Raw genomic sequence first — 125,505 nt, 5'->3', positions numbered from 1 at the left:
CAATTTTTTTTGGCATACCCCACCTGGTTATTACCGGCTCAATCAGCACACAGGCTGTTGTATGAGTTGTGTTGCTTTGGGTGAGGATTGGTTTACTCCTTTTTGTAAATGGATTAACAGTTACCGAACAACATTGACTATCCCTGGCTTTTCTTGCTAAAGGGTCAATGTAATTAAATTATAAACGAGCCCAACGCCCCTCTATTCTCTGGTGTTTTAGAGGCTTTTTGATTATATTAGAATTAACATTATTGGCTGTACAGGACAGACCATTATTTACAAACTATTTTATATTACTGCTTATATTTGGCACCAGCCAAGTGCTTGCAATTTAGCTAAAGATTTTTTTTACTCTCAAATGCCCCCTCTCATGGGCTAGGGAAATTATTTGTGTTTTTAATGCCATGGGTACCACCCAAACTACTTTGGTTTGCCAGTTGTAGCACAAACGGCTGTCTCACCGGGGACTATGCTAAAACTGGAGCCTGAACTGAGGCCTGCGTTAATGGGATCATGGCTTCCTGCTGCAAAGGGCCCCTGTTTCATTGCACCCCCTTCTTTAACAATTTATACAGCGGAGCTGCCTTTTTTGAAAATCCCTTAATAACATTTTGGGAAATATTAACCATTCCCAAAAAGGATTTAAGAGAGGTGACATCTGTGGGAGCTGGTAATTTAAGAATCAGCTCTACTTTTTGTTTATTAGGGGAGCACCCTCCTGTCCCAAAGTCACTTCAAGATAATTTACTTGTTGGGAACACAACTGGACTTTTTTGTTTTTTTTTGATAAACCCAGCTTCCTGAATTTTTTGTAACATCCTATTTAATAATTTTTTTTGTTTGAGTGCAAATTAGGATATTTACATAAGAAAATACACTGTTTTTTTAAGGCATTTTATTTTACATTTTAACGACATGAGCATGACAAATAAGAACGGCATTGTTCCAGCCCATGGGGACCCTGGCAAAACACAACTGCTTCCGTGGAAAGGTAAAAGCAAATGTGTAATAGCTGTCCCGATGTAAAGGGATAGCAAAGGAAGCATCGGCCAAATTCAAAACTGAAAACCACCGGTCCCCTCCTACACTGGAAGCTATTACCCATAGGTGCAGACTCCATGGGTGTTCTGGGGTCCACACCCCACCCCCCTGCCCTAGCTCACCTCCGCTTCCGCTCCGCTCCACCTCGGCCCCTGAGCGCACTACCACGTTGTCCTTCTCCCCACTCACACCCAGCACTTGCGCTGCGAAACAGCTGTTTCGCTCGGCAAGCCTGGGAGGGAGGGGAGAGGCGTGGGAATGCTGTATGCTTGGGGGAGCAGGCGGGGCCGGGGTGGGGATTTGGGAAGGAGTCCAATAAGGGTAGGGTGGGGCAGAATTAGGGCGGGTACTTTGGGGTGGTGGTGGGGCCAGGGGCGGTAGGGCGGGCGTGAACACACACTGGCACAGAAAAAAGTTGGCTCTTGTGCTATTACCTTCTGATACTTGGCCACTGGGGGGGGGCATTGATGTGTCACCTGATTAAGGGGGCAAAAATCAACTACCAGCCTTCAGGTCTTGCTGTCACTTTTAAGGACTGGCCAGAGGGCAGATTTATTGGGACTTGACTGTTCCACTAAAACCCCTTGGCTTAAAAACCCAGCCACTGGGCATTTTTTTAGGCTGGCTTCTGCCTTTTTTGATAGCTATACTGCTTCTGGGGTGGGGGATCGGGATCTGTAACTAGGGATTTTTGTCTCAATTTTACCACATTCTATTTTATTTTATTTTTGGCCTACATCTCCTGATGGTTTTTTTTGCAATTGCTAGAATTTTTGGAGTTCACGTTGGCCACTTTATAGATTCATAGATTCATAGATACTAAGGTCAGAAGGGACCATTCTGATCATCTAGTCCGACCTCCTGCACAGCGCAGGCCACAGAATCTCACCCACCCACTCCTATGAAAAACCTCACCCATGTCTGAGCTATTGAAGTCCTTAAATCATGGTTCAAAGACTTCAAGGAGCAGAGAAGCCTCCCTCAAGTCAACCATGCCCCATGCTACAGAGGAAGGCGAAAAACCTCCAGGGCCTCTCCAATCTGCCCTGGAGGAAAATTCCTTCCCGACCCCAAATATGGCAATCAGCTAAACCCTGGGCATATGGGCAAGATTCACCAGCCAGATACCCAGATACCCACTTTAGCTCTTTAGATGCCTTAAGGACCATTATTCAGTAGCTTGCCAAATTTTTCCTGGCTTTTAGGATGTGCTGGGAGGCATTTTTCATAGAACCCTGACAGCAAAATTAATTAACTTTTTAAATTTTGTAAAGACATTTATTTTTAAAATCCCTTATTTAGATTTTTAAAGCCAAATTGCCTTTTATGTATGTATTTATTAATTTATTTAACTGATACAAAATATTTTTCAAAAAAGGAACCGTACTTTTTGCCTTATTGAACCCCTGTAAGGTCTTAATTCCAGCCGGAGGGCCAAACAGGTTTTTATTTTGGGTACTACTTAGGGAATAAGTGGCACCTGTATTTAACAACAAATTTTGTCCAAACACCCTGTCAGGGTTCCCTCCCCACTCAGAACTCTGGGGTACAGATGTTGGGCCTCGCATGAAAGACCCCCCCAAGCTTATTTCTACCAGTTTAGGTTAAAAACTTCCCCAAGGCACAAATTCTTCCTTGTCCTTGGACAGTATTCCTGCCACTACCAAGTGAGTTAGACAAAGATTCACGAAAAGGACCACTTGGAGTTCCTGTTTCCCCAAAATATCCCCCCCAGCCCCTTCACCCCCTTTGCTGGGTAAGCTTGAGAATAATATACCAACCAAATAGGTGTACACGGTGAGCACACACCAGATTTGGAGCTCTACACCTCTAGGTCATTGGTATGATTCTGAGCCCAGGTCAGCACAGGGAGCTGCAGTTAGTGGACTGGAAATAGGATGGGCAGCATGAATTTGAGTGAGTGGCTGACTCGGGAGTGGGCTTGAGAGCCAGTTACCTCTAGGGTGCTGGTTCTATCTCACCCAGTTCTATAGTGAAAGGCTTTGTCACCTGACAGCCCTTGGGTGAAATATGTAGATGAAATATATTGGTATTCTCCACTGTTTCCGAGTGGCATATGTCAGGGTAGGGAAGGCTTAGGTGTGAAGACTTGGTTTAGGTGTGGGTAGATGAATGCGGCTGGGAATGATAGGACTAAGGCATTGGTGGGCTATGGAGCCCATCAGTGGAGGAGAAGAAGGAAGAGATGTCTTTGGGTAGACGGTAAGTTCATCATGACATAGGATTTAGGGGGAGAGAAAAGGAGATCCTGGATGGCCCCCAAACTGGCGAGTGATTATCTGCACCAGGAGCAGATCATGGGCTCAAATCTCCATGGCTGGGATGTGTGGGGAGGCCTCGCTGCTTAGCCCTGATACTGTAGCCATCCTATTCCTGGCAGGAGGCCATCCACGGACTTGGGCACCAGGCCATGTGCCCACAGCCAGAAGCAGCTGCTCTGCCTGAAATCACAATGAGAATCCCATGAGATTAGACAACAGCATTTAACTTTCCATTTAGCACTATCCACTCCTAACCCTGTGGGGGACAAGCAAACACCAGGGGAAGGATGAGGTTTCCACGTATGAATCATCTATTTTTAGTCACCTCAGATGCCAGTAGGTGCTAGGAGCCATGCTTGGCAAAGTGATGGCAGAGGAACACCAGGTCAGGCTGAGCCTGTAGCGAGGGCACCATAGCTCAGACCCTCAGCTGGTGTAAATCAGCTTGGGTAGCTATAAGGGTTTACACCAGCTGAGGATCTAGCCCTTGGATGGCAATGGTTCCCTCTCTTTACATCGTTCTTTGTCCTGCTTTGGCAGATCGATTATTATGGAACCATCTCCATCAGTACCCCAGCCCAGGAGTTCCTCGTCCTCTTCGACACCGGCTCTTCCAACCTGTGGGTGCCCTCCGTGTACTGCTTCAGCACAGCCTGCAGTAAATCACCTGTAATGCCTCTTGCCTTGATATTCCAGCTGGGCAGGTTGAATAAAATCATAGAGATTTACATTAGCAAGGAGGAACCTTAATTGAAATAATTGATTTTAATCTTGCTTTGCATTTGTACTTTTTAGTTATTTTTCTCAAGAAAGTTGATTCTCACTGGTTTGTTACCACTATAAACATGTTGAGGCCCCACCCTACTCACATCATCCCCCCTCCCTCTGTCGTTCACTCTCCCCAACCCTCTCTCACTTTCACCAGGTTGGGGCGGGGGGTGGGGTGCGGGTTCTGGGCTGAGGCCGAGGGTTTTGGAGTGTGGGAGGGGGCTCTGGGCTAAGCCTAGGGCAGGTGATTGGGGTGCAGTAGGGGGTGAGGGGCGTGGGCTCTGGGAAGGAGTTTGGGTGCAGGAGGGGGCTCTGGGCTGGGGTAGGGGTGCAGGATGCAGGCTTTGGGAGGGAGTTTCAGTAAGGGAGGGGGCTCAGGGCTGGGGGTCAGGGTGGAGGAGGGGGTATGGGGTGCGGGCTCTGGGAGGGTGTTTGGGTGTGGGAGGGGGCTCAGGGCTGGGGAAGGGGTTTGGGGTGTAGGGTGCAGGCTCCGGCCAGGAGGCGCTTACCTCGGGTGGCTCCCGGTCGGTGGCGCAGCAGGGCTAAGGCGGGCTCTCTGCCTGCCCTGGTCTCACGCTGTTCCTGGAAGAAGCCAGCATGGCCCTGGGGAGGGGGAGAGGGAGAGGGGGCTCTGTGCGCTGCCCTTGCCTGCAGGCACCAACCCTGCAGCTCCCATTGGCTGCAGTTCCTGGCCAATGGGAGCTGCGGAGTTAGTGCTGGAGGTGGGGGGGGAGCGCACAGAAACCCCCCACCTCTCCACTAGGGGCCTCAGGAACATGCTGGCTACTTCTGGAAGCAGCACAGGGCCAGGACAGGCAGAGAGCCTGTCTTAGCCCTGCTGTGCCGCCGGACTTTTAGCGGCCTAAAATCTCCCGGATTGGCTTCAGTAGCCTCCAGGAGATAGGGCCTGATTCTGGGAGACTCCCGGCGAAACCAGGAGGGTTGGCAATACACATTTATTTATGCAATTATATAGCTTAATATACAATTATTCAGATAAATAATTTGTACGTTTTTCAATTATTTTAGAGAATGGTAAGGGATGCATTTCTTATTCACTATGTAATTACTTTTTTGATTTGTGTCAAACTCAATTTGAATGGAAATTGGAATTCACTTTAAAATGCAAAATCCAGCTTTAAAAAAAAATTAGTTAAAACTCCTTTGAATGGGCTGGATACATAAGAAAGAAAAATTTATCAAAACATGTTTTGCATTTAAAAATAACAGATTTATGAAACAAAGGAAGTGTTATCTGTAGTCAGTGAATTGAACTGATTGTTTCTGATCAGCGTGTCCTTCAAGATTTTAGAACTTGTAGAACTCATCCTCTCGCACCTAGTTTTTACTCAGAGATTGAGGGGAAGAGGAAAACAAGCATTCCCACTTTTCAGTTTCCAATTAGTTTCTTAAATTGGAATGAACTAGTCCATGAACTGAACTAGTTAATAAACGGATATAAAGAAGGTATTCTCTTTGCACTTGCAGAAGAGCCTACTGCTGTCAAAAGCTTGTTTAGCACTTGAAGAAATTCTGTTTCCAGATTATGAGAGCATTGAAATTCCACCAATTCCATTGACTTTCTTTAAAGGCAGAAAAAATGCACTGCTTAATAGTAACATTTGTATGTAATTTAGATGATTTTAGTAAGTTTAGGCCTTAACATATGTTGTCCTAATGTCAAGGTTAATTTTAAATAGGATTTTTTAAATCATCTATTTCCTCAGGAATGACCATCAGACAGGATCCAACCTGATCATTGGCCCCTGGCTTCCCGTAGCAGCTGCTGATTTTCTGAGTGGAACAGCCAAGCCTCCTCTTCTTTGACTATGTAGATGGGCAACTGGGGCTGCGGCTGCCACCCTCAGGCACCTGCGTCTTCCCTCTGCCTGTACAAATGTAGGATTTGGGATCACACATCTGAACTTTGGCCCCAAAGGGCTAATCAGCTGCACACAGAGATCCGAACCCTCACTGGACTTGCCACACCTCAACCTCCCCTCCTAGGCCTTATCTCCAGCCTAGTTCCAACTCCAATCCCAGCAGGACCCCAGGTCACGGGATGGAGAAACGTATTATTTGTTTATTTGTAACGTGTGGTATCTAGGAGCCCCAGTCACAGGCCAAGCCCCAATTGGGCTAGGAGGTGTACAAACACAGAACAGAAAGGCGGACCCTCTCCCCCATTTGCTTTGGTTCAAAAATAAGACTCTTAGAGAGCAAAATTGGGCACATTTTCACAAAGTTTTTTGAAGCAAAAAATGCAACGTTTTGAAAATGAAAACCATTTAAGGTCAAAATTTCAGTGTTTCTTTCAGGCAGAAATCAACTTTGGACAAGAAGAGGGAAGTTTTAGAATGTGAGTGTCCCTGATATGAAAGTGGCCAGGTGTTGGACCCAACACAGAGATATTTGTGTGTCTGTGAAATGTGGGGTTTTTTTGCGCCATGCAGAAGGAGCCTGTGGAACTCACTGGCCCAGTATATCTTTGAGTCCAAGTGTTTAGCATGAGCCCCAAAAGTGTCCATCAGACGTTTACCTGGATACTGAGAGAGATGTTAGTAGGGGTTTAAAAAAGTGTTGAAGGGCTAACACCCTTGTGATTTCATGGTGTAAAGGCAACCTTGAATAGAGGCCAGGAAGAGACTTGTGCCATGGGCAACTGTGGGATTTCTTCTGGTATCAGCTATTGTATGAGACAGAACACTGGGCAAGATGGACAATGGGCTGTACACTGATTTCTGAAAGAGATCCTAATTCTTCAGTGACCCACTTCCAATTGCCTCTGGTGAACAGAACATAGGCTTCTGCAGTGCCCCTCTCCCAAACTTCCTGATGGGGGAGGAAAACCGAATACAGTTCCCAAGACCACCTCTTTTGACCTGAGTGGCATGTCAACGTCTGGGTTGTTTCCATTAGGAAGAGCCATTGGTGATGGAGTCAGACATCTTTGATGCAAGCCTGTCTATTTACACAGCTGTACAGGAGAAATCAAACAACAGGAGACAGTTTCTGTGCTCCCAGCTCCGAGGCCCTTTCAGCCAGCACTCTGCCCAAAACTTCTCTCTCTAGGCTTTGCAAAGGGTCATGCTCAGTGTCTGAAGCTTTCTTGCTGCCTTCTTCTTGCTTCTCTGGTGTGTTTGTCGCTTCTCTCTCACACAGACTCCTCCACCAACCAATACCCAGCAAAACTCCTCTGCCCACGTGCAGACTCTCCTGTGCCTTTGTTTTGGCTGAAGACCACTGTTATTTTTATAAAGGAGCTTAGCGGTTTCTGTTATCTTAAATGAAGGGTGGTGGTTATACCTACCAGTTTCAAGGAAGTTAAACTGACATATAAGAGGTGCCAAAACTTAAACCACCCCTGACTACTGGGCAACCAGGCAGCTCCCATTCAGCTCCAGGGTGCTAGACAGCAGGACAGGCATGTGTCATAGAATCATAGAATATCAGGGTTGGAAGGGACCTCAGGAGGTCATCTAGTCCAATCCCCTGCTCAAAGCAGGACCAAGTCCCAGTTAAATCATCCCAGCCCGGACTTTCTCAAGCCTGACTTTAAAAACCTCTAAGGAAGGAGATTCCACCACCTCCCTAGGTAACCCATTCCAATGCTTCACCACCCTCCTATTGAAATAGTGTTTCCTAATATCCAACCTAGACCTCCCCCACTGCAAATTGAGACCATTGATCCTTTTTCTGTCATCTGCCATCACTGAGAACAATCTAGATTCATCCTCCTTGGAACTCCCTTTTAGGTGGTTGAAAGCAGCTATCAAATCCCCCCTCATTCTTCTCTTCTGCAGACTAAATAATCCCAATTCCTTCAGCCTCTCCTCATAAGTCATGTGCTCCAGCCCCCGAATCATTTTTGTTGCTCTCTGATGGACTCTTTCCGATTTTTCCACATCCTTCTTGTAGTGTGGAGCCCAAAATTGGACACAGTACTCCAGATGAGGCCTTACCAATGCCGAATAGAGGGGAATGATCATGTCCTTAGATCTACTGGCAATGCTCCTACTTATACAGCCCAAAATGCCATTAGCCTTCTTGTCAAAAAGGGCACACTGTTGACCCATATCCAGCTTCTCATCCACTGTAATCCCAGGTCCTTTTCTGCAGAACTGCTGCCTTGCGACTTGGTCCGTAGTTTTTAGCAGTGCATTCGATGCTTCCGTCCTAAGTGCAGGACTCTGCACTTGTCCTTGTTGAACCTCATCAGATTTCTTTTGGCCCAATCCTCTAATTTGTCTAGGTCCCTCTGTATCCTATCCCTATCCTCCAGGTAGGGTAGGGAGTGTGAATCATTAAAGCCCATGAACATCTTCAGGTTGGGGAGCTACAGCACAGGTAGCTCATTAGAAAATAGCAGGGGAGCACAGAGCTAAAGTCATTAGGCTACTGGGCCAGACCTGGCTGCACTCCCGGCCCAGTGTGCTATAGACGGGGCCTGCTGGGATAAGCAATTAACACCTGGGGAAGGATGAGTTTTTTGACATGGCTGGGAATGAAGCTGTCTACGCTGAGCAACAGCCCCAACAAAAGGGCTTGGTACGGGCCAGATCTGACCGTGACACATTGCATATGAAAAAGTCTCTTTTCCTTAGAGTTTGGTTGAGCAGAGCTAGCCTGGAATGAAAGAGCGATCCTGGAAACCACCCTATTCATGTCTCTCTTGGTACCGCACATCACTGGCACCAGGAATTTGGTGCTAGTCTCATTAATGAGCAGAATTTATTTTCCATTCCCCCCCTCAAAAGCTTTCAGCAAAGAAGCAAAATGGATCACAGGTTTCAAGGAGGAAGGTTGGGTAGAGATGTCTGACGCCTAAGTAAGCAGGGTCTGTATGAATGCTTCCCTGACAGCTAGCTGGGAGGAGGAAAGACTTTGGGTGTGTTTATGTAAATACAGTTTGCTCCTGATCTGCTTAAATATTTAACAGACACAGCGGTGTCAAGGTGATCAACTTTGGTTGGTGTTGGGTACAAATCACCTTAGTACTTAATGCAGGGGTAGTGAAATATGGTTACGAATGTTGTAATTATTGTAGAAGTACAGGAAATCAGGACTGTGTTTAAACTCTCCCAAATGAGGGGGCCACACTCAACTGAAAGAACCTTGTTAAGCCACTGGCTCAAATATCAATTGAACAAAGAAATTGATATGTATCAGGCTTGTTATCCCAAGGGGAGCCTCTGACACACTGCAAACCAAACACACTATTCGGGTAGAATAAACAAACAGATTTATTAACTATAAAGATCCATTTTAAGTGATTATAAGTCAAAGCATAACAAGTCAGCTTTGCTCAAATGAAATAAAAGCAAAACACATTCTAAGCTGATCTTAACACTTTCAGTGTCTTTACAAACTTAGATGCTTCTCATCACAGGCTGTCTGGTTACTTTTCAGTCAGGCTCTCCTCTTTGATCAGCATTTAAGTCGCTTGGTGGTGGTAGTGTCTGTAGATGGAGGTGGAAAAAGAGGGATCATGGCAAAATGTCTCTCCCTTTTATAGAATCATGGAATATTAGGGTTGGGAAGAGACCTCAGGAGGTCATCTAGTCCACCCCCCTGAAGCATGTCCCCTGCTTTTATCCTGTCCTTTCTTCCCTCTTGTCTTTGCCCCCACCCCTTCAGAGTCAGGTGAGCATTACCTCATCGCAGTCCCAAACTGCCCAAAGGAAGGGAGGTGATTCCCTTGAGGTCTAACAGATTCTTTTGTTGCTGTGTCCAGTGTCCTTTGTTCCTGTGAGGCTGGGCTGTGTTTGTCCCATCCATACCCTGACGAGGTGTGAATTGCCTCTCTGCTCCTGGAGAGTTTTTGCATGGGCTTGTTTTAAGCCATGAGGATATATTTTCAGCCTCATAACTATAGACATGAAATTATAACCTATAACATTACTATAACGTTACTGTAACAATTACTATAACATCACTATCACAACCATGGTCAGTGCATCATAAGCCTTCCGAAGACACCCAACATGACAAATTTTGCATTGGATAGCACACAATCATTTTAGAAAGATGAACATGGGGGTGAAGGGGTTCCCTACAGATTGTCATAACTCTCCTCTTATTTTACTGCAAGAGGGTTAGTCACTGACTATCTCAAAGGCAGTGCACCCGTGGTCCTCTTTCCTGGACAGAGCATCTGCTACCAGGTTTTCCCTTCCCTTTATGTGTATAATTTCCATGTCAGACTCCTGCAGGCTTAGGGTCCAGCACAGAAGTTTGGAGTTTGTGAACTCTGGTTCTGTTTAGGCATACCAAGCGTGAATGGTCTCTCAGTATCCTAAGCTTTCTATTAAAGAGATAGGGCCTCAACTGTTTAACTGCCCACACCATAGCATAGCATTCCTTTTTAATTTTGTTCCGTTGGTGACAGCTTTTTACTCGAGAAGGCAATCGGGTGTTTTTTTGTTACCTTCCCCTGTCTGCATCAGTACAGCACCCACACCAATGTCAGAGGCATCTGTACAGCTCAAAGTTTTTTCAAAGTCAGGACTGGGTAGTACAGGTTTTCCAGAGAAGATTGTCTTTATCTTATCAAAACCCTTTTGGCATGCCTCTGACCAAACCACCTTATTGGGTTGGTGCTTTTTATACAAGTTTGTGATTGGGGATACAATGATGCTGAACTTACACGCAAACCATCTATAGTAGTTTGCCAGACCGATGAATGATTGGACCTGTCTTTTAGTTTGGGGCACAGGCCAATTTACAATGGCTTCCACTTTAAGGGGATCAGGGAGGTATCAGTCCTCCCCGCTAACCCAATGTCCCAAATAAGGGATTCTGGCTGTTCCTCTTTTGCACTTAGAGGGCTTTATGGTTAGACCAGCCTCCTTGAGTTTGGACAGCACAATTCCCAGGTGTTGTTTATGATCGTCCCATGAGTCACTGAACACTGCTATGTCATTTATGTATGCCTTTGCAAAATTTTGTAAACCATTTAACTCTTTGTTGACCAGCCTCTAGAAGGTCGCACCAGCATTGATCAAACCAAAAGGTAACATTGTGAATTCATAGAGGTCTATGTCAGTGATAAAAGCAGATTTTTTCTGGGCATCCTCATCCAGAGGGATTTGCCAGTAACCCCATATTAGATCAAAGGTGCTGAGCTATTTGGCTTTGCTCAGTATAGCCAGCATGTCATCAATCCTAGGCAAAGGCTATGTATCTCGTACTAGAACAGCGTTAAGCTTTCTATAGTCAGCACAAAATCTTACAGAGTTGTTCTTTTTAGGGACCAAGACTACACGGGATGCCCAAGAGCTGTCAGACTCTTTAATCACTCCCGGGTCCAACCTATTGTGTATCTATGTACGAATTTGTTCTTGTACCTTGCCAGTGGCCCTCTAAGGCCTGGGAGGGGGCAGTTGTTACCCTACTGTAAGGATTTTTTGGATTAGCATGTGTGATTTTCCTGGCTTGTTGGAAAACACCTCACTGTATCCTTGCAGCACTGATAACACCTCTCCCCTTTCAGCTGGTGTCAACTCGTTGCAGATCTCAATGCTTCCCATAGTTGAACCCTCTTGGCATTCAGCCATCAAATCAATGATTGGCTGTGCCTCAGTTTCCCCTTCCATACAACAGATCACATTTACTATGGCCTCGCTGTTGTGATAGACTTTCAGCCTGGTCACATGCACAAGCTGTGGAACAGCATCATCAAAGGGCTTTTTAACTTAATACAGGGCCTCATTTGCCACTTCTATTACCTCGAAGGGTCCCTCCTAAGAGTTTTGCATTTTATACTTTTTCGCAGGGCTTAATACCATTACCAAATCCCCTATTTCAAAAGTACTCTTACAGGTATTTTTTAATCATACCACGCCTTTTGCCTGGATTGACTCTCTTGGAGATTGGTTTGAACTATTTCCATCATGTCTTTTAACTCTTTTCAAAACCTCGGAACATATTCAGTCACTGATTCTTCTTTTACCTCAGTGTTCCCCGCCCAGGAATCTTTACTGAGATCGAGGGGCCCCCTCATTTTTCTTCCATACAAAAGATAAAATGGGGAAAAACCTGTGGATTCCTGGGGTATCTCCCTGTACGCATACAGCAGAAATGGTAATAACTCATCCCAATTTTGGCCCCTCTTCTTAGTGTACATCCCTAGCATGGATTTTAGAGTCCCATTGAAACTTTCCACTGAACCATTGGCCTGTGAGTGATATGGGGCAGTTTTAAGTTGTTTTTTCCCACACAACTTCCATAGTTCATTGAAAATTTGTGACAGAAATTTGACCCTCAATCAGATAAAAATCTCTTTAGGGAAACCCACTCTGCTGAATATAGTGAGAAGGGTCCTTGCCACAGTCTCAACTTCAATATTAGTCAGAGCAACTGCCTCAGGGTACCTGGTGCCAAAATCCACTACTACTAAGATATACCTGTTCCCTCTCTGGGTGGGATGCTGCATACAACCCATGATGTCCATCGCTACTCTTAGGAATGCCTCCTATATTATAGGCAAGGAAAGTAGAGGAACTTTCTAGGGTCCTAGAGGCCTTTTCTTTGCCTGACACAATACACAAGTTCTGCAATCTTTTACATCATTTCGTATTCCTGGCCAGTAGAAATTCTTCTTCAGCCTATCATAGATTCTTTGTACCCCTAAGTGACCAGCCAAGGGATCATCATGCACTAGCTGCAATAAGTCTGCAGGGCATTGGCTGGGTACAACTACCTGTTTAAAGGGCTGCCCAGGGCTTTTGTTTTTCCCCACAGGAGCCTCTCTAGATAACTTCCCCCCTCTTCAAAAAAGTCTCCCCATTCTCCCTCCCTGGGAGTCCCTCGAGAACATACTTCCTGATGCTTTCTAGAGTGGGGTCAATCTTTTGCTCAGCTGCAAAATCCTGGCAGCTAGCAACTGGGACAGCATCCTCAGACACAGAGAACATATCCCCCGCCCTTGGCCCTGAGGGAGGCATGCTGTCCTCCTTGGGCATGGGAGAGCAAGTCCCAGCCCCTCCCCATACTGAGAGCTGAATGTTGCTTTCTGCCGCAGTGGAATCAAGGAGACTTACCCCCAGCAGTTTCTGGGACTTCAACCCCTCTCTCCGGGGACTCAATACAATATTCCTTCCCGCTAAGGGTCACCACACGAATGGTCATAGCCTTGTGGAAGAAATCATTACCCGCTAACATGTCAGCTGGGATGCCTTCCATCACCCCCACAACCAGATCGCTTTCCAAACCTTCCCACGTCACATGGATTTTCGCGACTTGTACGGGGAACCTGGTTTCACCCACCCCCCACAATTTCTGCCATTTGGCCAGGTAATAGTGTGGCCTTTGGGACCACACTCCGCTCAATCAGAGAGATCTGGGCCCCTGTATCCTTCCACCCCAAGTATTCCCTGCCATTAATTTTGACAGCTTTAATGTGCTCTATATCTGGTTCACTGAGGCCAGTCCCCACAAAACTTGCTAGGTAAGTTGTGAGAGTTCCTGCCTGGTTTCCTTCTGGGGCCTCTGTACTGAGGACAACCGCACTAACATGGGCTGGTGGGGGTTTGCTTTCTCTCAGCTTGGGGCATCTGTACCCCAGGTGCACCATGGAATTATATTTGTAGCATCTTCTGGGATCCTCTGTTTTGCTGGGAGATTTGGGATAGAAGTTATCAGGAGAGGAATGTTTTTGGGAAAGAGAATGTTTAGGCTCCCAACCCACTTCTCTCTTCCCAGGGGCAAAGTGGGATCCTCCCTTCCTGATAGATTTAAACCCCTCTTTCTGTAGTCTGCCCTCAATAGACGCCTGATTCTGTTTGAAGGCATCAGCTAAAAAAGCCATCTCATCCGCAGACTTTACATCTGTGTCCCATAGACACTGCTTCACCTCAGCCTTAGCTATACCTAGGAAATGCTCTTGAGCAACAAGATCCAACATTCCCTCAAAACTTGCCACCTCCTTACCCCTCACACATTTTCTCAACAAATCTTTCATTTTGTTTACATATTCCCCATTACTCATACCAATATCCCTCTTAAGATTCCTAAATTTAACTCTAATCGTTTCAGGGGTAATCTGAAAACTTCATAAAACAGTATCTTTAAATTTACAATAGTCTAAAGCATCTTCAATAGGCATTCCATTGAATACTTTTCAAGCTTTACCAGTTAATTTTGCAGTCAGGGTAGGAATTCTCTTATCATCAGGGATTTCACGTATTACACACAGCCTTTCAAAGGTAGTCAGATATTTAGCAATATCATCGTCTTCACTGTATGCAGGACATAAGTGCTCCCATTTGTGAATTTTTGGAGTGATGGGACTCGTTGGGGTCAGGGGGATTCTGGTTCTGCTTCTCCAGCAGGTCCAGCTGGCGTTTTCTCTCTCTCTTCCTCTTTCTTCCCTCTCCCTTTCTCTTCTCTTTCTTCCCGCTCTCTTACCATTTCTTCTCTCTCTCTCTTTTTCTTCCTTGGCCCTTCTTTGCACAGCCTCGTCCCTGGCTGCCTCTGCCTCCAGGGCCCTTCTGTGCGCAGCCTCCTCTCTGGATGCCTCTGCCTCCATGGCCCTTCTGTGCGCAGCCTCCTCCCTGGCTGACTCTTTTTCTTTTGTCTCCAGTTCTTTCAGTTGCAGTCGTCTCTGGTGCTCCCTCTCATTTTCTGCAGACTGAAGCCTAAAAAGCTCCAACTTCGCAATGGCTTCACTGCTTTCACTCATTTTCCTGCTTTTCTGTTTCTACTTCCCTTTCCTGAAATAAGCAAAAAGAAAATAACAAAACTGTGGCTCCTGGCTGTTCTTAGCCACTGCACTTAGACTCACTTAAAATCACAAATATCAGTGCTTAAAGTGTGACCTTCACTTGGAGTAACAAGCCGTACATACACCCTTGCTTGCTGCGCCAATGTGATGTTCCCCTCTGGTGTTATCCAGACCGATGATCTTCTAGGCCACTCCAATCCTTGACTCTGAGAGCCAGCCTTACCCAGCTCTGCTGTGAGAACCCCCACTCCTGGACTGTTCACGCACAGCCTCTGGCATGTCAGCTGCTCCCAGCTAGTTGCAAGTGAATGACACTAGCCAGTGCCTCCGGTCCCAGACACAACCCTAGGAACCTCTGTCTTGCAGTGTCCAGTTATACACGCTAGACACTGCAAGCTCATATAAATTTGTCAGTTTAACAAAGAAATTGATATGTATCAGGCTTGTTATCCCAAGGGGAGCCTTTGACACACTGCAAACCAAACACACTGCTTCAGGTAGAATAAATAAACAAACATGCTCAGTGCATCATGAGTCTTCTGAAGACATCCAATATGACAAACTTTGCATTGGATACCACACAAACATTTTATAAAGATGGACATGGGGTGTAGGGTGTCCCCCCGCGGTACAGAGTGTCACACCTGGACCACGAGAAGCACATCGTCGGCATATGCCAAGAGGGCCAGCTGCAACTCCGTCTCCTGAAGCACCAACCCCATCAATCTCTGGTGGAGGAGTCAGAGGAAGGGCTCGATCTCCAGAGTGTACAGCTGGCCTGACTTTGGGCATCTCTGACGCACCCCCCACCCAAAGCTAACCAGCTTGGTCAGGGTCTAGTTGAGCCTGACCAGACACTCCATGTCAGCGTACAGCACTGGGAGAAACCCCACAAACTGGGGCCTGAAGCCGAATGCCCACAGAGTGCCCAGGAGATACCCGTGGTCCATTCTGTCAAACGCCTTCTCCTGGTCCAGGGACAGGAGGGTGAATGACATCCCTACATCCCAGCTCCAAGAGGTCCCAAACCAAGTACAGATTATCAAAAATGGTATGCTCTGGTTGGGATGGACCATGTCCGCCAGCACAGACCCCAGCTGGAGCGAGATGGCCTTCACTACGACTTTGTAGTCTGTGCTGAGGAGCAAGGTTCCAAGGGTCACGGAAGTCCCCCTTCTTGGGAAGCAAGGCGAACATGGTTCACCTGCATGACAGAGGGAGGACTCTGCTCTCCAAGGACTCAGCCCAGACGGTGACAAGGTCTGAGCCAAGGACGTGCCAGAACACATGGTAGAACTGCACTGTCACTGGACTGGTAGAACTCCATTGATGAGCATGAGACAGAGGGCTTCCGAGAACTCTGCCAGAATGAAAGGCAGCTCTAGCCAGTCCCGGTCGCCCATGCTGATTGTCAGGAGTCCATTCCAGGGCACTCTGCAAACATCGGCGTCAGTCGGATCTGGGGAGGGCGTCCCCAACCATAGGGGGCTGTGCCTTTTTATTCCTCTGGACCTTCTTACCACCCGAGGAGGCTCCCCTCAAATGGTGGGGGGAGTTGCCATCCAGTGGCAGATCCTGGACTGGTGGTCAAGAGATTAGCCACTGGGAGACACGCGGAAGGTGGCAGGGGGACCACAGAGTCAATGGGAGGGGCTCCCACACAGTTTCCCCCGCCATGTTAGCAAGGAGCAGGGGGCTTCACCGGTGGAAGGAGAAGGGAAACAGAAGGTAAAAGCCTATCATTCCTCCCCGCTAGGCTGCAGGCAGGGGAGGAGGGTGCCAATAGGGTGGAAGCACAGGGGAGCCGATCAAGAGGGTGCGCAAGTACTGATGCAGGGCAGGGATACCTGCTCCTCCGGCTGGACTAGGAAGGGGGGGACTATAGTATCATGAAGGGGTGCAGTGAACAGGGGCAACAGAAAAGTGGGCATGGGCACTCAGGGCAGATGGACTGAGCTGGGGGGGAGCAAGGGAAGGTAGAGGAAAAAAGGACGCATTCCCCCAGGTGTACACCCAGTTTCACTGTTGCTCCATGAGGGAAATGCTCTGTGCATTACACCGACTGGCCACCAGGTGTCATTGTTGCTCCATCAGGGAAATGTTTTGTGCATTAGCCCGACTGACCATCTGGTTTCGCTGTTGCTTCATGAGGGAAATGGTTTATGCATTACCCCAAGTGGCCACCGGGTGTCACTGCTGCTCCATGGGGGAAAAGCTCTGTGCATTACCCTGACTGGCCACATGGTGTCACTATTGCTCCATGAGAGAACTGCGTTGTACATTCCCCTGAGGTTCCACTGGGTGTCACTGCTGTACTGTGTGGGAATTAATTTGTCCATTACGCTGAGTGGCCACCTGGTGTCACTGTTGCTCAAGGAAGGAAATGCGTTGTGCACTACCGAAAGTGGCCACTCAGTGGCACTGTTGCTCCACGAGGGAAAGCTCTGTGCAGTACCCAGAGTGGCCACCTGCTAGCACTGTTGCTCCATAGGAGAAAAGCTTTGTGCAGTCCCCTGACATTCCACTGGATGTCACTGCTGCACTGTGGGGGGAATGATTTGTGACTTACCTCAACTGGCCACCTGGTGTCACTGTTGATCCATAGGAGAAGTGCTCTGTGTATTACTCCGACTGGCCACATGGTGTCACTATTTCTGCATGAGAGAAATGCTTTTTGCTTTCCCCTGACGTTCCACTGGAACAACAAGGAGTCCGGTGGCACCTTAAAGACTAACAGATAGGTTAGTCCACTGGGTGTCACTGCTGCACTGTGAGGGAAATGATTGGGGCATTCCTCCGACTGGCCACCCAGTGTCACTGTTGTTCCATCAGGTAAATGCTTTGTGCTTTACCCTGAGTGGCCAGGCTGCAACCTCTGCGGATGATGGGGCAAAAGCACTGGAAAAGGGTGTGCTGTCCCATACTACACCAAGCTCCTACAGTAAGTTAAGATTATTTGCTGGAGGAGAGGCGTTTGAACCCTAGTTGGAACATGCCACTGAAATGCTGCAGGAGTGGGCTGTACCAGATGCAGAAAAGCAAAGAGCCTCAGAGGTCCAGCATTAGACGTGATTTGCACCCTGAAGCTCATTGACCCTGGGGTCGGTGTGAGGGACTGCCTAGAGGCCTTCGCTCACACCTTTGGGAGCACAGAGGGCTCTGAGGACAGTTACTGGAAGTTCCTTAATTCCCGACAGCAAAGGGGCAAGAAGATTTCAGCCTATATACAGAGGCTGGAGAGACGGCTTCAGAGAGCTGTCCAGAGGGGAGCAGTAACTGCTGAGCAGATGGATCAGACCAGACTGGCTCAAACTGTAAGAGGATCTCAATGTCAGCAACTGATTCTACTTCATCTCTGGCTAATAGAAGGGCAGGAACCTCCCCCGAGTTACTCCCAGCTGATAAAAGAGGTCAGAGAGGAGGAAGAAAGGCAGGCTGCCAGTGAGTTTTGGGAAGCCCAACTGTCTGAGCCAGCCAGCACAGCACCCTTACGAACAACCACTCTACTTATGGTGAGCACCAGAGAGGAACTTGCCCAACAAATGCAGGTCCTGACAGAACAGACAGCTGAGCTGCAAAGCACCATTGACCGAATTAAGACTTCCAGGCATAAGGAGCAGCCAGCTGTAGCGATGGAGAAGTCAGCATTTAGAGCCACAGTCCCCCCTGGGCAAAGGGGAAAAGGCCAATTCTTCTGCTACTGATGTGGTCAGGATGGGCACAGTGCTACCAAGTGCTGTAATGAAGAAAATCCCTCCTTAGTGTATGGAAAGCTGAGGATCAATGGGGAGGGGGTCAAGGAACTGCCGAACAGTCTGGGGAAGGGGGCCACTCAGATCCAAAGGACTTGAAGGCTCCCCTAGAAGAGACTGTCCAGCTGGGATCCCTGCAGGACTGATAGGGCCTGGAGCAGAGCTTATGCTGAGGACTGAAGGGTTGGGGTGTAAAGCAGTGCTCGACACTGGATCTCAAGGGACGATTATATTTCACTCATTCTACCAACAGATGCTTAGGCACCTGCCTATTCAGCCACTGGCAGGACTTTGTCTGTGTGGCCTCAGCATGGATGAATACTCCTGCCCAGGGTACATCATCGTCCACCTGGAATTCCCAGAGGAGGTTGCTGGGGTAAGACAAGACGTAGACTCCACTGCGTTAATGTGCCCTGACCCTAAGGGAATCTCTGATGTGTCTGTGCTGACAGGGACCAACTCCAGTCTCTTCAAGATACTCGTGGATTACTGCAGACAATGGGCTAGGGACCAATATCTAAACACTCTGATGATCCAGATGCTTTGTGCTGAAGCCTATAGAAAAATTTAGGGCACTAAAAAGGAGACGCCTGAGTTACCAATGGGGGCATTGAGGTACGTGGACACGACCCCCTTAGTAGTGCCTGCAAGGACGGAGCGAGAAGTGCTTGTCATGAGAACCGGGCTGAAAGGCAGTAGAGGGGCATTAGCAATGGTAGGGCAACCGGCTGAGGGAGGGCTCCCGGAAGGAGTGCTGATCCCCAGTGGAGTCATAACCCTACCTGCCAGAGCCCAGGAAAAGGTGATTATACTGATTGCTAATGAAACAAGTCATGATGTTGTTGTGACACAAGGGCAGAAAATAGCAGATCTCTTTGACCCTGAATCCATTGTAAGACCCCCAGTGTGAAACTGAAGTTTCAGTGATAGATCCTGCAAAGTTTGACTCTGGAGATTCCCCACGGTCTGAGGAGTGGAAGGATCGCCTGAGGAAGAAGCTTTGTGAAAGATCCAAGGTGTTCTCACTGCATGAGTGGGACGTGGGCTGTGCAAAAGGAGTAGAGCACAACATCAGACCACATGACTCCTGACCCTTCAGGGAGAGCTCTAGGAGGTTGTTCTTTCCGAGATGGAAGACGTGTGTGGAGGTTGCATCAGGAGTTGATTGCAAATGGTGTCATTACAGAGTCCCTCAGCCCATACCGCCTCACCCATTGTGGTGGTTCATAAAAAGAATGAGAAAAGCCGGATGTGTATTGACTACTGCACCCTAAACAGCCGTACTGTGGTTGACCAATACACCATGTCTCCAGTACAAGATGCCTTAGACTGTTTGCTGGGAAGTCAGTGGTTTTCAGTCCTGGATCTTCAAAGTGAACACTACCAGATCTCTCTGGGAGCAAAAGATAAGGAGAAGAAAGCCTTTAGGGTTTTATCAGTTTGAATGCATACCTCAAGGGATTTCTGGGGCACCTGCCACATTTCAACATCTTATGCAGAAAGTTGTGAGAGACATGCAAGTGAGAGACATGCATGTGAGAGATGCAAGTGAGAGACATGCATGTGAGAGACTTACTGCAAGTCTTGGTTTATTTGGATGATCTGATTGTATTTGGAAGAACCTTAGAGGAGCACGAAGAAAGACTTCTTAAAGTAATTCACAGGTTGGAGGCCTATGGACTGAAGCTTTCCATTGATAAGTGCCCGTTCTGCAGAACATCAGTGAATTACGTGGGTCACATTGTGTCCCAAGTGTTATGCTTATAAGAAGCACATGGGATCTTTTTCAGTGGAAAAGGCAATATGCTGCATTTATTGGAAATACAATAATTAGCATATGCATTCAATCACACCATACACACACACACTGTCCTGCCAATCGATGTTATAGTTACCAGTCCAGAGTCCAGATCAATCTAGAGGCCAGATAGGTTGATCACGGGTAGAGAGGAGCTGGGTTCTGTCGGTCACGACACAATGCTCTGGGGAAGCATCTGGGGAAGTCTTGGCAGGACAAACCCAAAGTTTCATGGCAAGGCACCCTGTTTATATAGTGATTTTCCTTCTTTGGGACCAATGAGTTTTGCACTGTCATGCTGTAATCAATTATTGTTTGACCCGTGCTTGTTTTCTTAAATTGACCTTCTCATCCTTTATCTTGTTCTTTCATCCCCTGATTACAGATAAAAATCTCACTCTCAGAGATGTTCCAATATGCTTCTTTCACAGACTGGACTCCTTTCTAGTCTGGGTCTAGCAATCACTCATATCCCTGTAGTTACTGTCCTTTATTCCAGTTTCTTTCAGGCATCTCTTGGGGATGGAGAGGCCATCTCTTAAGCCAGTTGAAGACAAAATGGAGAGGCTTCCAGGGCCTTTTATATTCTCTCTTTCTTGTGAGTGGAAACCCCTTTGTCCTTCTGTGTAAAGTCACAGCAACAAAATGGAGTGTGTAGCCACCTGGGCAAGTCTCATGGCTGTGAATGATTCAGCTTTTTGCAGTCTGACGCCATTGTTAACATGTTAGTTTGAACATTCCCAGGAAAGCTCCGATGTGGGACTGGCATCTCCCTAAGTCCATTGTCAATTAAATGTTTCTTCATTGGGCACTTACTGAGAATAGTCCTTTCTCGAGAAGCTGACAAAATGCTTCACTGCAGCTACTTAGAATCAAACACACTGAGATACAAAAAGAAAAGAAGGACTAGTGGCACCTTAGAGACTAACAAATTTATTTGAGCATAAGCTTTCATGAGCTACAGCTTACTTCATTGGATGCTTATGCTCAAATAAATGTGTTAGTCTCTAAGGTGCCACAAGTCCTCCTTTTCTTTTTGCGGATACGGACTAACACGGCTGCTACTCTGAAACCTGTCATTGAGATACAGGTACATAGCCAATATTCATAACTTCAAATACAAAAATGATACACACATAGACAGCATAATCATAACCAGCAAACTACAACCTTTCCATAGACACCCCACTTGACCTCTTCTTTACAAGACGTGGTGCAACCATAGGACCCTGGTTGCAACAATGATTTATAGGCCCTGTCGAAGACAACGTAGTACTGGTGGATGAAGACGTCTCCGAGGATCCAGAGCTCTCGGGAGGAGGTGGGGACGTCAATGCCTTCAAAGCCGGGAGAGCAAGAGCCTGAGTTCTGCACCAGGAAAAATGGGACATGGGTTGTTGGACTGGAACTCCACTGACTCCCTGTATGTGGGGCTGGAATCTCGGAGCTCCCAAGCTAAGCTGCATGAGGCTGGGGCAGACATGGATAGGAGACAGGCAGTGAATAGAGTTTATGTGTCAGTACCAATGCCTCAGCCAGCTGCTAGGGGTAGCTGCCCTTCAGATGGGATAATCAGTGATCACTCTGGGCCCAAGGTGCTTGAAGGAATTCCCTGGTGCTCAGTTCTAACGGCTTCTGCAGAACAGGACATGGACCTCTGCAGCCCCTCCCCTAGACTTCCTGTCTGGGATGCTAACCTCCTCCTTTCCCAGCCACTACTCAATCACAACACCACTTAAACAGCACTCACAGAATTCTCCATTCCATATACTTATAACCAACCACTAGTAACGCTCAATTGATTTCCGAGGTGCCCTTCTTTCTAGCTAGGACCTGCTGATCTCCCTTGATGTGTCAGTGTTACTGCTGTCAGGAGGCAGTCAGTCTATTTGCTCCATGGTGGTATGTCCTGGGGCTCGCTTGTCTCCACCTGCTGTATTTGTTGCCTAACTCGGACTGTCTCAAGCCAAGTGGCCAACCCAGCACCCCTCCTCCCTCCCTTCTGGCTTTTGGAGAAGGTGTCACCTCTTCCTTCTCAGTATGTGTCCGTTTTGGGTGACTGCCTGATACAACCTAAGGGCAGCCTCACGTGACCTCACTGCTGTTGGTGGCCGTTGATTTCTATTACAGATGCGTGCTGCATCATGTCCATGATTTGGTGGAAGCTCCTGGGATCCCAAATCATCTGGCTTCTTTTTAGTTGTCTCTGTCTCTCTTTATTCTTCTGCAAATCCCCAGTTCCTGGGACAGCAGATTCTGTCGTTGCAGATGTTCTACTTGTCAGCATTCTGTTAAACCACATGTCTGCAGGTAGCCCATGTGTAACTAGCACTGAGAGGGCCTAGTATGCTGGGAGCTGTACTAATACATTGTATAAGACAGTCCCCCTGTCCTATAGATCTTACTGATGAAATAGACGAGATGGACAAAGGACATATGTTCATTTTTATCCAGAGAGCTGAGGCACAGAGAGACTCAGTCACTAGGTCACACAGGGAGTCTGTGGTAGAGCTGGAAATGAACCTAGATTTTTCCAAATCCTGTTCCAGTATTCCAAATCCATAAGCCCCATCCTTCCTCATACTTCTGCTATGCCATACAGCCAAGGGGTAGTTCCCACCTGCTGCCTATTAAAGAATGAAGTATTGAGGAGAGAGATGTAGGAGCTGCTGCTGCTGCTAAGGGAACATAGCTCTGTAGAAAGCTGAGTTCAGAATCCCAATGTTTCTTGTTCCCCCCTGCACTCACTTTGTCACCCGGTACTGAGAAAGCACCACCAGACTGAGGAGCAGAAGCCACTTCATGATGTCCCTGTACACCCAAACTGGTGGGGAAAGGAAAGTGTGAGCGCTAAATGCAGTGCAACGCTGGAATGCTGCTCTTTCTATGCACATAGTGCAGAGCCTTTCCTAACCCATTAGTAACCCTGATAAGAAATGCAAACCTTCCTGATAAGATTGTCCAAGATGGCCTTGAAAGAAAGGTCTGGAGAACACTCCAAGTTCACAGATCTCCACCTTCCCTTGGCAGTGACCTGAAAATGGGAGCATCTTCTAGAGGGAAGGGGTGAGAGTTAGGGGAGGTTTCCTGGCTAAACTTTGAAAAGCAATGATGCTGGGTTGTTTTAAAGAGCAAACAGGAGGCACAGAGGCCTTGGAATGGGATATAGAGATATTCATCTCTAGGTCATTGGTTCCAGTTTGGCCCCCAGTTGTAAAACAGCCACGTAGTGGGAACTGGTGTCTCTATGGGAACTGAGATATGAAGTTTTACAGCTCTAGCTCATTGGTATGAATCTGAGCCCAGGTTAGCGCAAGGAGCTGAAGTTAGTGGACGAGGAAATAGGATGCATGGCATGCTACGGTCTGAGTAACTGGTTGACTCAGAGGATATGGAGCCGTTCACCTCTATGGCACTGGTCCAGCTCACTCAGTTCAGTAGAAAAAATCTTTGTCACTTGACAATTTGTGGATGAATATGCTGATGGTCTTTGTGAATTTCCTAGTGACACATGTCAGGGAAGGAAAGGATCAGGAGTGAGGACTTGGTTTGGGTGTGGGTAGATGAATGGCTCAATCTAGTTGGCAGCTGGTATCAAGTGGAGTGTCCCTGGGGTCAGTTTTGTTCAACATCTTAATTAATTATTTGGATGATGGGATGGATTGTATCCTCAGCAAGTTTGAAGATTACACTAAACTGTGGGGAGAGGTATATGCTGGAGCGTAGGAAGAGGGTCCAGAGTGACCTAGACAAATTGGAGGATTGGGCCAAAAGACATCTGATGAGGTTCAGCAAGGACAAGTGCAGAGTCCTGCACTTAGGACGGAAGAATCCCAGGCACTGCTACAGGCTGGGGACTGAGTGGCTAAGCAGCAGTTCTGCAGAAAAGAACCTGGAGATTACAGTGGATGAGAAGCTGGATATAAGTCAACAGTGTGCCCTTGTTGCCAAGAAAGCTAATGGCATATTGGGCTGTATTAGTAGGAGCATTGCCAGCATAACGAGGGAAGTGCTATTCCCCTCTATTCGGTATGGGTGAGGCCACATCTGGAGTATTGCGTTAGAGAGGTGGTGGAATCTCCATTCATAGAGATTTTTAAGGCCCGGCATGACAAAGCCCTGGCTGGTACGATTTAGTTGGGGTTGATCCTGCTTTGTGTAGGCGGTTGGAATAGATGACCTCCTGCGGTCTCTTCCAACCCTAATCTTCGATGATTCTATGATTCTATGAATGTGATGTGACTGCCCTCAACAAGTCTGAGGGCAAATGGTAAGTTGTTGTTGGGAAAGACAGGACTAAGGCATTGGTGGGCTATGGAGCCCACCAGTGGAGGAGAAGAGGGAAGAGATGTCCAGCCCTGATTGGGTAGAGGGTAAGTTCACCATGACATAGGGTTTAGGAGGAGAGAAAAGGAGATCCTGGATCGCTCCCAAACTGGAACATGATTACCTCCACTGGGAGCAGATCATGGGTTCAAGTCCTCATGGCTGGGATGTGTGGGGAGGCCTCGCTGCTTAGCCCTGACACTGCAGCCATCCTATTCCTGGCAGGAGGCCATCCACGGACTTGGGCACCAGGCCATGTGCCCACGTGCTAGGAGCAGCTGCTCTGCCTGAAATCACAATGAGAATCCCATGAGATTAGACAACAGCATTTAACTTTCCATTTAGCACTATCCACTCCTAACCCTGTGGGGACAAGCAAACACCAGGGAAGGATGAGGTTTCCACGTGACTAGGAGTAAAGTCGCCTCAGGCCAGTGACAACCCTTACAAAGGGGCCTGGAACTGGGCAGGTCTTATGTTGCTACTCTGTATATAAAATTTATCAGTTCGTACAACTTTATCTGAGCAGAACTGGTCCTGAAAATCAGCTTATCCGATGTCCCCTGTTGCCCCACAGTGAGGTCCTGGCATCTGGTGTTAGTCTCGCAAATGGGCAGGTATTTTCCATTCCCTGCTCCAGATTTTTCAACAAAGAGGTGAAATAGATCTCAGATTTAGAGAAGAGAGTTTTTCTTTGAGACGTCTGACACCAGAGAGACAATACAGGCACCTCATAGCACCCTGAAGCAGTAGGGATTAATCCTGCCCTATAGCACCCCCTTCTTTTCCAGTCTGGGGTCTCCACACAGCTCTGCGAATGCCTCTCAAATTAGACCTGGTTATAATAGCCCTGGGGTATGAAACACACACACAGCACTGCTAAAGCGCCTCTTGAGCGACAGGCTGCCCTGCTTATTCCAGCCTTTAGTCTGACACATCCACAGCTCTTCTGATGCCCCTCAGTCCTGACCTGCAGCTCCCTGTGCTAGTTTATAATATGGTCTCTTCTATAAAAAGTTGGCCGATCAGAACCAATTGTGCTATTCCCATTGCAGAATTCCTTGCAGCCTGCAAGAATTTGTGACTGATTTGAGGATGAAGAGCTGAACTTGTAAGTTTGGGGAGGCTAAAACTGAGTCTCTGATAAGAGACCAGATTGTGACTGGGATCGGGAACATAAATCTCAGAGACTACTGCAAGATCCATAATTAACCCGTGACAAATCTGTCAGAATTTGTCAAGCGATTGAAGTCACCCAGTCCAGAAGGAAGATTTTGGAGGGTGGGCAGTGCTCTGATACTGTGGACATGGTAGAGAATCCAAAATACTGCAAGAAAAGAGACCTGAGGCAGAAAGGCATGGAGACTTCCAAGTCAGAGTTCTGAAAAAAGAGCACATGGCTTGTGCTGGTTGCCACAGTGTGTACAGCTCCAAGATAGTGTCCAGCATGTGGGAAAAGATGCAAGAAATGCAATGGATTCCATTATGTTGCAAGAGTTTGCAAGGACCATTAAAAAAAACCCCAACAGCTTTCCAGTCAAAATGTTGACTGTGATTGCCAGAGCTACTCCTCAAGGTGAGACACTGTAGCAAGTAATGCAGAGTGGTATGGACAGCATATTCCCAGTCCCTATTTTTGAGTTCAGAGGGAGCTGTCAGTACCAGATGGGACTATGTTTAAAGGAATCAGGATGGTGCTTCATAAGATGGTACAGTAAAATGTGTTATGAAGGAGAAATGAAGGTGATTTAGGAATTGAGAGAGAGAAGTGCTGGAAAAGTTTTACACTGGCCTCAAATAAACAGCAACATTGAGGAAGCCATCAAGGCTTGTCATATGTGCCAAATGTTCAGACCAAGTTTAGGAAAAGGGCCAGTAGTGGCACAGGAATAATTGGCCCCCTGGAGCAAAGTAGGCAGAGATTTGTTTACATTGGCTGGAAAAATCTCTGTCTTCATTCTAGACTATTCTCACTTTCCTGAGATAGCCTTACTGGAAGATACTATAGCTGAACAGGTGATTGTGCATGTCTGTTTTAGCTAGCAATGTTATACCTGACATTTAAAGTCTGACGATGAGCAGCAGTTTAGTGGGCATGAGTTTGAGCAGTTTGCAGTGATGTTTGGGTTTAGATATGTAACTGCTAAATCCCCATTATCTCCAAACCAGTGGGTTGGTGGAAATGGTGTTAAAATAATAAAGCGGCTACTGAAAAGGGCTCTGGAGTCACACTCTGAGCCAGGCTTAGTACATTTCAGTTACAGGATGGTACCAATGAAACATGGTGTGTCACCTGCAGACATGTGGTTTAACAGAATACTGACAAGTAGAACGGCTGTGACGACAGAAGCTGCTGTCCGAGGAACTGGGGATTTGCAGAAGAATAAAGAGACAGAGAAAACAAATAAAAAAAAGCCAGATGATTTGGGATCCCGGGAGCTTCCACCAAATTGTGAATATGATGCAGTGCGCATCTGTGATGGAAATCAATGGTCACCAACAGTGGTGGTATTAAGCGAGACCGCCCTGCAGTTGTATGAGGCTGTCACCCCAGATGCACTCATACTGATGAGGGATGGGCGACGCGTTCTCCACATCCAGAATAGAGGGAGGAAGGTCGTAAGGTCAGACACTTGGCCTTAGAGGGTCTCAGTTGGGTAACAGATCAAGACAGCCGAGCCGCAGGACATGCCACCTCTGGAACAAAATGGACTCACTGCCTTCTGACAACAGTAGTGCTGATCTTGGCAGGGAGACCAGCACAGGGCACCTGAGAGATTAACTGAACTTTATTAGCAAGGTTCATTAGTAGGACGGTTATAAGTGTTTGGAGGAGCGAGTTATATAAATGTTGTTTGTTAAGTGTTGTTGTTATTATGTTGTGGCTGGATATTGGGAATTGTACCTTTCAGAGCACTCAGCTTCCCAGACACAGGAAGTCTGGGGGAGGAGCGCTGCAGAAGCAGAGACAGGTGGAACTCAGTGACTGAGTGAAGAGGGGCTCTTTCAAGTCCCTTGGGCCAGAGTGTTTCCTGAAGCCCACACAGCCCTCCACCCAGACCAGGAGAAGGAACAAACAGAGGCAGAGGCTCTAGAAGTTCTCAGAGCTACCTGGGCACCAAACCAGAGGCAGCCAGGCGCATGGCAATTCTTGTGTTCCTAAAACTTGTTCCACGCCGGAGCTTTGTCAGGTTTAAATGCTTGTACTCGAGACATTTTCTGCTGTTTCTGTAAGTGAACTCATGCATATTCATCAAATATTTAGATCAGGGCATTGAATCACTGGAATAGAATCTCCATGATTTCTAGACCTTCAGCCTTAACAGGGCCACCAGCGGGAGGTGATATGGTACACACAGCTTCACCCAGACAGAAAGCTGAAGGGAAAGGGGATCAAGTATAGATCTCTTATTGTGAATTGAAGGTCCTACGATAGAGAAGACCTCTACCCCAAGTCCAATAATTGTTCCAGCCCTGACCTGGAAGGGTTACCTCAAAAGGTGGGAGAAAAGAGAGGACTGGTTTCTATAACCCATTTGTTCTCTGGCTTGTATACTGAGATAAATGGGCCCAATTGGTGCCCCTTATGATTAATTTATCTGGCAATGTGGGCACCTGTCCCACCAGGGTCTGAGTCTGAGACTGAGACCCATCCCCTCCCCACTCATCTGACATAGGGACACCAAACATCCATCCCTTGATTTGGGCTCAGAATGTACCTAAGGGTCTAGAAATGGAAGGCGCTGTATGCTAATCCTAATGCTCCCGAGCCAGTTGTTCCCCAGTTTGTGGCCAGATTGGACTGAGGCACAATGAGAAGCAAATGGCTCCATCTTCCATTTTTGAACTTGTAAGACGGTCAGTCCCCTTGATGTGATGCTTCTTAAAAGGGTCTTTTTTTCAAGCCAGGAACTCCACCATACATGTTTATGATTATTAAGCCCTAGTTAGTGGGTGGGGGAATGTGGCTCATGAGGTGTTTGCTTGTCAGGAATCTGGTAGTGCTAAATGGAAAGTAAAAGTTGTCAAATCTGTTGGGATTCTCATTCTTTTTCAGGCAGAACGGATGCTCCTGGTGCAGGGCCTGGTACCCAAGTCCAGTGGATAGTCTCCTGAGAGGAACAGGATGGCTGAAGTATCAGGGCTAAGAAGTGAGACCTCCCCCACATCCAAGCCATTGGAACTTGAACCCATAATTTGCTCCTGGGCCAGGGAATCAGTCTCCAGGTTTGGGGCATCCAGGATTTTCTCCTTTTCTCTCCCCATAAGGTCTAAGTCATGGTGACCTTACCCTGTTCCCAAGGAGGACTGGACATCTGCTTCTTGCCCATCATCAGGGGCCTCTATGGGCAATAAACAAAAATTCACAGAAGCCCACGACCTGTCTCTGCCTTTTACTAAAAATACCCATGAGAGAATCTTACCCTTAGGCTATGTCTACACTGCGCAGCTTTTAGTGACATGGCTGTGCCGCTACAGCTGTGCCACTAAAAGGTGTGCAGAGAGGTCTCCTGCCAACAAAAAACTTCCACCCCCAACAAGCGGCATTAGCATTGTTGGCAGGAGAGCGCTCCTACAGACAAAGCACTGTTCACACCGGCACTTGTCATCAGCAAATCTTTTGTCTTTCGGGAAGGGGGTGGTTTTTTTTAACACCTCTGAATGTTGTTAGCTTATAAGCCTGTTAGCTCGAGATAGAATTTTGGATTTGATGTTTAATACTCTTACATCCTTACTAATATGTGTGAAGAACAAAGGACAAAGATGCTGTGTGTTGCATTTCTCACAACCAGATGAGGCTTTTAGTACAATGAGACAAAGGGATGGCGCTAAAAGTGTTATAGGGTATGGTGGGAGTGCAATATATGAGCTCACACTTGATGACTGCCTCAACTCCTTATCTCAAAGCAAGGTCAGACAACCAGTCGGGAGGGGCAAGGGAGGATTGTGTGGGGAGGTAAAACACTAAAAGACCAGAGAAATGACTGCCCCTGACTGGAGCACAACCTCACTCTTTACCCCTCCCATGGAGTACAAAAGGAGTGGGATGAAGACCTCGGCTCACAACCCTCCAGAACAGAACATGACCATAAGTTATCAGGAGTGTGACTAGGGTCATGAACTGCAGGTATATTTGGGCCTGCTAAGAAGAAGGAGGGGGAGTAGGAATGGGGAATGGGAGTGGGAAGGGGAATGATAATGGTAATGGGGAATGGGGGACTGGGAATAGGGGAATGAGGAACAGGGACACAGGCAAGGCTCTGCAGTGTCAGAGTTGCGAAGGGGGACACAGAGTAAATGCTCTGCAGTATCAGAGCTAGAAGCAGAACACCGGGAAGAAGGAGCTCCATTGGTGTGTGGAGCTAGGGGTTAGAAGAAGAAGGGGTTCTACTCGTGTAGAAAACTGTAATTGGGGGAGGGGAAGGGGAAAACTCTATCGGCATAGAGAGGTAAGCCCGACTTGTGTGAAGATCTTCAGAATACATTTGCTTGGAACTCACTCCAATAAACATCGCATTGCCTGCACTTCAGACTTCTGGTCTTCCGCTTTCTGTCTGCATGACAAGAACCAGGAAAGGGGGGGGATGGGAAAGCCCTCTAACAAACGCCAAAAGTTTTGTCTTTCACTTGCCAGTGTAGACAAAGCCTTAGTCATTGGTATGAATCTGACCCCTGCTGGGGGCGGGGAGGGTAGGAAGCGGGGGGGCTGGGAGGGTGTCTAACAGTGAGAGAGCTGCCAGGAGCTGACCTCCAGCAGCTCCTCCGCCCCGCTGCTGCTCCTGTGGCAGGGTTTGACCGCAGCTGCTTGAGCCTCAAAGGGGCTGAGCCAACCCCATTCACTGCTTCAGTCCTGAGGCTACTGTTTTGATGGCCTGGGGCTGACAGCTGCTCCAGGCCTGGATTGGAAGAAGTCACGGATTCTGTGAACTCTGTGACAGAACTGTATCCCTACCAATGACCCAGAGGTGTAAAGCTCCATATCCTGGTTCCCAAAAAGAAACCAATTCCCCACTGCATGGCTGCCTTGGGTGCAGGGGACTGTACTAGATGACCTATTGAGTCCCCTTCCTGTCATACACTTCTGTGATTCTATGTCTGTATTGCAAGTGGTGCCAAAGATGTGGAAGGCTCCAATCCCATTGAGTTACTCTCTCTCCCAGCATGGGGCTAGATTGGAATGAAAAACCAAGGAGTGAATGTCTCTGTATCCCATTCCAATTCTTCTGTGCCTCCTGTCCCATTCTTTAAAGCAACCCCAAGGCATTGCTTTTCAAAGCTTAGACATCCCTGAACACTCACTCCTTCCCTCTAGACAATGCCCCATTTTCAGGTCACAGCCAAGTGAAGGTGGAAATCTATGGACTTTGAGTGTTCTCCAAATTTTTGTTTAAGGACATTTTGAAAGATCTTATCGGGAAGGTTTACATTTCTTATCAGGGTTATTAATTCAATAAGAAAAGCTCTGGGCTATGTGTTTATAAAAAGCAGCATCCAGGCGTTTCTCTACATTCGCCACTCATCACCACGGGCTTGCGTGTCAGAAAACATCATGAAGTGGCTTCTGCTCCTGAGTTTGGTGGCGCTCTCTCAGTGCCGGGTGACAAAGTGAGTACTGGGGGAACACACCACTTTGGGCTGCTGAACTTGGCTTTCTACATAACCATGTGTGATTATCAAGAGGAATGTCTGCACCTCTCTCTTTCTCTTCTCTATTCTCCATTCGTGTATAGGCAGCAGCTGGAAACATCCCCTTAGCTTTGTGTTGTAGCAGGGGAATAAGGAAGGCAGGTCTTGTGGTTAAGGCACTGGAGTGGCACTTGCAAGAGCTGGGTTAATGCCTGGCTCTATCACAGACTCCCTGTGTGACCAGGGGCAAGTGACGGAGTCTCTCTCTGGGGATCAGTTCTCTGTGATAATATTAGTGTTTATTATTTGTATTATCACAGCATGTAGGATCCACACGTCATGGACCAGAACTCCATGGCGCTAGGCACTGGAAGGCTGTCCCTTCCCTAAGTAGATAACTACCTCAGTAAGACATAAGAGACAAGAGAGACATGCAGATTGAGAGGGGAATACAAGTAAACAATCAGTCAGCTTGATGGACAGTGGGTACTGCACACCAGCAGCCAACCTGTTGTTATGGTTTTTTTATAGGCACGACGACAAAGGAGAGTTTCTAAGGAGGGATTTGAAGGAGGACAGTGTGGTTGCTTTGCAGATGTTTATGGGGAGGACCTCCCAACCATAGGGGGCAGGTCGGAGGAAGCACGAAGGTGCATGATTGAAAATGTATCATGTTGGCAGTAGAGGCTGGCATCATGGGCCAATGGGAGACGGGCATCAATAGCTTGATAGCTAATGAGGGATGAGAGGTAGGGTGGGACTGAGTGCGAAGGACCTTGGAAGTGAAGACAAGCAGCTTATGTCTGATATAGAGCAGGGGGAGCCAGTGGAGGGACCCAAAGAGAGGAGTGTCATGTTCAAAATGACTTGCTAGGATGATTATATTTGCAACAACGTTCTGAATGGACATGAATGTGGCAAAATGGCATTTGTCAAGGCCAGGGAGAAGAAGTTGCAGCAATTGAGACATGAAAGGAGGAGAGCTGGGACGAGACTATAGTTGTGTGAAGGGACAGGAAAGGCTGCATCTCAGAGAGCTTATGCAAGAAGATTTGGCAAGATTTAGACATAGCCTGGATGTGAGGAGCTAGACAAAAGTTGTTTCACATGTTTTGGGATTGGCTTTCTTTGTAGGAACAATCCCTGTACAGCATGCTCTACCCACGCCATGTGTGACTTATTCATCTTTATGTTCCCATCTTATCTCGTCCACTGTTACCCTGTCCTTTGTAAATGATTCCTTTGATGTTTCCTGCCTTATCTTGGCTAGTTCAGCCATTCTGTCTCTTGGCTTACCATGCACTTACCTGTCCTGGTTAGCATAGACATTCTGTGTTCAGCCTGCTGATCTATTCACAGTACTTTACTAATCCTGCCTCCTAAAAAATGAGGCTTCCCCCATGTTCAATTACTCCCATCAAGCCAGGCCTAGAAGGTAGAGATTTCAGTTTGGACAGAAGGAGACAGGTTTGGAGGAGGGAGGCAGATCTGTGAGTCATTGGTATAGAGGTTGTAGGGAATTGTGTTTGTGGATGAGATTACACAGAGATAGGGGTAGAGGAGAGTAGAAGGGGACCAAAGACAGAGCCTTGTAGAACGCCACAGAAGGTGGAGGGCAGATCTCTGAAGGCATCAAAGGAGTGATTACAGAGTGTAGGAGGGAGAACATGAGAGGAGAGACATGGAGCCAAGGGAGAAAATGATTCAAGCAGAAATGGCATGGTTGACGGGGTGCAAGGTGGCGGATAATAGTTCCTTTGTCCATTTTTCCTATTTCAACAGTAACCTTACGGACAGGGACTGTCTCTTTCTATGTATTAGTACAGCTCCCAGAACGTTAAGCCATCTCTCTTCTAGTACATATCGGCTGTGATTTTCCAAGAGTCTTACTGGAAATTTGTGCCCAACTCCCACTGACTTTCAGTGCACTGGGCACCCAACTCCTTTGCACTCCTTCGATAATCCTAGGTATACTAAGGGGTCTCAGTGCAATGTAAAAGCTGGATTGCACTGTAGGCGCTGAACACAAGGCTTGTCTATTGTTTATTTCCTATTGATTGGTCTCTCTCTCCCTACCCTTGTTGATTAGGGTCTCCTTGAAGAAGGGGAAATCCCTGAGACAGAACCTTAAGGAACATGGCTTGCTGGAGGATTTCCTGAAGAAACACCCTTACAACCCGGCCTCCAAGTATTTCCCCAGCCTGGCCAACAAGTTTGCCAGTGAGCCCCTAGCAAACTACATGGACGTGAGTATGGCAGGAGAGCAGGTCTTGTAGCCTCCCTCTCCTCATCCAAGCTTCCCACTCCTTTGCCAACAGCTGAGCTCTCCCTCCTCCCAAAAGTGCCCCAACCCTCTCCCCCACCCATGTGCTTCCAACCAAGCTCCCATCTTGCTGCAGCCACGAACCTGTGCTGGGCCACCCAGTCCCCAATTGTCATTGGATGGCATTAAGAAGAACATTGGGAATAGCACTCCCAGGGTTTGCTGGCTGCCCTCTTCCAATCATGCTCTTCCACACACTGAGATTCAGGGGTCTGAGGCTAAATAATTATGTGCATTTGATCACCTGTGGCGATTGGATACCAGGAGGTGCTAGGAGCCATGCTGGGCAAAGTGATGGCAGAAAAACACCAGCTCAGGTTGAGCCTTTAGCAGGGACACTGTAGCCCAGACCCTCAGCTGGTGGAACTATGCCGGTTTACTCCCGGTGATGATCTAGCCCTTGGATGGCAAGGGTTTCCTCTTTTTTCCATTGTTTTTTGTCCTGCTTTGGCAGATCGAGTATTATGGAACCATCTCCATCGGCACCCCAGCCCAGGAGTTCTCCGTCCTCTTCGACACCGGCTCTTCCAACCTGTGGGTGCCCTCCGTGTACTGCTCCAGCACAGCCTGCAGTAAGTCACCTGTAATGCCTCTTGCCTTGACATGCCAGCTGGGGAGGTTGATTGAAATCATAGAGATTTACATTAGCAAGGAGGAACCTTAACTGAAATAATTGATTTTAATTATTTTTCTAAAGGAAGTTGATTCTCACTGGTTTGTAACCACTATACAGGTTGACTTGCAACTATATATTTACATTATATTTTGTACTTCTTTTAGCAAATCAGGGGGATACACAATGTCAATTAACATAGCTTTATACACATTTATTCAAATTCTTACTTTGTTCATTTTTTCGTTATATTAGAAAATGGTGAAGGAGATGTTTCTTATTTACTATTTTATGATTATATTTTTGGTTTCTATCAGACTCAATTTGGATGGAAATTGGAAAATTCACTTTACAATTCAAAATCTAGCTTTTTAAAAAAATGGTTAAAACTCCTTTCGATGGGCTGTATATACAAGAAAGAAAAATTTATCAAAACTTTTTTTGCCTTTAAAAATAACAGATTTATGAAACAAAGGAAGTGTTATCTGTAGTCAGTGAATTGAACTGATTGTTTCTGATCCACACGTCCTTCAAGATTTTAGAACTTGTAGAGCTCATCCTCTCACACCTAGGTTTTATTCAGAGATTGGAAGAGGAAAACGAGTGTTCCCACTTTTTCAATTCCCAGTTGGTTTCTTAAGTTGGAATGAACTAGTCTGTGAACTGAACTAGTTAATAAACTGACTTGAAGAAAGTATGCTCTCTGCACCTACAGAAGAGGCTATTGCTGTCAAAATCTTGTTTAGCCTGAAACAAAGGAGACTCTGGTTCCAAGTGCTGAGTCAGTCAAATCTTCCAGTTCTGTTGACTTTCTTTAAATCCAGAAAACATGCACTGCTTAATAGTAACCTTTGTATTTAATTTAAATTATTTTAGTAGATTTTAGTAAGTTTAGACCTTACCCTATGTTGTCATAATTTCAAAGTTAATTTTAAATAGGTTATTTTTAAAAAGAAAAATATACTGACATCTTAAAAAATCAGATTTTTTTTTATCATTGATTTTTATTCACCCGGAAAGACAGCGTGCAGCAGGTCTCCCTCCATTGTCCTTCCATATACTGCACAGTGTCATAGGTGGAATGGGCCCTAGTAAGACAAGAAGCTAAATCCACAAAGGCACTTAAATGTGGCAATGTGAGTACTGCAATGTGTGACTCTTAGGCACCCTGACCTCATCAAAGAATTCAGAGTCTCGCTAGTCACCCAAGCTCTCCGTACAATGCATGGGGAAAGTTACAAGTGTCAGTCTGTGACCATCTGATTCATCTGTACTTGCAGGAAACCACAACAAATTCAACCCATCACACTCCTCCACCTACCAGGCCACCGGCCAGAGCCTCTCCATCCAGTATGGCACTGGCAGCATGACTGGCGTCCTGGGCTATGACACGGTCCAGGTAATCACAAGAAAGGATCAAAACCATGGAAAAGACATGGTGAAGGATTTGGAGTTAGAAGGACAGGACACATCTGGGAAGCTAAAGCAGAGTATGGGTATGAACTGGGAGAGGGGGGATAGAAAAAGGGAAGAGAAGAGGCAATGAGACTAATCACAGAATATTCTCATATGTTGGAGAGACCACAGTGCAGGGCATGCCAGCCTCTGAGAACTCCCAAGGCCATCAGCCCTGTGGTAGACTTGGCAGCTTCTCCAGGGTGCAGGGTGTGTCTGATTGTGCCCATCCCTCTCCCAAGGTTGGAGACATTGTGGACACGAACCAGATCTTTGGTCTGAGTGAAACCGAGCCCGGCTTCACCTTTTACTACGCCCCCTTTGATGGGATCCTGGGTCTGGCCTTCCCCAGCATCTCCTCCTCTGGAGCCACCCCCGTCTTTGACAACATGATGAACGAGGGTTTGGTGTCTCAGGACCTCTTCTCCGTCTACCTGAGCTCGTAAGTCAGGGCTGGAAACAGCCCATCTGCTGCAGTGAGATTCACGTTCCCAATGCGCCTCTCACAATGAGTGATCCCTGCAACATTTGCATAAGAATTGCCAAAAGCAGCCACCTCTATGGTGGAACATGGCAACTGTTCTATGCTAGTGATTTAAGTTTTTGGGAGCAGAAGTGAACACTAGGGCATTGATATTAAACTGACTCGTGGGAGAAGTTTCCCCTAATATATCACCCACATGATTTCCTGGCTCAACACCTTCTAGCACCAGGTTGAACCATCTGCTCAGTACTGACTCTGAGGGAAGAGCAGCACCTACTGAGTCACTGACACAACTGCCTCAAACACCTGGGCCTTTCCTTGGTGGTCTCCCGTCCACATTTGGCCAGGCCCAAATGTGCTTAGCTTTTGAGATCAAGGAAGAGAAAGCCCAAAGTGATGTCAAAGAGGGGGTGAGGTGCTCCTCTCATCCAACCAGCCTGTCCTATCTCTGCTTACTAGATGCTGATATTCCCAGCTCTGAGTCTACACCAGCACTCCCCAGCTGTCATCCTTCTCTAACAGATGGAGCGATTGCTATTGTCTCATTAGCCGACCATTTATACGTTCTCCTTGACTCTCCTCTCTCCCTTCTCCAGCAATGGCCAGACTGGGAGCTTTGTGATGTTCGGTGGCATCGACTCATCTTACTACTCTGGGAGCCTCAACTGGATCCCTCTCTCCTCTGACACTTACTGGCAAATCACTATGGACAGGTATCGCCCACCTCTTGGCCCTTCCCCTTCAATGTTACCTTGAAAAGACAGGCAAAAGGAGATGCATGTGGGAGCCGGGGGAAGCTCAACTTAGAGTCTAGACAAGAGGAGAGACAAGAAAAGGGAGTTGGGGTCACACCGTACTTGGAGTCATAGGAAAGGGGCTCACCAGCAAGGCAGTTAGATGAGTGGTTCTCCACCTCGCCGATAACAGGACCAGAAATGACCTGTGTCTGCCACTAGTAGGGGGGCAGGGTAAGGGCAGCACCACCACCCCTGCGTCCCCTTTGCAAGGACCCCTCTCTCCCCTGTTTAGCAATAAAGTAAAGGGCAGGGTGGTCGCAAACCCTTGACATCAGTTTGTGACCCTCAGACTAGATCGGTTACAGTCCCAGAAGTTTTGTAGGACAAGGAGCGATCGGCAATAGCCAAGGAAGAAGAGGTCGAGGCTGAAACATCAGGGGAAACTTTTTGGCCATCAGCAAGAATCACCCTACAGGCCTCTCACTGCTGGCTCATGGGCTGAGTGGGAATGAGATCGGAAGTGTTTGTGGGGATGTTCCCCTGACTCTCTCTCTTGCAGCGTCACCATGAACGGAGAGACCATCGCTTGCTCTGGTGGCTGCCAGGCTATCATTGACACTGGCACTTCTCTGCTGGCTGGGCCCTCTTCTGGCATCTCCAACATCAACTCCAACATCGGCGCCAGCGATGGCACGGTAAGGGCAGGGAGAAGGGAGAGATACTTCTAGAGGTGTCTACTACACATGGATGTGATGCTCCATCTCTCTCATTGGAGAACCTAGTGCCCGAGATGTGTCTAACCTTTCCTCCGTGTGTTGCCTTCCTCCCTGCAGATCAGCTGCAGTGCCGTGAGCAGTCTGCCCAACATCATCTTCACCATCAACGGCATCGAGTTCCCTCTTCCCGCCAGTGCCTACATCACTGATGTGAGTGTCCTGCTGAGAAAGCCACCTCGGGGCTTCTTAGCCAGGGCTTGTGCCTTAGGCCATTGCCTTGAGCATGCTGGCTAAATCCCCCTGCACAGCCAGCGTGAGCCTGCAGGAGCATCACTGAGATGCAGCTCAGAGTCTGTCCCTAGTATGAGAGTGGGGCGGCAGAGAGCTCTTCCCACAAACGGATCCAGTGGGAGGGACGGTCAAGATCGAGGCAGGCCCACAGTGAAAGTGACATACTGCAAGAGCAGCGAGGCAGCCTGTAGAGCTGGCCACCGTAGGAGATCACCAGGGCAGGGGCCTTACGGGGCTAGGAGAGAATTAAATGAGCAGCTACCCCAGCTGGGAGGCTAGATCAAGAGAGATCACTGCCTTGTGCTCCAGGGCATGGGCATCTGGGCATCAGGAAGGATGTTCCTTCCCCATGATAAGAGTTTGCTCCCCTCTGAGGAGGAACAGGCAAGCTGCTTTAACAGCACACAGCAACACCAACCGGTAGATGGGACAGGCAATGGGGAAGGCCAAATCCACTTATAATCACAGCAGGATTTCTGGTGGCAGAATGTAATTGCTCCCTTTGGAATCTGGACAGGAGCCTGGAGAGAGCGCGCTTTGCCTCCCCAAGGGATATGTCATGAACAGAAGCGGTCAGGACCTTGCTTTTCTTCCCAGTTGACAGGCTACATCCCTTAGGCCTTGGCTTAGGCACTGGGGCTGTTCTGAGGGCCAGATCCACAAAGGTAGCTCACTGTGAGTTAGGCATCTAAGAAGCACCCAAAATTGGGGCCCAACTCACCAGTGTCACTCCCTGCAGCCCACAGAGGTCTCCTATTGAAGTCCTACCCAGCCTAATGCTACTTGGTTTGAGAGTTCTGAGATCCCAGCCCAAGATGGTAATAAGCACCAGCAGGGCCTATCAGGATGGTAACTCAGGGAAGTTCCCACCCAATAATTACCACGTCCTCTTTTCCCCTGATGCAGGAGTCAGGCTATTGTAACTCTGGCTTTGAAAGCATCGACGTCGGAGGGCTCTGGATCCTCGGAGACGTCTTCATCCGCCAGTATTACGTTGTCTTCGACAGGGCCAACAATCAGGTGGCCCTGGCCTCTGTGGCATGAACACAGCACCATCCATGGGGCACTGCCATGGAACACTGACCCCAGAGAGTCTCTGTTTCTCTAGAGTCCCAACACCGCTTATCGATCAAGTGACATCACCCCACACTCACCCTCTATCCCATAATTTTACCCCCAGTAGAATAAAGGAATATAAGAGCATTTGTGTGAATTGTTTCTCTTTGATGTGGTTTAGGATTGGACCCATCTTTTATTCATTTTTTGAACATTGGCTTTTAGGGCCACAGCTACCTGCCTATGAGTACTAGCAACAAATTTTAGCAGCTGTTGCATCCACTGGTCTGTAAGGACCCGGGGCTGCAGTTTATTAGCGGTGCTCCACCTACCCCCATTGTTCTGAAAGGCACATGTCTTTGCCAGTTGTTGCCTTGAATGGGATAACTCCATGAGACCACCATTATGGCCATAAGAATAAATGGTAGCCGTTGATCCCAATCCTTTCCCTGCTGGTTTACTATTTTTTTAAAAGCTGTTTTAAGAGCGCGGTTAGCCCATTCTAACTGGCCTGAACTTGGAGGTGTCCTGCTATATGCAATTTTTGCTTGATTCGAATAGCTTGACAAGGCCTTTTAGTAATATTCTTGATGAAATGGGGTCCTTGGTCCAAATCAATTTTTTTGGCATACCCCACCTGGTTATTACCGGCTCAATCAGCACACAGGCTGTTGTTTGTGCTGTGTTGCTTTGGGTGAGGATTGGTTTACTCCTTTTTGTAAATGGATTAACAGTTACCCAACAACATTGACTACCCCTGGCTTTTCTTGCTAAAGGGCCAATGTAATTAAATTGTAAACGAGCCCAACGCCCCTCTATTCTCTGGTGTTTTAGAGGCTTTTTGATTATATTAGAATTAACATTATTGGCTGTACAGGACAGACCATTATTTACAAACTATTTTATATTACTGCTTATATTTGGCACCAGCCAAGTGCTTGCAATTTAGCTAAAGATATTTTTTACTCTCAAATGCCCCCTCTCATGGGCTAGGGAAATTATTTGTGTTTTTAATGCCATGGGTACCACCCAAACTACTTTGGTTTGTCAGTTATAGCACAAACGGCTGTCTCACCGGGGACTATGCTAAAACTGGAGCCTGAACTGAGGCCTGCGTTAACTGGATCATGGCTTCCGCTGCAAAGGGCCCCTGTTTCATTGCACTCCCTTCTTTAACAATTTATGCAGTGGAGCTGCCTTTTTTGAAAATCCCTTAATAATATTTTGGGAAAAATTAACCATTCCCAAAAAGGATTTAAGAGAGGTGACATCTGTAGGAGCTGGTAATTTAAGAATCAGCTCTACTTTTTGTTTATTAGGGGAGCACCCTCCTGTCCCAAAGTCATTTCAAGATAATTTACTTGTTGGGAACACAACTGGGCTTTTTTGTTTTTTTTGATAAACCCAGCTTCCTGAATTTTTTGTAATATCCTATTTAATAATTTTTTTTTGTTTGAGTGCAAATTAGGATATTTACATAAGAAAATACACTGTTTTTTAAGGCATTTTATTTTACATTTTAACGACATAAGCATGACAAATAAGAACGGCATTGTTCCAGCCCATGGGGACCCTGGCAAAACACAACTGCTTCCGTGGAAAGGTAAAAGCAAATGTGTAATAGCTGTCCCGATGAAAAGGGATAGCAAAGGAAGCATCGGCCAAATTCAAAACTGAAAACCACCGGTCCCCTCCTACACTGGAAGCTATTACCCATAGGTGCTGACTCCATGGGTGTTCCGGGGTCCCCACCCCGCCCCCCTGCCCTAGCTCACCTCCGCCTCCGCTCCGCTCCACCTCGGCCCCTGAGCGCACCACCACGTCATCCTTCTCCCCACTCACACCCAGCACTTGCGCTGCGAAACAGCTGTTTTGCTCGGCAAGCCTGGGAGGGAGGGGAGAGGAGTGGGAACGCGGTATGCTTGGGGGAGCAGGTGGGGCCGGGGTGGGGATTTGGAGAGGGGTCCAATAGGGGTAGGGTGGGGCAGAATTAGGGCGGGGACTTTGGGGTGGAGGTGGGGCCAGGGGCGGTAGGGCAGGCGTGAACACACACTGGCACAGAAAAAAGTTGGCTCTTGTGCTATTACCTTCTGATACTTGGCCACTGCGGGGGGGGCATTGATGTGTCACCTGATTAAGGGGGCAAAAATCAACTACCAGCCTTCAGGTCTTGCTGTCACTTTTAAGGACTGGCCAGAGGGCAGATTTATTGGGACTTGACTGTTCCACTAAAACCCCTTGGCTTAAAAGCCCAGCCACTGTGGGTTTTTTTAGGCTGGCTTCTGCCTTTTTTGATAGCTATACTGCTTCTGGGGTGGGGGATCGGGATCTGTAACTAGGATTTTTGTCTCAATTTTACCACATTCTATTTTATTTTATTTTTGGCCTACATCTCCTGATGGTTTTTTTTGCAATTGCTAGAATTTTTGGAGTTCACGTTGGCCACTTTAGCTCTTTAGATGCCTTAAGGACCATTATTCAGTAGCTTGCCAAATTTTTCCTGGCTTTTAGGATGTGCTGGGAGGCATTTTTCATAGAACCGTGACAGCAAAATTAATTAACTTTTTAAATTTTGTAAAGACATTTATTTTTAAAATCCCTTATTTAGATTTTTAAAGCCAAATTGCCTTTTATGTATGTATGTATTTATTAATTTATTTAACTGATACAAAATATTTTTCAAAAAAGGAACCGTACTTTTTGCCTTATTGAACCCCTGTAAGGTCTTAATTCCAGCCGGAGGGCCAAACAGGTTTTTATTTTGGGTACTACTTAGGGAATAAGTGGCACCTGTATTTAACAACAAATTTTGTCCAAACACCCTGTCAGGGTTCCCTCCCCACTCTGAACTCTGGGGTACAGATGTTGGGACCCGCATGAAAGACCCCCCCCAAGCTTATTTCTACCAGTTTAGGTTAAAAACTTCCCCAAGGCACAAATTCTTCCTTGTCCTTGGACAGTATTGCTGCCACTACCAAGTGAGTTAGACAAAGATTCGGGAAAAGGACCACTTGGAGTTCCTGTTTCCCCAAAATATCCCCCCCAGCCCCTTCACCCCCTTTTCTGGGTAAGCTTGAGAATAATATACCAACCAAATAGGTATACACGGTGAGCACACACCAGATTTGGAGCTTTACACCTCTAGGTCATTGGTATGATTCCGAGCCCAGGTCAGCAAAGGGAGATGCAGTTAGTGGACTGGAAATAGGATAGGCAGCATGAATTTGAGTGACTTGGTTACTCAGGGGAGTGGGCTTGAGAGCCAGTTACCTCTAGGGTGCTGGTTCTATCTCACCCAGTTCTATAGTGAAAGGCTTTGTCACCTGACAGCCCTTGGGTGAAATATGTAGGTGAAATATACTGGTATTCTCCACTGTTTCCTAGTGGCATATGTTAGGGTAGGGAAGGCTTAGGTGTGAAGACTTGGTTTAGGTGTGGGTAGATGAATGCGGTTGGGAATGACAGGACTAAGGCATTGGTGGGCTATGGAGCCCACCAGTGGAGGAGAAGAAGGAAGAGATGTCCTTGGGTAGAGGGTAAGTTCATAATGACATAGGATTTAGGGGAGAGAAAAGGAGATCCTGGATGGCCCTCAAACTGGCGAGTGATTATCTGCACCAGGAGCAGATCATGGGCTCAAATCTCCATGGCTGGGATGTGTGGGGAGGCCTAGCTGCTTAGCCCTGATACTGCAGCCATCCTATTCCTGGCAGGAGGCCATCCACGGACTTGGGCGCCAGGCCATGTGCCCACAGCCAGAAGCAGCTGCTCTGCCTGAAATCACAATGAGAATCCCATGAGATTAGACAACAGCATTTAACTTTCCATTTAGCACTATCCACTCCTAACCCTGTGGGGGACAAGCAAACACCAGGGGAAGGATGAGGTTTCCACGTAACTAGGAGTAAAGTCGCCTTAGGCCAGCAACAACCCTAACAAAGGGGCCTAGAACTGGGCAGGCCTAACTTTGCCACATTGTGTATGAAATCTTATCAGTTCATACAAGTTTATCTGAGCGGAACTGGTCCTGAAAATCAGCTTATCCCCTGTTACCCCACAGTGAGGTCCTGGCATCTGGTGTTAGTCTTGCAAATGGGCAGGTATTTTCCATTCCCCACTCTAGATTTTTCAAGAAGAAGACAAAATAGATCTCAGATTTAGAGAAGGGAGGTTTGCTTTGAGATGTCTGACACCAGAGAGACAATACAGGCACCTCGTAGCACCCTGAAGCAGTAAGGATTAATCCTGCCCTATAGCACCCACTGCTCTTCCAGTCTTGGGGCTCCATGCAGCTCTGCCAATGCCTCTCAATCTTGACCCGGTTTTTATAGCCTTGGGGTATAAACATACACAGAGCGCTGCCAAAGTGTCTCTCTTGGGGTTACCATATCTGAACATTCAAAAAAGAGGAGTCTCCACGCGGGGGAGGGGGAGGTATTTGCTTGTGCCCCACCGCCTCTGGCCCCACCCCAACTCCTCCCTTTCCCTTCCCCTTCCCTGCCCCCATTCCAACCTTTTCCCCAAAGTCCCTGCCCCAACTCTGCCCCCTCCCTGCCCCATTGGACCCCTTCCCCAAATCTCTGCCCCGGCCCCGCCTCCTCCCCTGAGTGTGCCATGTTCCCCCTCCTCCCCCCTCCCTCCCAGCCACACGAATCAGCTGTTTCACAGTGCAAATGCTGGGAGCTGGGGGAAAAAGTGGGCACTCTCTTGAATGATCAACATTCACTTTCTTTTTTGAACGATCAACTCTCCTTTGGGGAAAAATATTAATGGCAACATCCTGGACGTTTTTAGATATTTAAAAATTCCTCCCAGACGGCAATTTAAGAACCAAAAAGCCGGACACGTCCGGGAAAATACGGACGTATGGTAACCCTAGCCTCACTCCTGAGCCACAGGCCAGCCTGCTGTTCCAGCCCTCAGGCCTGACACATACACAGCTCTTCTGATGTCCCTCAATCCTGACGTGCAGTTCCTTGTGCTGTCTATAATTTAGGCTATTCTACAGAAAGTTGGCTGATATAACCAATTGTGTTATTCCCATTGCAGAATTCCTTGCAGCCTGCAATAATTTGTGACTGGTTTGAGGCTGAAGAGCTGAACTTGTAAGTTTGGGGCGGTGGATGGTGGAGCAGCGAGCAGACAGCTGGTGAGGGTGGCCACCGGAGTGTGAGCAGGTGGCCAGAGAGTGGTAAGCAGGTGGCCGCTGAGGGTGGCTGGTGTGTGGAGCAAGTGCCCAGGCAGCATAGCAAGGAAGGCGGCATTTACTCCCCCCACTGCAATGCGGGGAGTGAAAGATGCAAGCAGACGCACCTACGAATGTTGGGTCTTCACTGACCAAGGACAACAGCTGTGAGTGGAGTATGAAGGGGGGGGGGCCATTACAGGAACGTTGGTGTTGGATTGAAGAACCTGAAGCAAAAGTGTATTCTAGGTTGAGTGTTCTGTTCATGCTTTTATGTTTATGAATCCTGCTTGTGCTGTTTTCATAGAGTCATAGAATCATAGAATCATAGAATATCAGGGTTGGAAGGGACCCCAGAAGGTCATCTAGTCCAAACCCCCTGCTCAAAGCAGGACCAAGTCCCAGTTAAATCATCCTAGCCAGGGCTTTGTCAAGCCTGACCTTAAAAACCTCTAAGGAAGGAGATTCTACCACCTCCCTAGGTAACGCATTCCAGTGTTTCACCACCCTCTTAGTGAAAAAGTTTTTCCTAATATCCAATCTAAACCTCCCCCATTGCAACTTGAGACCATTGATCCTTTTTCTGTCATCTGCCATCACTGAGAACAATCTAGATTCATCCTCCTTGGAACTCCCTTTTAGGTGGTTGAAAGCAGCTATCAAATCCCCCCTCATTCTTCTCTTCTGCAGACTAAATAATCCCAATTCCTTCAGCCTCTCCTCATAAGTCATGTGCTCCAGCCCCCTAATCATTTTTGTTGCTCTCTGCTGGACTCTTTCCGATTTTTCCACATCCTTCTTGTAGTGTGGAGCCCAAAATTGGACACAGTACTCCAGATGAGGCCTTACCAATGCCGAATAGAGGGGAATGATCATGTCCTTAGATCTACTGGCAATGCTCCTACTTATACAGCCCAAAATGCCATTAGCCTTCTTGTCAAAAAGGGCACACTGTTGACCCATATCCAGCTTCTCATCCACTGTAATCCCAGGTCCTTTTCTGCAGAACTGCTGCCTTGCGACTTGGTCCGTAGTTTTTAGCAGTGCATTCGATGCTTCCGTCCTAAGTGCAGGACTCTGCACTTGTCCTTGTTGAACCTAAAATGGTCTCCTTTCCTGCCTATCTGGCTTCCACCTCTCTCTGGGTTGGCCAGCCTCCCAACTTCCTCTTCCCAGGGAGGCTACCTGCCTCTGTAGTCTCAAAACATGCCTCCCTTCTCCCAGGGAGAGACTGCAGCCTATTTCCATGCAGCCTCCTTCCACTGTCTGCTCCCCAGCTTTATGGAAGCCCTACCTGTTCCTGCACAGGTGGGCTTCTTCTAATTAGGGCTTTTCTCTCATCTTTAATTTCCCCCAGCTTGCTGCCTAATATGTTAATTGGCTCCTCTGTCCTACCTTAACCCCTTCAAGGGGAGTGTTGGGAGGACACGCCATCACACATGGGCAAAGTGACACACTAGGAAAAGTTTCAGAGTAGCAGCCGTGTTAGTCTGTATTTGCAAAAAGAAAAGGAGTACTTGTGGCACCTTAGAGACTAACAAATTTTTTAGAGCATAAGCTTTCGTGAGCTACAGCTTACTTATATGCATCCTATGAAGTGAGCTGTAGCTCATGAAAGCTTACACTAGGAAAATTATCTTTGCAGCAGCATTCTGAACGTGCATGACTGGGGCAAGATGGCATTTGTCAAAGGTCAGGGAAAAGAATATAACAGCAAATGAGACATGAAATGAGGAGAGTTGGGACGAGAGCTATAGTTCTGTGAAGGAAAGGCTGCATCTCAGAGAGCTTATGCAAGAAGATTTGGCAAGATTTAAACATAACCCAGATGTGAGGAGCTAGAGAAAAGTCCATGTTGAAGATGACTTCAGGTTATGGCCTGCTTGAGGGGCAGGATGGTATCGTTGCCGACAGTGATCAAGGAAAGAGATAGTGTGGGAGGGCTTGATGGGAGGAGGAAGATTAGGAGCTCTGTTTTAGTCATGTTGAGGTGGAGCTGACAGAGAGACATCCATGAGGAAATGTCAGGGAGACAGGCCTGTTGGAATTTCTTCCGAGACCCCTTCCCACTTGGCTCCCCAAACACTCAGTTTGACTCCGTATTTCTTCACTCAGGTGTCTTCAGTTGGTATACTGTAAAGCTATGCTGGGCTGATCTGACTCATCTGCAGGGGGTGGACGCAGGGTGCCTCAAGGATCCAAAGTTACACAAATAACCCTGCTTCCTTTACAGACATTTACACATCACATTCATTGCATTTACTATGTATTGTATCACACATTTTGGGATTGGCTTGGTTACTTTGTAGGAACCAATCCCTGTACAGCATGCTCTATCCATGCCATGTGTGACTTACGCATCTTTATGTTCCCATCTTAACTTATCCATTGTTACCCTGTACTTTGTAAATGATTCCCTTGATGTTCCCTGTCTTATATTGGTTAGTTCAGCCAGTCTCTCTTCGCTTACCACCCACTTACCTGTCCTGGTTAGCACAGACATTCTGTGTTCAGTCAGCTGATCTATTAACCTCTCTAATCCTGTCTCCGAAAAAATGAGGCTTCCCCCATGTTCAATTACTCCCATCAAGCCTGGCGTACAAGGCCAAGATTTCAGTTTGGACATGAGGAGACAGGTCTAGCCGAGGGAGTGTAGATTTGTGAGTTACCAGTATAGATACAGTAGTGGAATTTATGTTTGTGGATAAGATTGCTCAGAGATAAGGGATAGAAGGATAACAGAAAGGGACAAAAGATCCTTACAGAAAGTTGAAGGGTGGATCCTCTGAAGACATCAAAGAGTGATTACAGATATAGGAGGGAGAACCATGAGAATAGAGAGACATGGAAGCCAAGGGAGAACGTGATTTCAAGCAGAACAGTGTGGTCAATGGAGTCAAGGCGGCTGATAATACTTTCTTTGTCCATCTTGTCTATTTCCGCTGGGTCATCTCTCTGTCATCTCTAATACACATGTGCTGGAATTTTCCAAGGGTCCTGTGGGAATTATGTGCCCAACTCCCATTGACTTTCAGTACACTGGGACTCCAACTCCTTTACACTCCTTTGATAATCCTAAGTGTACTAAGGGGTCTCAGTGCAATGTAAAAGCTGGATTGCACAGTATTCCCTGACCACAAGGTTTGCCTACTGCTTATTTGTTACTGATCAGTCTCTCTCCCCACTCTTCTTGATTAGGGTCTCCCTGAAGAAGAAGAAATCCCTGAGGCAGAACCTTAAGGAACATGGCTTGCTGGAGGATTTCCTGAAGAAACATCCTTACAACCTGGCCTCCAAGTATTTCCCCAGCCTAGCCAATGAGGATGCCAGCTAACAAACTACATGGATGTGAGTATGGCAGGAGAGCAAGTCTTGTAGCCTCCCTCTCCTCATCCAAGCTTCCCACTCCTCTGCCAAAAGCTGATCTCTCCTCCTCCCAAAAGTGCCCCAACCCACTCCCCTACCCATGTGCTTCCAACCAAGCTCCCATCTTGCTGCTGCCAAGAACCTGTGCTGGGCCACCCAGCCTTGATTGGATGATGTCAAGGTTCCTTTGCCACTCTGAACTGTAGGGTACAGATGTGGGGACCTGCATGAAAGACCCCCTAAGCTTATTTTTACCAGCTTAGGTTAATAACTTCCCCAAGGTACAAACTTTGCCTTGTCCTTGAACCGTATGCTGCCACCACCAAGCCTGTTAAACAAAGAACAGGAAGAGAGCCCACTCGGAGATGTCTTCCCCCAAAATATCTCCCCAAACCCTACACCCCCTTTCCTGGGGAAGGCTTGATAAAAATCCTCACCAATTTATACAGGCGAACACAGACCCAAAACCCTTGGATCTTAAGAACAATGAAAAATCAATCAGGTTCTTAAAAGAAGAATTTTAATTAAAGAAAAGGTAAAAGAATCACTTCTGTAAAATCAGGATGGTAAATACCTTACAGGGTAATCAGATTCAAAACTGAGAGAATCCCTCTAGGCAAAACCTTAAGTTACAAAAAGACACAAAAACAGGAATATACCTTCCATCCAGCACAGCTTATTTTACTAGCCATTTAACAAAAGGAAATCTAATGCATTTCTAGCTAGATTATTTACTAACTGAAGTTCTGAGTCTGCATTCCTGATCTGTTTCCGGCAAAAGCATCACCCAGACAGACGAACCCTTTGTTCCCCCCCATCCCGATTTGAAAGTATCTTGTCTCCTCATTGGTTATTTTGGTCAGGTGCCAGCAAGGTTATCTTAACTTCTTAACCCTTTACAGGTGAAAGGGTTTTGCCTCTGGCCAGGATGGATTTTATAGCACTGTATACAGAAAGGTGGTTACCCTTCCCTTTATTTTTATGACAGATGGGATTAAGAAGAGAACTGGGAACAGCACTCCCAGGGTCTGCAGGCTCCCCCCTACTCACTGCCCCCTCTCACATACTGATATTTATGGGGACTAGGGCTCAATGACTCTGTGCCTCAGATGCCAGTAGGTGCTAGGAGCCATCCTTGGCAAAGTGATGGCAGAGGAACACCAGGTCAGGCTGAGCCTGTAGCGAGGGCACCATAGCTCAGACCCTCAGCTGGTGTAAATCAGCTTGGGTAGCTATAAGGGTTTACACCAGCTGAGGATCTAGCCCTTGGATGGCAATGGTTCCCTCTCTTTACATCGTTCTTTGTCCTGCTTTGGCAGATCGAGTATTATGGAACCATCTCCATCGGCACCCCAGCCCAGGAGTTCTCCGTCCTCTTCGACACTGGCTCTTCCAACCTGTGGGTGCCCTCCGTGTACTGCTTCAGCACAGCCTGCAGTAAATCACCTGTAATGCCTCTTGCCTTGATATTCTAGCTGGGCAGGTTGAATAAAATCATAGAGATTTACATTAGCAAGGAGGAACCTTAATTGAAATAACTGATTTTAATCTTGTTTTGCATTTGTACTTTTTAGTTATTTTTCTAAAGGAAGTTGATTCTCACTGGTTTGTTACCACTATAAACATGTTGAGGCCCCACCCTACTCACATCATCCCCCCTCCCTCTGTCGTTCACTCTCCCCAACCCTCTCTCACTTTCACCAGGTTGGGGCGGGGGGTGGGGTGCGGGTTCTGGGCTGAGGCCGAGGGTTTTGGAGTGTGGGAGGGGGCTCTGGGTTAAGCCTAGGGCAGGCGATTGGGGTGCATTAGGGGGTGAGGGGCGTGGGCTCTGGGAAAGAGTTTGGGTGCAGGAGGGGGCTCTGGGCTGGGGTAGGGGTGCAGGATGCAGGCTTTGGGAGGGAGTTTCAGTGTGGGAGGAGGCTCAGGGCTGGGGGTCAGGGTGGAGGAGGGGGTATGGAGTGCAGGCTCTGGGAGGGTGTTTGGGTGTGGGAGGGGGCTCAGGGCTGGGGCAGGGGTTTGGGGTGTAGGGTGCAGGCTCCGGCCAGGAGGCGCTTACCTCGGGTGGCTCCCGGTCGGTGGCGCAGCAGGGCTAAGGCGGGCTCTCTGCCTGCCCTGGTCCCACGCTGTTCCTGGAAGAAGCCAGCATGGCCCTGGGGAGGGGGAGAGGGAGAGGGGGCTCTGTGCGCTGCCCTTGCCTGCAGGCACCAACCCTGCAGCTCTCATTGGCTGCAGTTCCTGGCCAATGGGAGCTGCGGAGTTAGTGCTGGAGGTGTGGGGGGGGGCGCACAGAAACCCCCCACCTCTCCACCAGGGGCCTCAGGAACATGCTGGCTACTTCTGGAAGCAGCACAGGGCCAGGACAGGCAGGGAGCCTGTCTTAGCCCTGTTGTGCCGCTGGACTTTTAGCGGCCTAAAATCTCCTGGATTGGCTTCAGTAGCCTCCAGGAGATAGGGCCTGATTCTGGGAGACTCCCGGCGAAACCAGGAGGGTTGGCAATACACATTTATTTATGCAATTATATAGCTTAATATACAATTATTCAGATAAATAATTTGTACGTTTTTCAATTATTTTAGAGAATGGTGAGGGATGCATTTCTTATTCACTATGTAATTACTTTTTGATTTGTGTCAAACTCAATTTGAATGGAAATTGGAATTCACTTTAAAATGCAAAATCCAGCTTTAAAAAAAAATTAGTTAAAACTCCTTTGAATGGGCTGGATACATAAGAAAGAAAAATTTATCAAAACATGTTTTGCATTTAAAAATAACAGATTTATGAAACAAAGGAAGTGTTATCTGTAGTCAGTGAATTGAACTGATTGTTTCTGATCAGCGTGTCCTTCAAGATTTTAGAACTTGTAGAACTCATCCTCTCGCACCTAGTTTTTACTCAGAGATTGAGGGGAAGAGGAAAACAAGCATTCCCACTTTTCAGTTTCCAATTAGTTTCTTAAATTGGAATGAACTAGTCCATGAACTGAACTAGTTAATAAACGGATATAAAGAAAGTATTCTCTTTGCACTTGCAGAAGAGCCTACTGCTATCAAAAGCTTGTTTAGCACTTGAAGAAATTCTGTTTCCAGATTATGAGAGCATTGAAATTCCACCAGTTCCATTGACTTTCTTTAAAGGCAGAAAACATGCACTGCTTAATAATAACATCTTTATGTAATTTAGATGATTTTAGTAAGCTTAGGCCTTAACATATGTTGTCCTAATGTCAAGGTTAATTTTAAATAGGATATTTTAAATCATCTATTTTTAGTCACCTCAGAAGCCAGAGAGCAGTAGGTCTCCCTCCATTGTCCCTCCACGTACTGCATGGTGTCGGAGGGAAATCAGGCCCTAGTCAGACCCGAAGCTAGATCCACAAAGGCACTTAGGTGTGGTAATGCTGAGTGCTGCAATGCTTGACTCTTAGGCACCCTGTCCCCACTAAGGAATTCATAGCCTGTTTAGGCATCCAGGCTCTAGACAACACATGGGGAGAGTTACAAGTGTCCATCTGTGACCATCTGACTCTTCTGTACTTGCAGCAAACCACAACCAATTCAACCCATCAGACTCCTCCACCTATGAGGCCACTAATGAGAGTCTAATTCATCCAGTATGGCAGTGGCAGCATGACCAGCTTCCTGGCATATGACACCGTCCAGGTAAATCACAAGAACGGATCAAGATTAGGAGTTAAAAGGACAGGATGCATCTAGGAATCTAAAGAGGAATTCCACATGGAGTGAACCGGGAGAGGGGGATAGAGAAAGGATAGAGAAGAGAGGAGATAAAGCCAGAGAAAGAGGTGGGAGACACAAGAGCAAGCCAGAGATCATCTGCATTTTTGTATCATGCTCACTCTATTTTATCCACTTACAAGCAGAGTGCAGCTCATATGTTGGCTCATATTGAAAAGGGTAGGGTGTACAGTACAACTGCTCTCTACTGTATGAAATAGAGCTGCTCTGCTGTATATAGTCAGTGCCTTTGTATGGCAGGGAGGCTTTTAGAGAAGGAGGATCTCAGTTTTCTCTCTGCTGTTGGCATGAAGTGTGGAGTGAGTGTGGCATCCAGAATAGGAACAACTGCGAAATCCTAGGTGATCAAAGGGACTTTATAGGATTGTTAATACATATAATACCCATTGAAACTATTCTTAATGCTGGGGCCTCATTCTGATCTCAGGCTGGTAACTGCCCACTTCAGCTGAACGACTCCACAAAGAATGAAATCAAAGTCAGACCCATTAGGGCCTACGCATGTAATCCAGTCATTCATAGGCTGTTCCCATATATGACAGAGAGCAGAGTTCAGAGTTCAGCTTCTGAAAACTTCCCACCCACTAAGTTCCCTCTGGTAGGACTTAGCAGCTTCTCCTCGGGTATAGCATGTGTCTGATTGTCCCCATCCCTCCCCCAAGATTGGAGGCATTGTGAACACCAAACAGATCTTTGGCCTGAGTGAAACTGAGCCCGATACAGCCTTTGAGTACTCCGAATTTGATGGGATCCTGGGTCTGGCCTTCCCAAGCATCGCCTCTTCTGGAGCTACCCCCGTTTTCAATAACATGATGAATGAGAGTTTGGTGTCCCAGGACCTCTTCTCTGTCTACCTGAGCTCGTAAGTCAGGGCTGGAAACAGCCCATCTACTGCAATGAGATTCACGTTCCTATAGTGCCTCTCACACTGAGTGACCCCTGCAATGTTTGCATTAGAATTCCCCAAAAGCAGCTGTGGTCCTTTTCTAACAGATGGGGCATTTGCTATTGTCTTGTTAGCCAATCATTCATGGATCTTCCTTGACTCTCCTCTCTCCCTTCTCCAGTGATGAGCAGAGCGGCAGCTTCGTGATGTTCAGTGGCATTGACTCATCTTACTACTCTGGGAGCCTGAACTGGATCCCTCTCTCTGCTGAGACTTAATGGCAAATCACCATGGACAGGTATCTCCCACCCCTTGGCCCTTCCCCTTCATCATGCCAGCTTGAGGAGACAGGCAAAAGGAGATGTGTGTGGGAGCTCAACTTGCAGAGTCTAGACAAGATGAGAGACAAAGGAGTAGGAATCACACCTTCCTAGGAGCTATAGGAAAGGGGTTCACCAGCAAGGAGGTTAGATCAATGGTTATCCACCTCAGGAACCTTCATCTGGCCAGCTCTGCTTAGCAATAAAGGAATGGGCAGGATGGTCACAATGCCTTGACATCTCTTTGTGACACCCAGGGTAGATCGGTCATAGTCCCAGAAGGTTGTAGGACGATGAGTGATGGGCAATAGCCACAGAAGGTTGAAGCTGAAACATTAGGGGAAAGTTCTTGGCAGTCGTAGCAAGGGGGTGATGAGGCAGCTCCACAGGCCTCTCACTGCTGGCTCATGGGCTGAGTGGGAATGAGATCGGGAGTATTTGTGGGGATGTTCCCTGACTCTCTCTCTTCCAGCATCACCATGAACGGTGAGACCATCACTTGCTCTAGTGGCTGCCAGGCTATCATTGACACTGGCATTCTCTGCTAGCTGGGCCCTCTACTGGCATCTCCAACATCAATTCCTACATCGGCACCAGCAATGGCACGGTAAGGGCAGGGAGAAGGGAGAGATACTTCTAGAGGTGTCTGTTACAGACACATGTGACACTCCATCTCTCATTGGAGAACCTAGTGCCCGAGACGTGTCTAACCTTTCCTCCATATGTTGCCTCCCTCCCGGCAGATCAGCTGCAGTGCCATGAGCAGTCTGCACAACATCATCTTCACCAGCAATGGCATCGAGTTCCATGTGCCCTCCTAGTGCCTACGTTCTTGATGTGAGTGTTCTGCTGAGAAAGCTGCCCTGGGGCCTCTAATCGAAGGCTTGTGCCTGACGCCATTGCACTGAGCATGCTGGCAATTGCCCCCTGCACAGCCGGCATGAGCCTGCAGGAGCATCAATGAGACACAGCTCAAAGTCTGTCCCCAGTTTGAGAGTGGGGAGGCAGAGAGCTCTTCTCACAAACAGTTCCAGGGGGAGGGACGGTCAAGATCAAGGCAGGCCCACAGTGAAAGTGACATACTGCAAGAGCAGTGAGGCAGCCTGTAGAGCTGGCCACCATAGGAGATCACGAGGGCAGAGGCCTTACGGGGCTAGGAGAGAATTAAATGAGCACCTATCCCAGCTGGGAGGCTAGATGAAGAGAGATCACTGCCTCGCGCTCCAGGGTATGGGCATCAGGAAGGAGTTTTCCTTCCCCGTGATAAAGGTTTGCTTCCCTCTGGGGAGGAACAGGCAAGCTGCTTTAACAGCACACAGCAACACCAGCTGGTAGCAGGCAGTGGGGAAGCTCAAATCCTCTTATAATCAAAGCAGGATTTCTGGTGGCAGAATGTAATTGCTTCCTTTGGAATATGGCCAGGAGTCTGGAGAGAGCACGCTTTGCCTCCCCAAGGGTTGTGTCATGAACAGAAGTGGTCAGGACCTTGCTTTTCTTCCCATTTGAAAGTTTGCACCCCTTAGCCTGAGGCTGTTCCTAGGCCCAAATCCACAAAGGTAGGTGAGTGGGGGTTAGATATCTAAATAGCTTCAAACATTGGGGACCAACTCACCAGTGCCACTCCTATGGCCCATAGAGATCTCCCATCAAAGCCCTGACCCAGCCTAATGCTCCTTAGCTTGGGAGCTCTGAGAGTCCAGCCGAAGATGGTACGAGCACAGGCATGTGCAGGCTCTACAGGATGATAACTCAAGGGATCATTGAAGTTCCTGCCCAGTAATTATGTCCTATTTTCCCTGGTGCAGGACTCTGGCTCTTGTAGCTCTGGCTTTGAAAGCATCGATCTCCTTATCTCCTCTGGAGAGCTCTGGATCCTTGGAGATGTCTTCATCAGTCAGTACTACGTTGTCTTCGACAGGGCCAACAACCATGTGGCCCTGGCCTCTGTGGCATGAACACAGCGTCATTCCCAGGACACTACCATGGAATCCTGAGCCCAGAGAGTCTCCGTTTCTCTAGATCCCCAACACCGCATATCGATCTAGTGACCTCACCCCACCATCGCCATCTGTCCAGTAATCTTACCCCCAGTAGAATGAAGTAATATAAGAGCATTCGAGTGAATTGTTTCTCTTTGATTCTCTTTGAATGACTCAGATTCCACCACTGTGAAAAGGGAGATGTACCTTCTGCCAGCACCGCTCAATCCTGACCGGGAGCCCCTACTTCTATTCCAGCCTTGCCCCTCCCCATCTCCCTCCGTGCCAACACTTCTCACTGCTTATCTGTTTGATTTGTTTACTTCCAACATAATGACAGGTTTCAGAGTAGCAGCCGTGTTAGTCTGTATCCATAAAAAGAACAGGAGTATTTGTGGCACCTTAGAGACTAACAAATTTATTTGAGCATAAGCTTTCATGGGCTACAGCCCACTTCATTGGATGCATAGAATGGAATATATAAGAAGAAGATAGATAGATAGATAGATAGATAGATAGATAGATAGATAGATAGATAGATACAGAGAACATGAAAAGGTGAAGAGGCTAATTAATTAAGATGAGCTATTATCAGCAGTGGAAAAAAACTTTTGTAGTGCTAATCAAGATGGCCCATTTAAACAGTTGACAAGAAGGTGTGTGGATACTTAACATGGGGAAATAGATTCAATATGTGTAATGACCCAGCCACTCCCAGTCTCTATTCAAACCCAAGTTAATGGTATCTAGTTTGCATATTAATTCAAGCTCAGCAGTTTCTCGTTGGCATCTGTTTTTGAAGCTTTTCTGTTGCAAAATTGCCACCTTTAAGTCTGTTACTGAGTGGCCAGAGGGGTTGAAGTGTTCTTCTAAATGGACACAAATCTGACATCAGGAATCAGAACATTCAAAAACCGGTAGGAGAACACTTCAACCTCTCTGGTCACTCAGTAACAGACTTAAAGGTGGCAATTTTGCAACAGAAAAGCTTCAAAAACAGACACCAACAAGAAACTGCTGAGCTTGAATTAATATGCAAATTAGATACCATTAACTTGGGTTTGAATAGAGATTGGGAGCGGCTGGGTCATTACACATATTGAATCTATTTCCCCATGTTAAGTATCCACACACCTTCTTGTCAACTGTCTAAATGGGCCATCTTGATTAGCACTACAAAGGTTTTTTTCCACTGCTGATAATAGCTCATCTTAATTAATTAGCCTCTTACAGTTTGTATGGCAACTTCCACCTTCTCTGTATGTGTATATATATATATATACTTTTTACTATATGTTCCATTCTATGCATCCGATGAAGTGGGCTGTAGCGCACGAAAGCTTATGCTCATATAAATTTGTTAGTCTCTAAGGTGCCACAAGTACTCCTGTTCTTTTTACTTCCAACAGTAACTTGTGAAATGGCTTTCTGTGTATGAGCCATGCAATCAAATCCTGATGCCTTAAGGAGGGCAGGACTGTTAATTGGTTGTCACAGCAGGCCCCATCTATCCCCAGCTGGGCCTGGAGGGCAGTGAGGTCTGTAGCCTAATGACCTGAGCTCTGTCCTCCCCTTCAGTTTCCTACGGACCTATCTGCACTGTAATGCTCCATCTGAGGGGTACAGAGAATGCTCATTGGCTGCAAAGATTCACACCCCTCATTGTATGTGCCTATCCTGCCAAGTAGCACCTTGGAGCTGGCTGGGAGCTGCCCTGTTGCCCCGTGGTTGGTGCTGTGCAGTCCCAGAGTTACACTGAAAATTCGATTTTGGGGCACTCCTAGAATAGCCTATCACCCTCTTATTCTGTTCTTCCCAAGGTAAAGGTTTCCGGGATAGTTAAGGTAACACTTAAAGGACATGGATACAACCTTTCAATAAAATGAGTGACACAGGCAGTATTCTTTCCCCAAAATCGATATCTTTTTATTAATGTAACTAGTAATCATGTATTACAATATGATCTAAAATTAAAAATCAGACATGAATCCCCTATTGCAAGTTAAAGAGCATTTAAACCACAAGAGTAAACAGTTTAAATTATTCTAAGTGATGTGCTCTATTGCAGATGGCCAGTCTGCAATAGATCACTGACAGCAGTTCTTCAAATGTACTTTAAATTTTACATATGTAAACCACAATTAACACACTTATACATCCACATACTAATACCGTTACACTATCACTATACTAGCTTATACCATGCTATACAATAATTAAATCTAACAGGCTTACGGTGATTTCACTGTGTAGTCTCTGACACTGCTGCTACCTTGGCTGCCTCAACTTTTTTGCCTGGTTGCTTTTCTCCACTCTTCTCCTAACTTTTCTCTCTTACAGCTGGTTCTTCCAATTGATCTTCTCTGTTCTATCTGTCTCAACTGTGTCATCATTTTATATTGTCCTATCAGAACTTTTTATATGCTTTTTTTTAACTTTACAACTTCATTCATTCTTTTTTTTTATTACACATTCATTCATGCTCACTGATACTGTTTACTTCAGAGTTACTGACTGCTGAGACATATCATGTGACCTAAGCTTCCAATCGTATGTAGTCTACAGCTTCCGATGGTGGAGGGACTTTTGCTTATTCAAAAATGGAGATCAGGAATACGAAATATAGTCTGGGGAATTTCTCTGGTATCACCTGCTCTGATTCACGGTCTCTGACTGACAGACCAATTAAGATCTGAGCCAGCATCTAGTAAAGACTCCCATTGACTCCAGTGGGCTTTGGATCAGGCTGTTCTTTGCAAAGTCAAGTCCATTTCTTGCAACAACATTTATTTGACCTGGTTATTGGCTATGCCAAAAATAAATCTGTCTCTGATTAGTTAATCTGGTACTTGTCCAAATTCACATGACCTCGTGTTATATAATAGTCAGTGGTCTCAGATGGCAGCTTGTTCTTTGCAGAGAAAATGCACCTTTCCCAGTTGACGTATTTGTATGAATCACAGTATTTCTGGATACATCACACCTGAATAACTTTGTCAACAGTTTACAATGTCCTTGGTGTTTTCATTTTGGAGATTTTGAATGCCACTGGGCCTGCCAAGTAGAGGATTTTACCCTTTCTTGTCAAATCTCCTTGCTCTCATGAGAATTTGGGAGCACTTTCATCACCACTGCCTATTTTCTCTTGAAGATGACAGAGTCAGGGAGCTTCATTCATTCCATTTTTGCCAAGGAGTAACACAGCAATTGTCGGAAAAGACTGATCTTTATTTCCTGGCTCATCATATGATCTGGGTTAACCAAGGTGATACATACCGTTGTCACATGGTGGAGTTGATATTCAATGCCTACAATGGCTAGTGTTATAATTTATTTATATTGCAATAGCATCTAGATGCACCAGTCATAGATCAGGATGCCAATCTTCTAGGCCGGGGTCTCAAACTCAAATGACGAGGGCCACATGAGGACTAGCACATTGGCCCGAGGGCTGCAACACTGATCCCCCACCGCTGCCCGGCCCCGCCCCCACTCCACCCCTTCTGTAAGGCCCTGCCCCTGCCCCATCTCTTCCCACCCCTTCCCTGCCCCCATTCCAACCCCTTCCCTGAAATTCCCACCCCAACTCCGCCCCCTCCCTGCCCCCAGGGGGCGCAGGAGGGGTGCAGGGTGCATCGGGGCTCAGGGCAGGCAGAATGCAGGGTGGGGCAGGGAGTCAGGGTGCAGGGTTTAGCAGGGGGCTCAGGGCAGGGGGTTGGGGTGCAGGAGAGGTGCAAGGTGTGGCAGTGGCTCAGGGCAGGGGGTTGGGGTGCAGGAGAGGTGCGGGGTGCAGCAGGCTCCCTCCCTGCCTGCCCTGTCCCCACGCCGCTCTGGAAAGTGGCCGGGATCTGGGGGGAGGGGGGGCATAGGGGTCTGTGTGTTGCCCTGGCCACGCCTCCAGATACTTCCCCCGAAGCTCCCATTGGCCGCGTGTTTAAGACCCCTGTTCTATGCCTTCTATATCTTTATTCTCCGTCTGCATCTCCATGCTCATTGTGCTTATTTTGCCCCAGATCAATCTCCTTTGCTGTTCTTCGTTATTGACAGGGCTGGACTCAGGGCCGGCTCCAGGCACCAGCTTTCCAAGCAGGTGCTTGGGGTGGCACTGAGAATGGGGTGGCAGTCTGTCTCCCACAGTGGCAATTCGGCAGCAGCTACCCTGCTGTTCCGGGACGGCAGCAATTTGGCAGCAGCTCCTCTGCTGTTCCAGGGGTGGCGGCAAGTTGACGGTAGCGCCATTGCTGTGGCAGCGGCAATTCAGCAGCGACTGCTTGGGGTGGCAAAATTGGTAGAGCCACCCCTGGCTGAATTTGCCAGGAATGTGTCTGATAGGAATTATATTTACTGAGCAAAGAGGCATGGTACAAAAATGTGTTAGTCAGTGCAAGATGAGCTGTGTATTGGGTAATCTAGCTTCACAGGGAGCTTCCTTGCCCGGCACTGGAAGAGAACGCTGGCTCCAGGGAAGTCCCAGCATTGCGGGAAGTCATCCAGCTCTGAAGAGACACCAAAGACAAAAGCCTTGCATACACTGGGGTTTGGCCTCAATTTCAGCCACCAGTGTAAAACCTTAGTGTAGACAAGCAAAACTGCTATTTGTACTGATGGAGTTGACCCTGGTTTTGAGCAGCTACAGGAGTGGCTGGGCCTGATAGCTGTACCCAGAGGAAATCCCCACATAGACACTGATGTAAAGAAGGGAAGTGAAGAGAGTGACAGGAAAGGACTGACTGGACCTTCTATTGTTCAATTGTGCAGTGAGACCGTTAACTGGGGAAGCAATTATGATCTGCAGCAATAACACAAGAAATCAATAATGAAACAATTATTACAGGAATCCATTAATGAAAGATTCAATTGTATACCAAATCAATTATGCAAGGGAATGGGAACAACAGCCAGCCAGTCGGGAACTGATACTAACAGGTCTAGAGGATCAGGGATTGAGTGATGTTAACAGTTAATTAAAGTTGTAACAACATGACTACAACTCTGGTGCTGGTTGGGTGCCTGGTTCCTGCAGCCCAGTGGGAGGCAGGGAGAAGATAGCACTGGCATGGTGACGCCTGGAAGAAGTAGTAGTGAGGGCCTACAGGTGTCTCATCAAAAACACCTCCACGATTGGGAACAAAGGGGAAGGTTGGGAAGGATCTGGATCCCACAAAGGTTAAATCTACCAACTCCCCCCTTCCCCGCAAAAAACAAAAAAAAAATCCTAGATGAACATTAAATGAGATCTGAATCCCAGGGTCCCTGTTTCCTTTGATAGTTTCTAATCACACTCCCCAAAATCTAGATGAGGAGATGGGGATGGAGGTAGAGGTACTGTTCCCAGCTCCCTTTGTTTCTGCTTAGTGAACAGGAAAGGTCTGCGCCCAGGGGGCAGAAGCCTGCTGCGTGATCACAGCTGGTACCAAGCATTTCCCAAATATTTCCCGCTGGGCCAATCCATGTGCTGAAAATGCCTCGGCAGCAATAGCATCGAGCGGGGCTCCTGGCAGCAGCTCGGTGTTGCGTGTGCCATGGTTCTCTCAGCATGACGGTGCTTGTGCTAGGTGCTGCGGTTATCTCCGGGTTCACACCTGCCCACACCAGGCAAGGACTGTCTGGAAATGATCTTTCTGTGCCAATGATACGTCGTGCCCGGAGTTAACGAAGCAGGGAATCAGCCGGGGCCTGGGAGGTCTGTGGCATACACAGGAACCATGGGGAGGGCTTAGTGCTGGGGGGGAAGGGAAGATGGAGGTGTCTTCCCCCCAAATATGCCCGACTCCTCAGCTCCAGAACTCCGGTGCCCTGCCTCCACACGGCTGATGGTGGCAGCCGAGCCCTGGAGGGGTTCAGCCTGTTGTGTCCATCGGGGTATTAGCCCAGGTCAGAGCTGGGCCAGGTGTAGGATTTACCCCTCCCCCCACATGCTGGGGGTGGCCCACATCCCATACAGGGAACAGGCTGTCGGGGGACGGGCGCTCAGTGTCAGCAGCTTGAGACCCAGCCCAACCCCGTCCCCTCCGCAGCCTCGCAGTAGAACAAAGATGGCGCGCGGCTGAAAGCGCTCTAGACCGGGCCAGCTGGCGGAGCGTACCATCCTCCTCACATTGCAACCGTCTTCCCCACCCCCCTACATCCACAGCAATGGTGAGGCTCACTTCCGGACGAGGACCGGAAGCCGGAAGTGTGTGGCACTGGGGGCTCCCCGGCTGCTCACAGGTGAGTATTCTCTTACTGATTATCGGCTCCTTATCGCTTAACCCCTTCCCGGCCAGGTCTCGCGAGAACAGTGGGGATTGGCTCGCTTCCTCCCCTGCCCTCAGACTGTGCGTGCGACGGTGCACCGACGTTCCATGCTCTCCGCCCTTCCCTGTCGCGCGCCGATCTCTTTCTTTCCCTCCCCAGGTGGCATGGCACGTGCATCAGCCCCAACTGTCCAGCCCAGCGCGTGCCCTTCCCCGGCGGTGGGGGGAGGGGAGAGGCTGTTTCGCCGGGAGCCCCCCTGACTGTCTCTGCCCATACCCCACCCTGTCCTCGCACCAACACACTCGGTGCCAGGGCTGGATTAACCGTTTGTAGGCCCCCATAGGTCAGTCCCCAGAGCCAGGGGCCAGCCAGGCGCATGGCATGGCAGGAGCAGCCCCGCTGTGCCCAGCCCAGTGTGAGGCCACTATTTACAAACTGACAGTTGCCAGATGCACAGTGGCCCTGTGATGCCAGCATGCCCCATCCCCTCGGGGGATGGGCCCATGCCACGCCAAAGAGCCCCCCCCAACATCCCACTGACTTCCTATGACCAGAGCCCCTCCAGACCTCCCCCAGAAATGCACAGCGCCCTGCACAACACCACCCCTGCCCAGCACTCCCCTGCCCACAGCCCCATCATAACTGCCCAGCACCCCCCACAGAACCCCTAGTTCCTATTGCCCCAACACACACATCTTCCCTGCCCCCTTACAGCCCAGCACCCCCTCCTCCCCAGATTCCCCAGAGACCCACTCACCCAAGCCCTACCTCCCAGCTGCACTCACTGGCCCTGCTGGGAGGTGACTGTGTCTGCTGGGCTGAGCTGGCAGTGCAGTTAGGGCTGGTCCCAGGACCAAGAATTGCTCTGTCCCTTCAGGAGTGGTGCGATCAACCAGGCCAAGGCCTGCCCCGCTGGGCTCCCTCAAGAGGCCCTTGCCTGGAGGGGCCCATCTAAGCCCCCCCACACTGTCCCCCTGCCCAGACTGAGACTGGCCAGGCTTCCGCACCAGTCCCAGGCAGCTCAGCTCCAGGGAGACAGACGGAGCCCCACAGGCCTGGAGCCAGAGGTGCACTGGGGTCCGGCCAGGGGCCAGAGAGGAGCCAGAAGCAAGTGGCGGGAGGAGCGGGGTCTCGGGGTGCAGTGCAAATGGAGTAGGCCAGGGTCCCTTCTGAGCATGGGCCTGGCTCCATGGAGCCACTGGCACCATTATAAACCTGGCACTGCTTGGTGCAGTGCCATCAGGGTGGGTAACTCGCCCCCGGCATAGCCGAAGCAGGTGACTTGCACCAATGCAGCCAGTGCTGGCCCTCATGCGGGCGGCTCAGCCCAGTGTGCCTATCGCTGACCCTTCCTCGTGCGGGCAGCTCAGTTCGATGCTGCCAGCATTGGTCCTCATGCAGGTGACTTGCTTCAGTGTCCAGTACAGTCCCTGTGTGGGTGAATTATGCCAACACATCCAGCTGCACGCACCCTGTGTTCATGACTCACACTATGCTCTGCCCGTGTGGGAGTGGGCTGTACCCAATGTGCCTAACACCAGCCTTAAGTGGATGACTCATGCCAACACTCCTAATGCTGCTGCCAGGTGAGTGACTTTTGCTATTGCACCCAGGGCTGCCCCATGCATGTGACGTGCACCAACCCTCCCAGACCTGGCCTGTGTGGGTGACTCATGCCAACAAGCTCTGTGGATGTGACCCCATGGGCTGCCCCATAAACCACTTGCTTTCTCTATTACTAATGAATGGGCCTCATCAGCTGAGAAATAACATTGCTACTCATCAAAGGGCTTACTAAATAGATCCCCCAATCCCCTTCACACTGTGCTTTCCAGGCTTCTGATTCAGGGCCTCTTCAGCAGAAGCCAATTCTACCAGTGAACATCCTCTACTGAAATTTTTCTGATATAGGTGTGGCCATGCCATTAGAATTGCTTTTGTTCTCTAGAAAAAGAAAAGGAGTACTTGTGGCACCTTAGAGACTAACAAATTTATTAGAGCATAAGCTTTCGTGAGCTACAGCTCACTTCATCGAAATGCATCCGATGAAGTGAGCTGTAGCTCACGAAAGCTTATACTCTAATAAATTTGTTAGTCTCTAAGGTGCCACAAGTACTCCTTTTCTTTTTGTGAATACAGACTAACACGGCTGCTACTCTGAAACCTTTTGTTCTCTAGGAGATTATAGATACACTGAAGCAGGGGGTAGGGTTTCCAGCTGCCCCAGTTCTCACTGCCCTGTATCGTCATCTTGTGCGTGTGGCTCGTGAGACAGCTAAGAGTCCTGAGTTTGTTTCAGAGTCCACAGCGTGATGGCAAAATTTGCTGATGCACATATGCCTTCTGGTTTCACAACATGATTATTAGATGGGTTTGGTTGTGTCATGGCTGGAGGGGATTTGGAGACCTGAATGTTCATTTGACATAATATGTTATTTGCAGAGACTGATGCAACATCTCTAGAGCCAGAATCTATGAGATGTTTCACTTGAATCAGAGGTAGAAGAGACACCCGTAGCTAGTACTAGGTTAAAATCTGCACTAGTTGTCTCATTGGTCCCTTTTCACACCTCTGTAGGAATGTACCTCTCTTTTTTTTCCTGTTTAGTTTTTACTCTGTTCACAGTTACTGTTTATAGCACTTTTCTGACAAAGTGTGACCTTAATGTGTAACAAAGCTAAATGGCACAAGACAGCCAGAGCTTATATAAATGATGAAGAAGAGTGCTGCAAAGGGTTTATTCCATTGACCTCAGTAGAGTTAATCCTGATTTGCAAAGGTGTGAGAGCCCATTGCATGGAAAATATGAAAGTATTTGTTCATAAAGGGAAAAGAAAGAAAAGGGAAATTCAGGTGTGACATGGGCAAGAAGATAAAAGCGTATTGTCAGACATTATTTGAAAAAGTAGGGAGATACAGGAAGGCTGTTCCAGGTGGCAGGAGTGCCAGAGTGGAAGGCATTTACATCAGGTGATGTGTAGAAGACTAGCATGAAAATGAGCAGGGAAGTGTGTCCAGAGATAGACGATTGGTTTTTAAAACAAAGGGGGATCATATTGTGCAGAATCCTGAAATAAATGGCCAGCTAGTGAAGTTGTTTAAGAATTGGATTGATATAGCCACACACTTTGGTATGACTGAGAAGGTGTTTTTCTCCACTTTTAAATGCCTTTGTCCTGGCACAGAAGAGGAATCATCTCCCTCTACTGTCCCTGAAATGGAAATACACTGTTGTTGTAGCTGTGTTTGTCCCAGGATACTAGAGAGACAAGGTAGATGGATAATATCTTTTACTGGACCAACTTCTGTTGGTGAGAGTGATAAGCCTTCGTGCTTACCTCTCTCGCCAACAGAAGTTGGTCCAAAAAAAGATATTAGCTCATTCACCTTGTCTCCCTGAAATGGAAAGACAGTTGCCAAAATCAAAATGGCTAGATTTGCTGTTTTCTTTTTCTCTCTGTCCTCAGACTCTCTGTTGTCTGTAGTGTGACAGAATCCCCCCTACCACTGTTGATTGACATAATTTATCAAAGCATCTTGTTAAGTCTGTCAATAGATATATATTGTCAGTGTGCAGCTGGCTTTGTGAAACCTAGTAATTGTCCATTTACACTCCTCATCTCTTAGGAATTCACATTCCCCAGTGAAAATGGAGACCTTAAGGGACCTATCTGTGAAGGAGCTCCAGGAGCTGCAGGAGAATTCTGAGGAGATAGAGCGTCTGGCACTGGAATCAACAGCGGTAAATATTAACATGCATACTGCAGGGTAAGGGAAGTGTGGATGCAGATAGGAGGTGCTGCTCCTCATTGGCTGTGGCTTTTGATCTCCCCTCTCAGGTCCAGGAACTACAGCTAGAAAGGGAGATGGCCTTGGCCACAAACCGGAGCCTGGCAGAACAGAACCTGGAATTCCAGACGCCGCTGGAAACTGGCCGCACAAACCTTTCCGACAGATACCAGAAGCTGCAGAAGCTGGCTGAACAGTGCCAGGAGCAGAAGGCAAAATTGGGTACGTCTCCCAAACCACCCACCCTCCCCAGTGTAGTCAGGTCGTCTGTAACCAGGACTTCTTCCCATCTCCCCACCACCCCTGCATTCATGCCCAGTGGACTGAGGAGCTCCTTTTCTGTACAGGAGGTCTATATTCTGAATCTATCTTCTGGTTTTTGTTCAGACTGACATGGACAGAGTAGAGGTGAATCCCTAGCCAAGAGACTGCACAATGTTGGTTTCTCCTTGGGTTTTCTCCCTATATTAAAATTCCCCAAGGCAGCGAAGGTTCCCATTGTGAATGTGAGGGGTTTAACAAAGTCTTGGGGGGCATGGGGCAGGAAGGTGACGTAGTTTCTACTTTACGCTTTGCTGGGATCATGAGTCAGAGCACAGAGCCTTGGGATAGGTGCCTAGTATTGTCTCTGAGAGAGCTGGAGACATGGTAATTTTGCCTAGTTTTTGTATGTCACGTTTTGGTCATCACATTTTTTCTCTCCAGAGAAATTTTCTGCGGCGATGCAGCCTGGGACCTTGTTAAATCTTCTGCAGGTGGAGGGCCAGAGGATTGAAGAGGAATCTGAGGTAATACTAAAATTTAAGTTCAAATGAAAATAAAATTGACTAATGGCAATCTCCCTGAAAACTTGAAATTACCCTCCCCAACCAGCACCCTAAATTGGAGATTATCTCCCATAGATGAAGCCATTGTCCTAAAGATTGGGATTATCACTCCTTTACGGTTGAGTGGTTTAATTATTTCCATGTGATCTAGGCCATGTCTGAGAACATGGGGTCTGAGCTGGAGCTGGGAGAGAACATTGGAGGGGGCAGCGTTGGTATCAGTGGTGTCTTGTGTTTCAGACTATGGCCGAGAAGTTCCTGGAGGGCGAAGTGCCACTGGAAATATTTCTTGAGCAGTTTTCCTCCATGAGGAAGTTATCCCACCTGCGACGGGTCAGAGTGGAAAAGCTCCAAGAAGTACTGAGGAAGTCCGAAGCTTCACAGGAACCAGCCAGTGACTCTCATTTTAACCACCAGCATCCTGCTCCTCACGTAACTCCTGGGCCTGCTGACGAGCAGCAGCCACAGCCCTTCCTATCAGGAACACCATCCTTCCCTTTGCCCTATAGTCCAGCCCCATGCATGCCTGTAGGCCCTACAGCCCATGGAGCTCTCCAACCTGCTCCTTTCTCTGGAGCACCAGTTATAATGGGACCCCTCACCTCCTCTCAGCCAAGCAGCCAACCCACATTTCTCTATAAACCACCTCCAGCTCCTGGATACCCACAGGCCTCACCTGGAGGCTCGACACCAGGATACTCCCAGCCTCAGACAAGAGGCTCATCTTCGGCCCCAGGATACCCTTGGGCTCCATGCAGAGGTCCGCCACCTGCCTCAGGTTACTCTCAACTGCAGCCCAGAGCTCCATCTGGACTAGGGTACCCCCAGCCTCCACAGCCTCCATATTTTCCACCAGGAGGTGGAAGACCACAGTGTCCATACCCAACCCAGCCACCGTTACCTAGTTTTCCAATTCCATCCCAGCCTCCGTATCCCCCAGCTTCACATTCTCCCTTTGGATACCCACCACCTCCGCCACCTCGAGGCCCTGCTTGGCCTGGATACTAGTCAGTACTTCTGGAGAGCTTGCTTCATCATCTTCTCCTGTGCCATGGTCTGAGATATCGATCCTTGCTGAGAAATAAGCAAAAGAAGAAAGAGCTGGGAGTGTTGTTCTCAGACCCATACATGTATAAGCATTATGTAAGGTGAGAGGTGTGGTTCTGGCGTCATATACATGCTAGCAGCATGAGATATAAGATGAAGTGACACCGTAACAGCACATCCGAGGATTGCACTATTTTAGGTTTTGGTTAATGAATAATACCGTTTGATGGCTGCTGGCATTCTTCAGTGGCCACATGTACTGATTGGTCTTTCAAAGCCATGTTAGAAAATACAAATAGTGGGCCAGATTCTCTGCTACTATAAATGGGCAAAACATGCACTGATTTACACCAGCTGAGGACCTGTGTGTGAGATGCCTGTGTGTATAGTTTTCTACATATAAAGATACATACCAAAACAATTCTAAACACACAAGTGTGTGATAGATGGAGTGAGAATCTCTGACAGTATGTGACCGGAAATGCTCATATTGCTTTCTAGGGAACTCAACTCTGGAAACTAGACTAGCAGAGCCAGCTATTAGGATCAATGCATAATTTATCTTGTCAATGAGAAGCGACTAGCTAGCATGTTGGGATACGTCATCCCTTGATATGCCCCATGTCACTGTAGCGTAACTCCAAAACCAACTCCAGTCCTGCCATTCCCAGCATACTGCAGGACCAACGTTTCCTTACCACTCCCTCTGTCAGTCTAACCATACTGACTGTACAATTTTACTGCAAAGCAAAGGTCTGTCCAGTGCTGCCGCTGTCTATCCATTTCAGCTGTTTCCAGCCTACTCGTGGAGAAAGGCTCCTTTAGCACTGGCTCCTTTTAGCTATGAGGCAGGCAGAGCCCTCCTTTGCAGGATGTGGATTATCACAGAGAAGGCATCAGGGTCATGAAATATGCCTGGGATTTGATATGTGGAATATCAATTCTGCCATGGAGATAAAATGAGTTGGCGTGATGCTTCTGGAGCTGCTAATAATTTGGAGGCAAGGCAGCATGTGCCTTGACCTGTAGAAATTTGGGTGACTAAGCCTTATTTGCTGGTTGATGGTGGAAAACAACACTACTATCCAATCTTTGGTAATGGTTCAGTGAAACACTGAGGCATGTAAGGCCTCCTGCAATGTCTCTTCCTCCTCTCTAGTGACCTGCGGTAGGGGTGAAGGTACACTGGATCATGGAAGCATCCAGTATCCCTTGCATCCCCCGCTCCCCTTTTCTCCTATGTTGACCTGAGGAAACAATGGACCCAACAGAGAGAATGAAGGATTCTTAACAAAAATGGTATTTTGCTTTGGTCTGCACTTACCTACCAAATTCAGTTTGGTTGCCTGTCAGTTATTTATAAAGTTAGATGACTAATGGACTAGACCAAGTTGAATGCTTTTGGAATTTGATGGAAACAGTTCTCTATCTGTGATTAATTAGAGTAATAAAACTTGATTTATTGCACACAGGGTTGCAGCTGTGATTGTTTTGGGACATGAAGTGGTGCCTGGTTGAAATTTTTTATTGATTTTGGTTTTTTGCCAACTCAGCATCCATCCATTGATTTCCCTTTGATGATGTCCATATAGTCTTTCCTCTTCTATCTCTCGCTGCCAAATTCTCTATGCATCATCCTGCCTGCCTTTCAGTCTGCAACATACCCTAGGCGCCCATTTGTGCAATCCTCTTCTCCAGGGGCTAATTGATCTCATGCTTCAGCATCATTTCTCCTTTACCTTCCTCTTCTCTGCACTGTAGTTTCTATCCTCCATTTTCCCTTCCCACGCCTCATTCCTTTGTCTCATTTCCTTTCTGTCTTGGTTTAATATTGACCTCCTCAACCCCCATTTCTGCAGCTTTGGGTGTCTTGAAGCTGACCTGATTGGATTGTCTCAGCTTGAATGAGAGGGTAATTCACTCTCTATGGTTACACACACCCAGTCACAATTACAAACCCAGCAAAGACTATTGCTGAAGTTTTTAATTTTTTTTTTAAAAAGGGCGAGTCCTGTCATATCAGTATTGTTTGGTCTGTTCCATCTACAGCACCAGCTGAGTGGTTCTTTAGCGCCCAGGATGGATGGTGTGACCTTCACTGTGAAAAGCTTTCTGTGAAAGAGAATTAGTCATTGATCTTCTAATATTGGTTTTGTGAAGTTTTTCTAACTAGTTCCTTAAATTCATGGAAATATAAGTTCTCTGTGTGTTCCCCCTGGCTCACTGTTTCTTTATCTACTGGAAACAGCAACAATAGCACAAACTTATATGTTTCAAACAATCTCTCTGCAGATGTACGGAATGAGTTTTTTCTTCATTTTGTCTGGGTGAGAAGAGCGTAGCTGGGTTTTGTTGTTTATTTCACAAGTGATATCGTATGCCTGTCTGTGACATAACAGCTGGCTGCTGTGGAGATAATGATATTATAGGACAGTGAGTTAAAACAAAGAATGGTTGGATTAACGCAGAATCAGATATGATAATCTATTTTCACATACATGTTCTTTAGTCATAGGGAAGGGGAAAGACAGAAGCAGAAACCTCTCTAAAAAGAATTGGTTTGGTAAATTTTCTGCATGGTGTCACCATAAATTTAATAGCACCACAGTGTGGGGTAGGCTGTGAAGTGTATTTCAGGAGTAGTCTAAGAGAAGGCTCTTAAAAATCTGCAAATATCTATCTTATTTTTCTAGGAATTTATACTGCATTAATTATAGTGGTCTCTGGATGAGACTGAGTCTCCTTTTAGATTAAATAGATTAAAGCATAATTTTGCTGTGAAAAGTGACTACATAAAAATGTTATTGCCTTACTCCACAGGCCTGCTCCCCGTGTGTAGTCAGAGTTGGCTCTGTTGACTTCAGTGACAAATGAGGCTTTCATATTTTTGACTTCGTAGCCCCTATGCAGCTTTGGAAGAGTTACCTGAATTCTATTCTGGGTCTGGCATCATCAGCACACGTCAGCTAAATTCCAGGTGCTGAATCTTTATTGTCAGCCTTATGCAAGCCAGTAAGTCCCAGCTTAATGTCAGATAACAGGCTGATCTTGTGGCACTTAGTAGAAACATCTTTTCTCATGTCATCTGAGAGAACTGATATGAAATTCACTGTGAGAAATAAGCATGGAGCTCGACAATGCCATTTTTCCATGTCACTTCAGAAGCAGGTTTTAGGAAAATCTTTTTCTTAATTTGTTTTACAATAGTGCCTGAATTGTGCTAGGCACTGGAGATGAATCAAGTAAGAGACAGCCCCGGCTCTGGAGGGTTTACACTATAAATAGACAAGAGAAGTATTATTATCCCCATTTTACAGATGGGAAACTGAGGCCCAGAGAGAATAAGTGGCTTGCCCACAGTCACTCAAAGAACCACGATGAAGCTAAGTCTCCTGTCTAGTGCCTTACCCCCCCCCCAAGTGTATAGCTCATTCTGTTGTATTGAAAAAAGAAGCATAACTACTAGAAAAAAAGTTTTATTACAACTGTTATTGCTTATTAAATATCTCAATCATGTTTGTGTTCAACATTATCTCCTCCCACTCTCATCACACATCCCGCTTGCCTCGATCTTACATATGCCTTCTCTTCACAAACCTAGCCACGCACACCCCCACACATACACACCAGCCCCACTCACATACACATTACCATGGGATATTGTACTCCTCGGGTACTTCAACCATTCAGCCATTTGCTGAGCCAAACATGCATCATCACGGCTTCCTAAGTGACGTAAGAAGACAGTTTATTCCTAATCTTTTCCATGGTGCTTATTACTCTGGTATCTGAGCACCTTGCAGACAATAATGAAGTTAGCTTCACAATATCCTTGGAAGATAGTGAAGTATTCAACTGATTTAGAGTGCAAGAGCAGGCCTGGAGACTCTGCAATCAGTGGATTAAGGGACTAAGGGACTAAGGCCTGGTATACACTTAAAAATTAGAACAACCTAGCTACATTGCTCAGGGCTGTGAAGAATTTCGTACCCCAAACACCATAGTTAGGTTGACCTAACCCCCACTATAGACGCAGCTAGGTCAATAAAAGAATTCTTCTGTCGACCTAGCTACTGCCTCTCGGAGAGGTGGATTAACTGCAGCAATGGAAAAAAACCCTTCCATTAAAGTTGGAAGTATCTACGCTACAGCTTGTTATGTAGACATATCTTAAGTAAACAAACATCACCACTTCACAGCCCAAATGTAAAGCACAATTCTTACACTTGCCTGCCCTTAACAAACAACAACAAATCAACTTAAACATACACACATTTCCTCCCAGTGAGAGGAATGGAGAAGAAACCACAAGTGATGAATGCTAGATGAATTTGTCATAGGAAGGTGCTCACATACCATAGCGATGGGCATAATACAAGAACCTGAATAGAAAAGAATAGAGAGTTAATGACCAACATGTAAAAATCAAATCCACTGATCATGGGTGACCCAAATTTTAGATGCCTAGCATGAAAAACACAGGCCCCTTGACTTCAGCTGGGTCTGTGACTGCTCAATACTGCTGAAAATTAGGTCCGGTGGGTCTGAAGCTGTACACCAAAAAATAGAGACATGCACAATTAGGGGTGCTTTTGAAAATTTGGGCCTTAGTGACTTGCCAAACGTCACTAGAGGGAAAAGAAGGCAGACATCCTGATTCTCTTTGCCCCTGTGCATGGAAAGGGATGTGTAATTTGGGGCTGTATAGATTCCCCCGTCTCATGTCTCTGGCAGTGTGGGAAAACCCTTTACAGCTGCATGTAGTAACACGGAAATGATTCCAGTGCAGGATCGTCTCAGGTATTTTTTTTTCTTCTGTCAGTTTTTCAGGTCGTCTTGTCTGCAGGGCAAGAAAACGAACCATGTAGAAAATCACTTAGCTGCCAGAATTTGAGAAGCGCAAATACAGCGATTGATTCAGCTCTCATGTGCCTCCCCTCCCCTCCTTGGGTTTGGTGATGACATGATTTGGGAATGGCTCAGCCTGGTGATACAGTGCCAAAGTTAGGGAATGGCTTACCTGGGGGAAAGAGGCTAAAGTCGCCGAGCAGAATGCAAGTCATAGTCACTGTCGGAGGAGTTGTCTGGAGGGTTGGAAGACCTGATCGCCCCTTCCAGAGCTGTAAAAGGAAGAAACCATCACTCTCTTCACTACACAGCCAGAGATCAAGGTGCTAATGACCTCTGTGAGGAGTACCAGGGGTGCAGGAATGAATATCAGGTCCTCCATCCCCAGTACCTCTTAAGTCATGCAAAAATCATAAGAGGTAACAACTACATCATGCATTCACATAAGTGCCTTTCAGCCAGCTATCACAAAGGTGGTTACTACTCCTCATTTACAGATGGGGAACTGAGGCACAGAGAGTTTAACTGATCTGCCTGAAGCTAGAGTGGAAGAGCTGGAAGAAGAACCCCCCTAGAGTGATTCCCACTCTATTCTAGGGAAACGCTGTAGTCCATCTCTGCAAAGCAGGCCTGACTGTCTCCCTTCCCTTCTCCCTTGTTCTTACCTGTCCGCTTCTTTTTTTGTGTCATACCTGGTCACTATACACTGTGCTGTCTCTTACCTGGATAAGCTGAAAGGTAGGAGTTCTTCTTAGGGGTCTGAGAATAGTCGTTGTCTTCATCCTGTGCGCCTTGACCTTCCTGACGGGGCCTGAGAGTGACAGTGCTGTTGCGATGGAATGAAACTAGATGGCAGCACAATGGAGAACTGTTAGTCACTGCATCTTTAAGGTAGAATCATAGCAATGTAAGAATCTATTCCAGTCCCCTATGCAGAGGCAGGATTAAGTATACCTAGACCATCCCTACTCCCTCTACTTTTGAGCTGCAGAACTGTCTTATTGTTTAACCAAAATATCGAGTCTTTTTTCAACATTTTCCCCCAAAGCCGTGGTTGAAACTCCTCACCCTCATTCGCCAACCGCCAGTAGCACCTCCCAAACCCAAACAGGCCAGTGTTTGTCAGTCAGCGGGGCTGAGTAAGAACTGAACCAGTGTGGGAACGAAGTGGAAGTGTACTGTGCCACTGGAATTGGTGTGTGACTCAAATTTCCCATCTGAGTCACTAAAGAACCATTGAGTCAGCATGAGCCCAAGGTGGGATGCTGCACTACGCATCCCACTACATGATAGTGGTGAGTCATGCATGGTACTAAGAATTACAGTCCTTCAACAAGTGATCAATAGGGGGCGTTTTTCCTTCTGAGCAAGTATGAAACCAGCCACTAGTCTGGTGAGGAGGGGGTGTTGTCTTGCTGGAGGTGCTGCCTTTTGGTTGAGGTATAAAGCCCCAGTCCTGACCACATGTGGTCATTAAAATCCCAATGTCATTTAAGCTGGGTAATAACATTCTCCCTGCCTAAAACTCCCAGCAGTTTCAATGGGAGAGATTATCCTTCACTGTGCCTCCTTAAAGCAGTACAATGCTGCTGTGTTCCACCCCAGAGATGGCTGCACTTCAGGGGTGGGTGTACAAACCTTTTTTATGCAGTGTTCTGGGATACTTAGTATCATTTCAGGGGCTTGGATAGGATCTTTTGTCCCAGAGCCCTGTCACATATGACGTTCCTGAAGCCTCGGGCTTATTTTCCGCTTCAGACACATCTTGTACCTGGGATGTTTTCTGGCCCTGTGATCATTCAGATAGCCTGAATGAAGGTGGTGAAATGGTGGGACCAGAGGGAAACCTCAGCATCTGTGGTGGTTGTTGGCTGTAAACCACTTAACCCTCAGGCTGAACAATAGCCATCCTGTTGCTGAGTTGCGGAGCCCAGGGGGCCTGTGTGCCTGAGATCAAACTGACCGCAGCAGTGCATCAGATGCTTCAGAGGAAGCTGAAGAGATGAGAGTGTTAGGGGTGACCTGCAGAGACCTGCCTCTGTCTTGTGCTTGCTCCTTACCGGTTTGCTGTAATCCAGTTGGGCCTATCCACTGGCGCTGCTGCTTCTTGGAGTCTGCAAGGAGAGGGAGAGGCAAGTGCGGTGGAGGAGGGAAGGGTGAAGTTAGATGGGCACAGACCGGTCTGTCATTTTATACGCATCACAGAATCACAGGCACTAGGGGCTGGAGAGCCACATTAGATCAGCTTGTCCTAGGGTTGCCCCTACAATGCATTTTCTAGTGCTTTGTCCATTTGGATTTCACACAGTTCCAGCAATGGGGATTCCCTTGGAGACTATTCCCCATCCTGATTGATCTCACTGTCAGGAGCAGATTTTTCTGGATGTTCTGCCTTAATTTCCCTTTTGTCTCCTAGCCACATCAAATAATCCCTCTGCTTCCTGGCTAGACACATGAGGTGCTAGAAATCATTTGGATAAGACAGGGCCTGGCTGAGCCTTTGTGTCATTTCCATGTCTAAGCCTCTCAGGAGCCTGTGAAATACACAACACTGGGTGATTCAAGAGGCTTTTCCATTCTGAACTCCATTTTTATTTTGCCTGCATTGTGTGGGCTAGACCATTACGGATCTCGAGGAGAAGCATTTGTGGTGTGTTTCAAAGAGTGGGAAAGGGACAGCTCCAAACCCCTCTGACTCAGAAACTCACCTTCCAAAAACTGCTGTACAAGATCAACAGGAGAAATGTGTATGTGTCTCCTGAATCCTCAAAGGGACAATATATAAAACTCCTTTTGTTTAAGAGCAATGCATCAGCCAATGTAGCTCAGTGATGCCACTGCTCCAGAGGTAATGAAGTGGGAAAGAGGCCAAAAGAAGGAGAGGGCATGGGAAGACAGCCAGCATCAGAGCAGGAGAAGAGAGTGAGAGTCTGGGAGAAAAAGAGGGAGAGAAGAAGACGGGAAATAGACATAGGAGCTAGAGGCACAGTGACTCCCAGCTGTGTGAGTGAGATGAGAACTTGCCCTAGACTCTTTGGAGGAGTGAAGCTGAGGGAATCAGACATGCTATGGGATAAGGGCAACAGGATCAGTGGTCTCACACCTACAGCAAGAGTTTGTCACGTACATTTCTTCTGTAGCTTCTTGTAGGCAGGAGGTCCACAGATAATGATGAGAACTCCAAGGAGGATCAGAGCCAGGAGGATGCTCACAATGGTTCCTGCTCCCACCCCAGCTGAGCATGGCTTGAAATTCTGGCCTGGGAAAAGGAGCTGCAGTTACTGATTAATTCCCATCTCTCCAGAGACATACCAGTGCTTCGGACAAGTTTGACAGCTTAGCCAGCCTCTGGTGATCCCTAGGAGAAGAGTCCCACTTTAAACCCCAATCCTTCCACTCTTCCCCAAAGACTCAATTACAACCCAAAATCCCCATGCCAAGCCCTTTCCAAGCTCCCAATCTATATCGCAAATCTCACTCAACTCACATCTTCTGCCCCTAAACACCACCTTCTACCCAATTTCCAACCCCAGCAATTTGCAAAGGTTGACTGTAGATCAGGCAAATTTCTCTTCCTCCCCATTTCCTTAGTACATCAGCCACATGTAGGTCTTTGTCCCCTTTGAGTGGCTGGTCCACGTAAAAGATTTATGAGTCTGCTACTGCCGCCAGGCTAATGGCATTAGTTCTTTAGCCTAAGAATAGCAGCTCATGTAAGATCCAGAGATCCTGTGTTCCATCCCCATGGATGACCTAGCCAAAGGGTCATCACCGACCTGTTTCCTGATGTAAAGTGGTCCTATCCCGTGAGGGATAAGCACTGCTCTAAAACACAAGAGAACCTGTTGGCTTACATGTGACTCTCGTTTTGGAGCAGCTTGCTCTTTTGAAAGTGGAACACTCCTGGAGGTGCTATTGACTGCAGGACACTCCCTGCGTCTTGGCACCTGGGACTTCGACGCTCAAGGAGACCTTCCCGCACTGCAACTCTTGGCACACCTGCTGCTCTCTAGATTTCCTCCATGAACTGGAATCGCACAGGACTTCCCATTTCCCCTCATGGAACACCTCCATGACCCCTTCACAGGGGCTCTGGCTGTCCCCAAGCCTTCGCGTGAGGAGACAAGCAGGGATTGGTGAGACTCCATGGCGAGTGGATGTCTGAATGACCCAGCTGACTACAGGCAATGTGGCCTAGTGGGTAGAACACTAGCCTGCCAATCGGTAGACCTGGATTCTGTTTCCATCCCTCCCACTAACCTGCTGGGTGATCATTGTCAAGGTATTTCACTTCCGTGTCCCCTCCCACCCTTTGTCCTGTGCAGTGAGAATAGAAGCTCTTGGGGGTGGGAGCTGTTTCTCATGATGTGTCTATACAGTGCCTAGCACAATGGGATCCTGATCTCATATGAGGCCTTCAGGTGCTGCAGTTATACAAATAATTAACAACAATGGGCAGACTGATGGGGTTCCAGTGCATTTCATACCTAGTGCTGCTAGTTAATAGTGGTTTGTGTGGTGTATGTGGCCATGAAAACCACCCCATTCACTGCTGCATTTCACAGCCCGTGATATTGCAGTAAATTCCTATCCATTCCAGTGAAGTCATGGTTTGTTGGTTAGACCCCAGGCTGGGGTGGCAGGTGCTCCGAGTTTCAATCCTGATTCATTGTGTGATCCGGGGCAAGTCTATGGTTTTGCCTCCTGTAAAATGGGGACAATAATCACGCCTCATAGGGAAATTATAAGGGTTAATGATTAATGTGTGAACAGTGCTTGGAAATCCTCATCTACAAGTGGCTAAGAAGTTCAGAGTATTAGTACAGTAGTATTGTACTGCATCATATGGGATATTAATTGAACTGTATTCGCAAAAAGAAAAGGAGTACTTGTGGCACCTTAGAGACTAACAAATTTATTTGAGCATAAGCTTTCGTGATGCATCCGGTGAAGTGAGCTGTGGCTCACGAAAGCTTATGCTCAAATAAATTTGTTAGTCTCTAAGGTGCCACAAGTACTCCTTTTCTTTTTGCAAATACAGACTAACACGGCTGCTACTCTGAACTGTATTGTATCATATGGGCTTGCATTGCAATGGATGCTATCTATGGTACTGTATTTCAATAGCATTTCATCATATGGCATTGCATTGCCATGTATTGTGCTGCAGAGTATTTATATTATATTTGCATTGTATTGCATTTTAACCTATAGCATTGCATTTGTACAGTGTTGCATTGCATTGGCTTGCACTGTTCTCAACCCAAGAGTCCGAAAATTCTCAGGGTCAGAAATAGTTGTTACTAGAAATAAACTTGGTAATAATTTTGACTGACAGTCGGCATTTCTGAGGCTAATGCAGAGGATGCCATTGTGTGGAAAAGTGATGCCAATCTTGACACTTTTAGATTTGCAGACTAAGGGATGAGGGAGGAAAAGAGGAGGTGAGGGTCAAAACTGCTGGCAGTTACAGGCAGCAGAGGCCAGCAGTAGGCATGGAGATAGAAGAGAGGGGGATATTTTTGAGGAGTTTCCTTGCTATTCTAGAAATGTTGTACCACAATCTGATACTAGGTTCATGGCCATGCAGGTTGCCAGTGGAGTAAGTCCCTCTGCCCACCTCGTGCAATAACTGGGCTGTGGGAATGGATTGGCCTCTTTAGAATGCAAAGGAGTAAAGGTGAAACGTAGCACGAGAGGAAAGCAAAAAGGAACTTGACTTGGCTGTACTAAGATGAACTCACTCACTGGAGCAGATGACAGAGGCTGGAGTTTTGTCCTGAGAGTTCCTGGTTCTGTAGAAACAGTCTGGGATAGAGTCACTTCCACATGATGCCACCATCTCCCACTGGACAGGTAGATGCTGCCTTTCATTTTTCACCAAGAAAGACCGATTTTTCTGCTCTAAGGCATCACCGCAGCCTATCTTCCGGCAAACCCAGTGGGCCAGCTCTGTCTCGTTTTCTGGACTTGACTGGACCGTTCCCCAGTGGCCTCCCATGTAGATCTCCACAATCCCTGAGCAGTAGAACCTCCCATCGACCAACCGCATCCTGGGGGGGCCTGGGAGAAGGACAAAGAGAAGGGGATTGTTACAGACAGTGACATCATCTCACATCATTTACCAACATTGCCTGTGATAAAGGTCCTGGAATGCCTTTCTGCTGCTTTTTTTGGTCACATTAACCAGGGGAGTATTTTGGTGTTTTCTCTCCCTAGTAGGCATACCTAGGCATACCCTGATAGACTCCAGCTGTGGTGAGCTGTGGGTAATTGTTAGGAGACAGCTTGGGCCCAGTAGGTAAGTGCAATCCCACTGGGGGCACGTACCTGCATTGACAGCATATCCCTCCCCACCACCTTCCTTATTCCAGCTTCTCATCTACACCTGACACAATGGGAACAGCTGTTGGGGGTGTTTTCCAGCCCACATCTTCTCAGCCATAGGGGGCTGCTGTGACCCTGTGGGGTAGTTCAGTTCCTGAGCAGAGTTTTCATCAATATTGAAATTAAATCACCCAAATGCCCATTAAATTGAAAATGTAATCTATCTATCTATCATCACGATACAGATCTATCTAATAATCAGAGTAACATAGGATTTGCCATACTAGATCTAATTACTGCTCCCTCCCCTGCTTTACCATAACAGACCATTGGCCTATTTTATCTCATATCTCACCCCCTGCCAAAGCCATACTAGATTAGACCATTGATCCACGGAGTTCAATATCCTGCCTCCTGCTGCACCAGTTCAGACAGCTGTCTACTTAGTCCAGTGTTGTGTTTCCACTACCAGCCTGTACCTGATGCTTCAGGGCCAGGTGAAACCCCCATAATCTATCTTGCCCAATGTGCAGGTGGGAAAGGGGAATTACATTCCAGCCGCAGAAGGGATCTGTTTATGCCCTGAAGCATGAGATACAATTACCACATTTTAGCTGGCCTCCCTACAAATGTTATTATCCATCATAAGATCATATGTCTCTCTTAAAAACCCATACACAGATGGCCTCCTGCAGCAGTGAGTTCTATGGGTAGATGTCTCACTGTGCAAAGAAGCATTTGCTTTGATTTGCTAGATGCTAATTTCACTGAGGGACTCCTTTGATTTCTTGCATCTTCTCTCCTAATGATCACCTTTAACTGTGGTAACTTGCAACCATTTCTATCAGAAGAGTGAATGTGGATCTGAATGGATTTGGTGAACCTGGATGTGTGGAGTTTCCTTACCGGTGGGTTCTGGTGCAGTTGTTGTTGGTGCAGTGATGGTTTTTTCCGGTTCTGAAATGATAAGGGTATCCAAAATGTTTTAGTAGGGCGCAGACCCAGCCTCAGGCACAAGTTCTAAGGGAGGCAGTCAGGAAGAGTGTTATGTTCACTGAATAGACACAGCAAGAAATTAAATAAAAAAGATAATTTCCCTTGCTGGAAGGTTTCAGTGTAATTCTACTTTATTTCTTAGAATTCAGAACAGTAGCACATGAAAACTCAAAAACACAGAGAGAGAACACAGGCTGCTCCCCTAAGGCAGCGAGATACAACTCACCCACCTTGCTTTAAGCTGGCTCTTTCCTGCCTGACTCCGATTGCAAGCAGGACCAAGAACATCTGTTCCCCTGCTCTTAGTGGTAGCTTGTAATTCCAATACAGTCCTCAATACACCCCAGAGGGGAAGACGAGACCTACCTTTGCAGAACATGGTCAGAACCTGCGTGCAGTTGGATTTCTCCCAGCGGCAGTTCCCGAGGGCAGACTCATTCCCCTGGCAGCTCAGCTTTATCGTTTCATTGGGTTTCTGCTCTGGGTCTATTTCGAGAACCTCACTTAAGGGGGAGCCACAGTCCAGCCATTCACAGACCATTTTTGTGACTGTCTGGTTCCAACCACTTCTACAGACTGTCTTCCAGCTGCCCCAAGTGTTAACCTCCAGCAGGCCCGAACATCTGCAGTGAAAGCCTGTGAGTCTCATGGTCCACTCTGCTGAGTAAGTAAAACGGCACATTAGAGAGAAGAGCAGTGTTTAGGAAATCTCTCCTCTCTCTCCCCTTGAGTCTGTCTCCCTCTCTTTAGCTTTGTCTTCTTTGCCACAAAAAAGTGTGTGTTTTATGGCAGGATAACCAGTACATGTTATCTCCCCTGCTGTCCAGTTCCAGTGGAGACAGGGCACTGTAGTTGTTAAATAGGTAAGATTGACTACGGGCAGCAGGGGAGATAGTGCTAACCAAAGCTAAGCAAATAATCAATTTTTCAGTTTGTGGGCTGACCTGAAACATTCAGGAAAAAAATCAGTTTGGTTTGAACTGAAACCAAATTTTGTTGTTTTTTCTTGTTGAAACGAAACAACAACAAATCTTTTCAGGTCAATCGAAACATTGTTTTTGACCCCAAATGACATTTGTTTTAGTTTTTGTTTCATTTCAGGTTAAACTAAATGTTTCATTCGATCCCAAATGAATTTTTTTTTAATTTTCCTTTTTGAGTGTTTTTCACCCTTTGTTTTTACATGTAGCTAAACTTTGAAATGCAACAAGGTGGGGGAGGTAATATCTTTTATTAGACCATGTTTTGTTGGTGAGAGAGAGACAAGCTTTCGAGCTTACACAGAGCTTGAGACTTGAAGAAGAGCTCTGTGTGTGAGCTCAGACACTTGTCTTTTTCACCAACACACAAGTCAATCCAATAAAAGTGATTACTTTCCCCACCTTGTCTCTCTAATATCCTGGGACCAACACGGCTACAACAACACCGCAAACAATTTGAAAGGAAACATCATTTTGAAATGGCTAAAATGGACTGTTTAGACATTTTCCAAAAAAAATTCATTTTTTTCAGCCAACGCTATTTACCAAATTTGACACAATTTTGTGAATGGTTCTGGTGCCATGAAAAATGCACTTTTCTGCAAATTTACTATTCACCAAAGGAAAAAAAAAAACTCAATGAGCTCTAGGGCTGACCTGACCCTTGTAAAAGCTACAGGTGCCTTGTCTCCACTAGGATTTTACAGTAGGCTAGTGAATGCATGTCAATTATCCCCATGTAAACCCCACCTTTTCTGCAGTGAAGTTAGCCTTCAACTCACTCTGTCTTCTGTTAGTTCCCTTTGCTCCAGTGCTGTCTGAAATGTCAGCAGGTGTTTTGCGAAGCAGAGCAGGAAGGAAATGGTGCTCGTTTGTTTGTGTGACTCTCAGATGTGTAGTAGTGTGTGTGTGTCTCTCTCTCTCTGAGTGTGTAGACACACTAGTATGCATGGAGAGAAGGCCTGCCTGTCTAGCTGGTCTATACTAGAGCAATGTTGCCGGTGCTGTTGCAGCTCCATGATGTTAAAACACTGGGAGTCTTGGGATAGATGGGCTGCCAGGTGGATTAGCCTTGGGCTGATCAGCGATAGAAGACATGATGCTAAAAGCCCTGCGGCAGTTAGCAGTATTCAGAGTAGCAGCCGTGTTAGTCTGTATTCGCAAAAAGAAAAGGAGTACTTGTGGCACCTTAGAGACTAACAAATTTATTTGAGCATAAGCTTTCGTCACTTCATCCGATGCTGTAGCTCACGAAAGCTTATGCTCAAATAAATTTGTTAGTCTCTAAGGTGCCACAAGTACTCCTTTTCAGTTAGCAGTATGTCTGCATTAGGGCTCCCAACATCGCTAACCTCAGTGGAGTTGTTTGCTATGGTGGGACATTTTTGCAAAACTTCCCTTCTGTAGCTGAGGCTTGGGTGCCCTGGAAGTGTTGAGGGGTAAATATAGTCATTGGAGCCCGGGTTGCTTGACTCAATCCTCCCGCAAAGATTTCTCAGGGTCCGAGGCATCCCAGGGCTACGAGGGGGGGCTATGCCTGGTTGGCTAACCCTTGCTGCAATGACATCCTGGGGCCATGTCCACACCAAGGCTGGGAACCCAGCATAAGTCTCTCTCATGATGCCGCAGAACACTAAGCCGGTTGCTAACAAGCTAAGTAACTTACGGCTGCCTGATTGAATTTTATTTTATATCCAAGATCAACATGGCTTGAAAGAGGCTTCAACAGATGCACTGACCTGCAGGTTTCTGGCCTTCCCCACTCTGGTAGGAGGTCACTGCAAAGAGAAGAGACTGTCAGGAGAAGTGATGTGGGCAGGGCAGCCATGACTACAGTTCAAACCTACTTCTCATTAGGAACCAGGCAGCTAATGCTGCGCCATTCCTCTTGGCCAGGGAACCTTGGCACCTGGTTCTAAAGTATGCTCCCGCTGAGGGATATTTCCTGCTAGAATGGTCTCCTCTACATCTTCTGTCCATCCCTGCAACATTTTTGGAAGAGCCTTCGCTATCCTTCAATAAAATCATCACACCACAAACTATACCCTCTCCCAACGGAACTAAGCACAGACTATCAGGCCTCAGCAATGCAAACGATTTCTTGGGGCCCAATGAGACCAGTACAGAATTGTTCCCTATATCAAGCCTGTTTTAAATGTCCTAAGTGATAGAGCTGCTGCTACTTCCATGTCTGGGGCCTTTTCTGATCCACAGTTCAATTATTATTATTTATATTACAAAAGCACCTCAAGCCCCAATGGAGACTGGGGCCCTGTGGTGCATGGTACAAACACATAGTGAGAGACAGTCTCTGCCCCCAAAGAGCTTACAGTCTAGAGAGACAAGACAGGCAAAGGGTGGGAGGGGAAACTGAGGCACGAGAGGGGAAAGGACTTGCCCAAGGTCACGCAGCAGGTCAGAGCTGGGGATAGAAGCTAGGTGCGGGGCAGCAACCTCTTGATGCCTACTGGCAGAGGATACAGGGGTGCCTAAGGGTTCCACGAATCTCCTGGGTCTGGTCTCTACATAATAGTTCATCAGACGGCATCTGCTGAAAGCTTGTGTCACGCTGATCAGCATCACCACTGTGAAATGTAGGTGTGGATAATACGAAAAGTGCTGTTTATATATTCTGAAAATTAGGCTCTTCGGGTTTGTGAGTTAGGGCCAGTCACCAAAAGGTGACAAACAACCTTCTTTCCAGCAGGACATGCTTATCTATCAGTCTGGCTATATGCAAATTGGTTATTATTTGCTTCACAATGAACAACTATTTACAGTCTGAGCCAAATGCTAATCAAGAGATAGCAAAGTCTCCAGGGTTGATTCTAGACAGGCAATAACAAGCAGCAGAGGGGTACCCCATTTACAAGCGAAGACACTGGATTGTTGGAACTCTATCGGGGGGTACAGAGGCACCCCATTATCCATCACCTAGGGGAAAAGCCGCCAGCATGCTTGTTTAGCTGGCCTGGTTGTTAGGTGCTGGGAGAAAGACTTTAGGTGAGCTAAACTTCGTGAGCCAAAAAAGTGTCTTGTTAGTTAAGTCTAGGCCTGGACAGCAGGAGGTGGTTTTATTTGACATGTAACCAATCGTTTCCAATATTTCTACTTACTTGCTATGACTTGAACCGCTGTTCCTTGTTAAATACACTTATCCTTGATTTCCCTATAAATGTATCGATGTGCTATGAGTTGAGCTGAGCGGTGATCCCAGGTGTAACTGGGAAGCTACCGGATACTGTTCCTTTGGGAACAGCAGCTGTGTGAAGTCTGTGAGTGTCCAGTGGACTGAGGGATGGGCACTCCAGGGAGATGCTCACAGGGACTTGGGGGGTGGATTGTGCCAATTGCTAACCTGCAGAGGGACACTGGGGCTGTGTAGACTGAGAGGGCAGTGCTTGTGTTGCCTGTGGGCAGAGGAGTCAGGGGGCTGACCCCCAGCACGCACAGACAAGGCTCCTTCAAGCTAAGGGCAGGTGGTGGAGAGGTGCCTCACAACCCTGGAAACTCCTGGGAAGTGTCACATCACATCTCCTGAGTTCCCATCTGGGGCCTATCCATTAGCCCAACCTGCCTCTCAGTGTGTGTGACACATGTCCTGCCAGTGGCTGGCCTACAGATCTTTATGAGTCTGGCCCTGCTTCTAGGGGGAGGATTCACTCCTGCAGCTCATGTCTTTAGTGCTGAAGACCCTGGGTGCAAGCCCTGCCAGCATCCCAGTGGGATCATGTTCACGTCTGAAAACCCCATTTTAAAGGAAATTTGGCCCAGCTTGCTTGAAAGTATTTGGAGTGAGATGGTAGCAGCTCCAACACCTTCAGCGATCACCAAAGGCTGCAGAGGGTGCAGGAGCAGCTGAAAGAAGGATGGCGAGGCTCCAGCAAAACTAAATGCATTCTCTGATTCACTGTGTGCCACTGAAGCTGATGGGAAGCTGTGCAGTGCAGGCGGATTCCTACCCCAAGGGCTCTGTCTGGAAAATCAACAGGAAACCCTTACCAGCCGTGATCTTGAGGAGGGAATGGACAGCGAAGTAAGGACATCTGCAGAGCACAAAGACTTCGCTGGGTTAGTACAGCTGGTGGTGGTGTGCCAGGAGCTCATGGAAGTGCCGGAGATCAGGCTCGGGGAGAGGAGTCTGACTCCGATCTAATGTAAGACAATGCATGCTGGAAAGAATGGTCAGAGCGTCTCACCCACACGGATGGGCACCGGTCTCATGGGCTACTTAGGGGGAAAGGACACGGGGCCAGAGAAAGGCTGTGGAATAAGAAGAACTAGTCCACTGCTGAGATCAATAGGGTGATCTACATGAGCTGGGGATCTGGTCCATTGACTTACTGACTCCCGTTGAGCTATGGCCAATTTACACCAGGTGGGGATCTGGCCCATTATATCTATATGGTCACTTTTCAGAGTAAACCTGTGCTTTTAAACTCCTATCAAAACCAGCTCTGCATTCTGCAGTGAAGCCCTGACCATGCCTCCGTAAAACCAGGGTAAGCTGTAGCCATTGGGCCCATCGCTATAGAATATTTGTCATGTATTTTTATAAGCGAATATCCCCAGGCTCCTGGCTCTTGTGAAATTTTTGTTATTATTATGAACCTTGTATACAATCTAGAATTATAACAAGATGCAATCAGTGGATACACAAATAGGGGAGGGATGGGGTAGAGGACAAGGTATCAGGAAAAGATGGATCCATGATACAGAATGGCTGTTTATACCTGATCCACATCCGGTGTAAATTCACGTTAGTATTTAGGACCGGTCGCTTTGACTGGTTGAATTCACAGGTAATTTCTGTTTGGATGCACATTAAAAAATCACTACCAGACCTCACTCCTAGCTGCTGTGAGCTCGTCTGCTGGCATTTCAGATTTCTGGAAGAAGGATAAAGCCTTGATCTCTTGGGTACCCTAGCCTTCCTTTCTCCGGCTTGACTGTAGCTCAAGATTTTTGCTATTGATATAAAGACTCAGGGCCAAAGCCCTAGATGGTGTAAATCAATGTAGCTCTATTTGATGTTAATGCAGCTACATCAATTTACACCAGCTGAGCATCTGGCCTTCGGTTTAATTAAATGTGTAACATGCTTAGCAGCTTTCCCTGGTGGCACATCAATTATTCACTCCCCCTTCCGTTGGATGACGCTAAGTTAAAGCCCCTGTGGAAGATATTGCTGCTAGTATTTAAACTGTGGTTCTAGTCAGTCTGTTCCAAAGAGATCATGGGCTCCACACTGATTCCCACCCATGAATCTAGATACCACGTGCTCAATTCGCAAATTCACGGAGGATTTTTCTAACCATTGTAAGCACTACTAGCTCCCTGCGGAATCTCGAAATCCAGCTTAGCCGTTCCTGCCTCCTGCACCATTGTCATTGCCAGGAATACAGAGTCCAGAGCGGGCAACCTGCTGATGTTGCCAGAAGCAGAATAGACCACCCCCCCACTCACTCTCCCACAGCTGTGCAATGCTCACATGGTGCAAGGACAATCTAAGGTGATTCAAAGACACTGTGAGGAATAGGTCATGTTTCCATGCACTTTCCCGCTCATGTCGCACCTGAATATTGAATTTTTGGTTATTTTTAAATACTTGGATCCAGATCTCCTAGCTGGTGCAAATCAACATAGCTCCATTGGAATCAATGGGCCAGATCCCCAGCTGGTGCAAATCAGCATAACCGATTGGACTGAATGGGCCAGATCCCCAGCTGGTAGAAATCAGCGTTACTCCAATGAAATCAGTAGCCCAGCTGGTGTAAATAGGCCCTAGCTCCATTAGAGTCAATGGGGCTACCTCAGTTTACCTCTGCTGAAGATCTGGCCTATAGTATTCTTAACACAGAATATAAATAGGGCATGGGATCTTGGGCAGGCCCTCCGCACTAGCGTGACTTTATAGATTCACTGATGATCAGCTAGTCTGACCTCCTGTACAACATAGGCCTTAGAAAATAATTCTTAGAACAGATCTGTTAGAAAAACATCTTATCTTGATTTAAAAACTGTCAGTGATCAAGAAATCCACCACAACCCTTGGTAAGTTGTTCCACTAGCTAGCTACCCTCACCATTAAAAATTGACACCTTTTTTCCAGTCTGAATTTGTCTAGCTTCAACTTCCAGCCGTTGGATCGGTATTCTACCTTTCTCTGCTAGACTGAAGAGCCCATTGTGACGCAGGCAGGCCAAGTGCCAGTGCATGCCAACGCCCCAGACTTCACTGAACACTTACAAATGCAGAGCTGGAAGCCAGGCCGACTCACTTGTGTATTAGTATAGATCAAAGTGATTGTTAAATGTATAAGAATGTCTTTGGTGTTTGAACTTCATGAAAACGAACGGGATGCTGCATGCATTGTTATCACTTATTTGTATCCTGTTATAATGTAATGGCAAACATTTACATTTTGTGCACCCCTGTAACTAAATAACTAAGGCTGTCAAGTGATTAAAAAAATTAATCATGATTAATCGTGCTATTAAAAAAATTATTCACGATTAATCGCACTATTAAACAATAATAGAATACCATTTATTTAAATATTTTTGGATGTTTTCTACATTTTCAAATATATTAATTTAAATTACAGCACAGAATACAAAGTGTACAGTACTCACTTTAAATTTATTTTTGATTATGAGTATTTGCACTGTAAAAAAACAAAAGAAATAGTATTTTGCAATTCATTTAATACAAGTACTGTAGTGCAATATCTTTATCATGAAAGTTGAATTTACAAATATAGAATTATGTACAAAATAAACTGCATTCAAAAATAAAACAATGTAAAATTTTAGAGCCTGCAAAACCACTTAGTCCTTCTTCTTGTTCAGCCAATCGCTCAGACAAACAAGTTTGTTTACATGTGTAGGAGATAATGCTGCCCGCTTCTTGTTTATAATGTCACCTGAAAGTGAGAACAGGCATTCTCATGGCACTGTCGTAGCCAGCGTCAGTGCCAGATATGCAGATTCATGTGTTCCTTCATGCTTCAACCACCATTCTAGGGCACATGCGTCCATGCTGATGATGGGTTCTACTCAATAACAATCCAAAGCAGGATGGGCCGATGCATGTTCATTTTCATTATCTGAGTCAGTTGCCACCAGCAGAAGGTTGATTTTCTTTTTTGGTGGTTCGGGTTCTGTAGTTTCCACATCAGAGTGTTGCTCTTTTAAGATTTCTAAAAGCATGCTCCACACCCCGTCCTAATCAGATTTTGGAAGGCACTTGAGATTCTTAAATCTTGGGTCGAGTGCTGTACCTATCTTTAGAAATCTCACATTGGTACCTTCTTTGGGTTTTGTCAAATCTGCAGTGAAAGTGTTCTTAAAATGACAGGTTTCAGAGTAGCAGCCGTGCTAGTCTGTATTCGCAAAAAGAAAAGGAGTATTTGTGGCACCTTAGCGACTAACAAATTTATTTGAGCATAAGCTCTGAAGTGAACTGTAGCTCACGAAAGCTTATGCTCAAATAAATTTGTTAGTCTCTAAGATGCCACAAGTACTCCTTTTCTTTTTGTTCTTAAAATGAACCACATATGCTGGTCATCATCCGAGACTGCTATAATATGAAATATATGGCAGTATACAGGTAAAACAGAGCAGGGGACAGACAATTCTCCCCCAAGGAGTTCAGTCATAAATTTAATTAACACATTATTTTTTTAACGAGCGTCATCAGCATGGAAGCATGTCCTCTGGAACAGTGGCTGAAGTACAAAGGGGCAAACAAATGTTTAGCACGTAAATACCTTGCAATGCCAGCTACAAAAGTAGGAGCGTTGCCAGCAGATCGAGGGAAGTGATTATTCCCCTCTATTTGGCACTGGTGAGGCCACATCTGGAGTATTGCGTACATTTTGGGCCCCCCACTACAGAAAGGATGTGGATAAATTGGAGAGAGTCCAGTGGAGGGCAATGAAAATGATTAGGGGGCTGGGACACATGACTTATGATAAGAGGCTGAGAAAACTGGGCTTATTTAGTCTGCAGAAGAGAAGAGTGAGGGGAGATTTGATAGCAGCCTTCAACTACCTGAAGGGGGGTTCCAAAGAGGATGGAGCTAGGCTGTTCTCAGTGGCGGCAGATGACAGACCAAGAAGCAATGGTCTCAAGTTGCAGTGGGGGAGGTCTAGGTTGGATATTAGGAAAACCTCTTTCACTAGGATGGTGGTGAAGTACTGGAATGGGTTACCTAGGGAGGTGGTGGAATCTCCATCCGTAGAGGTTTTTAAGGCCCGGCTTGACAAAGCCCTGGCTGAGATGATTTAGTTAAGGTTGGTCCTGCTTTGAGCAGGGGGTTGGACTAGATGACCTCCTGAGGTCTCTTCCAACCCTAATCTTCTATGATACTAAGAAGAGGGCAGCATTATCTCCTGTAAATGTAAACAAACTTTTTTTGTCTTAGCGATTGGCTGAACAAGAAGGACTGAGTGGACTTGTAGGTGCAGAAGTTTTAATTTGTTTAGTTTTTGTACACTTTTTTATTTCAGTTACAACACAGAATACAATATATATGAAAATGTAGAAAAACATCCAAAATATTTAATACATTTAAATTGGCATTCTATAGTTTAACAGTGCGATTAAAATGTGATTAATTGCATTTATTTTTAAAATCGTGATTAATTTTTTTCAGTTAACTGTGATTAATTGACAGCCCTATAAATAACCCTTCAAATGAGAAAGAAGCCTTGTGGAATGCAATTGAAGAACTTTGCAACAAAGCCCATTGCCAACTCTGTCCATATATCTATTCAGGGGACACCATCATAGGGCCTAATCACATCAGCCACACTATCAGAGGCTTGTTCACCAGCGCATCTACCAATGTGATATATGCCATCATGTGCCAGCAATGCCCCTCTGCCATGTAAATTGGTCAAACTGGACAGTCTCTACGTAAAAGAATAAATGGACACAAATCAGACGTCAAGAATTATAACATTCAAAAACCAGTCGGAGAACATTTCAATCTCTCCGGTCACTCGATTACAGACCTGAGGGTGGCTGTCCTTCAACAAAAAAACTTCAGAAACAGACTCCAACGAAAGACTGCTGAATTGGAATTAATTTGCAAACTGGAAAAAATTAACTTAGGCTTGAATAGAGACTGGGAATGGATGAGTCATTACACAAAGTAAAACTATTTCCCCATGTTATTTCCCCCCACCCCACCCCCCACTGTTCCTCAGATGTTCTTGTTAACTGCTGGAAATAGCCTACCTTGCTTGTCACCATGAAAGGTTTTCTTCCTTTCCCCCCCTGCTGCTGGTGATGGCTCATTTTAAGTGATCACTCTCCTTACAGGTTTCAGAGTAGCAGCCGTGTTAGTCTGTATTCGCAAAAAGAAAAGGAGTACTTGTGGCACCTTAGAGACTAACAAATTTATTAGAGCATAAGCTTTCGTGAGCTACAGCTCACTTCATCGGATGCATTTCTCCCCTCTGTTTTTTCCACCAAATGCATCCGATGAAGTGAGCTGTAGCTCACGAAAGCTTATGCTCAAATAAATGTGTTAATCGCTAAGGTGCCACAAGTACTCCTTTTCTTTTAACAGGAGAGTGCTAATTTCAAAGCAAGTGGTCACTGTGTGTGATGATCGGAGATCAAAGACTCTAATTGCGCTCCTCATTCTCTGGCATCAGTTTTTTCCACCAAATGCATCCGACGAAGTGAGCTGTAGCTCACGAAAGTTTATGCTCTAATAAATTTGTTAGTCTCTAAGGTGCCACAAGTACTCCTTTTCTTTTTGCGAATACAGACTAACACGGCTGCTACTCTGAAATCTGGCATCAGAGAAAGAGTCTATGTGTCAGCTTGTTTTCTGTGAGAAGCTATAAATATGGACACAAGGAAAAATTCTTCATCTGTGGACTGTTTAGATTCTAACAGGGCAGAATAACTGAAGAAGAAGACGGAGATCCCCAGAGTTATTCTGGGTACCCTTGAGAGACTTTTTTTTGTTTGTTTTTTGTTTGGGAAACTGACAGATTATTACATCTCTGCTACCATTTGGAATTATAGATTGTCCAGATATTTTCACCTGCTTTAACCTCTCAGTAACTCTCATTCCTTTTTCTTAGCTAATAAACCTTTAGTTAGTTTACTTTAGAATTGGCTACCAGCACTGTCTTTGATGTGAGATCTAGGACACAAATTGATCTGGGTGAGTGATTGGTCTCTTGGGGCTGGAGGTAACCTGAATATTTTGGGATTTATTTATTTATTTATTTATTTATTTATTTATTTTGGTGTAAGGGACCATTTATCACATAGTCCAGCTTGCCTAGGTGGCAAGATAGACTGGAGAGTCTAAGGGGACTGTCCGTGAACTCCATTATAAGACTATTGTAGTACTCTGGTACTGGGTTGGTGAAATCTAATTATAGAATGTACCGCCAGTTTGGGATGTTTTTGACAGTCTGCCCTGAACTAGGCAGTCTTAATCACGAGCTACTCCAGACAACATAACACCCATTATTAAATATTTGTCACTCATATAGGTACTTATAGAGTGTAATCAACTCGCCCCTTAACCTTCTCTTGTTAAGTGAAATAGATTGAGCTCTTTGAGTCTTTCACTATATGGCATGGGTTCTAATTCTTTAATCATTCTTGAGGCTTCTCTCTGAACCCTCTCCAATTTATCAACATCTTTCTTGAATTATGGACACCAGAACTAGACACAAGATTCCAGCAGCAATCATGCCAGTGCCAAATACAGAGATAAAAAAACCTCTCTACTCCTATTTGAGATTCCCATAGAAGCATCCCAGGATAGCATTACCCTTCTGTCCACAGCATCGCATGGGAGCTCCTGTTCAGCTGATTATCCACCATAACCCCCAAATCTGTTTCAGAGTCACTGCTTCCCAAGATAGAGTCCCCCATTCTGTAAGGATGGCCTACATCCTTTGTTTCCAGGTGCATACATATTAAAACACGTATTGTCTACTTGCCCCCCAGTTTACCAAGTGATCCAGATTACTCTGTATCATTATTTACCACTCCTGGATTTTTATGTCATCTAAAAATGTTATCAGTGATGATTTTACATTTTCTACCAGGTCATTAATAAAAATGTTAGTAGCATAGGGCCAAGAACTGATCCTGTGGGACCCCACTAGAAACACATCCATTTGATGATGATTCCCTGTTTGCGGTTACATTTTGAGACCTACCATTTGCCAGCTTTTAATCCATTTAATGCATGCCATGTTAATTTGATATCTTTCTATATTTTTAATCAAAATGTCATGCGATACCAAGTCAAATGCCTTACAGAAGTCTAAGTATATTATATCAACCCTATTACCTTTATCAACCAAAATTGTAATCTCATAAAAAAAAAAAGATATCAAGTTAGTTTGACAAGATATGCTTTCCATAAACCCATGTTGATTGGTATTAATTATATTACCTCCCTTTAATTCTTTATTATCTGGGTTCTGTATCAACCCCTCCATTATCTTGCTTGGGATCGATATCATGCTGACAGGCCTATAATTACCCGATTCATCCCGTTTATCCTTTTACAATATTGACACATTAGCTTTCTTCCAGTCTTCTGAAACTTTCCCTATATTACAAGACCTACTAAAAATCAGCATTTTAGGGTCAGAAGGTGGCCATTATAATCATCCAATATAACAGAGGCCATGGAATTCACCCAGTGATTCCTGAATCAAGCACATTTCTTGTGGTTGAGCTAGAGTGTAGTTTTAAGAAAGGCATTCAATCTTCATTTATTATTGTGTGTGGCTGCTATTGCACTTCCAGGTCCCAGTCAGGAATCAAGACCCCTTTGTACTAGACTCAGTATAAACAATACAAAAGCAGCTGTTGCCCCAGAATGCTCACAGTCTAGGATTTAGACAATACTTAACCTTGTCTACACTAGAAAGTTATACTGCTTTAACAATCCCAGTGTCATTAAAAGGGGCACAGTTCCTCGAGTGTGGACATCGTTATATCGGCATAACTGTGTTTATACCGGCATAGCTTATTTCCTTATGAGAAGTGGAATAAAGTACAAACTGGTATAAGGTAACCTGATACTGGTATAGCTGTGTCCACACTGGGGGTTGTGCTGGTAAAAATCACACCTCTAAACGAAATAGATAGACCAGTACAAAAGCTGCCTGTAGACCAGGCCTTTAGGCAGGGACCATTTGTTTGTTATGCATGTCTGTACAATGCCTAGCACATTGGGGCCTTGATCCATGACACACAGCAGGAGCGTGAACAGACAAGTGGTGGAGAAGACAAAGTGGCCTCCGATGGCCAGGACTGTGTTTTATTAATGCAGCCTCACAGATTTCAATTCTCCTGGCGCCAGTGATTGTGGTTTTTATTTTATTTTTCTGAGGGGTGAGTCCGATAGAGTTAGATTTCTCTTTCTCATCACTCAGGGCTGCTAGCAGATTTTTTGCTTGGGTTGGCAAATGTGTCTGATGGATTTTTGCAAGGCTGGCTTAGCTACATGACGAGGTTTGGAACCCAAATTGGCTTGCATCACTGGCACATGCAGAGCCCTACTGACCCCTCTGGGCACCTCTAGGGTGAATAAAGTGGGCAACGTATGGCCCCATGCAAAGAGATTGCCACCTCCAGGGTAGTTGAGCACCAGTGGGAGAAAAATTAGAGGGGGAGGGGCCTAAGGTGTATCAGATAAATGGGGGCAAAGGGGAAAATGGACTGAGCCGTAGGCTTACTTGGTCCAGCCACAGTGCAGGAGCCCGGAGTTGGTGATGTCTCAATGTCCCTTCCAGTCCTATAGTTCTATGATTCTGTGATCCCTCCTTGATCATAGAATCATAGAATATTTAGGTTGGAAGAGGCCTCAGGAGGTCATCTAGTCCAACCCTCTGCTCAAAGCAGGACCAACCCCAACTAAATCATCGCAGCCAGGGCTTTGTCAAGCAGGGCCTTAAAAACGGCTAAGGATGGAGATTCCACCACCTCCCTAGGTAACCCATGCCAGTGCTTCACCAGCCTCCTAGTGAAATCGTATTTCCTAATACCCAACCTTGACCTCCCCCACTGCAACTTGAGACCATTGCTTCTTGGTCTGTCATCTGCTGCCACTGAGAACAGCTTAGCTCCATCCTCTCTGGAACCCCCCTTCAGGTAACTGAAAGCTGCTATCAAATCCCCCCTCATTCTTCTCTTTTGCAGACTAAATAAACCCAGCTCCCTCAGCCTCTCCTCGTAAGTCATGTGCCCAGCCCCCTAATCATTTTTGTTGCCCTCTGCTGGACTCTCTCCAATTTGTCCACATCCTTTCTGCAGTGGGAGGCCCAAAGCTGGACACAGTACTCCAGATGTGGCCTCACCAGTGCCAAATAGAGGGGAATAATCACTTCCCTCGAACTGCTGGCAATGCTCCTACTAATGCATACCCTTGTCTGGGTGGGTTTGACCTCCATGTTGAGGCCTTTAGATCTTGTATTTGGTGCCTAGATGCCATGGTGATTGACAGACAGATGTGTTCTGTAGGGGAAAGCAGCTTCCTACCTCCTAGGCATTGGGTCTCAGCTGCAGACTGGCTGTGCCGAGAGGCTGGTTCAGTACAGCAGTCTAATTTATCAAGTCCTGTGTGTCTCCCCCTGTGTTCCCTTCCTCTTCCATAGTCCCTCCTCTGCTTCTTCTTTGGCTGTGTTGGTGGGTGGGGAGGGGGGCTTATTACAGACCTGAAATTACTATTCAGGGCAAACGCCCATTGAAGTCGATGGGCTACATCCTGACTGGTGCTATGCTAGCCCAGCAGAAATTTCGCCCAGACAGGGACTGAATAAAGCCCTAGAGCCAGGTTGTCCCAGAAAGAGAAGAGATGGAAAAGATCTAGACATTTACCTCTTCTCGAGTCACCTCTGGGTCCCCCAGCCAGAGTAGGATTAGTCCCCAGGCTGTTGTTATCAATGAGGAGGTTTGTTATGCATTTGTTAAGCACTGACAGCACAGCCGGCCCTGTGCAATGCCTCCAGAATATGCGCTCCTCGCCCTAAGGTGCTTACAACCTCAGTTAGATGGGACCATGCAATCTGGACACAATCTGTGGGCTATCAGGGGAACGGGAGGGCTGGTTTTCCAGTGGCACTGAGGTGAATATGGGGTGCCCTGTAGCGATTGTATATTGGCCTGGTTATTGGGATGGTGTTTTCTGCATGGACATTTTGGTCTGAGTGTTTCTCACGGGGGTCAGGCAGGAAAGAGGAGGTGGTTTGTGATGGTCACTATCACTCGCCGCTTTAGAGTCATTATGGGACAATGCTGAGCAATTAGCTCCAGTGGCTCTCGCTTGATTCCCTTTGAGCCTTCAGGATTGGTTTTGCCAGGAGGGACCAAAACCTACCGACCCTGGAATAAACCTCCTCTAGGAGCAAAAAATCTTGGCAAGGTTTAAAAAAGGGATGCCAGAGGGAACCAGATTGAGACATGGGAGTCTGCGGGGTGTTTGAGGAAATGTGATCTGCTTTGGTCACCATGGTGGGATGGCAGAATTTTGGTAAGGGCTTGTCCACATGTGAGAGTTATTCCGGATTAATAAGGTAGGGTGTGAATTTGAGGTGGAATTTCTGAATAGCTCCTTTTAAGCCCTACATTAGACACACATGAAGGTTGGCTGTTGATTTCAAATCCCTTTTTCCAGCTGCTAAATAAAAAATCCTGTGTTTAAGGCGGCTGTTGGCTGCTATACCTGGTCATAGGTTCCCCAAGCCCAGTAGGGCCTGCAGGATGGTAGCTGGTTTGTGTAAGCGGGACTGTGTTCCTAGCTCCTGGTCTAAGAGTGGAAAAATTGTGAGATCCCACCCTGAGACAGAGACAAGAATCCCAAAACCTGCTGTAGGTGGACTCAGAGATACCAGACAGGGAGACAGAGGGGCACACCAGCCAGCCTGCCCTGTGTTGGGGACATGTGCATCAGTACATTCTCAACAGAGCTGGGCGGGAAATGGTTTTCCTGTCCTGCAACAATGTTTGAGATTTCAAAAAAAGCTCCTGTGATGCACTGGGACAAAGGAGAGGCCTTTTCAAATTTTTTTCAGTAAAAAACAGAGAGGGAGAGAGACCTCAGAATAAGCCAGTGGTTAGGGTATTCACCCAGTGTATGGGAGGCGCTGGTTTAAATCCCTGCTCTGCCTGATTCAGATAAACGAGTTGAAACCAGCCGTCTTGCAGGGAAGTGCCCAAACCGGAAGGCTATTGGCTAGGCCCTGGTGGGGCTCTGTCTCTCACTTTGACCAGAAATTCTATCCTGGACCTGAGGAACCATCCCAAACCATTTCCTTTCCCGCGTAAATATTCGGTTTTGATAAATCAGCATTCTCCGGTGAAAAACCACTTCACTGAAAATCTCCTGACCAACTGGAGCTCGGCCCATCCAGATTGAAATGACTCAAGAAAAACTGACGCTGCTTTCCCTTATTTCGAGTCCTCGCTCACACGCTTTACAGGACTCACAGAATTACCGCTTTGCATGTTGTTATGCTTCTTATTTGTATTGCAGAAGTGGCTGCAGGGCCCAGTCAGTGGTCAAGGTCTGTTGTATTCAGTGCTGAACAAACAGAGAGAGAGACTAGTTCCTGCCCCAGAGAGCTCCTGATCTAGGATTACAACAAGATGCAATTGGTGAATAAATAGACAAACGGGAGGGATGGAGGACCTGGTAGTTGCACAAGATGGAGCCATGGCATAACTGCTTTTTGCACCTGATCCTTAGGTGGTGTAAATTTGCATAGCTCCATTGCAGTCAATGGGCCAGATCCCCAGGTAGTACAAATCGACTGTAACTCCACTGATGCCAATGCCCTTTTACACCTGCTGAGGCTCGGCCTCATATTTCTTCATGGTTTAGAGCCCTGCTTTATTTCAAAAGGTGCAGTGCTAAATAGAAGGCTGGTTTCATTTATGGGGCTCTGCTCATTTTATTGGCTGATGCAAAACCATCTATGTTTGGTTTTTAGTTCTTTAATCAGCCTATGTTGAAGAGTAAATCACCAAACACACTTTAGCACCACATAAATATGACGTATCGTTATTATGTTAAACCGCTAAGCACAATGCCCGACCGAGGTTGCAAATGCAAAGACACAGCAGATGTTCTTTGGGAACTCCTCATCTGGTGTAAATCAGCCCCAGTGGAGTGAGATAGATCGACCCCATTTGGGGATCTGGCCCATCGATGCCAATGGAGCAAAGCCAATTTACACTGGTTAGGAATCTGGCCCATTGACACCAATGGAGTGATGCCAATTTACCACAGTTGGGGCTCTAGCTCATTGTTTTAAGTTCCTGAAAACCAAAGCTAGGACAGGGTGAAATCTACCACTCCACCTAGGGGATCTCTGCATCTCTGCACCAGTTAAGTAGGACCTCATCTATCCTGCCCTGGTTCCCCTGGCTGGACACCTGCAGTGGCAAGAAGATGTGTGATTGCCGCATGCCCCGACTGCAGAGGGAAGGGTGCTCACACACACTGGGACTCCTCTGTAGATCAGGGCAGCCACACTGAGTCCCTGAATGGCAGAGGCCAGTTTGAGTACTCACCCCACATCCCCACCAAGACCAGCGAGATGAATGCCGGCTGCTGGAATCCCATCGGGCCGGGTCTCTCCCTCCTCCACCCCGTCTGAATCTGTGAGCTCGGGGCTGAGCGAGTGGGTGTTTGCACCCCAGCCTGCTCTGCTACCTGGCATGGGGAAAGGGAGGGGGCTGGGAGGAAGAGGCTGCTTTTCCTCCCTCTGTGGTTCTCTGCGTCACGGCTCGCTGAATTGAAGCGCAGCCTGCCAGCTTCCTTGACAGAGCCTGTTGAGCACAAGAGAGGCTCAGACGTCTCGCAATGAGGTTCATGCTCATGCCTCCTCACAGCCAGTATCCCCAAGGCCCGAGCACATGAATTCCCAGGGCCAGGAGAGAGGGGGAGCACTGTGTGTGTCACGAGTGTAGACTGAGTGTCTATGGAGCATCAGGGAAGGGTCCCACAATAAGGGGTTGGGCTCCCATTTGAGGGGAGCAGGGCACAACACAGCCCAGGGCTGAATAAACCTAGGGGCAGAATCCCCCTCCTACTCTAGGAGATGGGGACTCCCTCCCTGGTCAGGGACTGGGATCCCACTGGGGTGATCAGTGTAGGAGCCCTGAGCCCCCAAGACTGAATCACCATGGAGATCGAATTCCTCTCAGAACTGAGGGGTAGTGGTGAGATCCCACTGAGCAGGGAATGCATGGGGTGACCCTGACATGGGGGTGAGGAAGGGGCTGTGGGTGCCAGGGGAGACTAAAGATTTAGAAGTGCCAGATCCCCAGCTGGTGTCAATCAACTATAGCTCCATTGGAGTCAAAGGGCCAGATCCCCATCGGGTGTAAATCACTGTCACTCTATCGGAGTCAGTAAGCCAGCTCCTCAGCTGGTGTAAATCAGCATTGCACTATCAGAGTCAAAGGGGCCAGCTGGTGTAAACCAGTGTCGCCCTATTGGAGTCTATGCTCCACATCTTGCAAGGTGTAAATTGGCATCACCTCTGCTAAGGATCTGGCCCTTATTGTCAGTGGAAGAGCCATTGCTGAGGAGATACTGATGTGGTTGTTAGGTAACGCCCAGCCCCGACAGAAATAACCTGATCCATTTCAATAATAACCTCCCCTTGTCCCTGAGGCTGTGTGTTTTTTTCTCCCTGCTATATTTACTCTCTTATCTCCGCCTGCGGTCACAGTTTGAGGTGAGCAAGTTTTCTGCTCAGTGGCAGGAAATTTGCAGCCAAACGCGCAGTGCAGCAAAAGCCCCAGAGTGGGGAGTGAACGGCGCCCCCACTGCTCAGCGCCGGCTCGCTGCTATCTGCACAGCAGAGACACTCGGTGGGGACAGGCACACGCATAAAAACCAGCACCGTTATCTGCACAGGGCCACTGCAGCAACCGACGTACGGTGGCAGTTTAGCTTCATCTTGATGATTGCGCACCAGACCCCTCCCCTGTGCACCGCCAAAGGTCACTGAGGCATTGCTCACCTGCACCGCCTCGACAGGCGCCAGAAACTGGCTTTCAAATGGCAGTTACTGAGATACGGGCGCGCCAGAATTCCTGCCCTGCGTTAAACGAGAAGGTGAACCCCAGCCGGGCAAGTTGGAGACGCCCGAGACTCACACAGAATCCACTTCATGTCCCCATGATTTCTATAGCCTGGGGCTAAACACAGCGGCCAGGTCCTCGCTGGTGTAAATCAGTATTGACACAAATTGAGCAATGTTGATTTACACAAGCTGAGGCTCTGGCCATGGACTCCAATGGAGCTATGGTTGATTTACCCCACTGCGGATCTGGCCCATTGATTCCTGTGTAGAGGTGTGCATTTACCCTCATCTGGGGATCTGGCCCTTTGACTCCAATGGAGCTATGGCTGATTTACACCAGCTGAGATATGGCCCATTGACACCAATGAGACTATGGCTGATTTACACCAGCTGGGATATGGCCCATTGGCACCAATGAGGCTACAGCTGATTTACATCAGCTAGGATATGGCCCATTGGCACCAATGAGGCTATGGCTGATTTACACCAGCTGGCACCTGCTCTGCAGAGCCCCCCTTCATCCCCCCCAGGAATGAGACAGGAGTTCAGTCTCCATGGCCTGTTCAGCCCTCGGCTTCTCTGAGGAGGTTGCCAACAACTGGCTTTGGGCTTGATCAAAGCCATTGGGGCCAGTGTCCATTGTCCAATTCTGTCCATTGTCTCTAGCCCATCCGGTCCGCCATGGACCTGTCCTGAGTCTCCTGGTTAATGTCACATAGGGTCATTGGGGGAATGCACCCTGCAGGTACAAACCTCAGTCTCCCATTCACACTGTGATCCTAGGGGAAGCTGTTTTGACCTGAGGTATGACAGGGAAGCTGAACCGATCCATTCTCCCCCAGACTCCCCAGGGCACAGCTCACCCCAGAGACACCCCCGCTGCACTCCCAGAAGGGCATAGACTGCTATTGCCTGTAAGGGAGTGGTGGAGGGGTGAGGGAGGGTGATCAATCATCCCCTAATTAATTTTCTGGAATTCAGTTCAAGTACATTAATAAAGGAGGTCGTTTCCAATCGACTGGCCAGCACTTCCACCGTGGGGAGAATTGCCCATCTATTCCTGGGTGCTCAGGCCACTGGGGTGTGTTCCAGGCTCTCAGAGGGTATCCCTCATTGACTGGCATGGGCATTGCGCCCCGGCTGGAGAAAGCAGGATTTGACCCCAGCATTGTCTGTTTTAATTGTCTCCTCTTCCAGCTCCCTTTGCCTTCACACCTTGTCCCGCTTTTCTCCGCCCTGATCCTGCTTCCAGTGGAGTCAGCAGGAGCTTGACCACTGGCTGCAATTCCTTCTCCCCCATGATACAGGGATCTAGACATGCTGAGCAGGGCTGAACTCAATGCCATTACCCCAGGGAAGGAGCAGGCCCGATAGGCCCGATTCTGATCTCGTGTGCACGGATGGGGCCTGATTCTGCTCGCACCGCAGCTTTTCTCATGTGCAGTGGGCTGGATTTTCATTGGTAAACATGGGATTAAGAATCAAGCATATGAGACTAAATCCTCATCTGGTATAAATGGGCATAACTCCCGCCCCCCAAGCTTCAATGTAGCAACATTGATTTACACCAGCTGCAGATCTGGCCCGTTGAGGGACACAGGGGTGTACCCACATCCCCCCACCCCCATGACATCCTGGTGGCAGTGCAGCAATATGTGTCCTGGGTGCCCTGCTCTCACCACATGCTCCATTCCTTTCGGGCATTTCCTGCACTCACAACTATTGACAGGCTAAAGATTTTCCATGACACAAGAGGAAGTTTGCTTGCACGGGCCAGGTATGTGGTACTTGCCTGTCAGCCAGCAAGGTCACGAGCTGGGGTTTGGAGGAGGGGGACAGAGAGAGCTTGGTATGGAGCTGCAGGCGACACAGCCCTGCTCAGTGACTCCAGCTCCTGGGGCCAGCGCGGATGGGAAGTGGCATCTTGGAGAGGTTCCAAAGAGGTAAATAACATTTTGAGCTTATGCCGCTGTGCTCCTTTTGCTTCTCTCCCCCACCCAGATCTCCTCAGCAAAGCAGAGCCAGTCCCTGCCACCCCACGGCCTGGGCAAAACTTGCAGGGGTGGGGACGAGGAGGAGATTGTCCACCCGGAGGCCCAGAAACATCATGTTCCCAGGAATGGTAGGGAGTGCTGACCCAGGCTCTCCAGCCCCACAGGTGTCAGAAGCGCCATGGGGGAAATCCCTCCTGGCTCGATTCTTGGGCCATCTGCATAGAGGGCAGGGATACCGGCACTGAGGGGCTGCCCCTGTCTAGCACTCCCCCTGCCCTAGTCCCAGGTAGAATGGCTGTGGAGAATCTAAGCCGGATGTTGCTGACTACATCTGCTGCTTCATGACTGCGGGTCAATTCCGGTCTCTCCACCCCACACGTCCTGCAGCTGGGTTGCTCCACTACAGCATGGGAGGTGTCGCTGAGGTGCAGCTGTGCTTGGGCTATTCCCAGCTTTAGCAATGGCTCTGGGAGCTGTGGGTGCTGGGCATACATTAGAGAAGCCACACTGAGGGCTGATTGGTGCCTGGCCAGCCACAGGGTCTACAAAAGGCTGAAATATAAAATCCGAGGGGTAATTTCACATGTGGTGGAAGATCACAGAGAAAGGCCTGTTGCCTTTGTGTCTAGCTCTACGCAGAAGGTAACTGTGCTCAGGTTGACATGGATCTCCGAGTTTAGTCTGGGGAGCTAAAAAGTGTCACCGCTATGTGGATGGGAAGCGATTTTCTTTGGTCACGGACCTTCAGCCTCCAGTTTCAATTAGCAACCCGCAGAATGCAGCTCGGACGGTTACAGACAGGGGCGGGGTTCTCGGGTGCTCACTGGTAGGAGATCAAGTTTGAAAGCATCAGCTGCCAGCCCAGCAGTCTGCTGCTGGAGCTAGCGGACAGGGGGCCAGCTTTTCCAAGTGATATAGGCCCCAAAAGATGCAGCTGGGTGCCCAGTGGGATTGCCAAAAGCCCCAAAGCAGGGTAGGCGCCTAAGTCCCAGTAAAACCCTTTGTGGGGTTCACCAGTCGTGCACTTTAAATCCACCTTTGGCCCCCAGGCTGGGCCAAGGGCAGCTGGGCCGGAGCAGAGAGTCTGGGCCTTATTGCCGTGCTACAGAAGCACGAGGCAGAAGGGCGAAGGTTAACGGTGCAGCCTGACCGTGCTCTGACTGCAGTTGTTATTGCTGCATGGGACGGCCTTTAAAAAAGAAACAAGATAAAAAGCAGGAGTTTCCTTCCCTAGGGCTCTGCAGACTGGGCCATCGCACGGGGCAATTCTACAGCCTAGACACCACGACCTGTACCTATCCACCTGAGCAGGACCCCTCCGTCCTCCGAGCCTTAGGAGCTGAAGAGCTTTCTCCCTCCCTCGCTCCCTTCCGTGAAACCTCCTGGGTATATTGGGAGCAATCCCTGTCCCTTTCCGGCCCTCCGTCAGCCGCCCGTCTTGTCTGCGCACGGACTGGGCCTCTGGCGCTACCCACACTGGGAGTTGAGTGAAAACGCACTGGGTACGAGCAGCATGGAGAGAGAAGGGAGCAGTCGGGGGGTCTGATCCCAGGCTGGGAGCCAGGGGCTCCCTGCAGTGTGAATGACGGGACAAGATAGATCTATCCCTGCCACCCTCCGACAAGTCAGCTAGGGCTGGCGGTTAGCAGCTAACCCCCTGTCCAGGCAGAGGTTAAAGCAGCCCAAGGAGGAGGGGGAGAGTGGATGCCTTGGGAGAGGACAGGGAACTGTGTTTCCCGTCACCCCTGTATTTAAGGATCTAAAGAAGTGGCCATGTGGTCAGAGGGGTGCAGCCCCAACCGCCCCCACTGGCTTCTGTAACTGATTGCATTTGTTCCAGTTCATCCCTGCCAGAATAAAAGCCCAGGGGCCACCCGCATATGAGATGGAGTAAGGCAGACCCCCAGCACTTCGTGGTTTCCCCCAGACCCGGTTGAGATTGTGTGTGAGGGCGCAGAGCTTCCGCGCCAAGGAAACAGACAAAAGTGCAACTGAAATCAGGGAGGGGGCTGCTTGGCCTTGCCTCCACATGGGAGAGGCTTTCCCTGGGGCACTCTCTCTCAAATGGAGAATGGAAATGGACTGGGGGGTGGGGCAGATTGCGAGGTGATACTGTATCAGAGGGGGTGAATCTAAGTGGGATAGGACCAAATCCATCCCTCGGGGTAACTTCCCTGAAATCAGTGGAGTTACTCTGGGGAGGATTTTGTCTCAGGGAGTCTAATAACATGATTAGCGATTGTTATTATTTCCTGTAGTGCCAAACACCCCATGAGAAATCCGGGGCTCTTGTGCTAGGTGCTGTGCACACACACTAAGAGACGATCCCTGCCCTGAAGCGCCGACTCTCTAACTGGACAAGACAAAGGGATCATTGTTATCCCCACATGGGAAATGGAGGCCTGGATAGACTTAGTGATTTGCCCAGGGTCACACAGAGCCAGGAATTGAACCCCAAGTCTGAGGGGAAGGTGTGCGTGTCATCCACTGTGGCGCCTTCTCGGCTGACCGGAGACTTTCTTCAAACTTGCTCTGCATTCAGCCCAGCGTCTGTATTTCAACGTGTGCTGAAATGGGACAGATCTGCTCTCACTGCTGTGTGAACACAGAGTAAATCCAGATTAACTGCACTGATGTCAATGGGGTTACTCCTGGTTTACACTAGGGCAACCAAGAATATGATCCATTCCTTCCCGCTTCTGTGTCTAGCTCCCTGGAGCTCAAGGCCTTGTTTGAAGTTAAGAGAAAGTCTCAAAACACGTCTAACTCTGTGGAGTCCTACTAAGGTTTGTCTATGCTACAAGTGCAACAGCGGCACCGCTGTACTTGGAGACACTTGCTTGGAAGGGGATTTTCCATTGTTGTAGTAAATCCAGCCCCTTTGAGAGGCAGTAGCTAGGTGGACAGAAGAATTCTTCCGTCAACCTCCCAGTGTCTACATAGGGACTTAGGTCGGCTTAACTACGTTGCTCAGGGTGTGAATTTTTCAAATCCCTGAGCAATGTAGCTAGGTCGCCCTAAGTTTTAGGTGTAGCGCAGGCCCTAGAGATGGGAACGATCTATTAGCTTCTCTGCCATTCAATCCCTTGGGGTCTGGTGCAGGCTTGTCTCCCACACTGGAAGCTCCACGAAGCCACTGTAATGGGCCATGGAGACCCAACTCCCCTCTGGCTCCTTATCACTGGCCCTCCAGAATAGGGCTGAGACCTGCACCTTGCTCCCCGGGTGACCTTGGACAATCATTTCACTTCCCATCCTGTCTGTTTCCCACCATCATATATGAAGACACAGGCCCTGCCCCTAAGAGTGTACATGCTAAATAGCCAGCAACAGATGGGGGGTGAGAGGAAGGGGATGTGCCGTACAAGCAAAGTGATCATGGTCTTGTGAAATCGAGCTATCTGTGTTTGTACGTATGCCCATCCATCAGCATCATAGCTGTCTGGCAGATGTTATAATCGATCTTTCTTTCTTCCCTCCTAAGGGACAACACACACCAGAGTGAAAGAATGGTAAAACAATGACACAGCACCCAAACTCATGGGCCAAACTCAGATCGGGTGGAAGCAGCTTCGGTGAGGTTTGCATTTAAAGGACAGCAGAATTTGCCTCTGAGGGATAGATACTGATCTAGTGTAAATCAGTGTCACTCTACTGACATCCGACAATTTGGATCAACTGGGGATCTGGCCCACTGACCCCAGTGGAGCTGCAGCCAATTTAAACCATTTGGGGATCCATCCCTGTACAATTAGTGCCACGTTCCAATGGGATACAGCATTAGATCCTTAGAGGGAAGGCAGAGGCTGTTTTCTGCCTTAATGTTCTCACTGCATTGTTCCTATCTCTATCTGATCTGTTGCTGAATTGTCTTTTATGAAGAAATAGAAAACCATCACAATTGGGCTCAAACTCTTTGATCTCTGCAATGCATGAAGCACCTTAGCCTGCCTGCCGTGTCGTTCTCGTCCTTCTCAGACACCCCTTTTCCTAATAAATGAAATAGTTAATGACAGCCACTGAAATCTCCAAACAAATCTTTCACTCCCACTTCCTTGGCTGGGTCTAAATTTAGCAGCAGCTGCAGCAGCTCTCATGAAATCCAGTGGGGTTGCTGGGGTGATGGCTGTTCATAAATCATCCTACCAACAAATCAGCAAAAATCCAAGACAGCAAAACACAGGGCTCGGTGCCACAGCCTGAAGCCCACTGACTTCAGTGGGAAAGGCTGCAGGATTGGGACCTTTTACTCAGCTCTTTTGAAGTTGGGATCTGCCAGTTTCTGCACAACTACAGCTCCAAATTTGGCCCTTAGACATTTGCCTGGCTAATGTCTGGCTAAGGAGATGACTGGGGAGTGCAGTTAAAACATGGGCTGGTCCCATTGGATGCACATCACGTTGTTAATTGTTGCCAGATCCCATGACACGGTGGAAATGACCTTGTTAGGCTGGGCTTTAGCCTCAGTAAATGGGGTGGAGGTGAAAGTTCTAGCTCTGGGGAATATGAATGGGTTAATTATTCCATGGGGGTAATTCCATAGGACATTAGTCCCTGAAAATCAGGGCCGAAGGAAACTCAAAGAATCATAGAATCATAGAATATCAGGGTTGGAAGGGACCCCAGAAGGTCATCTAGTCCAACCCCCTGCTCAAAGCAGGACCAAGTCCCAGTTAAATCATCCTAGCGAGGGCTTTGTCAAGCCTGACCTTAAAAACCTCTAAGGAAGGAGATTCTACCACCTCCCTAGGTAACGCATTCCAGTGTTTCACCACCCTCTTAGTGAAAAAGTTTTTCCTAATATCCAATCTAAACCTCCCCCATTGCAACTTGAGACCATTACTCCTCGTTCTGTTATCTGCTACCATTGAGAACAGTCTAGAGCCATCCTCTTTGAAACCCCCTTTCAGGTAGTTGAAAGCAGCTATCAAATCCCCCCTCATTCTTCTCTTCTGCAGACTAAACAATCCCAGCTCCCTCAGCCTCTCCTCGTAAGTCATGTGCTCTAGACCTCTAATCATTTTTGTTGCCCTTCGCTGTACTCTTTCCAATTTATCCACATCCTTCTTGTAGTGTGGGGCCCAAAACTGGACACAGTACTCCAGATGAGGCCTCACCAGTGTCGAATAGAGGGGAACGATCACGTCCCTCGATCTGCTCGCTATGCCCCTACTTATACATCCCAAAATGCCATTGGCCTTCTTGGCAACAAGGGCACACTGCTGACTCATATCCAGCTTCTCGTCCACTGTCACCCCTAGGTCCTTTTCCGCAGAACTGCTGCCGAGCCATTCGGTCCCTAGTCTGTAGCGGTGCATTGGATTCTTCCATCCTAAGTGCAGGACCCTGCACTTATCCTTATTGAACCTCATTAGATTTCTTTTGGCCCAATCTTCCAATTTGTCTAGGTCCTTCTGTATCCTATCCCTCCCCTCCAGCGTATCTACCACTCCTCCCAGTTTAGTATCATCCGCAAATTTGCTGAGAGTGCAATCCACACCATCCTCCAGATCATTTATGAAGATATTGAACAAAACGGGCCCCAGGACCGACCCCTGGGGCACTCCACTTGACACCGGCTGCCAACTAGACATGGAGCCATTGATCACTACCCGTTGAGCCCGACAATCTAGCCAGCTTTCTACCCACCTTATAGTGCATTCATCCAGCCCATACTTCCTTAACTTGCTGACAAGAATGCTGTGGGAGACCGTGTCAAAAGCTTTGCTAAAGTCAAGAAACAATACATCCACTGCTTTCCCTTCATCCACAGAACCAGTAATCTCATCATAAAAGGCGATTAGATTAGTCAGGCATGACCTTCCCTTGGTGAATCCATGCTGACTGTTCCTGATCACTTTCCTCTCCTCTAAGTGCTTCAGGATTGATTCTTTGAGGACCTGCTCCATGATTTTTCCAGGGACTGAGGTGAGGCTGACCGGCCTGTAGTTCCCAGGATCCTCCTTCTTCCCTTTTTTAAAGATGGGCACTACATTAGCCTTTTTCCAGTCATCCGGGACTTCCCCCGTTCGCCACGAGTTTTCAAAGATAATGGCCAAGGGCTCTGCAATCACAGCCGCCAATTCCCTCAGCACTCTCGGATGCAATTCGTCCGGCCCCATGGACTTGTGCACGTCCAGCTTTTCTAAATAGTCCCTAACCACCTCTATCTCTACAGAGGGCTGGCCATCTCTTCCCCATTTTGTGATGCCCAGCACAGCAGTCTGGGAGCTGACCTTGCTAGTGAAAACAGAGGCAAAAAAAGCATTGAGTACATTAGCTTTTTCCACATCCTCTGTCACTAGCTTGCCTCCCTCATTCAGTAAGGGGCCCACACTTTCCTTGGCTTTCTTCTTGTTGCCAACATACCTGAAGAAACCCTTCTTGTTACTCTTGACATCTCTTGCTAGCTGCAGCTCCAGGTGCGATTTGGCCCTCCTGATATCTTTCCTACATGCCCGAGCAATATTTTTATACTCTTCCCTGGTCATATGTCCAACCTTCCACTTCTTGTAAGCTTCTTTTTTATGTTTAAGATCCGCTAGGATTTCACCATTAAGCCAAGCTGGTCGCCTGCCATATTTACTATTCTTTCGACTCATCGGGATGGTTTGTCCCTGTAACCTCAACAGGGATTCCTTGAAATACAGCCAGCTCTCCTGGACTCCCTTCCCTTTCATGTTAGTCCCCCAGGGGATCCTGGCCATCTGTTCCCTGAGGGAGTCAAAGTCTGCTTTCCTGAAGTCCAGGGTCCGTATCCTGCTGCTTACCTTTCTTCCCTGCGTCAGGATCCTGAACTCAACCAACTCATGGTCACTGCCTCCCAGATTCCCATCCACTTTTGCTTCCCCCACTAATTCTACCCGGTTTGTGAGCAGCAGGTCAAGAAAAGCGCTCCCCCTAGTTGGCTCCCCTAGCACTTGCACCAGGAAATTGTCCCCTACGCTTTCCAAAAACTTCCTGGATTGTCTATGCACCGCTGTATTGCTCTCCCAGCAGATATCAGGAAAATTAAAGTCACCCATGAGAATCAGGGCATGCGATCTAGTAGCTTCCGTGAGTTGCCGGAAGAAAGCCTCATCCACCTCATCCCCCTGGTCCGGTGGTCTATAGCAGACTCCCACCATGACATCACTCTTGTTGCACACACTTCTAAACTTAATCCAGAGACACTCAGGTTTTTCCACAGTTTCGTACCGGAGCTCTGAGCAGTCATACTGCTCCCTTACATACAGTGCTACTCCCCCACCTTTTCTGCCCTGCCTGTCCTTCCTGAACAGTTTATAACCATCCATGACTGTACTCCAGTCATGTGAGTTATCCCACCAAGTCTCTGTTATTCCAATCACGTCATAATTCCTTGACATCACCAGGACCTCCAGTTCTCCCTGCTTGTTTCCAAGGCTTTGTGCATTTGTATATAAGCACTTGAGATAACCTGTTGATCGCCCCTCATTCCCAGTATGAGGCAGGAGCCCTCCCCTCACAGACATTCCTGCCTGTGCTTCCTCCCGGTATCCCGCTTTCCCACTTACCTCAGGGCTTTGGTCTCCTTCCCCCGGTGAACCTCGTTTAAAGCCCTCCTTACTAGGTTAGCCAGCCTGCTGGCAAAGATGTTCTTCCCTCTCTTCGTAAGATGGAGCCCGTCTCTGCCCAGCACTCCTCCTTCATGGAACACCATCCCATGGTCAAAGAATCCAAAGCCTTCTCTCCGACACCACCTGCGTAGCCATTCGTTGGCCTCCACGATTCGACGGTCCCTACCCAGGCCTTTTCCTTCCACGGGGAGGATGGACGAGAACACCACTTGCGCCTCCAACTCCTTTATCCTTCTTCCCAGAGCCACGTAGTCCGCAGTGATCCGCTCAAGGTCATTCTTGGCAGTATCATTGGTGCCCACGTGGAGAAGCAGGAAGGGGTAGCGATCCGAGGGCTTGATGAGTCTCGGCAGTCTCTCCGTCACATCACGAATCTTAGCCCCTGGCAAGCAGCAGACTTCTCGGTTTTCCCGGTCAGGGCGGCAGATAGATGACTCAGTCCCCCGGAGGAGAGAGTCCCCGACCACCACCACCCGCCTTCTCCTCTTGGGAGTGGTGGTCGTGGAACCCCCAACCTCAGGACATCGCATCTCATGCCTCCCAACCAGCGGAGTCTCCTTCTGCTTTCTCCCCCCAGACATATCATCTGGTCCACTCTCCGCATTGGTACCTGTGGAGAGAACATGAAAGCGGTTAGTTACCTGTGTCTGTGTTACTGGAACCCGGACATTCCGCTTACCTCTTCTGGAGGTCACATGTTGCCAAGCTTCTTCACTGGCCTCTTGGCCCCTCTGTGCAACCTGTTCTATATCTTTAGAGCTTTGTGCCCCTAGAAGGCTATCCTGAGTTTGGTCCAGAAAATCCTCAGTCTCTCGTATACAACGCAGGGTCGTTACCTGTTGCTCCAGACCTTCAATCTTCTCTTCCAATATGGAGACCAGCTTGCACTTTGTACAGACAAAGTCACTTCTGTCCTGTGGAAGAAAGACAAACATGGCACATCCAGTGCAGGTCACAACAGCTGAACCCCCCCCTTCCATATCACCTACCTACTATGAGCTTCCTCAGAGACGTTGGCAAGATGTAAGCCTCACTGGCTGATGCTAAAAGATGATCCCCAGCGGACATAGATGCTTTTTTATTTGGGTCATAGAATCATGGAAGATTAGGGTTGGAAGACACCTCAGGAGGTCATCTAGTCCAATCCCCTGTTCAAAGCAGGACCAACCCCAACTAAATCATCCCAGCCAGGGCTTTGTCAAGTCGGGCCTTAAAACCTCTAAGGAAGGAGATTCCACCACCTCCTTAAGTAACCCATTCCAGTGCTTCACCACCCTACTAGTGAAACAGTGTTTCTTAATATCCAATTTAGACCTCCCCCACTGCAACTTGAGACCATTGCTCCTTGTTCCGTCATCTGCCACTACTGAGAACAGCTGAGCTCCATCCTGACTTGTTTTTCATGTGATCAGTAGAGATGGATTCATGGGACAGATCCCCGACTGGTGTAAATCAACATTGAAGTCAAGGGTTTGTATGCCAGCCTGACCCATTAAAAGCGAAATGAGAGAAAAGCTCCCACCTTCGTAGCAGGATCATATAGAACACTGCGCTGAAGTTAGGGCCAGATCCTGAGAGAGTCAGTCTTCCTTGACTTTAAAGGCAGGTGCCGGTAATTGACACATGTTGGGATTGGGCCCTTAGAGCATTAAACAGAGAGGGGTTGTTCTTGCACAGCTCTGGCTGCACAGTCATGCCTAAGCTATTCACCTAATGACTGATGGGTGTTAGTAACACCACTGACCCCAAAGGATTTTGCAGCAGCGGTGTGCATCGGGGATGCTGCTGTTTTTGCATGCCTGGGGGGTGGGCGTGCGGGTATTGATTCTTTGCAGCAACAACTGCTCTGCCGCAGGAAGTGGCTCATGACAAACCCAAGCTGCAAGAGGTTTTTAACGATGCAAAGCCTGCAGAATTGGGGACAGATTTCCCCCCACCCACGCTTGCTCCCCTTTCCCCTCAGCTCTTTCTTCAAGCACGGCTGAGTGACAGAGTCACGGAACTTAGAGAGACAGGGAATAGATCTCTGGGGTGATTTGTCTACCCACCAGAGTCAATGGGTTTGTTGCTGCGCTCGTCCAGTGCTTTGGTGGTTCTAGAGTTAAATTGCTCTGAAGGGGAAAGTATTTGCTGGAGAAAGAAAAAAAAATTAGATCCTCAGGAGGTGTAAACTGACACATCTCTGTGGAAATACATAGGTGTTATGGGGTAGATGTATATACGGCCAGGTTGGTTTGATACTGTGTTACTTCAGTTGTACACCTGGTAATGCCACCAAAATCAATAGAGCTGCACCCATTTACGCCAGCCAGGGATCTGGCCCACTGACTCCAATGGACTTATGACAATTTGCACCAGCCGAGGATCTGGCCCTAAATCTATCAGGGCTTTTGTAAGAAGGCAGTTTAGTTCCAAAAATGCTGATGTATCCAAGTGCTCCTCAGAGCCTGATCCAATAACAAAACGGACAGGCACCTAATCACAATGGCCCTAATTCTCCTCTTGCCTATTTTGGTGTAAATTGGGAGTAACTGATGTAAATCCAGAGTAATTTGCACCAATGAGATGCTGGTGCAAGTGAGTGAACGTCGAGGGCCTGATTTTGCCCTGTGTTCTACCACTTTTACACTGGGGTAACATCATGGGATCCAGTGTAAAACTGGAGTCATACAATAGTGAGCCAGACTCACAATGTATCTAGCTGCTCTCTGAGAGGCTCAGCTGGCAGTCCTTACTCATGTGAGCAGGCTCAATAAATTGGATTCTGCTCTCACTTATACCAGTGCAGGTCAGGAGGGCCTGATTCTGAGTTTAGTTGGTGTAAAGCCAGATTGGTGTGACTGGGTCAACTCCCCAGCTGGTGTAAAATGGCAGAGCCTGATTCAAGTCAACAGAGTGACATGCGACAATGACATACACCAGCTGGGGATCTGGCCACTGATGCCAACAGCCTTATTCTAGATTTATACCAGTGTAACTGAGCCCACACATTGGACCCATTGATCTCAATTAGACTGAGTTGAGAATAAGGGTCCTTATTCTTATTTTGATAGCATTATCCCCCACCCCCATATGATTTTCAGGTGTGCTGGTCTGAGCTGCTAACAGGCTGCAGGGGTGGTTGATTCACAAATGCTGTTCTCTGAATTTTTACTAGGTTTAGTAAAAGCCTAATCTCAAACTTGGAAGCTTAAATTCATAATTTTGCTGGACACTAAAAATCACAGACACAATGAAGACACTGGATTTATGGCTCATTATAACAATCTGTAACCCACTAGCCCTGCTTTGTCCTAAAACTGCAGAGGTGTTAACTGCCCACCTCACCTTGAATGGTTTCTTACAAGGTGTTAACTACTTGTGCTAAACAATCTGTCCCACCTGGTATTTAGCTGTGACACTCTGAGTACCTTTCCCAGCCCTGAAGAAGAGCTCAGCATAAACTCAAAAGTGTGTCTTTTTCACCAATAAAAGATATGAGCTCACTCGCCTTGTCTCTGTATTATGTTTAGATCATTTGATCATTTTATTCTGATAGAGCTGTTACCCTCAGAATTTTGTACTGGTTTGGGTACCAGCCCATCAAAGCCAGTGGGAGTTTTGCCTGAGTAAGGACTGCACAACTATGTCTCGTTTAAAATTCCTTTGCTTATTTATGCATTAAGGCTATTGGTCCAGATTAGAGCTGGATAAATAATTTGTAACAATTTCTTCAATGATTTTTGCCTATTTTCCTATTCACAATTTTTCTGCAGATAGATGATGAAATTCTCAGATGTGTATCAGAGTAGCAGCAGTGTTAGTCTGTATTCGCAAAAAGAAAAGGAGTACTTGTGGCACCTTAGAGACTAATAAATTTGTTAGTCTCTAAGGTGCCACAAGTACTCCTTTTCTTTTTTCAGATGTGTATGTTAGCTGGAATCTCATTCACAAGTGTCTTCAGCAAACAAGTCTCAACCTGCAGATTGCAGATGAAATGTGCATTGCAAAGATTCAAAAGGAGTACAATTTACCCCCCCCCCAAAGTTTAGGCATCACCTATGTGAAGGAAAATTAACCCTTTAGCACAAGGCTTATACATCGATGTCCCTCTTCAGCCCTGCATAAAGGTGAATTTCACACATTAAATGCCTACATAAACACCTGATCAAAAATTTTCAGCTGAATTTCTCCCTCTTCCCCCATCAGAAAATACGGTTATGTTGAAATTAACATCTTCCATGGGAAGATGTCAGTTCAAGATGTGATTTTTTTATTTTCTGATAGGGAAAATCAAAACGAAAGAATTCATTTTGAATCATCATTTCAAGATTAAATGAATTTTTCATTTTGATATGATGATTCAAACTGAAAAAAAATTCATTTTCAAAGGCTGATTTGACTCAAATTTAGCTGCAACTTAATATGTAGTTTTGCTTCAGTTTTTGGAAACAGAAAAATTTTGGGGAGGGTTATTCTCAATTTTGGGGTTTTCAGGGTTATTCCCCCCTTTGTCCCTCTATTTTATCCCAACCTCATTTCCCCCCAACTGTAATAAGGAGTAAAGGGTAAGAATGTGTGTGAAAATGGGGGAAAGTTAATTTTTCACACCTTTTCTTTTTTACTATTTTCCACCTGGAAAAAAATTGGAAAACACTAAGAAAGTAGCTTTCCTGCTACTTTTCATGCTCTTAACTATTTTCAAATTTTTCCAATGGAAAAAAGGGTGACAAATAAAAAAGGAAAAGAAAGCAGGAAAATATACCCCCCAAATTTGAAATGGAAATAAAAATCTTTCTATTTCCATAAACAGGAGTTTAAGTCAAAATTAAATGGAAATTTTCATTTTGATTTTAAGTGTAAATTCCTGTGGAAAACCCAAAATGTTTTTATTTTAAATAAATTTGAAAGGTGATTTTTCCTGAAGAAAACTGTTTAGTTTTCTAGTTACATAGTCAAATCATGTTTATCCTTTCTGATCCCTTATTGGTTAGTTCAGAGTACATTATTAATGACAAAATCCTAAGTAATTCACAATTTGCTCTGTTATTGGATAGTTAGATACACTTGGGGTGGATACTTGAAAATTCAAGTGAAACGCTCATTTTGTAACTATTCGAGCTAGCAAAGCTTTAACATTTTAATGTTTGATCATAATTCATAATAAAGGGACATTCATAAATAGTTTATAAAACTTAAATAATTAATAGATCCGATAAGCATATTAGACATATGAGTAGCATGTGTTAGAGATGGTTATAAGTACATTAGTCACTCTTTGTATTATAAGCAATCTATTGAGCTAGAGTGAGCAAATGTTTGTATTAAAAGGTGAAATCGAAATGTTCTTTCAAAGTCATTAATAATTTTCAGTGCTAGTCACGTGGAGCATGTCCAGACCAAAAGAATTGCTTACTTTTTTTCTTGTGGTCCACTCTGCGTCAGTGACACCTGAATTATTGGTTTGCCCTACTTATCATCTAGAAATGCTGGAAACACACATTTTCGGTATTTATACCCTGAGGTTATGGCACTGCCTTTTTATGGACCGTCTGAAAGCTGGATCTGTTACAGTTTTCAAGTCAACACTGAAAAGGTTCGTGTTCAGTTGTGCAGTTCAAGTAGTTTAAGACCAAAATTCAGCTTTGGTTCAAAATAAATGTTTTGAAAACCCCTGTATTAATAGCAATGTTCTCACAAGGCAAAAAGAACCCAAAACAAACCACTTCATTGAAAACAGGATATTTTTGCCTTAACTTTCCCTGGCAGTGTTTGCAACCAACTTAAACAGTGTGGTGCTAGCTATGCCAAATGCACAGTGAAATCGACGAAAAACTGACATCCTCTTTTCATTATACAAAAGAGTGAAAAGCAAAAATTAAACCAACAGACTAAAAGGTCAATAATGAACTGGATATTTTAAATTTCTGTAGTTAGAGTAATGCAAGATCCTAGTAAGGAAATGGGCCAGATATTCAGACGGTGTAACAATCCAGCTCCATTGATTTCCATAGAGTTATGTCAGTTTACATCAGCTGGGGCTCTGGCCCCAGAAGTATTTAAACAACTCATTCTGTAAATGTCTGAGGAGACCTCTGAAACCTGGAATATTTGGAGTTCTACAAACCACTGGAAGTTAGGAGCTTAAATATCTTTGTGGATCTGGGCCCAGGTGAACAAAATTCACTTTTGATATGAATTTCAGAGTTGGAGAGTTAATACAAATGTTAGGTGATCTGAAATCCAGTTAACCAGGGTTTGGATAAGGTTTTACCTTATATGGGTTTGAATGTTACAGTGTCCCTTTCAATTGGGTTTGAAATGCAGATCAGTTTGGCCTTTTATTTCTTCAGGTGAATGGTGTATTTATGCATTATGTGATATTATTATTATTATATCTTTATTGAGGCTGATTCTCATTTACACTAAGGCAACTTTATACTGCTCTTGCCGCATAAAGAGGCCTTAAAGTGAGTGAAGAGCAACCTTAGTGTAAATAGGAATGAGGCCCATTAGTTGTGATCACTACATTTCTTCTGGTGTCTGGGAGCAACTATAAAACAGATTGTTGTCTTGATGTCTCTCTTTCAGAACCTGAAACCAACATGAGCTCAAAGAGCTACCTAGACTGAGGGCGCTGGTGAACTAATGCCAGTCACTGGAATTTGGATTCTGTTTGCAAAGAGCAGTCTGAGACCAGATCCTCAGCCGGTATAAATTAGCGCAGCTCTATTAAAGTCAATGGAGATATAGGGTGTACCCCAGCTGGGGATCTGGCATGAGATTTAGGTTTGATGATGCTTTCAGTGCTTCTCTGAAATGGGGATGTAATAGATGTTGGTCCTAACAGAAGTGTGTGCAGTTTTTATGCTTGGAAGAATTTGATTTTTATTGGTAAATGTCAGTAAACATTGATTTCACTGAACACACTCACACACCCACAAACACACACACACCCTGATGAAAAAATATTTTAATTGATAATAACAAATGGGCAGATAAGCAAAGTAAGAAAAATGCTGCTTGAAAACATATTAAGGGCGTATTTCATTTGTACATGGTGACAGAAAGACAAGGTGGGGAAGGTAATATTTTTTATTAGACCAACTTCTGTTGGTGAAAGAGACAAATATTTGCACTGTAAAAAAAGAAGAAATAGTATTTTTCAACTCACCTCATACAAGTACCGTAGTGCAATCTCCATTGTGAAAGTGCTACTTACAAATGTAGAATTATTTTTGTTACATAACTGCACTCAAAAACAAAACAATGTAAAACTTCAGCGCCTACAAGTCCACTCAGTCCTACTTCTTGTTTGGCCAATCGCTAAGAGAAACAAGTTTGTTTACATTTACAGGAGATAATGTTGCCTACTTCTTATTTACAATGCCACCTGAATGTGAGAACAAGCAGTCGCATGGCACTGTTGTAAAATAAATTCAGAAATGTGTATTCTGTGTTGTAATTGAAATCAATATATTTGAAAATGTAGAAAAACATTCACAAATATTTATAATAAATTTGAATTGGTATTCTATTATTGTTTAACAGTGCAATTAATTGCGACTATTTTTTTAAGCTAGTTAATTTGTTTTGCATTAATCATGTGAGTTAACTGTGATTAATTGACAACCCTATTATAAAACTTTAGCTTTTTGAATCTCAACATCTATTGCCATAAATAATTATTGTGTGACCCCCCCATTACCTGACTGCCCCATAATTTTCTGCAAGTGTGAACATTTTTAATTGACGTCAGAAAAAATGCTTAGAAATGAACATCGACGTTCTCTGTCAAAACTATAAACAAAAAATGGAATTCTGCCACAACTAAATATTGTGTGTTGTTAGTATTTTTTATTATTTGTAATATCCATCTGATTCAGCATTTAACTCCTGATTTACACTACTGTGAATGAGAGACGAATCAGCCCCATGATCAAAGTTAGGATTGGGGTTAAGATTAGGATTACAATTAGATGACTGTTATGCAGATAGCAAGACAAACGTTACCTGACTGTATCGGTGTCTGTATGGGATCAACAGCTATTAAATCATCATCCAATAAAATGTACTAACAGGTACAGATCAGAGCATGGCCCGGGGAGGGAGAGTTTGCCTCCTATGTTATCAATAAGGTCTCAGCCTCTGTCCTCCAAGCACCTGACAGACTGGGATCTTTCTAAAACTTTGCCACAAAGAAGCGCCACAATTTCAAGGGTTTGGGAAATTTTTTGCCAACCATCCATCCTATCTCATCCACCAATCCCACCCTATCTCATCTATCTCATTTAATGAGACAAGGTGAGGGAGGTAGCTCTTCTTGTAAGCTCAAAAACTTGTCTCTCTCAACTACAGAAGTTGGTCCAATGAAAGGTATTACCTCACCCACCTTGTCTCTCTAATATCTTGGGACCATCATGGCTACAACATCACTGCATATCCCATTTAATCTCATTCATCCTTCCACCCACCCTCAGCCTATCCAGCAATTCATCCACCCATTCATCCATTCCACCCCATTTCATTTCATCCACCCATCCCTTCCCAGTCCAGCTGATCATTCCATTTGATCTCATCTGTCCATCCATCCATCCTACCTATTCACCCCTTTCTTTCTTTCTTTCTTTCTTTCTTTCTTTCTTTCTTTCTTTCTTTCTTTCTTTCTTTCTTTCTTTCTTTCTTTCTTTCTTTCTTTCTTTCTTTCTTCACTGTAGGCTGCTTCGGCTTTGTTGCTATTCTGGTGTTTCCTCTAGCTCTGCGGTATAGGGCAAAATCTCCTTTGTTCTGGGGCTGCCAGACCCTCTCCGAGTTGGTAAACAGCTGAAGGATGTGGCAGAGAGTGAATTTTCCACTAAGGCTGGTTTGAACTAGTCCCATCAAAGTAGGTCTCCCTCACTCCCCCACCCCAACACCACGTCACCTCTTCCCTCCCCCCTCTTGCAGTCTGCAAAGCAACCCCAGTGCTTCAAAACAGCTGGATGGGGAGAAGGGTCTAAGCAAGAGGAAATGAACTCCGCTCCCAGCACACACAACAGGGGAATGGTACCACCAGGGCAGGAAATGGAAACCCACAGATGGAGCTGATAAAAGAGCTGAGGGCATGGAGAGGGGAGATCCATATCAGGGCTTAGGTTTCCAGTGGAAACAGCTCCCCTGGCGTACTGCAGTGTGATGTATTCTGCTGGGTGTGTAGTGTCATGTGCTCAGGTGCCATGGTGATGGGGCTGATGGAGAATTGTGGACAGAGAGCAAGCTGGTCATTGATTCTAATGCACTGCGTGGTGCTTTGCTGTATTGCATTTGGCTGCAGTGCATGTACCTCCTCAAGGTGAATGCATGTTGCTATCACGGGGCATTGCGTGCCACCTGCTGTAGTTAAGGCTGCACAACAATTTCCTTTCTAACCCCTAATTGATCCTAACTACTCCTGTACAGTAGATGTCTTCACTGAGGGCCCCACTGGCGTCAAGGGGCGTTAGCTTATATGCTTATAAAGGGAGCAGCAAGTGACGCCCGTCCCTTTAACAGAAGGGGAGCAGAGAAAGGTAGACCTTGATCCAATGTCTGGAACCCGAAGCTAGACAAATTCAGACTGTGATTAAGGAATAGATTTTTAAGTGGGAGTAATTAGCCACTGGAACAATTCGCCAAGGGTCAGAATGGATTCTCCATTACTGACAATTTCTAAATGTCTAACAAATTTATTTGAGCATAAGCTTTCATGAGCTACAGCTCACTTTATCGGATGCTGTAGCTTACGAAAGCTTATGCTCAAATAAATTTGTTAGTCTCTAAGGTGCCACAAGTACTCCTTTTCTTTTTGTGAATACAGACTAACACGGCTGCTACTCTGAAACCTGTCAATTTCTAAATGAAAATTGGATGTTTGTCTAAAAGATCTGCTCTAGGGATTATTTTGGGGAAGGTCTGTGCTATACGGGAGGTCAGACTAGATAATCACAATAGTCCCTTCTGGCCTTAGAATCTACGCAACTCCACATCTGCCTAGTGTCAGCTGCATGGAAATTGATGGTAGAAGCACAAGTTGCAGGAGGGAAGACTTTTGGAGGAGACACCAGGAAGTTGTGTCTGCGTGCACATGGTTGGAATGCTCCCTGCTGTTGCAACGTTTCTGGAAATAGTTCTCTTAATAAAGAATTTCTTTAGTTTTAGAAACAATGAGTCCTCTCCTGTTATAATCCATTATACATGAAACACCTGGGACGGCTTTGCTCAGGAGATCACGGACCTGGGTTGGTGATCTTTCTCCATTCTTCCTCATAAGACCTAGTACTGGAGTTCTCGGGATTGGGACCACCCCACTAGGGTTGTCAACTTTCTAGTCACACAAAACTGAACATCCTAGTCCTGCCCCTTCCCCTGAGGTCCTGCTGCTTTCCAGAGGCATGGCCCCCGCTCACTACATTCCCCCTCTCTTGGTAGCTCGCTCTCCCCCATCCTCATTCACTTTCACTGGATTGGGGTACAGGGTGGGGTATGGGAGGGCGTGAGGGCTCTAGCTGGGACTTTGGGGTGGGGCCAGAAATGAGGGGTTCAGGGTTTGGGAGGGGGCTCTGGGCTGGGGCAGGGAATTGGGTTGCAGGAGGGGGTGAGGGCCCTGGCTGGGGGTGCGGATGCTGGGGCAGGGCTGGGGATGAGGGGTTAGGGGTGCAGGATGGGGCTCCAGGCTGTGGGGTGGAGCTGAGGGATTTGGAGTGCGGGAGGGGGCTGCGGGTTGAGGCAGGAGGTTGGGGTGTTAGACAAGCTGAGGGCTCTGGGCTCGGGGTGCTGGCTCTGGGGTGGGGCTGGGGATATGGGGTTTGGGGTGCAAGAGGGTGCTCCAGGTTGAGGGGGTTCAGGGCTGGGGCAGAGGGTTGGGGCTCAGGGTTGGGGCATGAGCTTTCCTCAGGAGGCTTCCGGTCAGCAGCGCAGTATGGGGGATAAGGCGAGGCTGCCTATTTGTCCTGGCACCGCGCTGTGCGTACCCCAGAAGCAGCCAGCAGGTCTGGGTCCTAGGCGGAGGGGCCAGGAGGCTCCACGTGCCGCTCTTGCCCGCGGGCACCCTAACTCCACACAATGTGAGAAATAGTCTGTGATCCTGGAAATACAGACCATGCTCTAATGTGGCAGATGCACGGGGGGGCGGTCAGAGTTAAGGTTACACACTCGACCTTAATGTTGGCATAGCTTTGCCATGTAATGCAATTTTTTGTACTGGGTCCTGTATTACAGGGCACTGTCTTGTAGATCAGTGCGTTTGATGGTGTATATGAAAAAACATATACACCATCTGCCATGGATTAGAACACTAGAATGTGGCGCAGTAGAACACATTCCTGTGCAACGTATCTTTTCAATGCATTGGTTTGCACTATGCTGCAGTGTATTGTGATGCTTTTGATCATAATCCATTATAATGCAGTACGCTGGGTGGTGTTAACGTGTATTGTGGCAGGCTGTAGTGCACTGCATTGTATTGCAATTCTGCTTTCTTCCCCTGCTAGTAAAGGCTGGAAAGGAATGAGATTAGGTTGCTACAGCTGGGCTGGAAGGATTTTAAACAGCATGGCTACAAGCAGAGGGCTGAGGCTGTACTGGCATATTTCTTACAGCCTCCGCAAGTATCAGGTCAATTGCTGGTCTTTTTACCGCCATGTCCTTCAACCCTGCTTGCGAGAGAGACACCATGGGGTTAAAGCACCGGCGGATGGGGGAGGGGGAATAGAGCTCATACCTAGCAGAGCAGCAGTGATAGGAGGTTAAGGTTATAACGCCAATCCAGGCTCAGCCTAGTGTGTGAAAGCATAAGAGGGATGTTGCTTTTTCTTAGCTTGGCCTGTAGATGGCAGGAATGGCCGAGGGAATTTCTGACTGTCATGCTTCTTCTGAGAGGCCTTGATCTTAATCCCTTTGAAGTTGATTGGACAGACTCCCATTGAGTTCAATGGGCTTTGGATCAGCCCCTAAATTGCTAACTCCACGAATGTGCAGCAAAATAACCTAGGAGCTGGGGAGAAGGGGACCCCTTCAGGGCAGGGTTAGTTCTGTAGAGTCATGGTAGAGCCAGAGCAATGCCAACCAGGGGGTTAACCCTTTGAAGCGCCAAGTACCCTCAATTCCCACGGATCCCAGGGAGAGAAGAGAGGGCTCAGCAGCTCATGCACCTTGTTAGTTTGGATCCTGGAGGTGCTAAGATGATCTGTCCACTGGTCAACATGGGAGTCTGGGTCTCCTTATTGCCCCTACTCGGGCCCAGAATCGACCAAGCTTCTGCATGGCACAGCACAGCACAGCTATTACACACGCTGGTCGGCGGGCAACAGTGAAAGGGGAAACCGCATCCTGTGACAGTTACACAATGACTGGGGAGAGAGGGGGGGCTTTGTGTGTCTATGTGGAGGGGGGTAGAGACAAGGTAAAAACCAGCAGTGCACATTTCATCGTCTCCTAAATTTTCAATGCATCGCTGGTAAAGTGACTCTGCTGTCCGATGGCCTATGTTTTCGCCTGTAATACCGCACCTATGCATTCCATTTAATAAAGGGAAAGGCTAGAAATGGATCTGTGTGTTGGCAATGAGTTCTTGTTTGTTGAATTGGGACCCATCTTCTGGTTCCTTGCCATTTTAAACTCATTTTGGTATTTCATTTCCATGGGGTGGGGGGATGGAATTTGAGGAAAAAGAAAACCATGGCTAAATGCTTGGGAACAACCTGAATGCTACCAAATCAATTTAGCAACAGTCCACCCTGAACAGAATCCTTCTGTCCTTAACCAGGGTATCCTTAACTCAGGCAACCTTTGCTGTGCACATCCTTGGTCAGATCTCTGGTGTTGGCTGAGCTATTCACAGCACTACTGGGTGGGTGGTGAGAAAAGGTGGCTCTAAGCCATCTTTCTGCTCCAGTGATCCTGGGACCAGCTGCTCATGGTGGGGGGTTGTTTAAGCCCCTTGTGTAGCTTGGAGCAGCCTAAGGGCTACTCTAAATGACACCAGTAAGCAGGGCTGTCCCTATGGAGGTGCGGGGCCGAGGACATAGGTGCTGAGTTTCTATCTGCCGGGGGGTGCTTTGAATTTAACATAATTTGTTGTGTTAGGCACTAGTTGCATTTCATCCTTATTCATCTTTATTTTTCATTTTTATATTTCTGACTTTTATGCCTCATTACTTGTATTCACTTAAAATCTCTCTTTGTAGTTAATAAACTTGTTTTATTGTTTTATCTAATCCAGTGTGTTTAAATTGCAGTGTTTGGGAAACTACATTTAGTGTAAGAAGATGTGTGCATATTATTTCTATTAAAGCAATAATGAACCTTATCTAAACTTGTATTGTCCAGGAGAGGGTTGAGAAGTACAGGACATATAACTGGGGGGAAATCTAAGACTGGGAATGAGTTGGGGGTCGCCCTGCAGTATAACCCAGGCTGGTAAGAGCCAAGGTGTGACTGGCTGGCTGCAGCAGACATAAAACCATAGCTAGAAGTGACTTGCATGAGGGAGGCTGTTTGTGAGCAGTCCAAGATGGGGGCTACTGCGGCAAAGCATTGTAAAGGGCACCCCAGGCTAGAGGGCAAGGGTGACACCACTACTTATTACTCTGGATTGTATCCTGGTATGTCACACTGGTCAAAAGATCTAATGCGCTGGTTTTCTTGCTGCGCTCATGTTGGCGTATGCTCAGTGGTCTTAACTATTTGCTGCGCATGTCACGGCTGGGGGCACGCCACGGCCCAGCCAGCACCTGGGTCTCACTCTGTGTGTGTGCAGCATGCCAGGCCTCTCGGCACTGGGGACCGGTTGGGAAATGGGACCCAGAGGGCGAGGTTTTCCCTGCTGGCGGAGAGGGTTATAGAACACAGGGACCCCTGAGAAGGGATGGTAGGGGGGCTCCCTCAAGGACTGAGGCTCTTGGGCGCGGATGGGTAGAGGGGTTCATGGACCAGAAGGGTCAGACTGCTGGGGGGCAGAGCCTAAGAGGTCAGGCTGGGGAAGTGGGACAGAGCCAGTGGCCAGTTTTTCTGTGCCTCAGAGACGGCAACCCTGCCTTCCAAACACTACTTTCTCTCTAGCACTATCTCCTAGGTGCTTGTCTATCTTAGACCTCCCAAAATCTTAAAGGGCCACTCCCTGTCATGGGGGTGGAGCAACCCCTAGGCCCCACTACCCATATCACAAGATGTTTGTCAGCCTTTTTGCATTTTATTTTTTTAAACTGGCTGACTTTACACAGGAAATGCCGTTTCAACACAAAAAGAGTGAAACAAAACATTTCAACTCATTCAAAACAAAATTTCTGCAAAATCTCCGTTGAATTTGAAGAATAGTTTTGGACCCTGAAAAATGCATGTTTTGGCAGAAAAAAACTGTGTAAAAAACCCCACACCCAATTCTAGTTGTGTGGCTCATTGTTTCACATACATTGCTGTAGTTCATTCTGAATAGGAGAGATTCAAGATCCTGCCCACACATCAGCTGAACATACTCAACTGGTGGATAGCCCCTTTGGTTGACATTCAGCGTAAGTCCTACAAGCGAGAGACGTACTGTACGATATCAGTCTGCAGGGCCGTCCCTAGCTATTCTGGGGCCCTACAACCCCCCCCCCCCACGGGGAGGGCAGTCGTCTGCAGAGGGGCGGGGTTGGCTTGGGGGGGCAGGGGTGCACCGCCCCTCAACACTCACTGGCGGTGGGAAGTGCAGCGACCTGGCCCCAGCTGCGCTGCCGGTGAGTGCAAGACCGGCCCTGTTGCAGTCCTCAGGGGAGTGGGGTCAGAGCAGGGGCGGAAAGGGGTGGGGTGGGGGCGGGGCTAGGGTGGAGCAGGGGTGGGAAGAGGCAGGGCTGGGGCTGGAGGAGCATGCAGCTGCGCAGGGCACCAAGAAATTTGGTGCCAAGTTTCCTGGTGCCCTATGCAGCTGCGTACTTTGCGTATGGGTAGGGACGGCCCTGTCAGCCTGGCCCCACATGCGCACTCCCCTGGAGCCTGGGCTTTTTCTGCTAGATGACTTGACGTGCAGTTCTGTTGAGAAGCGATGATGTATTGTCAAGATCTATATCCCATGTGGCAGTGTGACGTTTTTGACATAAACTGTGACCGTATAGATCATTGTTGCAACCAGGGTCCTGTGGTTGCACCAGTTCTTATACAGAGGAGGCCAAGTGAGGTGTCTGTGGAAAAGTTGTAGTTTGCTGGTTATGATTATGCTGTCTGTATGTGTGTATCGTTTTTGAATTTGAAGTTATGAATATTGGCTATGTATTTGTTAGATTCTAAGTAGCCTCAGTGAAGCATTTGGTCAGCTTCTTGAGAAAGGACTATTCTCAGTAACTGCCCAATCAAAAAGAAAAGGAGTACTTGTGGCACCTTAGAGACTAACAAATTTATTAGAGCATAAGCTTTCGTGAGCTACAAAAGGTGCCACAAGTACTCCTTTTCTTTTTGCGAATACAGACTAACACGGCTGCTACTCTGAAACCTGCCCAATCAAGAAACACTTAACTGACAATGACAACTGACAATGGACTTTGGGAGACGCCAATCCACATCTGAGCTTTCCTCGGAACATTCAAACTAACATGTAAACAATGGTGATGTGTCTTCTTACATTTATTTTGCAAAAAGAAAAGGAGGACTTGTGGCACCTTAGAGACTAACAAATTTATTAGAGCATAAGCTTTCATGAGCTACAGCTCACTTCATCGGATGCATTCAGTGGAAAATACAGTGGGGAGATTTATATACACAGAGAACATGAAACAAAGGGTGTTACCATACACACTGTAACGAGAGTGATCAGGTAAGGTGAGCTATTACCAGCAGGAGAACAGGGGGTGCGGGGAGGGGGAGCCTTTTGTAGGGATAATCAAGGTGGGCCATTTCCAGCAGTTGACAAGAACATCTGAGGAACAGCAGGTAGGCAGGGGGGTGGGAGAAAGGTGTTCTTGTTCCAGCAGTTAACAAGAATATCAGAGGAACAGTGGGGGATGGGGTGGGAGGGAGAAATACCATGGGGAAATAGTTTTACTTTGTGTAATGACTCATCCATTCCCAGTCTCTATTCAAGCCTAAGTTAATTGTATCCAGTTTGCAAATTAATTCCAATTCAGCAGTCTCTCGTTGGAGTCTGTTTTTGAAGCTTTTTTGTTGAAGTATAGCCACTCTAAGATCTGTGATCGAGTGACCAGAGAGATTGAAGTGTTCTCCAACTGGTTTTTGAATGTTATAATTACACAAAGTAAAACTAAAAATGGTTCCCCCTCCCCCCACCCCCTGTTCTCCTGCTGGTAATAGCTCACCTTACCTGATCACTCTCATTACAGTGTGTATGGTAACACCCTTTGTTTCATGTTCTCTGTGTATATAAATCTCCCCACTGTATTTTCCACTGAATGCATCCGATGAAGTGAGCTGTAGCTCATGAAAGCTTATGCTCTAATAAATTTGTTAGTCTCTAAGGTGCCACAAGTACTCCTTTTCTTTTTGCGAATACAGACTAACACGGCTGCTACTCTGAAACCATTCATTTGTTAGTCTCTAAGGTGCCACAAGTACTCCTTTTCTTTTTGCGAATACAGACTAACACGGCTGCTACTCTGAAACCATTCATTTGTTAGTCTCTAAGGTGCCACAAGTACTTCTTTTCTTTTTGTGAATACAGACTAACATGGCTGCTACTCTAAAACCATTTATTTTGCAGAGACTCAACACTGAGAGGAAGGAAGACGGGAGTGAGCTCTGCAAACTGGGTTTGTATCTTGCTTGCAAACTTTCCCCGTTCTAGCAGATCTCCAAAGCTGCACATGTGGTAGCCTGGATATTGCCTGTGAAGGGATCATTCTTCCCTGAGGATGCTAAAGCAGTAGATCAAATCAGAGAACTTAGGAAAGGACTTAAGCATTTGTGCACCCAGGAGGAGTTCAACTGCTGTAGCTCAAACCACTGGGGAGAACTTAACAAGGCTCTTACTTAGAGGTGGCCAGATGCCAGCTCAGGTAATTGCAGCTCAGCCTTGTCTGGAGCTAACCCCAAGTGAAGAACACCCCTATTGCATCACCAGCCTCCCATGGTGCTATTAACACAGCCTGAGCCCCGTTTAGCTGGCAAGAGCTGGCAGCCGTTCCCCAGTGAATATCCCTACAATGTGTATAATGATGAGCAGGACTATTTAATCCTTAACTTTGATAGGCTGAGATCTCCCTCTGGCAGAGATAGCACGGCCAACCCCAAGAGTTCAGCACATCGTGAGGCAGGCTCCAAAAATAATCACAGCATTGGCTTAAAAATCATGAGATCTAAAAAGAAAATCTATAAAATGTTGGCTTCTTTTTCTTGGCCTTCTGCTTTCTGAACCTTTGGGATTCCTCTAAGGTTTTCCTCACACCCATGAGGGCCAGAGACCTACTTTTATTTGTAAAGAAAAGCTGAGATGCTCCCCAAAATCACATGAGACCAGGCGCTTGAAGGAAAACCTCACATATTGTGAGACTGAGGCTGAAGTCCTGAGAGTTGGCGACACTAGTGGGACTGCCCTGGCCTCCAGCACAGAGGGAAGCTGTGGGCTCTGGTGTTTATTCTAAGCTCAGTATTAACCGATGCACTTCAGAATGACCTTGTTGGTATCAGTCACTGCTGGATTCACTGTCAGGCAGGGGGCGATAAGGGAATTGGTGCTTGGGGGAGCTGAGGAGCCTCTTTCATGGTCTCTTTCAGGGTAACAGTCCCTCCTTTCTGTTACTGCCTAAAAGCTATTTTATGGATCAAGCCCTGTTCCCAATGGGATGTGGAGTTAGCCTGGAATGATTGGATGGCAAACAAGAGCATCTTCCCTGAGGCACACCTTACCTGGGTCCAGCCCTCCTGAGCCACTGCGCAGCTCAGGAATGAGGGTTACATTCTGCAACCCCGATCCCTGGTGTAATGATCTGACAGCCCAACGCAAAGGTGACACAGACCCAGGGGTTTGACCCAGAGTGAATCTGGGAGGAGCTCCAGGGTCTGGTGCTTGGTGAGGCTCCTGGGGTATCACAGGCTGACAGGCAGCCTGGCTACAAATTAGGCTTCTCTCTCGCACAAACACACTAAAGGCCAGATCCTCTGCTGGTGGCAACTAGCACTGCCCATGTGGGGATCTGGCCCCATTGATTCCAATGGGGAGACACCGGTTTACGCCAGCTTGGATCTGGCCTGGAATTTTACTCTGCCCCAAAGCCACCATTCTTAAAAGTTTAAATAAAGAGATTCTCCTTCCAGCCCCTCTAGTTAAAGCCTTTTAATCTCACAACACGCCTTGCAATGG

The 125,505-nt window shown here is 47.0% G+C and overlaps 3 protein-coding genes, 1 long non-coding RNA gene and 1 pseudogene across 5 annotated transcripts; 4 read left to right on the top strand and 1 right to left on the bottom strand.

Moving 5' to 3' along the window:
* Positions 1-33,380: 33,380 nt before the first annotated feature.
* Positions 33,381-39,379, top strand: LOC119857193 (pepsin A-like; the record flags this gene model as incomplete). Its single annotated transcript, XM_043516821.1, has 8 exons — positions 33,381-33,563; positions 34,095-34,212; positions 35,534-35,652; positions 35,951-36,150; positions 36,789-36,905; positions 37,489-37,624; positions 37,763-37,855; positions 38,843-39,379. Coding segments are annotated over 8 exons (1,104 nt in total), but the record flags the coding sequence as incomplete, so codon positions are not given.
* A 4,894-nt stretch (positions 39,380-44,273) lies between these two features.
* Positions 44,274-54,537, top strand: LOC119856936 (annotated as a pseudogene).
* Positions 54,538-60,523: 5,986 nt separating this feature from the next.
* VPS37C (VPS37C subunit of ESCRT-I) lies at positions 60,524-67,855 on the top strand. Its single transcript, XM_038406990.2, has 6 exons — positions 60,524-60,697; positions 62,090-62,310; positions 64,353-64,467; positions 64,565-64,736; positions 65,220-65,302; positions 65,582-67,855. Exons 1-6 carry the CDS (start codon positions 60,623-60,625, stop codon positions 66,347-66,349), a joined length of 1,434 nt encoding a protein of 477 aa, XP_038262918.2. The 5' UTR covers positions 60,524-60,622; the 3' UTR covers positions 66,350-67,855.
* Positions 67,856-69,848: 1,993 nt separating this feature from the next.
* Positions 69,849-96,279, bottom strand: CD5 (CD5 molecule). Of its 2 annotated transcripts, none has more exons than XM_038406993.2 (10): positions 96,111-96,279; positions 81,279-81,317; positions 78,926-79,219; positions 78,470-78,520; positions 76,985-77,299; positions 74,364-74,495; positions 73,297-73,350; positions 71,959-72,081; positions 71,409-71,508; positions 69,849-71,228 (listed from the first exon to the last, which is right to left on the bottom strand). In XM_038406993.2, the coding sequence occupies exons 1-9, from the start codon at positions 96,160-96,162 to the stop codon at positions 71,423-71,425; spliced, it is 1,146 nt and encodes a 381-aa protein (XP_038262921.1). In that variant the 5' UTR covers positions 96,163-96,279; the 3' UTR covers positions 69,849-71,228; positions 71,409-71,422. The 2 variants fall into 2 exon arrangements, with proteins under 2 accessions (XP_038262921.1, XP_038262922.1); XM_038406994.2 differs by having other exon boundaries at positions 78,926-79,216.
* LOC122460584 lies at positions 77,218-85,905 on the top strand. The gene is made up of 2 exons (XR_006281984.1): positions 77,218-77,537; positions 81,239-85,905. It is a non-coding gene; the product is annotated as an uncharacterized LOC122460584 (long non-coding RNA).
* Positions 96,280-125,505: the final 29,226 nt, after the last annotated feature.

This window comes from Dermochelys coriacea, chromosome 6, assembly GCF_009764565.3.
Source record: "Dermochelys coriacea isolate rDerCor1 chromosome 6, rDerCor1.pri.v4, whole genome shotgun sequence".
Classification (NCBI taxonomy): domain Eukaryota; kingdom Metazoa; phylum Chordata; order Testudines; family Dermochelyidae; genus Dermochelys; species Dermochelys coriacea.
Note: the sequence above shows the minus strand (reverse complement) of the source record. Positions and strands in the feature narration are given on the sequence as shown.

What these genes read in the sequence shown, in the direction of transcription:
- VPS37C (XM_038406990.2), top strand. Translation starts at nt 60,623, where the DNA reads ATGGTGAGGCTCACTTCCGGACGAGGACCGGAAGCCGGAAGTGTGTGG. An exon ending in GGAGCAGAAGGCAAAATTGG is followed by an intron (nt 64,737 to 65,219) that starts GTACGTCTCCCA and finishes TTTTCTCTCCAG; the next exon opens with AGAAATTTTCTGCGGCGATG. An exon ending in GGATTGAAGAGGAATCTGAG is followed by an intron (nt 65,303 to 65,581) that starts GTAATACTAAAA and finishes CTTGTGTTTCAG; the next exon opens with ACTATGGCCGAGAAGTTCCT.
- CD5 (XM_038406993.2), bottom strand. Translation starts at nt 96,162, where the DNA reads ATGGGATTCCAGCAGCCGGCATTCATCTCGCTGGTCTTGGTGGGGATG. An exon ending in AGCCTCTGTCATCTGCTCCA is followed by an intron (nt 74,496 to 76,984) that starts GTGAGTGAGTTC and finishes TCCTTTTCCCAG; the next exon opens with GCCAGAATTTCAAGCCATGC. An exon ending in CTACCTTTCAGCTTATCCAG is followed by an intron (nt 71,509 to 71,958) that starts GTAAGAGACAGC and finishes TTCCTTTTACAG; the next exon opens with CTCTGGAAGGGGCGATCAGG.